The sequence below is a fragment of the Oryza sativa genome, chromosome 3 (genome assembly GCF_034140825.1).
Source record: "Oryza sativa Japonica Group chromosome 3, ASM3414082v1".
In the NCBI taxonomy this organism is placed as follows: domain Eukaryota; kingdom Viridiplantae; phylum Streptophyta; class Magnoliopsida; order Poales; family Poaceae; genus Oryza; species Oryza sativa.
The window spans coordinates 15,777,734-15,919,936 of NC_089037.1; the positions used below are offsets into that span (position 1 = coordinate 15,777,734).

The 142,203-nt window shown below is 42.5% G+C and overlaps 10 protein-coding genes, 1 long non-coding RNA gene and 1 pseudogene across 38 annotated transcripts; 6 read left to right on the forward strand and 6 right to left on the reverse strand.

Annotated features, from left to right (window-relative positions):
* Nucleotides 1-10,650: 10,650 nt before the first annotated feature.
* On the forward strand, nt 10,651-12,074 carry LOC4333001 (formin-like protein 7). The gene has a single exon (XM_015773737.3). The coding sequence runs from the start codon at nt 10,923-10,925 to the stop codon at nt 11,787-11,789; it is 867 nt and encodes a 288-aa protein (XP_015629223.1). The 5' UTR covers nt 10,651-10,922; the 3' UTR covers nt 11,790-12,074.
* Nucleotides 12,075-27,737: 15,663 nt separating this feature from the next.
* LOC9271829 (uncharacterized) lies at nt 27,738-31,920 on the forward strand. The gene is made up of 5 exons (XR_010740271.1): nt 27,738-28,211; nt 28,318-28,430; nt 28,824-28,896; nt 30,704-30,834; nt 31,616-31,920. It is a non-coding gene; the product is annotated as an uncharacterized lncRNA (long non-coding RNA).
* A 3,397-nt stretch (nt 31,921-35,317) lies between these two features.
* On the forward strand, nt 35,318-37,636 carry LOC4333003 (uncharacterized). Its single transcript, XM_015777804.3, has 5 exons — nt 35,318-35,541; nt 35,614-35,687; nt 35,833-35,962; nt 36,658-36,927; nt 37,008-37,636. Exons 1-5 carry the CDS (start codon nt 35,413-35,415, stop codon nt 37,275-37,277), a joined length of 873 nt encoding a protein of 290 aa, XP_015633290.1. The 5' UTR covers nt 35,318-35,412; the 3' UTR covers nt 37,278-37,636.
* Nucleotides 37,637-42,533: 4,897 nt separating this feature from the next.
* LOC4333004 (protein LNK1) lies at nt 42,534-48,267 on the forward strand. Of its 21 annotated transcripts, none has more exons than XM_015775870.3 (12): nt 42,534-42,619; nt 43,119-43,150; nt 43,470-43,582; nt 44,613-45,070; nt 45,180-45,459; nt 45,547-45,618; nt 46,119-46,188; nt 46,282-46,338; nt 46,443-46,714; nt 47,021-47,169; nt 47,642-47,771; nt 47,867-48,267. In XM_015775870.3, exons 3-12 carry the CDS (start codon nt 43,559-43,561, stop codon nt 47,978-47,980), a joined length of 1,626 nt encoding a protein of 541 aa, XP_015631356.1. In that variant the 5' UTR covers nt 42,534-42,619; nt 43,119-43,150; nt 43,470-43,558; the 3' UTR covers nt 47,981-48,267. The 21 variants fall into 21 exon arrangements, with proteins under 21 accessions (XP_015631356.1, XP_066164434.1, XP_015631349.1 ...); XM_066308337.1 differs by having other exon boundaries at nt 45,183-45,459; XM_015775863.3 differs by having other exon boundaries at nt 46,119-46,338.
* A 1,575-nt stretch (nt 48,268-49,842) lies between these two features.
* On the reverse strand, nt 49,843-52,809 carry LOC4333005 (serine/arginine-rich splicing factor SC35). 4 transcript variants are annotated; one of them, XM_015773659.3, is made up of 8 exons: nt 52,639-52,809; nt 52,460-52,538; nt 52,273-52,352; nt 52,095-52,161; nt 51,281-51,352; nt 50,496-50,693; nt 50,278-50,360; nt 49,843-50,197 (listed from the first exon to the last, which is right to left on the reverse strand). In XM_015773659.3, the coding sequence occupies exons 1-7, from the start codon at nt 52,712-52,714 to the stop codon at nt 50,315-50,317; spliced, it is 618 nt and encodes a 205-aa protein (XP_015629145.1). In that variant the 5' UTR covers nt 52,715-52,809; the 3' UTR covers nt 49,843-50,197; nt 50,278-50,314. The 4 variants fall into 4 exon arrangements, with proteins under 4 accessions (XP_015629145.1, XP_015629144.1, XP_025879505.1 ...); XM_015773658.3 differs by having other exon boundaries at nt 50,278-50,363; XM_026023720.2 differs by having other exon boundaries at nt 52,095-52,352.
* A 1,591-nt stretch (nt 52,810-54,400) lies between these two features.
* LOC4333006 (copper-transporting ATPase PAA1, chloroplastic) lies at nt 54,401-56,681 on the reverse strand. The gene is made up of 4 exons (XM_015773540.3): nt 56,267-56,681; nt 56,141-56,194; nt 55,020-55,173; nt 54,401-54,757 (listed from the first exon to the last, which is right to left on the reverse strand). Exons 1-4 carry the CDS (start codon nt 56,576-56,578, stop codon nt 54,723-54,725), a joined length of 555 nt encoding a protein of 184 aa, XP_015629026.1. The 5' UTR covers nt 56,579-56,681; the 3' UTR covers nt 54,401-54,722.
* A 9,067-nt stretch (nt 56,682-65,748) lies between these two features.
* Nucleotides 65,749-66,335, reverse strand: LOC107280297 (uncharacterized; annotated as a pseudogene).
* Nucleotides 66,336-73,220: 6,885 nt separating this feature from the next.
* LOC4333007 (calmodulin-binding transcription activator 3) lies at nt 73,221-82,271 on the forward strand. Of its 5 annotated transcripts, none has more exons than XM_015775603.3 (13): nt 73,221-73,470; nt 73,965-74,084; nt 75,930-76,045; nt 76,485-76,573; nt 76,709-76,751; nt 77,391-77,565; nt 77,679-77,795; nt 77,870-78,207; nt 78,615-78,953; nt 79,117-79,799; nt 80,052-80,631; nt 81,180-81,503; nt 81,973-82,271. In XM_015775603.3, the coding sequence occupies exons 1-13, from the start codon at nt 73,428-73,430 to the stop codon at nt 82,084-82,086; spliced, it is 3,081 nt and encodes a 1,026-aa protein (XP_015631089.1). In that variant the 5' UTR covers nt 73,221-73,427; the 3' UTR covers nt 82,087-82,271. The 5 variants fall into 5 exon arrangements, with proteins under 5 accessions (XP_015631089.1, XP_015631092.1, XP_015631090.1 ...); XM_015775606.3 differs by having other exon boundaries at nt 81,982-82,271; XM_015775604.3 differs by having other exon boundaries at nt 77,682-77,795.
* Nucleotides 82,272-86,949: 4,678 nt separating this feature from the next.
* Nucleotides 86,950-88,725, reverse strand: LOC9272330 (transcription factor MYB93). Its single transcript, XM_015775608.3, has 3 exons — nt 88,345-88,725; nt 88,097-88,226; nt 86,950-87,887 (listed from the first exon to the last, which is right to left on the reverse strand). Exons 1-3 carry the CDS (start codon nt 88,484-88,486, stop codon nt 87,206-87,208), a joined length of 954 nt encoding a protein of 317 aa, XP_015631094.1. The 5' UTR covers nt 88,487-88,725; the 3' UTR covers nt 86,950-87,205.
* A 14,150-nt stretch (nt 88,726-102,875) lies between these two features.
* On the forward strand, nt 102,876-104,850 carry LOC4333008 (uncharacterized). The gene is made up of 5 exons (XM_015772843.3): nt 102,876-103,710; nt 103,818-103,910; nt 103,999-104,066; nt 104,219-104,357; nt 104,629-104,850. The coding sequence occupies exons 1-5, from the start codon at nt 103,012-103,014 to the stop codon at nt 104,644-104,646; spliced, it is 1,017 nt and encodes a 338-aa protein (XP_015628329.1). The 5' UTR covers nt 102,876-103,011; the 3' UTR covers nt 104,647-104,850.
* Nucleotides 104,851-105,310: 460 nt separating this feature from the next.
* LOC4333009 (metacaspase-1) lies at nt 105,311-107,270 on the reverse strand. Its single transcript, XM_015772842.3, has 4 exons — nt 106,663-107,270; nt 106,118-106,569; nt 105,843-106,034; nt 105,311-105,703 (listed from the first exon to the last, which is right to left on the reverse strand). Exons 1-4 carry the CDS (start codon nt 107,063-107,065, stop codon nt 105,644-105,646), a joined length of 1,107 nt encoding a protein of 368 aa, XP_015628328.1. The 5' UTR covers nt 107,066-107,270; the 3' UTR covers nt 105,311-105,643.
* A 30,661-nt stretch (nt 107,271-137,931) lies between these two features.
* LOC4333010 (metacaspase-1) lies at nt 137,932-140,067 on the reverse strand. Its single transcript, XM_015773294.3, has 4 exons — nt 139,145-140,067; nt 138,607-139,064; nt 138,307-138,528; nt 137,932-138,208 (listed from the first exon to the last, which is right to left on the reverse strand). The coding sequence occupies exons 1-4, from the start codon at nt 139,605-139,607 to the stop codon at nt 138,149-138,151; spliced, it is 1,203 nt and encodes a 400-aa protein (XP_015628780.1). The 5' UTR covers nt 139,608-140,067; the 3' UTR covers nt 137,932-138,148.
* Nucleotides 140,068-142,203: the final 2,136 nt, after the last annotated feature.

Sequence of the window (142,203 nt, forward strand, 5' to 3'; positions counted from 1 at the left end):
TTAAACCAATGCTATCTGCTGTAGACTGACTAATAGTTTGTCCGGTCCCTATCGTTTGGCCAAATACGAATAATACGCCATTCGACGTATTAGCATAATAATAATAATTTATAACTAAAACTTTTATATATACGTTCTCAGATACTTAAGTACAAATGTTGAAAAATAAATTTCGATGGAAAAACTTAAAATCTGAGTTTGAAAATCTAAATTTTGACAGCGAGTGATGCCATATGGAGGAAACGATGGGGGCGTAATGACCAACTTCCTTTGCAACCTGACACACTTTAAGACTGATGGAGCCAAGCAAGCGCAACGCAAGTTCTTACATGTACCATTTTGATCAGGAAAGATGGTCTGGACAATGCAACAAACTAGTCTCCCATAGACAGATTATCAATCGCAATCAGTTCGTCTCTGCATCATTCCGTTAACCGCAAATCAATTCCTTCGGTGTTCCAGGGGTAGTACTAGCTACTAGCTAGACTACTTTGAATATTTCTCTTGGAAGTTTACTTTGTTTAGTTCCAAAGTTTTTTTTTCCAAACTTTTAACTTTTCATCGCATCAAACCTTTCATAAACATACATAACTTTTCAGTCACATCGTTTCTAATTTCAACCAAATTCTAAACTTTGGACCAATCTAAACTGAAGAAGATGCTTTTGTACTGTGACCACATATATTTCAGCAGTGTCATTATTAGTTTGCGTTGCAAAGCTACAACACTGACAAGAAAAACAGATTTTCGGTCAAACTTTTTTTGCTGTCCTACTGAGATCTTGCGCTTGCCGGTCAGAGGTTGAAGATGCTGCGTTATGATTCTACGTCGTTGAAACATGTGGAGAGCTATATCTATGATATCACACGAAGAAATGAACGAACAATTTGGTAAGCTATATGCGCAGGTGCACTGCTTAGAACCTCAGATTATACGGTTAATTAATTATATATTAGTCAAAGGAAGGTGGTGGCAGTATCACGTTGTCCTGCAGACTGCATCAGTCCAATACATGCTGTAACCATGTCTTTGTCTGAATTTGTCACACATTGCGCTGCTACTACCTCCGTGCCTCTGAAATCGACAGTTTTCAGTACATCTATATTTAATCATTAATTTTTTAAATTAAGTATTATTATAATAATGCCAAAAAGCCACAACTTATTAAGTACTCCCTGAATTATAAATGAAACTATATTTTAAGACAGAAAGTAGCTCCATTCAACTGTCTGCCACTCTCGCTCCCTTCCGCCCTTCTCCTGATATAAGGAAAAACTCACACATCTTCTTCACTTCCTTCTTTCCTGATACAAATTACTCTTACCCCTCTAGACATATCGGGGGTAAAAAAATTATCTTGATAATTTATTTACACCAATATTGGTTCTTTCGATAGGCTCTCAGCTCCCTTCTGATCTTAATTATCAATAGTGCAAAATCATTACTCCTATCTAGGTAACTGTAGCTGTGTAATGATCTTGAGAATATTTTCTCAGATAATGAAAGAATTTCATTAATAGAATAAATCTTGGAGATATGCATGGCTCACCTTTCTGTAAATAAATTTATTAGGGGATTCTTCTGTAGTTTCTCATGGATTTTTTTTTCTTTTGCATAGTTAGGTTGTACAGACTCCTAGCATGTTCCATCTATTCCAACACCAACAAAGCAACAGTACAAGCTATAGCTACAATATTATAATGGGCTTCTGGCCGCTGAAAATTTCCAAGCTGTTGTCTTAATCAATGGATTTATGGATGGATATGTGTACAATGGATTGGTCCACCAATGCACGGTGACAGGAAGATGCATATGAGCGAGTCTCTTTAATTTGGAACAGATAGATAGCAGAGACTGACTAACTGAATTTTTAAGTCGCGTGTGGTTAATTAATATCGCATCAATTTCAGCACCAGCTGGAGAAGAGAGTACTGCACATATAGCTCAGATTTTGTTGTTCATCAAAAACCATTTTTGCTGAACCTGCCTTAATTTCTTTTTCTACAGCCCGTGTGAAAGAGTTAGGGCATCCACAATATACATATAAAGTGGGTAGTAAGGAATAAAATACTACTACTACTAGGTTGTATACATTGTAGAAGTAGTAAGTAACAAATACTAGGTAATATGCTTACTACCTAGCCATAAGCAATAAACAAATGATTTCTCTCATTCCTCTCTCATGGCTAATGGTTGTGGGGTCAGCTTACTACCCACTTTTGTTATTTCATCATTGTGGCTACAACAACTAATACCCACTAACGTAGGGCCTATCCTTATTGATCTTAAAGTAGGTAGGAAACAATGGTGATGCTCTTAGGGAGTTAGAATTTCACAGATTCCATCTGCAACGCCCTCTTTTCTGAAGGAAAAAAAATCCTTCCCAAGTCTGCCTCTTTTCACGGCTTCCATGCTTGTGGAACAAATCCCTTTATAGAAGATTCTACCTGCATTGAGAAAGACTCATGTCGGCTTGAAAGGTCCACTTTTATTTTTCAGCATAATAGCCGCTTGGCTTACATGAGCATATACTAGGTTAGCGTATGATTAATTAAGTGTCACTAGCTATTATAAATTTAAAATAAATTTACTTAATTTTTAAAAGAGACTTATATATTGATATTTTTTAAAAACACACCATTCAGTGTCTTGGGAGCCTACGATAATTTAGGACTTCTTTGGAAGGGAACATAAGTTTTGCGTGCACACTCTGTACACACGAATTAACAAATATCATCGAAAAATTTAGAAAAATTTGTGCATATATTTTTAATAGTATTATACCTACGTTTAAAATCTTAACCTCAAATTCACTATATTTTAGGCATAAAAATATAACAGGTTTAAGATTATAAATCTATAAGAATTTTATCTTTTTTTCTCTTTATGTATAATGAATTCGAAAATGAAACTTTACACGTATATGTAATATTGTTGATAGTATATGTATGGATTAGGAAAGAACTCATATATAGATTTGAGATGATTCAGGTGTAGTTTTATTTCTTAATGAAATCTTCCCATTATCTTAAAAAAAAACTCGAGAGGACCGGCCATTAATGATCTTGAGAGTTCCAGATATCGATCGAGAGCCATGCTTGAATATGATCGACATGGCCTACTGGCAACAGCCAGTAAATAATAAAATCGCTCAAGAGCATCATCCCTCGTTTTTATTATATTTTAGCCCTTTTAAAAGCTTATTTTATAAACTGGCCGTTAGCAAATACTTATGCAACAAAGCAGTCTCTCGAGTCGGCGTTGGCACCCTGGGCTGCCACGTCTCCGTTGCTGACATGCTATACCTCAAACATCAACGGCTATGACGCCGATCTCAATTATTTATTTGAGGGTTTCTCTCTGTATTTTAAATAGCCAACTATTTTAGTGGTAGACCCTTACAAACCGTTAATAAAAAAAACTAAATGAGACTATAGTAGCTAATAGCGGCTAAATCGTAGTGAAAACAAATAGCTGTAGTGTTATAACCGTAGATTTAAAACCTTGATTTCTCTATAACATACTACCCCATCCTAAAATGTAATAACTTTTAGCTATGAATCTGGATACACAGTTGTCCAGATTCATAGCTAAAAATACTTATATTTTGGGATGGAGGAAGTAAGTTTTTATCAGGTGTCTATTTACGAAATAGGTTCTCAGAGCATCAGGCCCTGCAGGTTGCCGGGACAATCGATCGATTAATCGAATTGGCCGGGCGCTTGTGCGTAAAGCTAGCAATCATTCCTGGCAGGACCAATGTTAGTATCCACTGCGAGCGAGTACACTCGTCGATTATTGCAACCCCTACTTTGGCGCAATGGATTAATTATTATTGTTTGTTGCATCTTTTGCAATCCACAGTGCAGCTAGTAGTAGTACCATCTTTTGCAGATCTAGCAGTAAAGTAAAATCCCTAATCTTCCTCGAATTAATATCTAGATAAAGATTGCATTCTTTTTATGGTCTTTTGATGCGTGCCGCTCCATCTATACAAAACTTTTAGTAATTTTTCATAATTTTACAAAACTTTTATATATGATTTTCACGAGTTTTCAGCGCTTAGCTCGCTTTCACCGGATATGTACTCTATATACCTACCTATATAAGTACCCCTCCGTCCCATTTAAAAAAAACGAAAATTTTGAAAAAACAATTAAAAAACGTATGTCACGCATAAATCGTCCGTTTAAAGTTGGAATTCCATCTTTAATCTTCCGTTTTATTTTAAAAATATTTTTTTTAAAAAAAAAATATGTCATGCATAAATCACTATTTATGTTTTATCATCGAATAACAATAAAAACACTAATCATAAAAAAAAATTCTAAATAAGACGATGATCAAAGTTAGACAGAAAACTCATGGTTCTGTTTAAAATGGGAAGTAAGTAATTAGAGTTAGAGTAAGAAATTTGTCCTTCCATAAAAAGAGAGAGAGAGAGATAGAGAGAAAGAGAGCATAAATTTGTCCTGACAATTTGCAGCATGGGCAGTACCAGCTATCACCCATTAATTTCAAAAACATAATTTGATTTTTTTTTTGGGGTGGGGGGGGGGGGGGTGGGGTTGAAGGTTGAGGAAGGAAAGAGAAGAAAATTCTGATTTAGATTAGGTAAGCCTGTCAAGTACAGATAATGCAGCGCTATCAGCTCGCTTTTCCTTAATTGGAGGTGTTCAGTATGATTCACCTTTTGAGCCATCTTAAAATTATATTTACTTCTAGAGTTTTTCCGGGATTAAAAAGCAGGGTGAAATTAAATGAGAGATCGATAATTGTGACTACTTAAGATGAGAGAGCAGCAAAGAAGCTGCTATATTCAGGTACAAATTTTAATCACTAGATGTTTCCTATAATTTGTGACGAATGGAGTAATACTCTGCTCTAGATGTGTGTTATTGAAAACTCAGATGAGCTGATGAAGTTATTATTTATATATTCGATTAGGGGGTTATGTGTAACACGTACGGTAACCTATCGAAATGAAATTATTAGAATTTATGTCTGGTATAATATGATCTACTATCTTTATTTGGTATACATGGTTGCTGGGATATTATCTTAACTAATTACAACCACTCCATTTAATTCCACCTTTTTTTAATCATCATACAAAGCTAGCTACAACAATTTTTATAATGTTATATCAATAATCAAAGTTGTATCAATACAGATATCTATTAGGGAAAACTAAGAAACAATTATCCTGAAATTATAATGTTATCTCTATCTGGGAATTTTTCTCCCAACATATATAGACATTTAACTGCATATATATGGGCATTTTGCCAAGATATACATCCTTAGCCAAGAATTTTTTTAGGGCATAGTGTAGCACGGAGACGATCGACCAAAGGCTCTAGCTCTAGCAAATAAAAACGTTGTTTTGCATGCTATTCTTTAAATTCATGTATTTTCTTGTCCTTCAGTCTGGAGCCCATATATTTCATTTCCTATATCCCTGTATTTTTCTCTCTGTTGTAGATATTGCAAACAAAGGCTCTGTTCGTTCTGGCAAGATAGGGGAGATTGAGTCTCGTTTTTCGCGCGCACGCTTTTCAAACTACTAAACGATGCATTTTTTGCAAAAAAAATTCTATAGGAAAGTTGCTTTAAAAAATTATATTAATCCATTTTTGAAATTTAAAATAGTTAATATTCAATTAATCATGAGCTAATGGCTCACCTCGTTTTACGTATCTTCCCAATCTCTCCAATCTCCTACTCCTCAAACACACCCAAAAACTAAGTGTACAATCAGCATACGCGTGACTAGTGCATATACAGGCACAACTAGCACTTGTCACACCCACATGGTAAGAAGCCTTTGTTCGAAAGTTCCCAACTCTTTTACTTCGTTTTTCGTGCGCACGCTTTTCAAATTGTTAAATGTTATGTTTTTTTTTCAAAAGTTAGCTATTTTAAAAAATAGCTAATACTTAATTAATCACGCGCTAATGGATTGCTCCCTTTTCCGCGCACACTATTTCGGATGGGAACAGCCAGCAGCAAACAGACCCTAAGTACGGTGATCGGTGGATGTGGCAGAGTTGGATGTGAGTTGTGTGATCGATCCAGAAATCGTCTCCAGGTCCGTCACGATCTATAACTAGCTATATAGCTAGCCAGCTTGTTGACCGTTGGTTATTTCCTTCACTAAAATAATGAAAAGGCATATTTTCATGGTGGATGAGCTTGAAGAGAGTGTGTATGGTCTCACCACCTCATCTTCCTTTGGGACATCTCGAATATGTATGGATCGATGGTATCTTGTTCAGAGAGATTGAAAGGTGTAAGGTTGCTGGTCGTTGAACCACGCACGTAGTATATATATACAAGAGCTAGCGTTGGTTGCACCTACGACTAGCAATGCATGCTAGCTAGCTTGCACGGAAACTATATTTACACACAACCACTCCTACGTACTACCTCCGTCTCAAAATATAACAACTTTTAGTTATAAATCTGGACACATATTTTGCTAAAAATATTTTATATTGTAGGACGGATGAAGTATTTGGTAGTTAGGGCACTACTCTCACATATTTATAGCCATTTCCATGCATATATATTCACATTATATACCAAGAAACATTAGTAGAAATAATAGCTCTCAATTAAATTGCGCGAAAACAAACTCCCTCTAGCAAAAACATTTGGCATTTATGATAAGATTTGATCAAACTTAATTTAAAAAATATATAACAATCAACTTTATATTAAAATAAAATGATTAGTATTTTAGAAATTATTGATGGTATTTGAAAAGCTTGACCGAATATTGTTCTGAACATCAAACATTTTTTACCGGAGGGAGTAATGTGTTATAGAGTGGATATACTATATTATGTGGCGCTCATACATTCAAAACAAAATTTCCATAACAACTGCCATATTTTTGTACACATAAGAATGCATGGATAAAGAGGTTCTTCTAGTCCAGTAATATTAGGCAGTTTGATATCATCCATGAGTTTTGTGTTAAAATTACTTATACATTGTTTAATTTACCTTTATTCTCTATCTAATTTAAGGGAATAATGTCGCTGTTAATTAGTGACACATTGACGAAACATGTTTCGATTGACTTATTCGGATACGCCGGTTTTATTCTGACTTTACCTACCATGTTTTTACACTACCTTTTCTTTATCAAGCTAACCACAATTTTAAGGGAAAATTTTATATTATTAACAGGTTTATACACACCCACACACATCAAGTGTATTTCTATCTTACAATGATATAAGTATATAATATGCGATGTTAATTCAATGTGATCAACAAGATTTAAGAGCTTGTTCATTTCTAATTAATATTTTGCAAAATAACTAAGTTATTTGAAAATTTGGATCTATCCTTTAATTTGTTTTTGGGAATAAATTAACCTAACTATATAGCTACTAGCTAGCTAGCTAGTCCTTCGTTGAATTAAATTATTAGCACAGTACATTATAAATATAATAGATATATCATACGTGCACATCAAATGCCTTTATTCCATCAGAAAACCAAAAAAAATATTTTTTTAAAATAATAGAACAATAAATTATATCTTTGCATCATTCATACATGCATGGCTGGCTAAATAATAAAGTCTCTTAATTTATATATCGTGTAGTACACACACCACATTTTATTCAGACTTTATATATACACGCATTGTTAATTAGTAGAGTAGTGTCATGCCAGCTCACAAAACACACTACTATTCTTTACGAACCATGACACATATATCACCGGTGTATTGGATGTACGTACGGAGTCTGATTAATTATATAGACCGTATTCTTCGTACTTGGTAGCAGCTGTTGCTGGACGTACTGCGCATACATATACGCTCATACTTGTTGACTAATTTGTTTGGACCGTACGTATAAAAACTTTAATGTGATGTTATCAAATAGGAGCTGATTTAGTTCAATTAATTAATTCCTTCCACATCTAATTTAAATGAGCCAATGGCACAACGATTCCTAAACGAATAGAAATCAAAACAGTCAAAATACTCCCTTTTTATATATAGGGTTAATTTCATCCATGCCATTGCAACTTTACCAATTTAGAAAAATATTATTGTTATTCGCAATATCAGCTGGGTGTCATTGAAATTTTTTAAATTAGAACTGTGGTATATCGCCGTCACGTTTCCCATCTTCTTCCATGTTCTTCCTTCTCTTTTTCTACTCTCCTTTTTGCTTCTCTTCTTTTCTTCTCCCGGTCGACCGTGTCTGTTGCTCCTCGATGAACCGCTGCCACGCCTGCTGCTCCTCCCCTAACCTCCCCAGCATGCTCCCTGGCCGCTGCCGCCTCCATCTTCACCTCATCCTCCTCACACTAGCTTCGGAAAAGGCGGATCCAGGTGCACGTGTGCTCCCCGGCTGACGCTACCACCATCTTCACAACCCCCTCCTTGTGCAAGCTCTGGGAAAGCCGGATCCAGGCGTCGCCGCCATCTTCACCTCCTACTCCTCCTTGTGCAAGCTCCGAGGAGGCTGGATCCAAAGCGCTACCACCATCTTCACCTCCTCCTCGCGCGAGCTCTGGGGAGATTGGATCCAAGGCGCCGCCGCCATCTTCACCTCCTCCACCGCCCTCATCGCTTGTTGCTCCGCATCCACGCCACAACGCTCAAGGTGGAGGGGGAAGCGGATGGAGAGGTGATGGTGGTCGCCACCAGCGTCGCTTGCTGCTCCACCTTCGTGTCCTTCAAGGGCGTCGGTTGCCACGAATGCCAACCTCATCGGTTGCTGCTCCGCCGTCCCAAACAGCGCCCTCATCACGCTGTCCCTCTTTGTCGTCGACCTCTCCCACTCCCTAGGCTTTGGTGTTGCCAGCCTTGCCCGCTTCACCGGCCCCTCGATGGGGAGAAGAAGGAAGAATATGGAAGGAATAAAAAATGTGACGGGGTGGGCATGGTTCCAATCTTGCAAAATTTCAATTCTATCTATTTCCTCCGTTTCACAATGTAAGTCATTCTAGAATTTCCGCCACATTCATATTGATGTTAATAAATCTAGACATATATATCTATTTAGATTTATTAACATCAGTATGAATGTGGAAAATGCTAGAATGACTTACATTGTGAAACAGAGGAAGTAGTTGATATCATGAATAGTAATGATATTTTTCTAAGTCGGCCAAGTTGCAATTGCGTTGATCAAATTAACCCTTTTTTACAGGACGCAGTTGACTTTAATGTGATATAACGACCTTTGATTAAAAAAATATGTAGATATTATTTATTTTGTTGTAACCTTTTTATCATCAAAGGAAGTAAGGCATATATTTTTATATATCTATACTTTTTTTAATTGACGAAAAATTAAATATTATGTTCAAAATTCAAGCACCATATATATATATATTTAAAAATAGAGGAGTATATTATAGAGGAAAACTGAAATTTTCTTTGGAAAAGTAAAAATTGCACCGAACCATCGATCGGTTCATTTTTAATAATATCGATCGATATATAGAGAGGCGGCTAGACCTAATAAGCTAGCTGGAAGAAAACTTACGATGCTGTACATGCAGCAAAGCAGCTACTGTGGGAGAGACAGATCGACGCATGTGCAAGCTAATTTAGCTATAGGTACTATATACCCTCCGTCACAATCGTGCTTCCACTGTCAGCTTTCATTTTTTGTTACGATCGGTTGCCATGTATGACATTTTGTTTTTGCACATGCCTAATTAAACACATAATACACGTTTTATTTATCAGTTATATATGTAGGCAAAATATACTAACGTAAGTCAACAAAAACAAGCATACAGATCATATATCTCATAAATAAGACCATCATGTCCTTTTTCAGCATAGTAAGCTAACTATTGTCATGGTGTCAACATAGCGTGGATGAATGTCAATATAGATGGACCATATATTGAGCACATTATATATAAGCAGTTGCGCGAGATGTATGTCTAAATCATAAGAGTCAATTAATCTCGCAACTTTTTATTTGTAAAAACTGATATGCTGACTATATTTATAAATATATTAATTGTTGTGAAACTATACCAGTTTAATTGTAATGATTGTGTATCGACTGTATGTGTCCACGTAAACCCCATGCATTCTTGACGCTGAATTTAAAAGAATAAATTTTATAAAACCTTATGTTCTATGGTAAAAGACATAGAAAATATATTATGAATTATGATATATAACCACACAGGTTTCATAGTTCAAGTATTATTTCATATTTAAAGCTCTACCTTTTCCCAAATCTCGATTAATTTAGTATACCTGAAACGATATTAATTATTTTAAGTATCAAAGAGTTAAATTAATCAACAACCTAAATAAGGAAAAAAATAAAAATTTCATATACACTTTATATTTTAAACTTTAAGTAAATGCATGCTTAACATCTATGGTAATAGGGTTTTATGAAATTTTAGTACCATAAAATATGAGGTTTACTGAATTTTACTCTTTTTTAAAAAAGGGTAGTTTATTCCCTTGATAAAGGAAATTAATTATAGAATATATAATTATTGTTACTACCCTTATTTAATCCCATCTCCCTAGCCAGATTCACCACAACAACTCTGGAAGCCAAAGAAAAGTAGTAGATGCAAAAGGAAAAGGAGAAGTTGGCAGCTTGATAGATAGCCTAAGCTTCTCTCTCCCCCCCCCCCCCCCCCCCCCCTCACCACCACCACTCCCACATTTCTTCCATCCCTACTCATCAACCTCACCCCTCTCTCCCTTTCTAGCTTGTTCATCAAACTCCCATATCACCAACATCAAAGATCTCATCCATATAGATCAACCTCTACCCTAGCTACATCACCCTTTCTTCTTCCACACCAAATTAATTAACCCTATCTCTCGATCTCTCCCTCTCTTCTTTCTTCCATTGCACCTAGCTTTCATCTTCTTCTCTTCTTCTTCTTCCTCTCCGGCCATGGCGTCCACCAGCGACAGCCTCCCTTCGTCGCCGTCACTGCCCACCACCGCCGGCCTCGACGCCGCCGGTGGCGGCGACCAAGAATTCTCCTCCTACCAGCACCACCAGAGTCTCTTCCTGCCATCCTCCTCCTCCTCCTACCTCGACTCACCCTTCCATGGCCTCCTCCACACCTCCTCCTCATCCTCCGCCACCATGTCCCCCTCGCAGGCGCCGCCGCCGCACCCTCCCCCTCCGGCGCCGACGTCCAACAACAAGCCGCCCAAGAAGCGGCCCAGAGCGTCCCGCCGCCCGCCCACCACCGTGCTCACCACCGACACCTCCAACTTCCGCGCCATGGTGCAGGAGTTCACCGGCTTCCCCGCCCCGCCCTTCGCCGCCGCGCCGCCACCCGCCGTCCGCCCTCGCCTCCTGGGCGGCGTCGGCGGCGGCCACCAGCTCCCTCCCTTCTTGCTTCGCCCCTCCCCGCTCAAGTACACGCACAGCCACCCCACGCCGCCGCCGCCGCCGCCGCTACACCACCAGGCTTGCACCACCACCTCCTTCCTCGGCAACGCCGCCGCCGCCACCACCAGCACGAGCTCTCTCGTCGACGCGCTCGCGCTGTTCGCCAAGAGCAACGTGATGGTGGCGCCGCCGCCGCCGCCGCCAACCTCCGCCGCCGCCTCGTCCAGCGCCGATCAGTACCACCACCACCACGGCATGACGATGGGTGGTCTATTCAACCCGTTCGACGACTACGAGGCCGCGGCGGCGGCCGCCGCCGCGGAAGGCGACAAGGTTGTGCACGGCGGCGCCGGCCATGGCGGCTTCTTCTCCCCCTTGGGCGCCGGCGCCGGCGACGACAAGTACGATCGGCACTAGCGCGCGCCGCCGCGTGTACGTATCTCTCTCGATCTCTAAAACCTCTGTGTGTTTTTGCGTGTGGATCGAGAGATCAATCAATCGATCGATCGATGGAGAAATTAAGAGAAGCATTTGGATTATGGATAGCTAAGCTAAGTTAATGAAGCTGAGCTAGCTTCTACTACTTGGCCACTGCAACTGTGTTGGCATTTGTTGTGAGGAGTTGATTAATTTCTTGTTAGTAATTTGGTTTTGAGATGATACGATGCATGTAAATAAATTTCATTTTGGGTTTTTTTTTTACTCGCTCGATCCAACTTTTTCTTTTTTTTTTGGTATTATTTAATTTCTTCCCGTGTGTGAATTTTTTGTGCAAATTTATTGAATTAAACGGAATTAAGCTATAGGGAAGATATATGCGTGCATTTGCCCTGAAAGATTCATAGATTGTTCGTAGAAAAAATAAATATGCAGACTTGTAAAAGGTCATTGTGTTCGGTTTCCATCGCTAGCGAGAGAGAGCTAGCCACCAAGAGTGTACGTCCTTATCGAGATGATAGATGAAATCATCCAACTGAGATCCTTCAGTTTAATTTCCCTTCAATTTCTATCGGTTTTTGGATGGATGTATATGCATGCCGTACATTCTGTGAAAGCTATATGGTTATTTCTAGCTAGCTAGTAGATTTCTTGGTGCGTCGTCTTGTCTATTAATTTGGATCTTGGAGTTGGCTTATATGAATTTTTGCAAGTTGAAACTCAAAGTGTAAACTGTTGCGCGAGTGAGAAATTCATCTAAGTCGTTTGATTTCTAATTAAATATTCTCATCTCTGGTCAATGATACTGCTTAATTATGGACCAATATGAATCCATGCTTCTCTTGAGATTTCAGCTTGTGCGCTGTTTGGTGTTTTAATTTGATTGAAATGTGAACCGCTGTTAATTTTATACATGCATGTATGCACATGGAGGCTTGATCACAATAATATATATGTAAGTTAAACATGTCTTTGCAAATAAAAAAAAGTATGTAAAACATGCATGAATATGCATATGGTTTTTTTTATCAAATGCAAAACTCATAACCAATTAAGTGCATTAGAATTTGGGCCGTAAAATTGCCTAAAGAATTGCTTGATGAATATGATTCACTAGTTTCTGCAGATTCAGTGTCTGTGATCTGTGTTAATTACTAGCTATGTTACGACTACTGATAGGTGCAAACTTATTAATTCTTGAATGCACACGCTGTGTTTAATTTCATTAATAATAATATTGGTGCTTAATTATATATGCTGGCTACTAATTGTGTTTCGTCTATTAGGACTAATATATTGTGTGAGTCTCATTTGGAACAAGGTCTTCTTTGGTTTTGGCTTTGTTTGGACGACATAAATTAATTAGACACAAAACATATATTAATTTTAGTTCCTAAAAGAATGAAGATAAAATCCAATGAAGTATAATGCCGCAGGCTAATTTTTTTTTCATTAATTTAATTAATATACTGGGGTTGTTTTCTCACTTTAATACCTCTTAATTCAACTTTTTCACCAATCTCTCTGATCTTGCTAGCTAGTTAGCTAGGTGTTGTGCTCCTAGCTTTATCTATCCACTGTTTTGATCTGATCTTCTTTATTCGCACGTACTGTGTCTTGAACCGTGTCTTAACATTGATGAAACTAATAATTGTTCAATCTCTTGATTTGAGAGCTGTCCACACAAAATTAAGAAATTTAATTCAAAAGGAAATCAGTGGACGACAACACTTGAAAATTCTCTTTGAAATTACCACTGGTACTAGAGCACATTTAATCTATAAATTATTGTGATCATATAGTATAAATTAACACAGCCATATTTATCATCATTTAATCATATGTACTTGTAAGAATTTCAATACTAACATACTATTTGCCTATTGAAATGTTTACTAGCTACAATTAATGTACGTGTGCCATCACGTGTGCATACGCAAAACTATTTAAGAGATGATGTACGCATACACAGTACACAGTAGCTAGCCTTATCTTTCTCCTTTTTTTTAACACATATTCACATAACGTAATGTCATATATATATAGTACTATAAATTAAAAGGTTTGTGTGAAAAATGCTTCAAAAACTGTATCCTCTTGTTAGAAAAAAATATTTAGTATTGAAATGATTCTCAAAATTGCTTCTTTTTGTGTAGCTATACAAACTTAGATATTTTTTTAGGTGAAAAACTATCAAATATAGTTATAGATAATCAAAATATAATCGCATTGTAACTTATATACTCCCTCTGTCTCATAAAAAAACGAATCTACTACTGGATGCGACATATTCTAGTACGATGAATCTAGACATATGTATGTCTAGATTCGTAGTAGTAGAATGTGTCACATCCGGTACTATGTTGGTTTTGTGTGGGACGGAGGGAGTATGTAATGTAACAGGCATACAGTTAGTTAGTACAGTAACTGTTAGTATACTATGGCCCTGTTCGTTCGTTTCTGCTTGTAGCAAAGGATAAAATTTTAGATTATCGTGGCACGCTTTTCAAATTGCTAAACGGTGCGTTTCGTGCGAAAACTTTCTATATGAAAGTTGCTCTAAAATATCAGATTAATTAATTTTTAAGTTTGTAATAATTAAAACTCAATTAATCACACGTTATTATCACCTTGTTTTACATGAAACAATTAATCTTCATCTTTAGTAGATTCTACCGTGTGCTTCCAAACGCTAGGACACGGGTTCAACTCCCTTCCTCCACGCACTCTCGTCAATTTTTTTTCTCGCCCCACATGGATCTCGAGACGATCCAATGGCTGTAAATTCGAAAGGTTTGAAAAGAAAATTCTATCGAATGATTTTTACGCATTCCCTTTTCTTATATTTTCAGTGCTAAAATTAATGTACTAGCTAGTTGTGTTGCAACGCGCGAGCCAATGGATGAAATGATTGTACGCACAACGTACTCTGAAATGATATGAAACTGTTGTTTTCTTCACAAGAGTTGGAGAATACACGCAAGGATCAAGTGGATGAACGACCGCCTCATCAATTATTTTTACATATAATAATACTGAGTACATATATATATATATATATATATATATATATATATATATATATATATATATATATATATATATATATATATATATATATATATATATATATATATATATATATATATATATATATATATATATATATATATATATATATATATATATATATATATATATATATATATATGTCTTAGCCATATATTCGTCTGTGCACAATTTAAAAACTTTGTGCGCAGACATATATATGCCCACAAGATTTAAAAAAAAAACTCAAGGGATTAATATGTATCCCTCCGTCCCAAAAAAAAAAGACCAATTCTACCTACGAATAGACATATATGTGTCCAGATTCATAGTTAGGAATTCATTTTTTTTACGGAGTAGTACTTAATTACCTTTGGTATATAGATATACATATATATGTCAATCTGTAAAACAGTAAGTGATCAATACATATACTAAATTACGTACCTTTGTTAATTAATAAGGATTTTGCAAGAGTTTTTTAATTAAGTACGTGTAGCACAGCGCTCTTATCCAATATTGACTTGTAGGCCACCATGCCCATGCCAAATTAAAGTTAATTAACTTGAATAACAGAGAAGATGGTGATGTTGTGCATGCAGCTACTGATCAGCTGCTGCCAAACAAGCAGCTAGCTGTAAGTATCTATCATCAAATATTGACTCCAAATAAATGGTTTATACTTTTTCTTTGCCTAGCTAGTTCCAGGACGATCAGCTGGTCGGTTACTTTTCATGAGCTATCATGCACATATATTATATATATATAAACATACATATATGCATATTATGTTGCCATGGAACTGTGGGTCTGGAAAGGTATACCTGAAGATATGCATGATTGCACCATCCAATCCAACATTGTTTGCCATCCATTGTTGTCTGATGAGATAGATGGATACAAATATATGCAAATATATGCATATAGTCTTCCCTACCTGATCTACTCTTTCTCTGCAGAGGTGAAAAATGAAAAATATCCAAACTAAAAGTACTATAGCTGCATGCAGGACTCCTACCGTAGCTGCACTTTACCTACCGCAGAAAGGACCGATGTTCCATGGCTGAGCCCCCTTTCATACTGAACCTGATATATATAACACGTAAAGTACTGTGTTGAAACATCATGCACAGATATACAATTCGTCATCATTCCAAGTGATGCTTAAAATTTCATAAAACTTTAACTCTTTTATCAAAAATATTAGTTCACTACAATTTCTAATTAATTAACCAGCCATTTTAGAGAATTGCAAAAACAGCAAGTTGATGATTTTATCCAAAAGCTGCAGCTTTATTTGTCTAATTGGTTGGGCCCAGTATTGGTCAAAAACACACATATATAATTACTCATGCAACTTCAAGTTAGTCCTACATGCTAAGTAGATATATATACCGAGTACAGTTTGATATATATATATATATATATATATATATATATATATATATATATATATATATATATATATATATATATATATATATATATATATATATATATATATATATATATATATATATATATATATATATATATATATATATATATATATATATATATATATATATATAAAATCATATGTTGGTGTTGTAATTTTGTTAAATGTCATACTAAGTTGCTACAAAAAAGTGATAGTTTTGATAAAATATAGTTAAAATTTTACTCCAATATAGTAAAGAACCCAACCTAGCTATCATCGAAGTTAAACTTCGGTACTGTATGACCTTGTGGATAAAGTGATCATAAAAATAAAAGGAGAACAAGAAGGAGGAACTTAGTTGCCATGGCTCATCTCGTTTTGTGCATCTGACATGAAGATTATTAAGTGCATGTCAAGGATAAAACCACACATCCATTGTCATTTGTCACTACATTATTAAGTGCATGTCAAGGATAAAGCGCTCATACTATCTAACTAGTAAAAAGTCATTACATTATTAAGTGCATGTCAAGGATAAAGCGATCATACAATCTAACTAACTAAGTACTTTTTATTCATGCAGCTGCAAGTTAGGATCCTGTGATCATATCTAATTAAGTACCATTTTACTAGCTATAAACACAAACCCTAATGAATGTGAAGCTAGCTAGTATGAGAGAGAGAGAGAGAGAGAGAGAACGCAAGTACAGTAATTGAGTAGAGACGGTCCATGGGTTTGCACTCTGGTAATGAAGCTGCAGATTGATCAGGTTACCCGATCGATGGCATGCAAGATGCAGAAGGACAAGAAGATCCATATCGGAAAGCAGCGCACCTAAAAACCCTTCAGAAAGGCACAAGCCTTTTCTCTCTCTCACTCTCTCTCATCTGCAAGATCGAAGAGCAAAGCCATCCTAGTGGAGGAACAAATCGATTGCAAGGAGCAAAGTGTGGGGGCCATTGCATATGCATTCTACGCATGCAGCTTCCTAGCTACTGGTAGCTAGCTAGCTAGAGGCAGCCGGCCTCTGTGTTTGTGTTTTTGTGTGTTTGTGTGTGCGTGTCATGATGACCTAGCTAGATGATACCTTCTGCTCCATCCGTCCTAACATAAACCAAATCTCGTACCAAATATATATATATTACATATCCAGTACTATGAATCTGGACACATTCTAATGTTTATTTTGAGATGGAGAGAGTAGGAGAGAACTAGAGAAGGTGTCCTGAACTGAACCCCCACTAGCTAGACAGTAGAGAGAAGAGAGAAGACTCTGTGGATGAGAGAGCTAGTAGCTTTGCTATGTAGACGATGATGATGATGATGGTGGTGTTGGTGGTGGTGCCCCAATGCGCCCCTTGCTTGGCATATTTGGGCCATCATTCGCCCATTTGGCATCGCATGATTGTATCGTGCATTTTTTTGTGAACAACCTATATATTTGGCCGAGCATATTCCATGCTTTGTGCTCGTGGGTGAATAGGCACCACGCGTAATACATGTTTGATTTGCAAAATGTGGGTCCTATAAGTAACTGGTACTATGTAAAAATTAAACGGCTGCCTAACTCTAGGGGTTGCTCTTTCTTCACACGACGGAGAATAACTCAGAAAGTTACAGTAGTCATAACCATCACGTCTACTTCTGAAACTTATTGGCTGGGTATCCATGGACAGAGACCGGAGAAGTAACCCATTTCCAATATCTAAAAAAAAGTCTTAACCAAAGTCGGTGGCAACAAGAGTACTATGGGTCGAGCAGAGTCGCTTTAATTTACCGGTGTCTCACTAGCATGCCTCTAGCTAGTTAGGTGGTGTTTGGATCCAGGGACTAATTAGAAGTATTAAATATAGACTAATAATAAAACTAATTGCATAAATGAGAGCTAATTCGCAAGACAATTTTTTAAGCCTAATTAATCCATAATTAGCACATGCTTACTGTAGCATCACATAGACTAATCATGGATTAATTAGGCTCAATAGATTCATCTCGTGAATTAGTCCATGGCTTTGGAATGAGTTTTGTAGATATAAATGGGTAATTAAAGTGTTAAAAGAGATAAATCAAGGGAAAAATTGTACAATATTGCATGTGAGCTCGTAATATATACAAGTTGTTCTGTATTCTAACACATATTCTTGTGTTCAGATTCAAACTCGGATACTATCCAGTATCTCATTTTCTCTACTATATTCTTTAATTCCTGCATGAGCATCGAATCGGGCAGACGGTCGGGAAACACCAATCCCATTTTCACCCCTAACCATATGCATCAAGCCGGCTGGCCCTGAATGTCTGTTGCTGATGCTACCATATATATGCAACGAGGGATGTAGAAGATTTTAGATGTTGCTGAACAATAGAATTTTTAGCCATCTCTATATATGCAACAAGATAGCTATTTCGACTTGCTAATTAATATCCTAGTAGTTTTTATCCTAATGTCCGACTTAAAAATGGTAAGGTACTAAAAAGGTTGTAACATGCATGTAACCTAAGCCAATAGAACTAGCAAAAAAGCTCAAGAAAAGTGTGTGAATGTGTCCAACTTCACGTGTCCTTGCACAAGGGTTAAGCTTGGTGCGGAATAAGTGGTTGACAGGTAGGCCCGGGTTTATGTTCAATATTCGCTTGAATTGCCAGCCACTCCGGGAACACATGTTCGGTGACACACATGCACATGGCTACCCTAATCTCTAAGCCCCCAAACTCTTAGCTATTGGCATTGTGGTGTTCTTTTTTTATAAGCAAAAAGGGCAGTCCAAAAAGATATGGTCGGTCAGATATTCTTAGTTTCCAAAGACTTGGTGTGGGGCTGTCCATGAAAAATATTGAATAGGAAATATGTCACTAGCTCGTGAAAATTTTGCTTTTGACACTATTTTATAAAGACCTAATTGGTTCTATAGAACTTAAAGAGATTTATAGCACTGAAATCTCCCTCCATTTCTCTCCATAGCACTCCATCAGTCAATCACTTTCGTGTTTTTTCTGTTCACTTTGACTATCGTTGACTTCTTCCTCTCTCCCTCAGACTTCCAACCTTAAAACTATATATAGCCGATGTCAATAGATAGGATGAAAACACTTAGCACCTGAGTGGACAGGGTGAGGCCACCCAACATCCACCGTGATGGACTGGGTGTGTCACTACTACCCAATATCAGGAGCAGCCATTCACCACCACCCTACCCGCCGTTGGATCCACCTATCGTAGTTGTCACCGCAGGGGGAGAGGCCACCGGCTCAGCCCCTCCTGTTGCCACCACCATTGGATCCGTGCGTTGGAGGGGGAACCGGGGAAGAGGCCACTGGATCCACCGTGTCCACTGCTGGCCCTCCCCACAACTCCGTTGCCACCGTGTCCACCCCCTGCCATCACTCGCTGCCGCCACAGCTCCCGCGTGCCGAGAAGGGGAAGAGACAAGGGAGGGCGGAGAGGCGCGCAAGCCACTCCTGTCGGCACCACCCACGTCGGAGGAGGAGGAGCCAGTGGATCCGTCAACCTCGTCTTCTCCGTCATCGCCTGCTACCCATCATGTGGTTGTCTGACCCTGCCGCTCTCGTCTCCTGTCACGGCCACCTACGTCGGAGGAGGAGGCACCAACGGATCCCATGTCCCCATCATCTCCGCCATCACCCACTACCCGTCGCGTGGCCACCCGGTGCCGCCTCTCCCGTCTCCTATCCGTCCATCTCCTGTCTTATGACCGCTCATCGCCACCGCTCTCGTCTCTCGTTGCATGGATTTGAGGAGAGGAGACGGGAAGGAGGAGATGGGGAACGAGAGGAGAGGATGAGGATAGTGAGAGACAAAGGAGAGGATAAACTTAGTATATTATACATTATTTTTGTTTATTATTATCAAACCAAACCCCGCAACAATGCGCGGGTTTCACCTAGTATATTATATAGCACAACGTGAGACCATATCATCAATAAACTAAGCCAATTAATATATTTGACATGTATACGGTTTCTTTTGTTCATTCATGCGTGCTGACATTTATTCAAATTGTTTATTGTGTTTCATACAAATTCTAGCAACAACGTGTATTGTGTCAACTAGTCAATTTGTATGACCAGATTATTAACACCTCGTTCCTACGTCATATTGCCATGTGCAAAATATTTGGACAATCTATCTATCTATTATCTATCTATCTATCTATCTATCTATCTATCTTCTATTATATACTAAAAGTCCATTAAACTTTCTACAAACGCTCTCAAGTAGCTACGTGGGACTCCTATAAACGCTACTATGCCGCCACGTGACACTATCTAATCTCACAGTTGATTTCCATTTAATTGGTGAACCCGCTATTTTTGACCATTAGATTAGATCTATATGTATCGTTGATTTTTATTTAAATTGGTGGACCCATTACTTTAGACTAATAATTAGATGTGTATATAATACATTCCCTATATAAAAGTGAGAATACGTACGTCGGCCAAACAAAAAATATGGTATATATGATTCAGAAAAAATGAAAAGCTTACGTTACGTTCGCCGGAATAAAAAAATTGCCCGTGTCAAAAAGAGATAAAGGCAAAAAAAAATTAGTACAAAGTATCATCGGAAGAAAAAAAATATAAATATAATTTTTTACCGTATAAAATAAAGCAAAAATCCATATGTACGTAGTACTATCTATCTATTATATACTAAATAAAATATATTAAATTTCCTACAAACACTCCTAAACTGTTACATGGCACCCTATAATTAATCTCAAGTTACCACGTGGCACCCTAATAAAATAGAGAAATCTATCCATCGATATTCATTTAAATCGATGGACTTTGTTAGATCTATCTTAGAACACCAAAACCTCCCACGTCCCTACATCCGTGCACCATGCACGTACTGATCAATTTGTAGGCTCTCTGTTCCTTTGTCTTTTTTATCCCTATCACAATTAAAATTAAAATTATCTTTATGGAAAATAATCTCAAAAATAGGCTTTAAAGTCTATTAAATCTCTTATAAATATTTCCAAATCGTTGTATGAAATTCTTAAATTATAAAAACATCCATCCATTGGCTTCCACTTAAATATGGACACACTATTTTACATCGTTATTGATATATTTTCTAATAAAAGAAAACATCCCAAACCATATTCCCTTCCTCTCCATCTCTATACGCGTTTTGCTAAGCTGCTACTTGTCTCACTTAAATTAGAAAAAATCTAATAAATATGAGAAAAAAAAACATCCAACCATCGGTTTTGACTTAAAACATCAACACATTATATTTTAGGTCATCAGATCAATCAATTTTTTTCTAAAAAAAAGAAACATCCCAACCCCTCCCTCCATCCCCGTTCCCGTGTGGTGTGCGGCCTTACTTTTCTCAGTTTTTTCTATCTCTATGATAATTAAAATTATTTTTATGGGCAAAGAAAAGACCACAAGCGAATCTCCATCTATTAGGTCTAGCCAGTTATTATTTTTTAAGTGAAAACAATAACTTAATGCCCACATTGACTGTATTTAAGTGCTAACAAAAAATTACATTATGGACCCACATCCATATTGAAGCCTCTACTTAATAAAGGTAAAATTTGCTGCAAGACATAAAAAAGTGTAATTAGCTAAGATACACTGTAAGAACGTATATCTGCTATGGGATACTGCAAAAAACTGGTAATTAGCTATTGATACCCGCGGCATTACTTTTGTTGTATCCAATGGAAAGGGAGAGAGAAACAATCGCGAAAGTATGATTTTGCCCCTTCCTGCAAGTGTGGCTCGCATATAGCTCAGACGTCGTGGTAGTCATGACATGGGCGGCGGAGGGTATGGCATCGTGGCGTGGCGTGGCTGTGAGACCGACAACAATAGCTTGCGCTTTGCGGCGCCCTGCTCGACATGAATCAGGAGGTGGTCCACGTTGTGCTAACCCCAAGCGCGGTGTGTGGTGGAGCATAGACACCAGCATGGCCCTCGCACTGCAGCGGCGATGAGTGCAGGAACGACATGGAACCACAGGCCCAGGCGCATGGGCCCTTCTCGAAACCCCCTCCCCCCACTAGACAGCCACCTCACCGGAGGCGGGTGCGGTTGCAGTGTCAGAGGTGTTTGCGAGCCGGACTTGGTAGGCAAAGGGCAAAATCATACTTTTATTATTGTTTCTCTCTCTATTTAATTTGGATATTATAAAATAATGTCACGGGTGTCCCGTAACTAAATACCAGTTTTCTCGGTGTCCCACAGCTGATACGTGTTCTTACGGTGTCCCCGGCTAATTACATGTTTTTTAAGATGTCCCTAGCAAATTTTACCCTAAATAAAATAAAATACTAAAATTGCTCACCAAAAATCAAAATATCCTAGCTGATTTTTTTTATAAAACTGGTAAGACCTATTACTTATATCCCGTTAGACATCTAACGACTTTCTATCAACTTAATTAATTTTTTTCTCAGCCTGTATACAGAAGCTATTTACCCATACATTTTCATATAGATGCTTTTATCAATAAATGATCATTTTAGGAGATAAATAAATAATCTTAAGATGATCATAGCATCTAAATTATATATATGATCTGTGAAGTCATGTGGCCAGTTGAACAACATACTGATTGTACTAAGTACGTTGGTTGCACCAAGGAATCTTAAGAGTGAAACAACCATGATGTGGCCTCAGCAATATATAAGCCAATTCCATATAGGAATTTAAAGACCGTATACATTTACTTTTTGGTAAAACTTGCTACAGTACATCGTGAATTTGTGACATATAGCTTGGAACAATCTAGAAACGTAATTAATACATGACGTTCCAGTTCAGTGGTAATTTGCTAAGAAAATACTATGGCCTCTATTTTAAATTTTCTTACATAATTGGAGTGAGATAATTTAGAATGGATGCTTTTATGTCATGCCAGGTTTTAGGCGGCGTGCTTATCTTGTGTGCCAACACTACAGAGCGAGTAGCTCTTCTAGGATCAACCCACTTATATTTTCATCCCGAATTACAGAGATCAAAGCATTTCAAAGATGCTTCATATAGTGGATTTGTCCAGAAAAAATGAAGATAAAATGAAATGAAAATTGAAAAAAAAATCTAATTTAAAATTTCTTTTTGTTGGGTTTATAACCTATTCTAAATAGAAATATTCAAACATTTTAGCAGGATAAAAAAATAAAAAATTTCAAATTTCAAATAAAATCTAACAAAAGAATTGGACATTTATAGGAAACACATCAATTGTTTCGATACAAAATTTTCTCATGAATTAAAAACAACACGGTTTGAATTAATGTTAGTTCACAATTTATATATTGCAAGTAACCAACGTTCAAAGCACGTTAAATAAGTTCAATTTTAGTTTATGATAAAGTAAAATAATATTTTTAATAGAAAACCATCTACACATGACATTCGTAATAAAATTTTACGCACATGCCCGCGTATATGCGCGGACTAGTTTCCATAGAATAATTACTTAATCTATGTTCCAACCGGATATATATGCTTATTCCGATCCAACAACATCCATTAATTCATGGAAATTCATTTACAGGGAATAGATATCTCCTACACATTGGGATGCTAATTTTGTCGTTTGTTTATTGGATCTTGTATTTGATATATACGCCAACTATAATTAACAGTGACTAGCTAGTGGGAAGGCTTTTTCTTGCTTTGAGCCTCTCTTAATTTGCACTGCACAGATGATAAGCCTATGTCCTTTGTCATTCATGTAGCCTAACTGTTCGAGTTTACCATTGTTTTTGCGACCAAAATCAATCACCAATTAAAGGCGACAGAACGTAAGTAGAAGCTCGAAACAAGATGTAGCCCCTCGATGCTTCCAAAGGGTAAAGCTGCTACACTAACCTACCTATAGCAATATGGCCATGACTTGCTTCTGTTGGGACACTATGCACTTTAGCACTACTACCTCTGTCAAGAAAAAGAAAAAGCTCATAAAATCCCAATACAAGTATTGAGAGGAAAATAAGTAAATCCCTTCATTAATAGGAATATAGAATTTGAAGATAGATAGGTAAGGAGTACACAAGGGATATTTTTTTTTATTTTTTTCAGTACGTAATTTGGTAAAATCAAGTAGTTTTTTTTATGAGATGGAGAGTGAGCAACAGGAAAAGTCCAAATCCACAATCTAGCTACATTAAATCGTGCAATAATTTGGCTGATTTTTTTATTTTGATGAAATTAGTTCTAGAGCATCAGAAAAATCACGATTTTAGTTTTATATATAGCACTGGAAATATATCACAAGTTCACTTTAGCAGACACCAAAGATCACTTTGTTCATTGTATATGAGGTTTTGGGTCGAATTTCGTTTCAGGACTACGTTTTCTTGATGGGCCTGAATAAGGTAGGCTGAATTCTTATTGTCCACTTGTTCTTCATAGGAATAAGTTCACTTTCAGTCCCTCAACTATAGCTCTAATCTGATTCCTATCTTGAACCGCAATAACGGATATCTCGACCCCCAACTATTAAAACCGGTGCAATTTGACTTTCTATATGGTTTTGGAGAGCGGTTTCGGTTACATGGCGCTTTGACTTAGTTTGACCGGCTGACTCAATATGTGAGGCTCATATGGTAGTAACTCATTTTTTTCCTTCTCTTTCTTCTCTCTTCTCACTCCTCCTCTCTTCGCCGGCAACATAGGTAGGAGGCGCTAGCGCCGTTGCTCTGCCTCATGGCAGGTCACCGCCACTCTGCTCAAGGCCGGTCCGCAGCCATGCATCGGGGCTGCCCAGCCGCGGCTCCGCCTGGTCAATACATCCATGGTGCTCAGCTCGCTCCTCTTTCCTCCCTGTCTTGCTCCCTTATGGTTGCGGCCACTGCTCAACTCGCCGTCGCCACCACAGCCGCGGCCCAACGCCGCCCACAACATGGAGCGAGGACGGGGAGCGGCAGCTGGGAGCATGCTCGCCATCTTCTCCGACGCCTCCGTAGCGCCATCGCCGTCTCCACCGCCAAAATTGTCCCGCCGGACACCGCCCGACGCAAGCTGCACAGGAGGTCGACGTCACCGTGGTGCCCGGCTCACTCCCTCCCCACTATGGCCGCCGCCTACCTCGCCGCCCATGAAGTGGAGCGGGAAGGAGGAGCGGCGGTTGGGAGCGTGCACCCCATCTCCCCCAACGCCTTTCGTCGCGCCATCGCCGTCTCCGCCGCTGTCAGCCGAAACCGTCCCGCGCAAGAGTTGGGCATCACTGCGGCGCCCGGCTCGCTCACTCATTCCCCGCAGCTATCGCCACGTAGGAGGTGGGCGTCACCACGGCGCCCCGGCTCGCTCCCTCCCCACCACGGCCGCTGTCCACCTCGCCGCCAGAATCGTCATGTCCACCACACCGTGCACCCCTTGTTTTGCCGCGTGAGAAAACATGGGGTAGAGATAGACGGAGTAGAGAAGGGAAGGGGAGGTTGTGTGAATGAGAAATGAGTCCCACATTTTTTTTTCTATTCTAATGTCATATAAGCGCCACATTCAGTGATGACCAGGTCAACACCACCACGTAGGTGTCATGGCAGCAAAACCACCGTCCAAAACCGTCGAGAAAGTTAAATTACACCGATTTTAATAGTTGGGCGTAAGATATCTGGTTAAGGATAGATTCGGCCACTAGTGCTAGTTAAGAAAGTCAAAGTGGACTTTATGGGTTGAAAGTTCTTTGGACCTGCAATTTGCCTCATGGGCCTGAATTTAAGTTGAGTAGGCTGAAATTGCCTTTTCGCAGACATTTTGATCTTCTCTGTACAAGATTACCGTGTAAACGACGCGCCATTTGGCACGCATACCAAATTATTACTTCCTCCGTCTAGATAGATTCTAGCATTTGCAGGGTACAACTCAGGACGCACACTAACATAGTGCACGAGAAACATACAGTCCCACTAAACGCGCACGCGTATGTGTACCCTATTAGCTAGCCGGGACCAACTTCGTGTGTGTGCCCTATTAGGGAGCTGGGACCAACCGAATCAGTCCCGAGTAAAAGAGGGGAAAAATTCCCCTGAGCGAGGAACGAGCGTCGAGTCTAAGACTTGACCGCTGGTCGGCACGGAACGAGCCACTGGCTCCTGCCACCCGCGCTAAGCGCGGTCTTCGTAACAAGTCGCAGTTCTAGCTACACTTTAACACAAATTAGTCAAATTTGTTTTTCTTTTCTCAGCTTATGTATCAAGTTTTGATTTTCGTTTCGTATTGTGATATAGCGGCGCTTTATCCCTTATACAATCGATAGATACGGCGTTGGCAGGTAAGTTTTTAATGAATTCAATCTTCCCTTTTTTTTCCATTGAAATTGATGTTTTTAGATATCTTTTAACTATCACGTGTTTATTATTCCATTCTATTTACGTCAAAAAATATTCTATTCTATTAATATTTTTTTTCCAAAATCAATTGTTTTATAGTTTCCCTTGCGATTCATCGCATCATTTTGTTTTCGCAATCTTGTTAGTTTTTCTTTACCTTTTTTTTTTTTGCCTGGCGAAGTTGGCTGGGCCAGGCAGGACGCAGGATGGCTTAGCCTCCTTGTTCCACTGTGCTCCCGTCCTTGCATCGCCGTAAGTCCTGTGGCCTCAACAGCCCACGGCAACCTTGAGCGGAAGAAGAGAAAAATGAAAAAAGAAAAAAAAAAAAGGAAAAAAAGAAAAGAAGAAAAAAAATCGGAGTGGCACCATTTGTCAATCCGTACAGGAATGGTGATGATGCGACATTAGCATATATGTGGCATGCCACGTAGGATTTCGGAGAGGTCGCATAGCAATTTTGGACTGAAATAACATATGTTAACAAATTTTAGTATCTTGATCTGTATTTAAGGGTTTGGGGATGTATACGACACAAGCACATAAGTGTAGAGATTAGCCATACACTTTACTCAAAAATATATTTAACGGTAGATTCAACGAAACTAAATTGGCGTTGTATATGTTACTGCTTCCGCCGTTCTAAAATATAATCACTTTTAGAATAGTGGTAAGTCAAACATTTTAAACTTTTGGCTATTAATAGAAAAGATAATCATGTAAGAATGATGTTGCTGGATTTATTATTAAACAAACTATTATAATACACAAATCTTTTTTCATTCAAAGCTACTTATTTTCATAAATATCATTGTCAGAGTAGTATCTTAAAGATCATGTTAAATTAGTCTTTCGAGAAAAAGAGACCATCTCTTTTGATGAAAATTGAGGAAATCTGACTTAAAAGGCAAACCTAAAATATCTTAATATGGAAGGAGTGGGTGTACCATTTTCTTTCCAGCCATAGCATTTTCAGTTTCGTTTTCGAGAAGTAAACATGTATGGTATATTCTAGCATATAATTCACCGACTGTATGTTACATCCTCATTTTTATCGGTCAAGATCATCCCGCTCAGATCCAACGCACCACGTCGCTCCCACCTCCCTTCTCTCTGCGGCAACGCCCACCCCGGATCGCGATCTCCGCCGTATCTCTCTCCCATCGCTCCCCTCTATATCCCATCTCAGCCACCGAGCACTCCCTTCACTATCGTCGGCGCAGCGCCCTCGATCTCCACCAGCGCGCCAATGTCCGCGCCGCCGCAACACCCAAGCCAGCGACGCCACCGATCCGCGCCGCCGGAACACCCGCGCCTCTCGCTCTCGTCTGTGCCGCTCCCCCCACCCCCTGCGCCCGCCGTAAACCCCTAATCCTCCGCGCTCCCCTCGCCCTCCTCACGATCTCCTCCGCGCCACCTCCATTCTCCTGCCAGTAGCCAGCCTCAAGGCCCTGCGCTACCCAGCCGCCCGTCGTTGCCGCTCCTGCTACGTGGATCTGGCGGCGGGATTTGCAACGGGGACGGCGTCGCGCCCTGCTCGTGCTGGCACAGAGGTTGGGGAGAATAGGATGTAAAGGTTCCTTGGCTTTGGTGAGTTATTCACCGTGATGCAGGTTTGCTTCCTCTCCGCCTCTCCGTTCATCTGTCAATTCGTGCTGATTATGCATGGCTGCATGTTATTGATTTTATTTTTGTGCGTTTGCAAATTGCAAACAACAGCTCTGTCCCTGGTGCAAATGGGAATGGGATCGCTCAGGGCAGTCTAAATCATGGAGGTTGTTTTGCCTGCAGGTTTCTTTCTTGCGTTAGATTGGTGGGACCCTCTCCAACGTGTACAGGAAGCTCCTTCCTCTTCTTGGTTTATCCTCGATTGGATTAAAAATCTTAGAAGAAATGTTAATTTTCAGTATTTAATTAGGAGCTGTTTTATCTGGGGATCATATCTTCATATGGCCAGCGATCATTTGTTTTGATGGTTTGACTTTGTTTCTGCTACTCAAAATTACATGTTTGTCGTCATCGGGTTTGCCTGTATATATACGATTAGCTGTGCTTCTAATTCCAGCCCCCAACGCTACAAGAGTAGTATCAGTGGAAGTGTTTCCACCTCCATATATAGTTTCTTATCAGTAGAATTACCGAATTACATCAGATATTATATATATTTTTATGCGCCATATTGGAAATCTTGTTTCATGGCTAATATTAGCATTCTTATTTTTCAGATCCGATAAATTTCAGGTTGCAATTTACAAGGATCTCTTTTGGCAGGACTACCAAGTTGCCTGGAATCTGGGGGTAAGGATTATTTGTTTTTTTGATGCGGTTCTTGGAAATCCTGTGAAATCATTGTTCTTTTCATCTTGTTCGAAGCCCATAGGTAAATCAAATCATGTTAGGAAACCAAGTGCTAATTTAATTTCCTCCAGAGCTGACAATTTATCCCCCGAAAACATATAATTAGTTCAATGTAGGCGATTTTCGGATTAGATCTATTCTATTAATGAATTAAGTTCAGGTGGAGCAGATTTTGTTTATTGCCCTGCTGATGTTGAATCTACCCTATAGTTCAACAAATGGTTTCACTCATCACTCATTCTTTCATTCCTCACTCAACGGTTTAGATCATCTCTCTCAGATCCAACGCATCAGAATCATCTACCCTATAGTTCAACAAATGGTTTCACGCATTCACTCATCACTCATTCTTTCATTCCTCACTCAACAGTTTAGATCATCTCTCTCAGATCCAACGCATCAGAATCAACGACGTAGCACGCGGGGTCATCAGCCGGAAAATCGCGTATGCGGGATCAACAGTCGGTTTTCTTTCCTTTTACATGGCATGTCGCCCTTCGCCCTCTGCCAAATCGCCAACCGCTGCCCTCGCACCCCCCATCCCGCGCCGCCCTTCGCCCTCCGTCAAATCGCCGTCGCACAGGCCTCTCCGCTGACGATTCGCTCCGCCGCTAGGACCTAGCGCAACCCCTCTCTCTCTCCCTCTCCCAGATCTGCTCTCGCATCGCCACGCCCGCCACAAGAGCTGCCACTGCCGTTGCATCGGTCCTCCATCATCGCTTCGACCTGCCGACCCCGTCTTTTCGCGCACCGCCTCGCAGGTCCACCACCGGCATTTCACACCTCCGGTGCTGTCATCCGGCCAAAGCAGATGCTGGGGGATGGAAGCGGGGAAACTGGGTGCTACCGACTTCCATCGCTGACTCCGCTTACCGTGCTCATGTGAAATCCATGGCGAGAGTCAGTCGTCGCTGACTTCCGGCGCTGCCTCCGCGTGCATCCGACGTCTACGGCAAGATTTCGTCGCGGACACAACGTCTCTGCGCTGGTTGATGCTTTGCATTGAATCTGCTTGTCTCCATCGGTAGCTACGGCGTGCCTCTTGGGCTGCACGTGGAACGCGAGGGCATCGGCGGCGACCATGGTCTCGCAGTGCTGAACATGGCTGACCTGCACCTCCTTGTTGTGGAGAGGATGGGCTGCCCGGAAATCAGCCTTCATGGCGACAACGTACCCACGGAGATTGGCCCTCTCCCCTCGGCCTCTCCAACGAGCAGGAACCTGCATCGATGCCTTTCAATTGAAATACGCTAAGGACTCAGGTACTTTTCTACTGATGTGTGCTAGACTGGTGAATATCACCTGTACGCACCTTTTGGAGTAGCTTGATTTCTCACAAGCTATTACCACAGCATTTTGGAAATGAGCTGATCAATGCTGATTAAGGTCTAGCCTTTTTCTATGTTATCATACCACCTTTAAAATAGTCTCAGGTTGACAGGAACAGGCTTCACTTTTTCTATGTTGTCATACCATCTTGCTAATTGAAGCGCAGTCGGCATGACAAATCAGTTCAGGGCAAGGTAGCTTCAATTAGTGCAGAGCAAAAGGAAATAAGGCTAGAACAGAACTTTTTCTGACTGTAGGTCCATTCTTTTCCCCTTTCAATTGGTTGATAGATAGAGGGACAATTCAGACTTCTAAGTTACAATTATGCCTTAATGGTTGAAAATGAGGAAGATATGTATTTTGTTTTGGTTTCAAAGTGAGTTGTTATTTATAAATTAACTGTAACTTGCTTTGTTAGGGAAAAGTCAACATTTATGCACAACATCGGCAGCAGTGATCTGCCGTGCATGACCACACCGATCGGATACCTCCTATGCCTATATCCTGTTATTTCCAGTTGACGTCCGTAGTTCCTCCTCATCATTGAAGGTAAAAGAATTAGCAATATATTAAACAGTTTCTTTTTTTCCTGAATCATAAATCTATCTCATTTTATGTCGGTTGTTAAAACATATATTTTTTATTTGATTTGTATTATTATATATGGTTTCATGGGGAGATATGGCCATTCTTTGTTTATGAGTTTGCCAATTGATTAGAGCTAATTCATTTGGTGCCAATCGTCTACTGAATTTTTTTAGCAGTATATGGATTTTGGGGAAGAAATAAGGTCGACTGACCACTGCTTTTCTGTTTATTTTAATCAAGCTTTCGCTGTTCATAACTGCACTAATTTAATGAGATTTCAAGTTGGATTTTTTAAGCACTAAGCACTAATGGAATAAATTTGTACTTTCGGCTCTGTACAATGTTTATCTATCCTGTGAAATTAATGTATGTGAAATTAATGTATGAAGTATATTTGTGATATAGTCAAATTGACAAGGAAAATCATTTAATTTTGCTTGGGTAGTCTGGTATGTTGTACAATATTGTGCATAATTTTTTTTAATGAATACTTGCATAAAACAGATGTTGTTATTTCAGATTCAGCATATGGTATATATTACAGAATATGTATATAGCTAAGTTAAAATTTCAGAATGTAAATGTGCATACATGGAAGCACATGATAAGACAGTTTAAGTTATAAGTTACCATGGCTACGATTCTGAAAGTCTAAACCTTTGGATTCATCGACAAATGTAACTCTGAAAGTCTGAACTTTGGTTTTAAAGTCTAAAAGTGTGAAATTACGAACATGCACTAGCTTATATCGATCGACCGATTGAGGCATGGCCCATGCTGACCAACGGTGTTGCCGCGGCCGCCATCTTCACCGTCACCGACATCTCTTAGGTGAGGTTCCGCCATCTTCACCATCACTGACAAACTGATCAGTTAATAAATTGTTGTCTTCTCCAACAAATACATGATACATCTACTATTCTGTACTTTCGCATAGTTACTCTGATTCTCCAATTGGTTTCGATTGAGTTTCTATCAGTTTTTTCTCTCTCTGTCAAAACTACAAGGGAAGGCCATATATGCCATGAGACTGATTGCACTGCAGAACACGTTCCTTCGTGCCCGGTAGTGCAATTTTATTTCTCTATTGCTACGTGTGGTGAATGAAAATTATGGTGGAATATTCTGTTTTTAGATCAATGGAAGCTATATGTAGAGGTAAAATGTGTAATAATTGCAGCCTGTTTTGTTGTAATAATTTGGGAGATGAATTAAGAACTGAATTTCCAAATTTGATTGCATGATGTATCCAATTTAGGAAATGAATTGAGTTATAAATCCTTTGCTTTTATGTCTGAAACCATATTTGTACAGCATGTCAATGAAAATAGTCAGTGTCATGTATATATCATCACTATCCATGGATCAGTTTAGGTTTTCTAAGTAAGCATGAGGTACATCACCCACATTCATTTGGTTTTAAACGAATTTTTCTACTCCCCCGTCCCATTTCAAGTGCAACCATGAGTTTCCATACTCAACTTTAATCGTTCGTCTTATTTGAAAATATTTTATAATTAGTATTTTTGTTATTATGAGATGACAAAACATAAATAGTATTTTATGCGTGACTTATTTTTTAAATATTTTTAAAAAATATTCAAATAAGACGGACAATCAAAGTTAAGCACATAAAAGTATGGCCGCACTTAAAATAGGATTGAGGATTGGAGGGAGTAACATTTATGTTGATGTGATCATATCCTTCCACTTTGAAGTTCTGAATAGAAAAGGTTCTAAAACGAACATGTTGAACGGTTAGCTCTTTTAATGCATAGAAATACCTTTAGACATGTGAATCATATTATGAAAAGTGGTTATTCCTTTATTGATGTACACATCATTGTAATATGATGCACAATATTATATTACTGTATTTTGCATGAAATATATCTGATGTACGATATAAATTGAGTTAAAGCTCAATTGCTCATATCTATATCATAGAAGACACTTTTTTTTTCTAACATGAAAATTTAAAAGTTATTAAAGATAATACAATTAGACCGTAGCGTTTAGCACGGGCATATTAAATGTTGGAGACGGGCATATTAAATGTTGGAGGTAGATGGTAGTTCTCCGATCATTTTCTGATCCGAGACCGGCTTATTCCTGGGCCTGCACGCCGGTAGTGAGCCCCCCTGCATCGGGCCCGGTCGCTACAGGGATGGGCCCCATGTTAGTGGGCCTGACGGGACGTGGCGTGCCAGAGGAAGGCCACCATTTGGCCCAAGGGCCCGAAGGCCCGTACGCGGCTGGACCACTGGCGGCCGCGGGCCGGTTGGTCGGTCCGGATCGGACGGACGCTGATGTGTCGCGCTCGCGTTTCCGCGGCGAATCCCAACCGCTCGTCGCGTCGTACGCAGAGTGAGTGGGATCCTCCACCCTCCGAGTCAAACTACAGTACAAACAAACACACATGATGTTCCACGACAACAGCTGAATCCTTTTTATCGTTCATGCATCTGCTGATAGGGGGTGCTACCAAATTTAGCGTTATCCAACCAACTCCCCCAAACTCACGTCACCTACTACCAATTCACGAGGATTGAAACAAAATAACGGGCTGTCCTCAAAAATTTATTTTTATTTCCTAAACCGGAAATAGGTAGAAAAAAACTGATCTCTCCAAAAAAAAACCCAGATTTTCCCCTAAAATAAAAGTGAGCCATTCTATTAAACAAACAATTTTGGAAATGTAGAACATTCTCAAGTAATAAACTAAAATGGAGAAATCGAGAGCCTTCTAACATTTGAACAACTACTTTGGTTCTTCCAATAACCAACCAGCTCAGTAATATGATAAAGTATCTACTAAACATATCTTTATTTATTTGCCATCTTTTGGCCACTATCAGAAAAATAAATAGATAAGGAAAAGTAACATTAGAAAAAAATATTATGGTTTTTTCCCTCAAAATAGAACATATTTCAGATATTGGTTACATTGAAAGCTAAACTCACATTAAGAGATTCTTTGAAATAGTAATACTCTTGAAGCAAATTATAAAATCAATTTATTTTACTAAATATATGTATATGCAATTGACTAATGGGCATATAAGATAAGCCATATAGCAGGCACGCCAATAAGCGCACTGATTTTCTTGTTGATAATTAAAATATCACTCAAGGTTACTAATACCAACCAACATTAAGCTATAACAATAGACACAATAATGATTTTTGAATTGTATGCCAGTTCAAGTAGACACTCGTTGTGACTGTATGGCCAAGAAACTGTTGAGAGCGAGCAGAGCATTTCTTCAAGGAGCACCGACCTAATTATCTCATACAGTATATCAGTTAATAGTAGTGAAGGCAGGCTCACCATTACCAGTTTACCACCCCTATCTTTTAAAATAGCATAGGAAAAAAATGTGAAAATACAGTACCACTCTATAAAACTATTACTAGTCACAAAGTGCACCTATTTTATATGTAGGCTCCCATCGAATGGCCTAATAAGCCAAAGAAAAAACCAATTTTAAATTTTCAAAATTAATTTTAAGTTTAATTTTGAGATATTTTCAACGTAATTTCTTTTTTAGTATTGACTTTCAAGTTACCAGTAACACATATAAAAATTTTACATACAAATTTATTTTTATTCCCTAATAGGGAAAAAAACCAAACAATGGGGCATGTAGTACTATACTTAGGCTGTGTTTAGTTCACACTTAAATTAAAAGTTTATTTGAAATTGAAACGATGTAATGAAAAAGTTGAAAGTTTGTGTATAGGAAAATTTTGATATGATAAAAAAGTTAGAAGTTTGAAGAAATATTTGGGAACTAAAGACGGCGTTAAACAAGCGAACGAACCAACCAACTACAGTGCTTTCACTGATCTGGTTGGCCGTCTGTGTACGTGAAGCCCGTGCGCGATGTGCTACAGCACCCCATTTTTCACCCCCGGTACACTCCCCGTCCCACCGGCACTGGGAGAAGAAAAAAAAAGAAAGAACACCTGACCCCACCTGTCAGTGGGCAGTAATTACAGTAGCCACGCGTATGGACTAGACTAGACCTCACCCTCCTCCTCCAGCTCCAGCCCATCACACTACTAAGGCCCTGTATAGATGGGACTAAAACTTTTAAGTCCCTATCACATCGGATGTTTAAAAATTAATTATAAATATTAAACGTAGACTATTAATAAAACCCATCCATAATCTTAGACTAATTTGCGAGACGAATCTAATGAGCCTAATTAATCCATGGTTAGCCTATGTGATGCTACAGTAAACATTCTCTAATTATAGATTAATTAGGCTTAAAAAATTTATCTCGTGAATTAGCTTTTATTTATGTAATTAGTTTTGTAAGTAGTCTATATTTAATACTCTAAATTAGTGTCTAAAGACAGAGACTAAAGTTAAGTCCCTGGATCAAAACACCACCTAACTACTACTACTTCACCTCACGAGTCTCACGCACGCACCACCTCCCTTTCTAGAGAGAGAAATAGCACCAACAAACAACAACGCCTATAGTCTAGTAGAGCCTAGAGAGAGAAAGCGCGAGGAGAGGAGAGGAGATGGAGCGGCCGGCGCCGGTGAGGAAGTCCCACACCTCGACGGCCGACCTCCTCGCCTGGCCGCAGCAGCAGCACCAGCCCGACGGCCACGCCGCCTCCACCCCCTCCCCCGCTCGCCGCCCCCACCAGGTTTCCCCTCCACACCGATGACCTTCTTCTTTTTTTTTTTTTTGGTTGAGCTCACGCATCTCGGATTTGCAGCCATCGGAGGCGCTGAGGAAGGTGGTGTTCGGTGGCCAGGTCACGGAGGAGGAGGCCGAGAGCCTCAACAAGAGGTAAGGAAATGGGGGATCCGAGGTGGAGGTGGTGGTCGTCGTCGTCTTGATCCAGATCAAGCGTGATCCCGACCTGCGCGCTTACTTTCTCGGCTTGGATTGATCGATTGATTGGTTGGTTGTGTGTTTGTGTGTGTTTTCTCAGGAAGCCATGCTCCGCGCCCAAGTGGAAGGAGATGACCGGGAGCGGCATCTTCGCGGCCGGCGCCGACGGGGAGGCGGAGGAGCCCGGCAGCGCCGCCGCGCCCGGCCGCGCCGCCCCGCGCAATTACCAGGTGCTTGCTTGCTTGCTCGCTCGCTCTAGGGAGATGCAATGGAGCGAATTCACCAGATTGGGGGTTTTCTCTCTTGCACTAGAGTAATGCTAGAGTAGATATTATTGTTGGAAATTACACGATTTCATATGATGGGTGCATAATTTTGCAATGCTGTGTTGCTTGTTAGCGTGAAAGTTATGAGAAAAGCTCGCGGCGTTGTTAATGCGTATTTTAGCTTCTCTGTGGAACAAATTAGTTCAGATTGATGGGTTGAACAAAACCTATTAATCCAAGTTGTAGTTAGTTGTTTGAACTGAAAATTGCTTAGCTTTTCGTTTTCTATACTATATTTTTGCTCTACCCACTTCAAATGTCAAATATCATCATGCCAACGTATTGGTCTGATTACATGGTAAAAGTTCCCAAATGTCCTACTGTAGGGTTAATTTGTTCAACAATGAACATTACTACTAGCCTTGTTTTTCTTTATGGGTTGCTGTTGCTGCCATCGTTTCTCGCTTCACAATTTTATTATCTATAGAATGTACTTAGTGAATCTGCGGTATGGGCAAAATTGATAATTATTTTTTCAATAAAGGGGAGCCAAGGAGGGGCAGTAGTATTGTCTAACATGACTTAGGTTTACTGCATTACATCAGATGAATCCATAATGAACGATATGGAGATTAAAGCATTTTTTTTAATATCTGCAGCCAGTTACTGTGAGCCACATTTCATTTGCTGAGGATGGAAGTGTTCCTCCCAAAAAGCCAACTTCAGTGGCTGAGGTAGCAAAGCAGCGTGAGCTTAGCGGTACTCTGCAAAGTGAAGCAGACAGTAAGATGAAGAAGCAGATTTCAAATGCAAAATCAAAGGAACTCAGTGGCCATGGCCTTTTTGACCCTCAAGATGTAAGGCCTAATGGGGCAAGGAACACAGCAAATGGCACCGGTGCCTCACACACACCTGTGAGAAATGCAAATGTACTGCTACCTGCTTGTTCCTTCATTCGATTTATGTGTCCTGAAATGCAATCTAACAAATAACTGTTCTCCTCAAACAGGTGAGCAGCTTCTCGTTTGGGGAGGCCAACACTGACAGCGTGACGAAAACTGCAAAGAAGATAACTGGCAAGAAATTCACCGATCTCACAGGCAACAACATATTCAAAGGAGACGAGGCCCCTGCTTCTGCGGAGAAGCATCTGAGCACCGCGAAGCTGAAAGAAATGACTGGGAGCAACATATTCGCGGAAGGACAGGCGCCAACCCGAGAGTATCATAGCGGGAACCGCAAGCCTCCTGGCGGCGAGAGCAGCATTGCGCTGGTTTAGCATTCTGGTGGACACCGTCGCTGTCCGTGTTTTCCTCTTTAGGATGAACCCTAGGAGTCGTTCTATCAGCAGATTGAGCTGCCAGTTTGCTTTCCTGTTTCGACGGTTAGGCATAAAGTTTGTTTCCTGCTGATGTGGGTAAAGACAGGCTATGCTCTCCTAGCATAACATTTGTTGTGGTGTTGTAGTTTGGTATGGTCAGTCACTTTGCTGTGACATACTCAAATGGAACAGCCTACATGGTGTGCGCTCTCATTTCTGTGACTGAAGATGCCGTTGCTTTGGTGTCTCTCCTTTCATTGTGTACGCCAGATCTGTACTGTTGACAAATAATAAATTGGTTGGTATGTTGCCTAAAATGCAGCTGTGAATACAAAGTGAAACGTCTCCTGTTCAATTCCTGGCGTATATATATTATAATGCACATACGAGATGCGGCAAGCGAGTGAGTTTTTAGTAGGGATTTAGCGCGGTTATGAATTAATCTTTGTTTTTCATTATTCAACAGCGTACATCTTTTCATGTAATTGAAAGAAAAAAAGCAATTATAAATATTCTTACCTAACGATTTGGCTGACCGGGGCTGTTGTGCATAGAAAACACCATGACTGCTTTAGGCTTTCTTGTGCAACAGGGTCTATGAGAAGATGATCAACGGTAGTCCCTTCTTGGTTTTCTACAGGGCAGTTTATTTAGGAAGGGTTTTTTTTTTGGATGTTTTTCTCTAGTGGCGTGCTTGGTAGCTAGGGACAAATACACTTTTATAGTCATGTCGAAAAAGCATGAAGCAAGTGTTCATCACTAAACCGCGTTGATCCATAAATTCTTGCTCCAATCTAATAGCCGATAATCGTAATTCTAGATGAATTATTTTACCTCAAACCTAGTTATTGTTTCATAAAACAGAAAACATTGGTTGTTGATTCAAAATATCGTAGATACATGCTAAAACCAACTTTAATAATCTAGTAGTTTTTAAGGGATCAGTTTAATCAATTCTCTAAAATATAAAGCTGGCTATTACACCCTAAAATATGGAAAACTAGTGCAACAAATGTTATATTGTAGTTTTGTCTACAGTTTTGGTATGTACGATGATGCGACGGTAGAATTACTTACGTAGCAAGCACATTAGCGTATTTCATCCAAGTCAACCCAACATCTTCCTTTTGTCTCTACTCCCTAAAAGTGCAGCTGACCATCCGCCTCCCTCCCTCACGTGGCCTAAGTAGTACGTGCACCCCTGCCATGAAAAAAAAGAAAAAGAAATGAGAGCATTGCGGTTTGGATAAAAAACTTGTTAGCCAACTGTTGTCCCGTAGTGTTCTTGGTCTTCTACGGGACAATTGTTCAAGGGATAGTTTCTCTAGGGAACATGCATGGTAGAACGGTAGGAGAATGAATGTGCTTTTATAGTAGTAGAGAAAGAGCACAATAACAATGTTCTTCACTAAACCATGTCGATACATATCCTTATCTCCAATCTAATGGCCGATAATGATAATTTTATAGAATTATTTACCTCGATCCTAGCTACTTCCATAAAAGAAAAACTTTGGAGGTTGATTCATAAAATTGTAGATATGCGCTAAAACAAGCCTTAAACGTCCAGTTTTTTAAGGGGTTAGTCTAATCAACCATCTAAATTAAAATATGAAGCTAGCTATTACACCCTAAAGTATGGAAAACTAGTTCAAACTAATAGTCATATCGTGGTTTTTATATAGTTTTGGTATGTACGATGATGCGATGGTAGAATTGTATACGTGCATGCACATTAGCGCATTTCATCCAAGCCAACCCAACGTCTTCATTTTGTCTTTACTACCTAAAAGTGCAATCGAGCATCCGCCCCTCATCCCACACATCACCTAAGTAGTACTAGCACCCCTCCCATAATAAAGAAAAAGAAAAAGAAATGAGAGCACGCTGTTTGGTTAAAAAAAACACGTTGGCAAACAGTTGTCCAGTAGTGTTCTTGGTCTTCCATGGGACAGTTTTTCGAGGGATAGTTTCCTCAGGGGATATGCTTGGTAGAAATGCAGAACCGTAGGAGAACGGATGCACTTTTATAGTAGTAGAGAAAGAGCACAATACCAATGTTCTTCACTAAACCATGTATATTCATATCCTTACCTCCAATCTAATGGCTAATAAGGATAATTTTATATAATTATTTACCTCGATCCTAGCTACTTCCCTAAAATTAAAACACTCAAGGTTGATTCAAATTCTTGTAGACATGCACTGAAACCAACCTTAAACGTCAAGTTTTTAAGGGATTAGTCTAATCAACCCTCTAAATTAAAATATGAAAGTAGCTATTACACCATAAAGTATGGAAATTTGGTGCAATTAATAGTTATATCGTGGTTTTGTATGTAGTTTTGGTATGTACAATAATGCGATGGTTGAATTACTCACGTGGCATGCACGTTAGCGCATTTCATCCAAGCCAACCCAACGTCTTCATTTTGTCTCTACTACCTAAAAGTGCAACTGACCATCCGCCCTCCTCCCTCACGTCACGTGAGCGGTACATGCACCCCTCCCGTGAAAAAAGGAAAAAGAAATCAGAGCATGCGGTTTGGTTAAAAAGAACCCATTGCTCAACTGTTGTCCAATAGTGTTCTTGGTTTCCTACGGGGCGGTTTTCCGAGAGATAGTTTTCTCTGGAGACGTGCTTGGTAGGACCGTAGGAGAATGAATGTGATTTTATAGTAATAGAGAAAGACTACAATACTAATGTTCTTCACTAAACCATGTCGATCCATATCCTTACCTCCAATTTAATGCCCGGCCGTTAATGATAATTTTATAGAATTATTTACCTCGATCCTAGCTACTTCCATTAAAGAAAAACTTTGGAGGTTGATTCAAAATATTGTAGATATGCACTAAAACCAACCTTAAACGTCGTTTTTAAGGGGTTAGTCTAATCAACCCTCTAAACTGAAATATGAAACTGGCTTTTACACCCTAAAGTATGGAAAACTATATCGTGGTTTGATGTGATGGTAAAATTGCCTACGTGGCATGCACGTTAGCGCATTTCATCCAAGCCAACCCAACGTCTTCATTTTGTCTCTACTACCTAAAAATGTAGCTGACCATCCGCCCTCCTCCCTCATGTCACGTGAGCAGTGCACCCCTCCTGTAAAAAAAGAAAAATAAAGGAGAGTATGCGGTTTGGTTAAGAAAACCCCTTGGCTTTCTTGGTTTTCTACTAGGGCAATTTTTGAGGGATAGTTTTCTTTGGGGATGTGTTAGGTAGGACTGTAGGAGAATGAATGCAGTCTTACAGTAGTAGAAAGAGCACAATACCAATGTTCTTCACTAAACCGTGTCAATCCGTATCCTATCTCCAATGTAATGATAGTTAATGATAATTTTATAGAATTATTTTACCTAAATCCTTACTACTTTCATAAAAGAAAAACCTTAGAAGTGATTCAAAATATGGTAATGTGCTAAAACCAACCTTAATCAACCCTTCAAATATATGAAATTGCCTATTACACCCTAGGTTATGGAAAACTATGGAAAAACTAGTTCAAACTAATAGTCATATTATGGTTTTTTTTATGTAGTTTTGCTATGTACTCCATCCATTCCAAATTGATCTACATATAATTTTTTTAATGTTATTCCTAAATGATCTACATATTTGTGTTCATTCATTAAGTCTATTCGTTATTTGTGCCTTAGAGTAAATGGACATTGATGCATGTATCCATGCACACAAGCTTTTATAACCCACATGCAATATCTTGATTTGCTATTGGCTAGGAAATAGTGGGAATGGTGCATGCATTGAGTTTGTTGCTAGCAGGGGTGGATCCAGGAACAAAAAATTGGAGGGGCTCAATTACACAGTTTCTTCAATCTCTAGCCATCTAAAGATCTTTAGTTTATCATTTATGGTGAAAAAAATCGAAGGGTTGCTCCGTGGGGTATCCATAGGTCTTATGGGTGTAGGGGGGACTCGAGTTCCCCCCCTGCACCCACGTTGGATCCGCCCCTGGTTGCTAGAGTAAATATAGTATGAGAGAGTTATTAGCTTTTCTTGGTCTCGGTGTACCTATGAAATATGTATATCAATTTGGAATGGAGGGAGTACGATGATGTGCCGGTAGAATTGCCTACGTGGTATGCACGTTAGCGCATTTCATCCAAGCCAACTTAATGTCTCCATTTTGTCTCTACTACCTTAAAGCGCGGTCGTCCATCCGCCCTCTTCCCTCACGCGAGCAATACACCCCTCCTGAAAAAAGGGAGAACATACAGTTTGGTTAAAAAAATTATAGTATCACGTGTTTTTTACTCGATGAGAGCATACGATTTGGTCACGTTTGCCACACCAATGAGCACGCCTTTTAGTGTAGGCCTTCTTTCAAACCCAAAACTAGGAATAAAAAGAAAATCGATAATGGAATACAACTACTCTATCTATAATATAATATATTCCAACCTGCACCATTCTAAAAAAATCAAATCTCAAATAAATGTTTGTCTTGATTTATTGCTAGGATTTGAATTTTTTTTGAAAAAAAAGAGTAGTACTGGATAAGAAACATCTTAGTAATATAATATTTCTATAGATACGTAATACATACGTAATTCTAGAATATGTTTTGTTCGGTACTATTTTGCTATAACGTGTGACGGAGGTGATATTCGTAGTCTCCGGTGCACCCTGATCGTCCTGAGACGCCACGCCGGGGGCGCGTCCGAACGAAAAATGCGGGAAAAAAAAAACCAGTGCCTACCTCACCAAACCAAGCCAAAAACCGCACCGGAGAGCGGAAAAAAAGTAAGAAGAAAAGTCGTTGGGTGTGGGCAAGCGGGCCACGGCATCACGTGCCTTGGCGCTCGCCTAGTCGGCTTCGAGAACCATCCGACTGACGCGTGGGCCCCACGCTTCGGCTGTGGGGCCGCGGCCGGGGGGCCAATCCGGGGCGAGCAACTGATCGGATCGCGCCGGGCGCTCGCGTCCACTACTTCCCCACAGCCCCCGGGCCCACCTCGCCCCCTCCCAGCCGCTAGCTCTCCCCCTCCCCAATTACTACTAGTACTCCACCATTTTTATTTTTTTATTCTTTTACTTGCTGGCTACTACTACTACTTGCACTCCACGCCCTCATCCCATCGACCCACCCATCTCTCCTATTCTCTCTTCAAAAAAAAATCAGGAAATTTAATCGCGAGGAGGAGAGAGAAAAGAAAAAAAAAAGGAAATTCGCAGGAGAAATCCCTGGAAGCCTCTAGAGACCGCGCGAACAGGAGACCCCGAGGAGCAGAGCAGAGCAGAGCAGAGGCGGCGCCAGCTTTGGGAGCTCTCGGTTCGTTCGCTTTCTCTTCCGCTTCGTCTTCTTCCTTCCTTGCTAAGCGCGGAAGCGCTCGTTTCGTTTCGGGGATTTTTTTTAAATTTTTTGGGTGAGAAATTTCGATTACTCCTTGTGTGTTTGTGTCCTTGTGTTCGGTGTGGTTTGGTGGTGTTCGGCCTCGGATGTTGAAGAGATGGTTTTAGTTCGTTGTGGTGGGGGTGGGGATTTGGATTTGATGTTCTGATCTTGCTCTCGAGGTCCGTCGTTCTGTACTTCTGTGGCTTTTGCTTCGGCTTTTCGTTTTTTGCTGGTGTTAATTTCTTGTTTTTTCGTGTTTTGTCGGTGTAATTTCTTGGTTGATTTATTTTTTTCTTTTCGCGGAAGAACAGTTGGATTTGGATCTCTTCCATGTGTTGAATTTTTTTTGTTTCTTTTTTCTTTCTGGAGGTCCATCAGAAGTTGCTTCTAATTCTGGGATTTGGAATTTGATTCTCTTTTGCTTCTTACCTTGCAGGGTTTTGATCCAGAGCGTTTGGAATTGGGAAGGTGAGTTAATTCGTTCTCAGTTCCCTCTTCTTCTCGCTGTCTCGCAGGTTCAGTAGTTGTTGCTTTGCCTGTTTTTGGTTCATCTCGGAAAAGTTTCCGTAGGTTTATTTACTTGTTCATGGCATACGATGAGGAATTTGCCTTTGCTTTTCTTATCATTTGACCTAGTCAAACGTCCTCTGGGATTGACTTGTTTTTTATTTTTATTCAAAAACTATTCATACTAATCTGATTGAAAAACATGATTTTTTTTGTTTAATTTACATACTTTTTAGTTCGCAGATTACTATAATCACTTTTTTACCTCTCTGATTTGCAGGATTGATCAAGAACTGGGGATCCTGAGTTGAATATGATATCAAATCCGGTGAATTGGTACAGTTTCGGTCCCGGATAGAATTTGTAGTGATGCCAGATTGGAGGGTGGGCGAGGTAATCTCTTTTTTTTTTCAATAAGAAAATTAATCATTTTCTTGCCTTCTTGATTGTATATGGGCATATGGCATGGTGATAATTCTTATATGATTGATCTAGCTCAGGAAGAAAATTCAAAACATTAAGGTAAATTACAGTGGATATTTCTGGCATGAAGTAAAACAAAAATGAAAAGAGAATACGTCTAGGGAATTATACTCGGTTCTCTTTTGAGGAATATGGACTTCCAAGTGGTACATGTCGAGAAATTAGTCTGCTCAGTTTCTTTATTCCCCTTTTAGTCTGCCAAATTGGTTTTACTAATCCTGGTAGAAATAGAATACTGTATATATGCTGACATCTGTTGTACATCGAATATACCAGTATATTCTGAGTTAAAGCTAATTTTGGATTCAACAGTAACTAATGGTTTTACTTGAAGTCTTTTCCCTGTTATTGGTTAACTTAAATTGTTTACTGTTAGGTGTCAATTAGCTTTTCTTTTGTTGATAAGCTGGTGATCCAAAGAAAAGAGGACATGTGGATCTCGTGTAACAATTCTCTTTGTTAAGTGTTAATTTTCATTTGCATCCAAGTGTGCTAGCCACCCAAGTAGAGCTGAAATTCTTTTTGTCATGGATAGATGAGTGCTGTTAGTGGGATAGATAGCCCCTCGTCAAAGGTACCAAGTGTCAATCAGGGGATAGTTCTATTTGGTTGAAGCAGAGTTGACAAGTAATATAATACAATTGGTGTTTGATTAGCGTATACCCTTCACTCCTACAGAAATAGTGAGTTAAATTCGTAGGCAAAGATAGGGCAATCCTACTAGGCAATCCAACCAGATATTGAATTCTGTCATGGATCAAACCTAGTCTATATTGAATTCCGCCAGGAATCAAACCCAGTCAATCATTTTTGTTGCATTGAACCTTGGATGCTCTCTTGTTTCTCTTATCATTGCACTGATTTTTCATGTATTAGCCCCATGACATGTAGACTTTAGTCCTTTTTCCCCTTTCAAATACATAACATGTAGCTTCTTCAGTTTGAAGGTAAGCTCAAGGATGGATTTGCTCGGAGCAATAATAGCGAACATGAAAATGGAGCCGGGACTGTGAGTATATCCAGCAAGAAGTCGAAGCATCGGGTTGACAGTGAAAAAAAACCCCATGTTGACATCTCTGGAGTGATTGATTCAGATTCGCAGAAATGTAATTCAGAGCAAATCCATTCAGCTAATGGGATAGTATCCCGGGATGTCAACCATGATCACATAGAAAACTGCAAAGTTGAATCAAATGATTTTCCCTTGAATACTATCTCTGAAACAAGATATCCAACAGACAATTGGAACAGTTCTCAGTTTGCTCTGAGCAATGATGGTTCACCTGTTCTCAATAATCAGAGTACTCCACAAACTGGTCATGGCTATGGAGATAATGATCTAACCTACATTGATTGGCCTGCTATTGATAATTTTGAGGACGTCGACAACTTATTCAGGTATTCAGAATGTTTCCCTTGCTAGCTTCTAAAGTCTTGAGACAGATTAACTTTAATTGGTAGTAAAAACACAATGCTATCCTTCTAATATACATTGTTTTCCTGGAAGGAGGTGTGATTCCACGTACGGTCAGCAGCAACTTCCGAACACGGATGAACTGTCATGGATTCCTTCTTCAGATGCCATGTACTCTTCTGATGTTGCTATGCAACCAGGGTTTGAATCCTCGTATTCTGATTATGGTATCCTGGATGACCTCTCCGCATTCAATTGTACGGAAGATAAATCCCTGACAACAGCTGATCCTTCAAGTGCTGTATGTGACGAGCAATTCGATGACTCTTATCTGTTCAATGAGCAAAAACCTGAAGATGTTTATGGCGAACAGGCAAGTAGAATGATTGCTAGGTTGAATTAACTGGCACAAAGCATTATGCTTTTTTCATTCCTTTTTCTTCTTTTTTTTTTACCATAGGCTTACCAAAGGGATGCGATGGAATTGTTGTCCAGCGACCAGATATGCACTGGGCAGGAAAACCTAGATATGGTAATTTGACCTTTTCAATTAGTTGAATTAAAAAGATAACCACATTAAAATCCGTATTTTGTCATTGGTGCGTTTCGAATAGTACAAGTGTAACTAAGATAATGTTTTTCATATTAAGTTCTAACTTTCTCTATCTGCAACCATTCTCTTGGAAGATTGGAACCAAAAAATGATTGAGTTCAGCATTAGCCTCTTTCATATAAAGATTATTTTTAATTTGTGTCCTATTTCCCTTCTGCACAGAAGCCACTTAAATATGCTTGAGCATGATCCTACAGTGCAGTAACTACCTAACTGCATTAGTTGTCATCAATATTCATAGTGCATTTTTTATGGGATTGTTTCTGTAGTGCAGCTTTAGGTATGCGAGTAGGCCTGTAACATCACCTATTACTATTACTTAACTTTCTCTTGGTAGAATGATGTCCATTAGAATGGATTTTTCCCAGTAAATCATAAATTTTGATTTCTTCTGGTTTATTGTGATGATCTTTACGCAGATTGGAAATCGATATTCATCGGAAAATGCCATGGAACAGCCTGAAGATCAGAAGTTTTCTATAGCTTCAGGTTCTCAACTAAGCTCTTCTCAGAATTTATTGAACCAAAAGAACCACTTGGATTCAACTTCACCAAGTAACATAACTTCTGAGTCCTATCCAGAAAGAAATTGCCAGATCATTCCATCTGGGGCTTCCTTTGCAGAGAGAAACTTGAAGGGTATTATATGTGCAAAATTGTCATACGGAATGCTTTCTAGTATGTTTTCCTTCCTTGTGGTGTAATTATCTTATTCAACGTTTAAAACTCTGTATTGAGTGCAGTGCAGAAGAAAGTGGCCAGTTCGGCATCAGGACAACTTATCAGTGATAATGTGACTGGACATCCTGGTCATCAAACATTGACAAGAAGGGCTTCATATCCTTGTGAGAATCATGAAATTGGAAAGAGGTCCTTAGGAAAAAGAGGTTTGGGTCATTCTGATGTTGCAATGGGCACCTCAATGGTAGTTGATGGGTCCTTCGTATCGTCTATTTCTTCTGATAACTCAGTTGAAGAGAACAGCTTTCGGCAGCTTCAGGATGCAGTTAGTCAGGTATAGCAGTTTATTTTCTGCAATGTGGTCCATTTTATGGTTGTGCATGAACTACATATTTGATATATCTTTCCTCCAGCTCGTAATTTAATTCTAGCGACCTTTTTCTCCTTGATGTTCCCACTACTACCTCCTTATGTCTTGACATTATAGCTCCCTTAAAAAAACAATCATAGCCTGGGGATTGATTACATTCATGGTCTGTAATAGCGCAACATAGTTATAACTAAAGTTCATATTTGTACCTGCATCTTGGATATAAGCTATATTTTTGCATTACTGAGTTCTTTTTCCTTGCTGTTTCAGTTGGATGTGAAAACAAAAATGTGCATTCGAGATGGGTTATACCGCCTGGCAAGAAGTGCGCAGAATAGGCAAGTCTTCCCAAATACAATGAACAACAATGGAGATAGCCACAATGTAAAGGACATGCAAAATGCAGAAACTTCGGGAAAGTATGTTGATTTCTCAGAAAACATGCTCTTTGTACCTCTCTAATTGTTAAAAATATTTATGAGTTCTATTACTGGCATTTTCCAGTGAAATACATTTCTCATATCGTTTGACCTGCAAACTTGTCTGTGCTATCCAAATATCGCCACTTATGCATGTTTGACCACATGCTACTACCTTATATCATTATGAAGTGTTGAATCTTATTTAAACGAACTATTTTTCTTAATTGATTCATTTTGAGGATTGATTTTTTTATGATGTGTTTAAAAAAAAGCTCGTTTAGCAATTCTACTGAAACACAACCTTTTTGACCATTTAGGTGAGATCTAGGTTATTGCCTTATTAGATGTTACCCTTCTATTATTCAGATAGAAGATTATTTGTTGTTTACATTACTTAAAATTTTAACACAGGTAAGAAGGCCGCTTTGTCTATATGTTGCCTTTCCACTTTGATATTCCTGTTTTGTAGGTTTGTTGATCCTGGGAGCATCGAGACACAGACAAATCCAATTGATCGGTCCATAGCTCTGTTGCTTTTCCATCAGCCATCAGAGCATGTCACTGGAGCTGTTGATGAAGCGGCTTCACTAAAGTCACATGTTAGTTTATGTTCCATTTTAACTCACTGCTCGGATTTGTTTGCTGTCATACTTCCCATGGCTAGCAAAGTCATGAGTTCTTTGTTGCCATGCAGAATGATAACCACCAGGCTGCTGCTAAAAACCAAAGAGTGATGCATGCTTCATCTGTACATTCACCAAGAGGGCAGGGAGACCCCATGGATGCAAAATCTTGCAGAAACAACTGAAGTTATCTCATGAAGCTTCAACAACTGTGACTGTTAATATTGTACTTGTTGCTGCAAACCTTTCTCCGTTTTGATCCGATCATGCAGTTAGCAGCTGTGTAGTGTGTACTACTACTCTAGTCGATTAGTCAGGTACAGGCAAACTTGTAACACCAATTTAACAAGTTAGATTGGCTTTTGACCATTAGCTTTGTATCTTAATTATTGAGAAGGTCGTCTGTGCCGTGGCCATTCGTGTCTGTTCTCACTCACATTTTGTGTAATCTCAAACATAGATTTTTTTTTTCTGTTTTCAGCTAACTATTTTTATTTTCTGAACTAACACCATTTCATGTTGTTAAAACAAGCCAACTCTGTACTTCTGTTTTAAATGATTGCTGGGGTGTGTTACATGTCAGTCATTCAGTGGTTATGGACATGTCAGTCATTCAGTGGCTGTGGTCTGCTGAATGCGCTTAGAAGACGTAAATGGTCGGTCCAATAATGTTGTATGCAAGTTGGCCCTGATTAGTTTAGCAAGTTGGATAGACTGGAATCACTGGATAGAGCATAGATTTCTTAATTATTATTAGCTTGACCAATTGCAATTGGACATCCATCCTGGCTATATTGTAGGTTAATACGTCAGTAGCCACTCAACACGTAGTATTTTGTTTTATTTTAGGATGGAAGCGACCGTGGACTGCTAGAAGTAAAAATGGGTTTTGTTAGCTAGTTTAACAGCGGGTTAGCAAATTCGATTGGTGAACACGATCACGCGCGTCAGCAAAGCTCCTGAAGTGGGATGGTACCCAGTTGGCAGTTGGCACACAGGCCACACATCACATTTTTTTTCTTGAATTTATGTGGTGCTAGGGCGGTGAACCAAGTAATACTTCCTCCATTCTAAAACGTATTTAAAATGTTATAAAATATAACAATTTCTCCACCTACATTTCCTTCTCAACCAAACACAATCTTTCACCATTTAAATTCATCATCTACTTTCTCTTCTCAACCAATCACAATATTCTCCCATTTAATTTCATTCTCTCTTAATACCCGTATTCAAGCCTAAAACCTTTTACATCCATTTTTAGATATCTAATGTTATTGACTTTTGGACATAATAACCATTCACCTTATAAAAAATATATGTCATTTACTATTTTGTTGCAATGTTCATTAAATTTTGAATAAAACAAATGATAATATTAAAAAAATGGACGGAGTAGCAATGCTAACAAGAACAGCGCACCCTCCCTTCAAGATTGCAATGCTGTTAAGTGTAATAATTAAACAAGTGGATAACAATGTACTCCAGCATGTAATACTTGTTGCGAAAGAGAGAATCAATCTGCTTCATACTGTTATATCCAAATCACATTCCTGTTGGACATGTTACAGGTTCCATAACTTTACGTGCAAGACACATGTGCAAACCATTATCTTATCTTTTTTTTTGGAAGATTCAAACCATTATCTAGATTGGAGCACTGCTGGCCAACAGGCAACAATGTTCTGGACATATTAAGTACCATAGATACCATCCACATAACCTGGCCAGAAGATCCTTATATTACTCTGCCAGTCTAAACCTGATCCATTGCACATGAATCAAAATTAAGGCCTCATCATTAAGCATCAGATGATTTGTACGGATCCTAGATAATTCATGGGCTACAAAGAAGCCTATTAGGATACCTAGCATGTAAGGAACAAAAGGAAAATTAACAGAACAAACAGGACTGCTGATAGAAACTACAATACGAGGGTCATATTCATGGTAGCAAGACACTTCAAATACTATGTATAAATGATCTGACAGTTAAACCTCTACTTTGCAAAACCCATACAGGAAAGGATGAAATCGGGCAGCAAAATTATCAGCCTCAGAATCACCAAAATCATCATCAAGGTGTTTAGCATCAACATGGTCCGTCAACCGCAAGATCATGACAGCAACTTGCATACGGAGCAATTATCAACCAACACCTCTTCGCTCCATCATGCAAATTACAGTCTATAATAAGCACTCAATTGAGGGAAAAAATAGCACTGACATGGATATAAGAAATAAAGTAGATACAAAAAATAACAGAAATCTACATTGTTCTCAAAAGGTGCTGTCTTGTTAACAAGGAAGCAGCCTTGGATGCTCAAATGCAGCCATGTTGAACACTACACCATTATCAGTATTCGTCCTAAGCAAGCAGACAAGGCTCCGGTCTATTCATCCTACAAGATAGCGGCAGCTTTATCAGTAACGCGTTGGACAAGGCCAAGAACATTAGAGGTAATGAGAACTGTTTAGAAACCTCAAGCTATCTATGATATATTGTGTAGGGCATTCAGCTAGGTCAAAGGGCTTCGAGAGCGTGGAGAACGTTCATCCCTGGGCCTGCTAGGAGAAGCTGTAAGTGAGTAACTTCTGCTTTGACTGTCAATCGTAATTGATGAAATGATTTATAGTTTGAACATGGATGCAGTCAAGTATGACAAAAACGAAACAGGGAGAGCATCTCCACAGGCATACCCATTCTTGCGATGCCTCCTGTCATAATCAGGGCTAATGCTCCGGCTCCTGCGACGATAGCCTTTTTCTTGATACCTCTCACGTTCATACCTCTCTATGCTTCGGCTTCTCCTATACTCCCTGTCCTGATAGTCATCACGATAGTGTCTGTCCCGATAGTCATCACGGTAGCCCCTGTCTCGGTAGTCAGCACGATACCTTCACAAAAAATGAGCACCATCACAAAATAGGAATAGCAAATTTAGAAATTTGAAAAAGAACCCATCCAAATTCAATAACTTTGTCTAGTAATTTCAGCACATGAGTTACTGTTTCAACTGAAGAGACATAGATCAACTGTAATTTTAGTTACTGTATATATTCATGGAAATTAATAGAATGTATTGTCATGACTGTACGACTATATCCAAAGTCACCATGAGCCCAGGGTCGGTTGATCAGGTCAAGGACTCAAGGGACAGGGACTTGGGATGCAGGACTTAAAAGCATGGGAAATTGAGGGATGTGTGTCCTTCATGTGCCATAGTTTATACCGTGGGACACGATCCTGATAAATCTGGTCAATTACCTAGTTACAATGATATATATTGGTACAATTTAACTATATCAAACACGCACTTAGAACCCATGTGGCATGTATCTAGCCCAACAAACAAGCAAACTTCCTAATAAAACAGCCAAGCCCAATGAGGACCAGGCTGCAGGCCACCCTCTTGATCTCATCTGCTGAGCATCAAACTATATGCCATTTGTACAATCCAAATGGACTGCTCTACATAATTTACCTCCGTTTTGGACTAGGACTTCTGGATCGGCCTCTTGGCTTCGAAATCTCTTCTACAATCCTCCCCTTATGACTGCAAACACAAACAGAAAGGCAAATGTAATGTGTGAAATCGTTTTGACTTCTGAGTGTTTCATACATGCACATTCTTGTGTAGAATTGTAACCGATAATTTCCTACAACATATTTTCTTTCTGGCAGAAAAAAAGTACCCATGCTAAATTTAGTGTAAAAGATGTCAGTATTGCTTTGAAGACTGAAATGGTACTTCTTGACCAGATATGGTATGTTGCAGAGCACCCAAATTTTCATTACACTATTTTTGTTTGGTAAAGCAGGGCCCAATTATAAAAGTTCTATCCCACCAAAAAAAAGAGAGAGAAAAAGAAAAAGAAAAAAAGAGTGTAAAAGCTGTCAATGAGAAATGACCAAAAGCTGAGAAAAGACACCATAAGATAAGACTGGCAACTAAATCAAATTATTAGGCATATGGTTTAACATCTGACTATCGTCAAAGAAACATCCAAAACGCAGTGAACTTGTCACAGCATTACATGCTATACACGCTTAACCGAGATACTTCTTTGATCCACTGCAGAAAATCAGGAAATTTGTTTGGCATTGCACGTGCAGCCCAACACGGCAACACTCAGATTCTATATAACAACAATGGTTGCTACTGTATGCAATCAAGAACTAATAACCGTCGCAGAATTTTAGAAACACCAGCACAGCAAGGCATCAGAAAGGTTGGCAGATTCAACAAGCAGTAGCGCAATCGACACACGGACAAAAACGTTGGGGGGAATTCCTACATTCTTTCAGCATTTGGGCCGTACTTGGCGAACTGCACCATGATATCCCTCCCATCCACCGTCCTCCCTGTACCCGAAATAAAAAAGAGGAAAATTTCACGGTGAAACACACTAGTATGAGAATTATCTCGGTAAACCAAACATAGTACAAAATATATATATTTTTCCTTAGACTCACCGTCGAGCTTATCGACGGCCTTCTGCGCCTCGTCCTCGTACTTGTACCTCACGAACGCGAACCCTCTCGAATCCCCAGTCCTGCACACACGGGCCATGAGCGAAATTGAAATCCATCCCCAAATCCCTAATAAAAAAAACTACACCTCCTCCCAACTGGAGAGGTCGAGGTGGTGGTGGTGTTTCACCTGCGGTCGCGGGGGATGCGGATGTCGAGGACCTCGCCGCAGCGGTCGAAGAGCGCGAGGAGGTCGTCGGCCGTCGTGCCTGCGGGCGTCCGCGGCGGCGGCGGCATTGACACATACATGGCATGAGCAAGAACGGCGGCGAGGCGGAGGAGGAGGGAAGACGGGGGCAGTGCACTTACGGAAGGAGACGTTGAGGACGAGGAGGGAGTAGGAGTCGCGGACCGCCGGTGGGCCGTAGCGGCCGAGGCGCGACATCGTCTCGGGCTCCGGAGGCGGCGGCGGCGGCAGCGACGGTGGCGGAGGGGGTTTAACAGAAGAGAAGAGATGACGCGGCGGCGGGCGGCGCTTTCGTTGAGCCCTTGGGCTGGTTGAGCCGGTAAATAGGGAAACGGCAGTTTTTCCCCTTTTTTTATTTGAATTATTATTGTTATTATTTTGAATATTTTAAATTTGTACTACTCCCTCCATCCCACAATATAAGCGATTTTGAGTTTTTGCTTGCAACGTTTGATCACTTGTCTTATTCAATTTTTTTTGCAAATATAAAAAACGAAAAGTTGTGCTTATAGTACTGTAGATAATAAAGTAAGTCACAAATAAAATAAATAATAATTTCAAAAAATTTTGAATAAGACGAGTGGTTAAACGTTGCAAACAAAAACTCAAAATCCCTTATATTATGATACGGAGGGAGTAATTAGTAAGCCCTACAGCTCTTTTTGCTTAGGCCTTTATACCGACTTATAGATCGAAAAGTCTAAGTCTAAACAAACAGGTAGTCTTTTTATTTAACTTTTTATTATAGAGCTATAAGCCACTTTTGTACTATTAAGTCAAAAGCTAATTTGAAGCGGAGGTAGGACACCACCATTAAACAGTTTTAAAGTCACCGGTTTATAAATCACATAAGCTAAAAAGTTGGCTTAAAAGTACAAGCTAATAAGCCTAAAACAAAAATAACCTAATTATGTCCCTCACCTGCCTAGCATGGAAAAACAATATTGTCATGCCCCGAGCAGTGAGTGTGCCAATGCTATCTCATCAAAAGGTACTCTAATCAATTTTCAATTATAACTGAGAAGCTATTTTCCTTTAGTAAATTGCTATAGTTGTATGTACTACTTGTGTCCGACGAACACTTCGCCCTAGCCCACATGGAAAGAAGCAGGCTCATATGGAATGCAATGATTGGCAGATGAGGCAGGTCGGATAGCGGTTCGACGATGGGGTCGGACGTACAGCAGGATTCTTTCCTTAAATATGGCATTCGACGTATCGACTCCAAAAGTAGCTGTTTTCTTTTAGCAAACCAGTGCCAAACCTCTATATGTCTTGTTTCTGTTATGTTTTAGTTCGTCTTGGACTTGGTCAATCATATTATGCAGATCACATAAGCCTTCGGTCACTTAAATAGTACTACCTCCGTTTTTTAATAGATGACGCCGTTGACTTTTTCTTACATGTTTTACCATTCGTCTTATTCAAAAAATTTACGTAATTATAATTTATTTTGTTATGAGTTGTTTTATCACTCATAGTACTTTAAGCGTTATTTATATCTTATACATTTATTACGTAATTATAATTTATTTTGTTATGAGTTGTTTTATCACTCATAGTACTTTAAGCGTTATTTATATCTTATACATTTGCATAAATTTTTTGAATAAGACAGATGGTCAAACATGTGAGAAAAAGTCAACGGCGTCATCTATTAAAAAACAGAGGTAGTACTGTAGGCAAAGCATTTATAAGAAAGTGTCCATCACAATTCACAATCCGTAACATTTTTAGACAGATCAGCCTTCCTGAAAGCAGCTCAAGTAGAAAAGCAAATATGTAAGGTTACTGTATTTTTCAGACATATCTCTACCATCACACACATATAGTACATTTGAAATGACTATATGGGTATCTTGTGATACGAAAAACTCAAATGAATTCAGTTGCAAACTCATCAGCCTTCATGATTGACAATATATGTTCATTGATATCGGTAGTGACAATATACAATGATCGAATTCTACTTCTGTATTTGAACCTTAAATCCAAAAGAAATTTCTCTATTTCCTGTATAAGGATTTGAGCATAATCTCTAGGCCTTGTAGTTGTCAGTGGCTGGATTCAAGAACAAAATCGTGATTGAGACCTACAAAACTCTCAAACAGAATGTACTTTTTCAGAGACGATATATAACTTCCACAAGGGTAAGTAGGTAGGTACTGCTCTCAAGAACCCTCTGATTGTAAAACTGCAAGGGTTCTCACTGTTGAGATCCAGAATCAGGTTCTTCTTCATCTGCAAACAGGAAGGAAACCTACTTGAGTCTGCAAGACCAAGCCATTTTGTGTGTTTGCATGTGCAGATTTTTTTTCCGATAGTGTGTTTACATGTGCTGATGGAGTAATTCCATTTTTTACATAATGTAACTATTCAGATCCACCGGGGAGTGTACTACAAAAAAAAAAAAAGCTACCTGTGGGCTGTGGCACCAGGACCCTGTAAATTTAGATCACATGTAGTCGTCTAAAACTTGAGAAATGAAAATGCAGTTGCTTACCAAGCAGATGAGACTGAAATCCGCAAGTGCTCAGGTGATGTGAAAGCTTTTCGCCCAGTTGCTTCCGCCAGTCTTTTGTTGCCTTGGCTTCAGGTGTTGTCCACACGGCAGCCGTTTTTTTCTCAAAGTCGACTGTGGCAGAAGTAACCTCAGGCTACAAAAGTAAGTAAAAAAATTGTCAGTTGCACACCATGTAATTAAATACGTAAACAGAGATAACAAGTGAAAGCGGGCGTTATAAAAGGTGAAAGGTTGAGTGTAGTGCACAACAGATAAGAGGAAAATATGTACACTAAAACATGAATTCAATAGCAAACACATAGTTCTGAATTAAGCAAATTTACAATTTGTTCATCCAAAGAATGTCTCTTTTTACCAAGTAGTACTAACAAACGTTTGTGTGGTTTCTTAAATTCAGACAGAAGATGCATTCAGAACCCCAGATATGCAAAAGCTGTAAATCTGCGTTATTTGAAGCAAAGCACAAAACTACTACGCAACAGCAAGTTCAAAGAATGTCAGGTGTTTGGTGTCCCCAATGACGATGTATTTCATTGCCCTGTAGCTTTGGCAGTTTGATAACATGATACTGGCCTATTTTAGTTCCCAACTTTTTCTTCGAACTTCCAACTTTTCCATCACATCAAAACTTTCCTACACACATAAACTTCCAACTTTTCCGTCACATCGTTCCAATTTCAATCAAACTTCCAATTTTGGCGTGAACACACACCCACATTAAGAATATCACGGCAACATGTCTTCAGTATTCACCTCTCGGTGAAAAAGAGAAACTGCTTTTAAGGATTCTTGGAGTAGCAGAAAAAGTTACACTAATTAACGACAGGAGTTTACTGCACTACAAAGAAAGCGTTTGTTCCCATTCCTGGCCACAGTAGTTAATCTGATCGAACAATGACTCTTTTTTTCTTATGGTCCTTGCTCTAGCAAGCACTAACTAAGCTTGAATACATTTGATAAATTCCTTCATTTGATGTGGAGGGAAAAAAATCCCCAATCTATTCAAACACAAATCTGCAATCGTTGTCCTACTATGTAGGAACAAAAGAAGAGAAAAAAAATGCTGTAGAAATTAATTAAGGATGAGGGCCTCGAACAACCTGGCTCTCGAGAATCCGCTTCACGCTCGCGGCGCATCCACCGCACGACATCCCCTGCAATCAAACTAAGCAGTGAGCTGAGCAACCGGCGGCGATGGAGAGCGAACCGGAACGAGCATTACGCACCCCGACGCGGAGCAGGATGACGTCGGCGTCCGCCGTCTCGGTCTCGCCGAGAACCACGGCGGCGGCGGCGGAGGCCGCTGCAGCAGCACCTGCACCGTATTCTTCTCCGCCTCCGCCTCCGCCGCCGCCCCTACCGCGTCCGCCTCCGCCTCCGAAGAAGTGGCCTCCGCCTCCACCGGAGAAGGGAGAGGAGGAGGAGGAGGAGGAGATGGACGCGAAGACTCGGGGGCGCATGAAGCCGGCGAGGAGTGGCCTCGCAGCCGCCGCGAGGGGGACGAAGGACAACCTCGTAACCGCCGCCGCCGCCTCCATCGTTCGCTCGCGCGCTTCCTCCCTCCTCCGCTCTGCTCGCCGGCGACGCCCGCCGCCGCCGCCGCCGCCGCCGCTGCTATACCAACCGCTTTGCTTGTTCGATATCGTTTGCGTGCGTGTGTGGTGGGCTGATAGATGGGCCATGGCCCAGCTCGGTGGCGGCAAGACGGCCACGTCGTGCTCCCGGCCCGTCTCCGTCATGGCTCATGTCATATGTGCTCGACAAAATTCAGCTTTTCTTTTTTACAAAAATTCTCAGCTTTGTTTGGCAAAAATCGAAATCACCTGAATTTTTGACATTTTAAACCGCTTTCACAAAATTTATTCTACAAATAAACCGCCACAAAAAAAACTATAACTAAAAATGGCGCTGAATCCCACAGCAACTTTCCATCTGATGCGATGAATTACATGTGCGTGTGATTACAAAACATATTTTGATGGATGGCTTGGTAAAAGTAGAACTATCTCTCTGTGCGTTTGTACGTCAAATCGGTATAGCTTGATCAAAACTCAGTACAGCCTATGAAACACATGACGGCTTTGTTTTTTTCTCTTCTTTTTTTTTTGAACCATTAAGCTTTATTTTCGAAGACGAGGGAAGCAAAATTCATAGGGGTTGATTTCAATACTTGCTAATTGTAATTGCTACCGCGAATTTTAGATTGGGCCTCAAAATCTCTCTTTTCTGGACAAATTTCAAGGGCATTTTGGGCCTAAGCCCACTCTGAAGAATTTAACCTCTTCGTCGTTGGCATCCCCTCGGACCCCTTCCATCTATTCCTCCCCGCAGCCACCTCTTCCCTCGTCCACCGGCGGCCGTGGCGACGAATCGCGGCGGTGTCCAGCCGCGGCGCGAGGCGGTTCAGCCTCCAACTCCGTCCAGGCTCGCCGGCCGCCAGGGCAGGTATGTGTATGCTCCTCGCATCGAGTCCTCTATCTCTGCATCGAGCTCAGGCAGCGCCCCCCTCCGCCGGTTCGGTGATCCAAATTTTTTTTGTACCACATCGCCAATTCTGAGAGCGGAGTACCAGCTTATCAACTCGGGTTTCGGATACTGGATCGCCTACCCGGAGGCACCCACACCGACCGAACAGCGAAAAGATCGCACTAAGTGCGCACGGTCAAGCGACCCCCTACCGTTCTTGCTGAAAAAAAAAAGGTTTTTTCCTATCCTTGAGGTTGTGCAGTACCAAATCCTGACAGTTGATCATTCGTACCGTTGATCTAGCATCATCCAAGAAATCATCCGTACCATTGACAGTTAATCTCATGGTACTGCACCTCCTCTTTCAAACGGTACCATTGGTGGAAGGGTATTTTTGTCCTTTATTGTTTCACGAGAGGAAAAATCAGGGAGAGCAGCGAGGCTCGATGGTCAACGGCGGTGGCCTCAATGCACAGCGGCAGCGGTGGGCTCGATGGTCAACGGCGGCGACCTCAATGCACAGCGGCAGCGGCAATGCGCGACGGCAGAGGCAGTGGCGGCGGAGGGCTGGATGTGCGACGGCGGCGACTGGATGCGTGACGCGTGACGGCAGTGGCAACCTCGATGGGCGACGACGGCGGAGGGCTCGATGCGTGACGGCGGCAGCTGGATGCGCGGCGGCGGGCTCGATGCGCGATGGCGGCGATGGTCGATGGCCAGCGACGAGCTCGATGGGAGACGATGATGGCGGTCGATGCCCGACGGCGGCGGCGAGCTCGATGGGCGATGACGGCGTCGGGCATCGCTCGATGGGCGACGGCGACGTGAAAGAGAACTAATTTTTGTTAGCCTAATCATACCCCTGTTAAACCAATGGTTAGTTTAAATTGGTACCTCATGATACCTTGTATTTCATGGTACGTCCTCAAGGATGGGAAAGATGCTTAAAAAAAGGGAAAACGGAGCAGTGAAAAGTTGCCTCTACGCGGGGCACACGACAGGCGACCCCCTGCCGGTTAGCTGAATCAAAAAAAAAAAAAAAGAAAGAACAGAGCAGTGAAAAGATTGCTCTACGAGGGCACACGGCAGGCGACCCCCTGCCGATCAGCTGCATAAAAAAAATGTTAAAAGATGCCTATATGGGCACACGGTCGGATCTCCGTTGTTTGGAGGCAGCGCCTAGACATTAGCGCTTAGCTTTTTAAATTTGTAAGATGAATTTTTTTCTTTTTGCAATTTTTGCGGTGAAGATGCAAAATTTCTAACCGCCATGCATAGGTTTGATTGGATGGGAAAATATGTAGTGGAAACCACATATGTAGTGGAAACTTGAAAACTACCGTTGGATCGGGAAATGTACATCCGAGATTCATCCACGTTACCATGAGTTAAAATTTAACTCCCAGTAAAATTTTAACTCATGAGTGAATCTGCGAGTTAAATTTTAACTCATGGTGACGTGGACGGATCTCGGGCGTCCATTTCACGATCTAACGGTAGTTTCCAAGTTTCTACTACATATGTGGTTTGTGTTGAGAATATAGGCATATAATGATTTAATATATTCCATAAATAAATCATGACATTACAGATGTATACTAGCATTAACGCATCATTAGATCTACACATGTAAACTAAGCAGTAAAACATGAACAGATCAAATATGCGCAACATGTCGAACACGTACCGAGGTGGCGGAAAGACCGGTTGCTCGGCAGAAACTACTCGTGGTTGCGAGCGTCGACGAAGGCGCGCAGCACGCGAGCGGAGAGGAAGGCGAGCCGTCGCGGACGAACAGGGAGCAGTCGCGCGAAGCGCTTCCCAAAAACCTTATTGCCGCCTTCTCCCGGTGCAGGACGTCGAAGGCAGAGGTTCCGGAGACCTGCTCTCCCGATCACCGGTACACGCTGGCGAGCGGGATGGAGTAGTCCACGAGCGATGGCGCAACACAGAGGAGGAGGCAAACCCTAGATTGATTTCGCGCGTGTTGCGTGAAGGCGGCAGCACGGTTTACATAGAGATAGGTCGCTTGATCAGGGCGCCCGCACGATCTCCACTCTGCGTAACCGAGCCGGATAAGTCGCGCGTAACTTATCCGGACTCCACGCCGTTTTCACGCACCGGATTTTTCGGAATGTTTCCAACAACAAAACAAATCCGAAATCCGAATTTTCCTGCAGTAAAACAAAACTGCAAAAGGAGCCTACATCTACGTAAGGGTGAGGAGCCAATTTTTTTGACCATTCGACGCGTACGTCGTCTGCGCGCCGCCTGCTCGGCCGGGCGAGCGAGCGAGTGTGTTCCCCCTCTTCTCTCCACCACACATGCTTCAAATGGCTAGGAGGGCATCCTCCCTTTTAAGGAGGTCCCCCTCTTCTAGAATAAGCAAGGTGGTACTAAACTCCACATGTATGCCATCCCATGAGGTGAGTTTTTGTGATTTTTCAAAGAATTAATCTTCGAATGGGCCTTAGCCCATCTATTAATTCCAACAGTTTGCACTACATATTTTCCCGGATTGGATGGCAGTGAGAGATGACCCAGCAGATGAATAGTTTGATCTTGGTTTGCTCATATTATGCTCTATAGCATTGCCTTGTTATTTGTTTGCTAATTTTCGGTTTATATGGAGTTCTATTTTCACTTTTTCAGTAGTAAATTTCTCTTCAAATTTGCATCTGTATCTGAATTATCATACTTACCAGATTAAATTATCTGTGGATTAGGCTAGGGAATGGGCACGGCGAATCCGGAAAACTAAAGATGCAATAATATATAAACTGATCGCACATGGGACGATAGAGAAGAAAAGCTATCATCAGCAGATACGCAAAGCTTTCCCTAACAATCTAAGTACTATAAAAGACACTCAGCAGAGGATATTTTGTTAAATTCAGGGACATGATGGGTTTGTTCGCACTGCATCAAATATTGTCAGTCAATTGTCTTTGATGTGAATATTGGGGCTCTAAATGATCTTCAACAAGATCAGATATGTGCAGGCATAGAAACGGGAAGCACCGTTCCTCTGACCAAGCAGATGAAGAATCCAGCATTCTGAAGTGATTTTATGATGCTCAGGTCATTCATGTAAGCAAATAATCTCTGATCTCTATGTAGAATCGAACACAAGTAACCAAACCTACCAGAGGGGGGTGAATGGTAGGGAAAACAAAAACCCAAAAACTTTTAGCGAAAATAAAAGTTACCCTCAAATCGATGAAATCTCGATGTAGTCCTGTCGCCACCGGTCAGACCGCTCGCACGCTGCCGGTCGGACCGCTCGCACGCCGCCGGTTAGATCGCCTCCCTGCCGCCTGAACCCGAAGAAACACAAATCGAAGAAGTCTCAAAAGTAGATGACAACTTTATTGTTTCTCTCTGTGTTTACAAAGTGTAACAATAGCACTCTTTACAAAAATCTCGACTGAACTCGAAACCCTAACTAAACTATCAACTTAATTGCTCTCAAAGTGATACCGGAAAGCCTCACGCTTCCTCTCTATATATAAAAAAACCCTACTCAAAGTCTCCTATTCACAGTATGACTCAATGCCTCGTATTCCAAATCTTCACAATTTACTAAAACAAATCCGCAGCCGGACGCATCGGACTCCTTCACGTGCCAATCCACCATTGACACGCATCGTTCGTACGGCTCCCGCTCAGTCTCCTGCCCGCCTGGACCAACTCGGCCTGCCATCCAACCGAGCCGCTGCTGCACACATGCATGTATCGATCATCACCATGCACACTGCACGTATACCACACATATATGCATGCTGCACACAAGCACAGAAATTACAACCTGACCCACATTAGTCACACACACTCACACCAATATTCACATATCTTTTCAAACCAAATCATTGATTAAATCATTTTGCAAAGCCAATTGTTCATCACAAATATTAATCATGACAATGATTTCACACTAGGCAAGTAATGTGCCTCATTTTTTGTTTCTAAAAATGACTATCCTTTTATTTTCCTGAGTGCGATAAATCATGATGCCATAATGAATGCCATCAATGATCAGAAGATGCGCCTAGAAACAGAAGCTTTACACGAGTCGTCAACCATGGAGCAATTTTATGGTCCTTGTGGAGGTACCATGAAGTACCATTTTTTCTATTGTAAATTTGGTACTTCATGGTACCTAAGTAATATGAGGTACCATGAGGTACCAAAATTTTATACCTCATGGTATCTCTTCAAGAACCGTAGAATTGCTCTCAACCATGAATGCTCAGAAGTTGTGATGGTTTTTCTGTTCCTACATGAACTGGAAGAGTTAGTCGTATGTATGCAGGATGCAACACTCAATAGCCAGTTAGTTAGTAGTTCTTATCCCTCAGAAACTGCAAACAACAGGTTCCAAAGTCTTCAGTTGTGTACTCTAGATGGCTCAACATTTTAAGAATCTGCTGAAGGAAATATCATCGTTGCAAAGAGGTGAAGGTGAAACATGGGTGCTGAAAAATAGCTACCAGTAATTTCAGCGGTAGTGACCGGAACAAAGTTTTGGTCATTAGCATACTGCATAAGTTAATTTTGTTCAGGTAGGAGATGCAAATTTGATGGGAAATGCCCCTAGTGTTTTCTTTTTGAAACATTTTGGCGTGGCTAGCTATTTTTGCTGGTTCGTTTTGATGGGAAGAAATAAATCTGAAACATGAATATTTTGGCGACAGGTTGTAAATACTGGAATACAAACATTTGGTACTGACAGGAGGACTGCAACAATTCGTTCTCTCCCAACTTTCAGGTGCTACATTTATGAGTCGAAGCATGACCTGGTAATACTTCCTTCACAATTCGTTCTTTTCTCATTTGTTAGATTTCCAGCTCCAACAAATTTGGTGCAAAGTTTCTTATGGGAACCTGGTGTGGAGTGTGCATGTGGAAAAAGCCAAACAACATCTCAGTGATTAACTGATTATGCTTAATTTGTTGTTCGCTTTGAGACAGCTAGAAGTAACCGAACTCAGTTCTTGGATTAGGTTGGCATGTTTAGACATATTTTGCTCTGTTGACATATATACCTAGAAGGATATCATAATACTCTTGCTTCGTATATATGAAATCTATTGTTTGTCCATGGAGGTTCAGATTTCACGCTACGGGAGAACGGAGTTCTGTTGACGATGCCACATTTCAAACAAGATTTTAGTTTCAAATGCTCTGTCAAGTAATTTTTGTGGGTATTTTCCCTGTCAAGCAGATGATGTCTGAGTTGTCAACGTGAGCAAATTTGAAATACAACCCCGCTAGTCATTGAAAACGACATTTGTAAATGCAGCGCATATTTTCTGAGAAAAAAAAACAATTTATATATCCTCTATTTTTGCCTGGTTTCAGATTAGACCCTCTACTGCAATAGAGTTTCTATAACCCTTTTTTTACTTTGAAATTGAGTGGAAAAATACGTTCTGAAACCTTCTTCTTTGGTCGCTGCTGGATGGATCCCTTCGGAAACCTCTGCTTCAAGACTCTTGAACCCGACCCGTTTTCAAGAGTATGGCCTTCTTCTTGAGGGGACCCTGTCGTTTCCTGTCAAAAATATATCAGTGTGAGCTTCAACCAGAACATATAAAGCAAGGCATAATATAGCAGAATCATTGTTTATCCGTAGCACGCAACTTACTAATACTTCATGAGCATGTCAGACATCAAAGGATATAAACATTATTGCTACTCACACATAACACTGTTTCTCTCTTTCTTGAATGAGCCTTATTATCCCCAAGTGCATACTGTTGGAATCTCTAATTTTAAAAACGCACATCAGCACATGAGCCTACAGTGAGTCGAAGTTATTAAATTTGGATACGACAATGTGTTTTCTTTCTGTGGGTATGGTGGCCTAAGTGAAGTCCACTTGGACCAGGACTTAAAAGTATGATTTTGGTTTCTGAAGAAAAAATTGACCTAATGTGTGACTGAGAGTGTAGCGTGGCTCTGCCCTCTCCCGCTGTTTGGAGTTGCGTTTTTAACCGTCATAGTAGTTCCTAGCTTCAAGTCCCCCCTTTTAGGCATAAGCCAGTCTGGCTGATTGTTTTGTGTAACAAAGACTCTTTTCCTGCTAATATATTGACGTGCAATCCTTTTGCGCGTTCGAAAAAAACCTAATGTGTGACGACCCAGCAATGGCCGCATGACAGTAATGGTTATGAACATTATGGTTTGTCCTCTATTCTCATAATCGAATCTTTGAACGATGCATGTTGATCAGTCTTTGACTGAATATTTCTACTGCTGTATTATACTCATAACAAGTGTATGTGAACTACTTTTCCATAATGCCTTTTTACTTGGTACCATACCCCGAGATTGCTGCCAAAAATACAGCTATCCTTTTTAGGATAATAATGGCTTGAATTTGGCTGGGCACCTTGTTCTTTGGAACAGATTTCCAGGATAAGATGTTTTATACTACCTCCATTCCATATTTGTCGTTTTAAGTTTTTTTTAATGTTTGATTATTCGTCTTATTTAAAAAATTTTGGAATCATTATTTATTTTGTTTGTGACTTGCTTTATTATCAAAAATATTTTAAGTATGACTTATCTTTTTTATATATTTGCACTAATTTTTCAAATAAAACGAATGTTCAAACGTTGCAAGAAAAAGTCAAAGCGACATCTATTATGGGATGGAGGTAGTATTGCATAGCAATAGCAATAAGAACTTCAATTAAGGTGTGTTTAGTTCACGCTAAAATTGAAAGTTTGGTTGAAATTGGAACGATGTGATGGAAAAGTTGGAAGTTTGTGTGTGTAGAAAAGTTTTGATGTGATGGAAAAGTTGAAAATTTTTTAAAAAAAGTTTGGAACTAAACTCGGCCTTAGTTGGATGCCTGGATGTATTTTAGGCTATTCATTATACATTTGGATTAGCATTTTGTGTACATGAGTGAACAAAAATCAATGACAAAACTGCTCAAGTTTTTGCTCTGCTGATCTACTTTGCCGCTCTGTAGAGTGTTAGCAGACCAAATGAGACAAAAAAAAAGACTTGGGATTTAGAAATTAAGGATAAGAAGTTTGCACAGAAAAGGCATAGAGAAGATATTAGTAACATTTAGCTTACTCCAATAGGCAGAAGGTTGTGCGATCTATTAGACAAAATAGTGAAAGAAAAAATGGAATTTATAGCATCACTGCATTTATGTCACAAATAGACCGCAAAATGAGAAAGATGAACAAGAGTTGAGATGATGGAACAGTCATCTGTAAATGGTTTCAAGGCGAACAAATTTAACTTGCAATGCATTTAAATCTCCTGTTTCAGCGAAGCCTTGAAGCAGCAAAGAGGCGAAACCCCAAAAGAAAAAACATTTTGTAACTATAACACCTCAAACTAAAAAGTGATAAATTTCTGTTGGTAAAACTAATAGGATGTTAACTACTACCTCCATATTTTAATGTATGACGCCGTTGATTTTTTGTCCAACGTTTGACCATTCGTCTTATTCAAAAAATTTATGTAATTATCATTTATTTTACTGTGACTTGATTCATCGTCAAATGTTCTTTAAGCATGACATAAATATTTTCATATTTACACAAAATTTTAAATAAAACGAAGGGTCAAACGTTAGTCAAAAAAAGTCAACGGTGTCATACATTAAAATATCGAGGGAGTACATATTTTCGAAGACACAGTATTATAAAAGCAAACCTCGACATTTCAAAAAATGTGTGTTTCATGTCGCAACGCGCGAACACTTAAATACCATTTCCAGATCACCATCCATATCCCGCATCCCTTCATTTCATATGATTAATATGCAATCTCCTCAACAACAGAAACAAACATTTATCGCCAATACCACTATATCATCCTAGTTTCTTCTAGCACAATCTACCTCAAGGATTCAAGCAAGACAAAAGCCATGTTTGGGGGAACTTGAGATTCTAAGAAATAGCTGGTTGATAGCCAGCTAATGAGAATATGAAAAAGTTGGGTTTTCCAGCTTCTAGCTTTTCATTTTTTTGGATTCTATAACTACAGCTTCTGATAATTTGGATAAAAAGCTAACTATTTGGAGAAGTTTCTGATTCTGGGAGAAGCTACAGCTGCAAAAAAAAACTCCTCCCAAATAGGCTAAAAACAATTATTTAACAACAACATAGTAGAAACTAATTAATTCTAGATTAAATAAACTAGAATTAACTCGCTAAGAGTTGCAACATTACTTGATCAAGAAAATGTAAGGGGGTCAAGTAACCGAACGCCTCACCTTGCAGGTTTCTTAGTGGCAAGACGCGTCCCGCTCCACGGAAACTTGCCTTCCTCCTCTACCTCTCCGGCTCCGTCTCTCACTATGGCAACCCCCTCTTCTTCTTCCCTAGTCTCCCGGTGTTCCCACACACCACCTTGCTGCATCCTGCCATGGAGAACCCACCTTCTCGTCCTCCACTCAGAGCCTTCCCTTCCCCTCTGCGCCCTCTTCCTCCTCCACCACCTTCCTCCTGGCCACGGCCAGGGCAACGCTGGCTTGGCGTGCCCTCTCACTGAGGACCACCCCGACAAGGAAGAGGCCGGCTGGTCGGGGGACACATGGAGCGTAGAGGGTGACGTAGGGCCTTCTTGTAGTATGGCCTAGAAGCAAGGAAGGCGCCATGGCGGCGAAGCTTCTTGTCCTCGATGTTGAGGGTGCGGAAATCGGTGACGGAGAAGTTGTACGTGGACTCGAGGCAGCAGCGTACCTTTGAGGTGGAGGGGATGGTCTTGACGGTGAACTCCTAGATGGAGGAGAGCAACACGGGAGGGAGCATGAGATTGAGGGGCATGTTTGCAAAGTGGATCACGCGGCACCCATGGTGTCAGTGGTAGCAAGAGGCAGTGGCCGGTGGGGTTTGGAGGATGAGAAGCGAAGATGGTTTGAGCCTAGAGTGGGCTTCGGCCGGAAAAAAAATAAGTAAACTTGGCGATTCCCCGTGTTTTGCTGTGAAAATTACTGAGCAATTCTCAATATATATTTTTTTCAACAATCAAGTTAGGAGTGAAAAGAAAATAATAATAATAAAACGTCAGAGGTTATCAGTACTTATCACAAAACCGTACTCATATAGAGTATATGTAGATACTATAAAAATGATAAGATATATTTGTTAAAATATTGTCAAAATAATGTGCGGGATGATGATTGGATATGCTTGCATGTTAATTTGTAGAATTACATAAATTGTAGATGATGTTGTATGCTTGCATGAGGTTAAATATGTAATTATTCACCAAAAAAAACTACTCCCTTTGTTACTAGATGTTCCCGTTAACTTTTTATTTAAAGAATAAGGAAATCAAAAATCAAATTTGTACTTTAAGACAAAAGTTAATATAAGTAGTAACTTTGTGTTTTTTTCTCCCATTTCTCAACTTCTACTCCCCCGTCTTTTACAAAAAGAATTCTATAGAAAAGTTACTTTAAAAATCATATTAATTTATTTTTAAGTTTTTTAACTAATACTTAATTAATTATATGCTAATGAGCTATCTTATTTTTCGAGTTGGAAGAAATTACAAACCAACGGATTCGAACTCAACCAAAGGTTGTGTTCGATACACCCTCCTCTCATCTTGTACCATTCGTTTTTCGTGAGCACGCTTCCCAAACTGCTAAGCATTGTGTTTTTGAAAAAAAAATCTATAGGAAGTTATTTAAAAAATACATTAATCTATTTTTTAAGTTTATTTTATCTAATACTTAATTAATTATGTGCTAATGAGTCATTCCGTTTTACGTGTGGCGGGAGAAGTTCCCAACCTTCTCTTCCGAATGTGGCTAAGCAACGTTCGTTAGGAGAACAAAGGAAGAAAAATTCCCTCATTTTACGCTCTCATGCTTCCCGAACTACTATGGATGGAGGGAGTATTAAACAATGAGGTTTTAAAAAAAATCTATAAAAATGTTTTAGAAAGTCATATTAATCCATTTTTCGAGTTTAAAATAATTAATACTTAATTAACTTTACGCTAATGGCTCATCTTATGTTTTCAATCTTCTCATTTTCCCTCTTCTAAAACACACCCTAAGATGCCCTTAAATTTGAATTTTGTTCTTAAAATTTGTCTTATAAACAAGCCAAATTTTGCTATAGGACATTGCGACTTCACGGTTTTAGCTGTAGGACACCGCGCGAAGTGACTTTTGGAGAAAAAACACTCTATAAATGTGGTAATTTGCCAGTGGACATCACACCCATTAAAATAATAATTTTCAGTTGAAGAGGAGAGAGAAATCGCGTGAAAGTTCTAAAATGCCCTTGGGCCTACATGTTAGATCTCCCATATCTCTTCTATCTCTCAATCACTACTTCAACATCAGCGGCATTAGTACTACACATCTCGTGTCCGGTGCCGGCGACCAGCACGAATGACGACGACAACGCTCCCACTCCCTCACCGTTGTCCTCCTCCTCCACGCCTCAGTGGCCCAACAACGATAACAGGGAACGGCGGCGGTGACACCATTCCGACTCGGGAGAGCGCAACGGTGAGGGAGTGGGAGCGGGAGCGGGATCTCGCCGATGACAGAAGAGGGAACGAGCCGGCGCTGGGATCCCAGTGGTGGATGGCAACGGCGGCGACGATGGAAACAGAGGTCAGATGCAAGGCGGGTAGTGGTGAGGGGCGAGGAGGTGGCCGATGACAGAAGAAGGAGCTGGCCGACACTGGAATGCCAGTGGTGGTTGGCGACGGTGGTGATAGAGGTTAGATGCGGTGGAGGCAGTGGTGAGGGGCGAGGAGGTGGCTGATGGGGGAGCGACAATAAAGGCGGAAGTGGATGGTGAGGACGATGGAGAAGGCAATGAGGGCGAAGAAGAGGAGCGCCGTGCACGGGCACAAGAGCACCATCGTCGGACCGAGTTCCTGTGGCGGGGAGCAAGTACGACTCTCTCTCCTGCCCGCCCGTGCCGCCTCCCGTCGGCGGAGATGACCCCCACAGTGCCGACGGTGAGGATAGAGAGAGAAGAGAGATGGGAGAGCTGACACGTGGGTCTAGGGGTATTTTTGACATTTCATGCGTTTTTCTCTCCTCTACAACTAGAAATTATTATTTTAATGGGTGCGGTGTCCGCTTACAAATTACCACGTTTATAGAGTGTCTTCCCCCAAAAGTCACTTTGCGTGGTGTCCTATAGCTAAAACCACAAAGTCACAATGTCTCATAGCAAAATTTCCCTATAAATAAAGAGTTAGCCAATGTAAATTATGAAGAATTGAAGAAGCCCTCAAAGTTTAATCCTAAAATCGAAATCAAGCATAAGCTAAGCCAAAGACTATACAATGGGCGAGGAGAGTCAATGACAATAATTGTGGATGATTGTGCGCACATTTAATTTAAAAAGAAACATGCAAACATAATTCCTATGGACCAATTTGCAGTCCAAACGCATGCTTTTGTTCGTTTAGACTCGAATGGATATTTATATACTCCCTCCATCCCAAAATATTTGACGCTGTTGATTTTTTTAAAAATGTTTGACCATTCGTCTTATTCAAAAAATTTAAGTAATTATTAATTTTTTTCCTATCATTTGATTCATTGTTAAATATACTTTTATGTATACATATAGTCTTACATATTTCACAAAAGTTTTTAATAAGACGAACGGTCAAACATGTTTAAAAAGTCAACGGTGTCAAATATTTAGAGAAGGATGGAGTAGTTTATTTCATGGAATGGTGAGACTCGAATAGCAGGCGGCCGGAAAATAAAGAATTAGCAAAAAAAAAATCATGTGCTGCATATGCAATTCTAGCGCCTATTAACTCAAGAGCAAAATACTATAATCCCAACCATATAAATTTGCCCGGGGGAAATGTAATGTGGTCAATTTAATTTTTTTTTGAACCCTCATGTGTGGTCAATTTATGCTACAGGGGGTCACCTTTTCCTGGTCATCGCTTGCGGTCCAACTGCATTTGTGTGTTATTTACGGCTTTACCCCCATCGACATTATGCTTGCAGCTTGCAAGGGCCCCAGCCTGATGAGTGACGACAACAAGCTCTTGCTGTTTTGTTCTCAGCCTTTTTTAAAAAAAAAAAGTTGTAGGGAAGGCCTTAATTATCATTTTCTATCAAATCTTTCAAACACTGAAAAAATCAATTTAATTTTACCTCAATGAAATTACTCCAGAACCATGATAAAAAATATCTTTGTGCATTGCTAGTTTCACTAGTACTATATATATTTAACCATATGATATTTTTACATGACGTTTCGTAGAACTTTCAAAACTTTAAATGTTGATGTTTTTTTTTTAAAAAAAACAGACTGGTTGGGAGGAAGGAGTACAAGCTAGGCTTGTTGTGTCATTTAAAAAGAAACTAAAACCACAATTTCTTATAATATAATAAATGAGAAGAACAAGATTGCACAGGAGAACCACCCATTTCAGAATGGTTGCCCATCGTTTTTTAAGTCAATATTAATTAGGAGTACGATCGTTATAATTTTTGTATTTATTGTGCCAGTTAAATTCTCCGGTACCAAGTGGATATATATAATGTTCATCGTTTTTTTTTTCTGCGTGTGTCAGAATGTGTGGTGGTGTGTTGGGGGACAAGCAAGAGGTACACATGTAGTAACATTTTCTTTATATTCAGTGCTTTTATTAGTTATTTTATGTATATAATGATTTCAAAATGGTCAGGGTAACGTACTACTCCAACTATATTAAATTTTTCTTGGTATCTACTCAACCATGATGTGTGCTAAACATGTGCGTTTTGTGTGGCATGGAAGAATTTTGGAACAATTAATTCGTTGTTCCTTACGAATATCGCAAAATATATATTGATGGTGTAGACGTGGGGGCTGCCGGTTGAGCACTTTGGCAATGAGTGGAAGGCCGTGGCATCATTCCATGAAACAATGACAACCATGAACTGACCTCCTAACAAATATGTAAACCCTTCGTTCCATAAAAAAAACGAATCTAGAACTGAATGTGATACATCCTACTACTAAAGACATTGATTTTTTTATGGTACGAAGGGAGTAGTGTACAAATTAATTTAAAAACATGCCCCTTAAAGACAAAAGTTTGATGCTAGTATTAGGAATTTTAAAATTTGAGTTAGGGGTTGTTTAGTTCGCGAAAAGAAAATTTTTGGATATCACATCGAATATTTGACCGGATGTCGGAAGGGGTTTTCGGACACGAATGAAAAAACTAATTTCATAACTCGTCTGAAAACCGTGAGATGAATTTATTAAGCCTAATTAATTTGTCATTAGCATATGTAGGTTACTGTAGCATTTATGGCTAACCATGGACTAATTAGGCTCAAAAGATTCGTCTTGCGATTTCTATGTAAACTGTGCAATTAGTTTTTTTATCTATATTAAATGCTCCAATGCATGTGTTTAAAGATTCGATGTAATGTTTTTGAGAAAAAAAATTTAGAAACTAAACAAGGCCTTAGTTGTGTAGGAAAAGAGATCAATGCTAAGAAAGAACAACAAAAAAATCTGTCCATGCACAAGGTTAACTTGGACCCACTCTCATTTGAGTTAAGACCCTGTTTAGATGGGACTAAAACTTTTTAGTCCCTATCACATCGGATGTTTGACACTAATTATAAATATTAAACATAGACTATTAATAAAACCTATTCTATAACCCTAGACTAATTGGCGAGACGAATCTATTGAGACTAATTAATCTATGGTTAGCTTATGTGATGCTACAATAAACATGCGCTAATTATGGATTAATTATGCTTAAAAAATTTGTCACGTGAATTAGCTCTCATTTATGTAATTAGTTTTATAAGTAATCTATGTTTTATACTCCAAATTCATCCGATATGATAGGGACTAAAGTTTAGTCCCTGAATCCAAACACCACCTTGCAACAGATCACCTCACCAACCCCTCCTCATCCACACACAACAGTCGTACCACAATTCTTAGGCCGAGTTTAGTTCCAAATATTTTTTTTAAACTTTCAACTTTTCCATCACATCAAAATTTTCCTACACACATAAACTTTCAACTTTTCCATTACACCGTTCTAATTTCAACCAAACTTTTAATCTTGGCGTGAACTAAATACACCCTAATATTCATCGTCCATTTGAGTGCTTGTTTGAACGTAAACTGTAGTTTAAAATTGTTGTGCTCCGTAGTTTGGTACTAGTAGTTGTGGCAGTGATCCCAACAGATTAAGGCTCCGTTCGTCACCTCCTTTTCTACGCGTATGCTTTTCAAACTACTAAATGATACGTTTTTTGCAAAAAAATTCTATACGAAAGTTGCTTAAAAAATTATATTAATCTATTTTTTTAAAAAATAGTAAATACTTAATTAATCATATAATAATAGATGCTTTATTTTGCATGCCGGGGGACCCCTCCTCCCAAACACATACTAAGGTATCACTGCATGCTCGCTTGCCGTCCTCTGTTCATCGGAACACTAGCTCTCTTCCCGCCCTATCTTTTATCTTCACTTCGTAGCCTAATTTGTCATATATATGTTCCTTTCTAACCAAGGGAACCACGATCCTTTTAAGCAAAGTAAGGCCTGGTTTAGTTCTAAATATATAAGTCAAGTAATTATGTGACAAAAAAAGGCCCACATCCAAAGCCCCTACATATTCAAAACAAGTTATTCCCCCCGGAGTACAAGAAATTGAAACAAAATGTTAAGCCATTATTTTGTTTTTATGGTGTATCGAATCAAACCAATCTTTTCATTTACTCCCTCCGTCCCATAATATAAGAGATTTTGCCTCTTCTAGTTGTCCCACAATATAAGGTATTTTGGTGTACTACTTGTCATATCCATCAATTCCAATTCATATTTCTACCTATTTTAACCCTCAACTAATCACTCACCTATAAACAAATCTCATTTAATAGGGGTATTATAGTATTTTCTTGCTATTCTTAATCTTACCCAAAAGGAAATAATCCCTTATATTATGGGATGAAGGGATGGATGGAGTATTTATGTAGCGGTACTCCCTCCATCCTATTTTAAATGTAGTTATATGTTTTCATATTTAACGTTTAACCAACCGTATTATTTAATTTTTTATGATAAGTATTTTTATTGTTATTAGATGATAAAACTTGACTCGTACTTGATGCGTGATTTATTTTTTAATTTTTTAAAAATAAAACAGATGGTCAAACATTAAACACGAATCCTCGCAACTACGATTAAAATGGGACTCGGAGTATCATTTTTATTCTTTGGAAACTACTACTCCCTCCGTTTCACAATGTAAGTCATTCTATCATATCCCACATTCATATTGATATTAATGAATCTAGACATATATATCTATCTAGATTTATTAATATTAATATGAATGTGAAAAATACTAGAATGACTTACGCCGTGAAACGGAGGAAGTAACGAAGAGAAAAAAAAATCCATCGCGGTATATTCCATTCCTCCATGTGGGCGAAAAAAGTCCAAAGCGTCCAAAAGCAAGCGACGACAAAAAGGCGCGAACACGAGTCAGCACCCACCTCGTCCCTTCCTGCCTTGTAGGGGCATTCTCGTCCTTTCGCCACCTCACCACCCGTCACTTTTTTTTCCTCGCTTTCACACTCGCTCGCTCGCTCTCGCCGTCGTCTAGCTCAGCTCACCCTCAGCTCAGCTCGGCAAAAAAAAAAAAAAAAGAAAAAGAAAAAAACACAAAAGCTTAGAAATAAAAAGTATCTTTGTCCACCTCGACGGCGCGCGCTCTCCTTTCGCCTTCGCCGAAGCTTCGCGTCGCCATCGCTGCGCCTGCGCGCTTCCTCCTCCTCCTCCGGTTTGGTTTAAATCCCCACCCGATTCCCCTCGCGGATCCCTCCCTCCCCTTCGGTTCAATCCGCGCCACCCTCCGACGACGGCGAACCGGCGATCGACGGCGCGTTTCTGGCCGGGTCGGGTGGTGGTGGTCGCATGGCGGAGACACGCAAGTTCTTGATGCCCAACCAGCCCCCGGGTAGGTTGTTCTGGTAAATTAAATCATATGGTCTGGTCGTCTCGTGGGGGGTTAGGGTTTTGCGCGGCGGTGAGATTACGAAGATTTTTGCTGGTGTTCTTTGGGGGTTTATGGGTGCGTGTGTTTGCTTTTAGATTCCTGATGCTGTTCGAAGGAATTTTGTTTTTTTTTTAAATTTTTACGGCGTGATGAAATCCCCCTCCCGCAATTCTGCTACCCATCTGAAGAAGAATTCGGAATTTTGTTTGGTGTTTTTGTTGCTGGTTTTTTTTTTGGCTCACTCTGCAGAAGCTTGAATTCGACTGGGGCGCCTCCTCGTTAGAATTTTCTACGATTTGATCTCTTGACTTTTCTCTCCAATTATTGAAACAGACAAAAAGTTTTTGTAAGACGGCATTGCAGAGTGTGGACAGCAGCTGGGTGGGAGTGGTTGTCGACGTTGACTAACTGATGACTAATAATTCTCGATTTATTATTATTTTGTCATTTTGCAGATATTTCGCAGATGGTGCTGGAGGCTAGGAAGCGATGGTTGCGACCCACTGAAATATGCGAAATACTCTCAAACTACAGGAGTTTCTCTCTCTCGCCTGAGCCACCAAACAGGCCCGGAAGTATGGATCATTGTCCATTTTTTCTTAAATTTAAGTTTCTTCCTCTGGTCTGCTGAACATCAGTGGACTAAATCTTTTGCGTAATCAGACAATTGCTTCACTTTTTGGATGAACTCCTAAGCGAAGTGACAGGGCGTAAATAGCGCGGCAGAGCTTTTCCGAGCCTCCCCGGCATGGATGCGTTGTGTGGGGATATGTGATGGTATGGTGGGGATCGAGTCGATGAGAGGGGGCGGATTCGTGTACTCGTGTAGATGGGAAGAATGACACTCATTGGATCTTAATCCACCATCTTCAGGTTCAACTGATATGGGGGAGAAGAAACACTGAATTGTCATGGTACAGTCACTCTGAATTGTATCCTATCCATATTTTTAGCTGGTAGCTGGGGACAGTTGATGTCACTTGAAGTGCTTCGCATCGGGAATTCGACTATTTACTACTCAAGGAAATGGTAGCATGTTGTTTGCACATCATATGGCAACCTCCCCATTCCTTTCCTTTCGTTCCTTCCACCGTGCCAGCGATGACCACCATTGGCCTCTATTTGGTTAGGTCCTGAACCTTGGAACACAGATAGAAAAATAGGAAAATCTGTTTGGAACACAGGAACTGAAAGCACAGGATTAGGAATCAGGCCCACTTTTTAAGGATGTGAAAGTGGGCCTAACCAAATCACCACCACACACACAAATATGGAAAATGAACAAGGCTCTGTTCCTCTAATCCAAACAGGACTTAGGCAATGTTTGGAAAATGGGTTTGGGATATGATTTCCCACCCCCTAAAGGGTAAATTTTAATCCTAGCCATCCATTCATCTCACTCCATTTTATCCTATCCTCCATTCATTTCCATTTCCCAATCCCACCTCTCCTAACCCATTTTCCAAACACACCCTTAGTGGCAACAGCTTGGGTTCCTCTTCCCCCACCTTATCTCTAGGAGGCTAGCCAGCCCGGTGACTGCAACTATGATGGTTAGTTCATGGGTGGTGCTAGGGTGGGGGTCACAAGCCCTATCAGTTATGTTAGGTAGGGAAGAGGCAGAGAGGGCACTGCCAAGCGTGAATGGTGACAGCGCATCAGGCACCACGCAGCTATGGTAGGTGAGAGTACTACTATGTTTAAGGGGATAGGTTGGTGGTGGAGCGTGTGGTGCTTGCTGTTGCAGTTGATTGGCAGGGTAACGCTTGGTTAATCAAGGCTAGTCGGTGTATACCTGTTACATCTTGAACATAATATAAAGGGAACCTATTTTCAAATTACACTCCATCAATTAAGATGAACATACTGACTATACCTCAGCAATCGCCACCTCTAATGTACTAGTGTGCCTTCTCACCCATTTGATATCTGGACACTTCAACTAAGCATATGATCCCAGCTCTCCAAATACGTTCTTGTTTTAGCATTTCACTAATGAATTTTTTCAGTCCCTCTCATCCTTTCTGAGGAGTGAGGGCACTGGCTGAATAGTTAAATAGCAAGCAGATTCAGTACAATGGGTTCTCCTGCCCATTGTATCACAAGAGGAATGCCTTCTCACAAGAGATTGCCTGTGCCTCCTGAGTGCTGAAATATATACCCAAAACATTACATGTGATTGCCCATCCACTAATCCTGGAACTAATTTGACCCCAAAAAACCTGGAACAGACAATCCAAGGGTGGTTTGCTTTGAAGTTGTTATATGTGACTTTTCCTAACCGTTTATTCTCTCTAGATGCTTGCTGCTTAAGGTTGTTGGTTTGTGTTGTCGTTGTTGTTTGAACCTTTTTATTCAATTTCATTAACATTTAACACTGATTCATGTCTGCATACTTAATTTGCATATCGTTGCTGTAGGTGGCTCTCTTTTTCTATTTGACCGCAAAACATTAAGATACTTCAGAAAGGATGGGCATAACTGGAGGAAGAAAAAGGATGGGAAGACCGTTAAAGAAGCTCACGAGAAACTAAAAGTAAGCAAATACGAGGTTTTCAGTTATGGGAAACCAATATTTGGAAGTTTGTCTATATGTGGTTGTTTTGTGCTTAAGGGTGTATTATGTCATATGGTCAGTTCCTAATTTCCAAGGATGTGGTCGTATATCCATTTACCCTCTGCCCTGTCCATCATAGACTTATGTAAGCCACCATGTTGACCGTACTTATTCCCCTGGCCATACTAATGCATGAAAATGTACTCAAGAATGTGACCTCACAAGTTTGGTTACAACTTTGATCTGGAAATATAAAAATGAAATTGTTGGCTTCACATTTACTGATAACAGATGATTTCTTGTAAATCTACCTCAAGCTATTTGTTTTATTCATTGGTGTTCACATATGTTTATTTTAACTCCCTTTTGGTTGTTGTCTGTCTGCACTAGTTTGCTAATGTGAAGCTCCTTAATTTAGGCTGGCAGCATTGATGTTCTACACTGCTACTATGCTCATGGAGAGGAAAATGAGAACTTCCAAAGAAGGACCTATTGGCTGTTGGAAGAGTAAGTGCAGAATATGGTGCTATGTTTATATTTTGTATTTCAACTGTAGACTCATTTGGATGGTATTGATAGTTGACCTGATATCCGAAGGAAAGCATGCACTGTGTAATAAAATGAATTCTCTTTACTTTTCAGGGATTTCACGCACATTGTTCTTGTACACTATCTTGAAGTCAAGGTATGGTTTATTTCATACTGTGTACACCAAGTATCTTGCTCTCATTTGTTCCTCTTTTTTTTTTCACCTTTTGCTTATCTTCTTTTTTTTTTGAACAAAGTATGACTTCCAGCCTCAGCATCAATCAAGGATGCACACAGCCATATTTGTGGACATCAGGATTTGAACCCTGGTGGATGGAGTCATGCACTCACGAGTCCACCACACAAACGATGCTTCCCTTGCTGTATCATGGGAAACTAAAAAAGTGGCTAATGGGGTTATTATCTAATGCGGAAATGGCCATTCGCCATCTATATTAGCCTATTAGGCACACTCTTGCTGCATGTGCAGAGCACAAAACACTCTTGGCTATCTATGACTTAAACTTCAGCTTTCCTTCTGTCTCATGCTACAACTCAGTTAAACCCCTCTGCATCTATGCCCCTTCCTCTAGACACTTCATTGTTCAACACCTTCCGATAGAGCATACATAAAGATATTATGTATAAAGTCATTTGTTTTAGAGATGATGAATTATTTTGTTCCATTGGGTTCTTTTCTACCCATATTTTCAAATATTTTTGTGTGCATCAGTACCTTCATAACCATAATTTTATCTGATTTATGTTTCTTGTTTATCTATGATTAACTTTCCAGGGTGTAAAGCAAAGTTTTAGTCGTGCTAAAGAAGAAATTATGCAGTTATCTGGTGCTGATAGTCCATCGTGTTCAAATTCGATTACTAGTCAGAACCAGATGACCCCACAAATAATGGATGCAGCTGAAAGCCCAATTAGTGGGCAGATTTCAGAGTATGAAGGTGCTGAACCAGGTATTGCCATTTCTCTTACTTTGTTCAGCACCATCTACTCTAAGTATAGATTTACTGATGCATATTCAATTATGCACCTTCTTTCAGTGTATCTAAAGCGAAATTCGGTGCAGCAGATAATTGCCCAGCAAGCTCCAGATACAACCCTCTCATTGAGATGCAGCAGCCTCTGGATGGAATCGTGATGGATAACATTTTATACCCTTCTTCTTCAGCCATCTGTAACCAAGGTATGATTCTTGCCTCTACATTCTAATTTTCTTGCTAATAATGGCTTTTAATTCATCTTTTCTTTTGCAAACAGTTTCAGGTTATCATGGTGAATTGCCACCAGGAACATCTAATCTAAATGGTCATACATTTTCTCACAGTGACATAGCTAGAATGTTTGATGATTCCAGCTCTGGGCTAAGAGACATTTCCAGAACCCTGTTTGATTCAATGCCTTACGATGAGCATTTCTCAGGATATGCAAATGGATTCATGGAGCCAACTCTTCATTCTTCTTTTTCCATGATAGAGGCTAACAATCTGGAGGATAGCTCTCTTCTGGAGACATATACATCTGAAGCTCTTTACACTAACAACCTCAGCCAGAAGGAAGCTGATGCACTAAGTTTTGCTGGCATATCATCGCCAGAGGTACTTCATTACTGTCTTGTTAACTTTCTTGATATGTTGGATGGAGATGGGGATTTGCTTAGCATGTTAGTCAGCCCCATGAGTGTAACCACTTCAAAATAGTCTATATAGACAAACCTCAGAGCGCATTTGCATCTTTCGCTTGTAGCCTCTTTGGGTATCTAGTTTGTCCTAGTTGAATTCTCAATTCAAATCTTGAACAACTGTTGTGTTGACAGCAACATAACACATTCATTCAATATAACTCTTGAATTGACAACAATATTAAAACAAAAGAAAACTGGCAATGTAACAACATGCTATGGAAGCTAATGCATGTCTAATGTTATGGCCAAAAAAAAAAAATCATCCTTTTGCAGATAAAAAAAGTACCAAAATATTGTACTTATCTACATACTGAATTTCAGGTGAATGGTAATAAATATACTGAAGGAAGCACCAAGCATCCGCTCCTGAAGCAATTGTCATTAGATCTATTTAAGATTGAGTCTTCTGGTTTAAAGAAACATGACAGCTTTTCAAGGTGGATGAGTAAAGAACTTGGAGAGGTGGTTGATTTGGGTATCAAATCAAGTTCTGATGCTCTCTGGAGTAGCATTGAGATTGTGAATGCTGCCGATGGTCCTAGTGCACCAACTAATGAACAGTTAGATGCTTATGCAGTGAGCCCTTCACTTGCGCAAGACCAACTATTCAGCATTCTTGACATTTCACCAAGCTGCTCATATATTGGTTTGAAGACAAAGGTATGCAATTTGTTTTACATTTCTAATTATTGTCAATCTTAGGATATGCACAATTTTGAGTCTGTTGAGGCCTTGTAAGTTGATAATATTATGGTTACTTGATTAGCAATCTGCAGTAACCACCTATCCTTTTGCAAGTTATTAAATTATTTTACACACGCAGGTTCTGGTAACTGGTACATTCCTGGCAAGTAAAGAGAATGTGGAAAATTGCAAGTGGTCATGCATGTTTGGGGATGTTGAAGTACCAGCTGAGGTTTTAGCTGATGGTTCCCTACGCTGCTATGCACCAGAACATCAATCTGGAAGAGTTCCCTTTTATGTGACATGCTCAAACAGGATCGCTTGTAGTGAAGTGCGAGAATTCGAGTACCGGGATTCTGATGCTCAGTACATGGAGACATCACATTCTCAAGCCAATGGTATAAATGAAATGCATCTACAAATTCGTCTTGAGAAGCTACTCACTTTGGGGCCAGATGACAATCAACTGCTTGTTTGTGGAAATGAAAAACTTGAGTTAATCAATGCTATAAACTCCCTGATGCTTGATGAGAAATGGTCAGATCAGGGATCACCATCCGGCTCTAAAGATGTTGTCACCCCAAGGAACCAAAGTTTAAAGAAATTGATGAAAGAAAAGCTTCATTGTTGGCTTATCTATAAAATATATGATTGTGAGAAGGGCCCAAATATACTGGGAAAGGAAGGACAGGGTATAATTCATTTGGCGGCTGCACTGGGCTTCGATTGGGCTATAAGACCAATACTAGTTGCTGGTGTCAATGTGAACTTTCGGGATGCTCATGGATGGACTGCACTTCATTGGGCTGCGTCTTGTGGAAGGTATTTTCAGACAACTATAGAATTTTCAAATAGATAATGGGTATGGTGTACAAACACTTAATGTAAAAAGAACCACCTTGCTCTTCCATCCCTAGCCACTTGGTATAATTGACTGAGTCTTGATAAAGCTTCCATTATCTAAAATGATTAGGAGAGGGGCATGCGGAATATGTCTAAATTTCATGAAACTAAATATCTTGCAGCTATTTCTTTTTCTATTACATTGAACCCATGTTATTATATGCTTTGTAGAGAGCGAACAGTGGGCGTCCTTATAGCAAATGGAGCTGCAGCAGGTGCATTGACAGATCCTACTTCTGAATTTCCTTCTGGAAGAACTCCAGCCGATTTAGCCTCTACGAATGGACACAAGGGAATTGCCGGTTTTCTCGCGGAATCTGCTTTGACAAGCCATCTGTCAGCACTTACTTTAAAGGAATCAAAAGATAGCAATGCGGAAGAAGCATGCAGATTAACAATTCCTGAAGATCTCCCTGAAATGAATTATGGTCAGCTTGCTGTACAGGATTCTCATGCTGAATCATTAAAGGATTCATTAAGTGCTGTTCGTAAATCCGCTCAAGCTGCAGCTAGGATATTCCAAGCCTTCAGGGTGGAATCATTCCACAGAAAGAAGGTCGTGGAATATGGAGATGATGATTGTGGATTATCTGATGAACACACATTTTCACTTATTTCTCTTCAAAAGGTCAAACAAGGGCAACATGATACACGTTTGCATTCTGCTGCTGTACGTATCCAAAATAAGTTCCGAGGATGGAAGGGAAGAAAGGAGTTTATGATCATTCGCCAGAGAATTGTGAAGTTACAGGTACCCTTGTAACCTTTTTCTTCTAATCTTTCTTAAGACTACATCTACTGAATTCCCATGATAATATAGGATTTCAAATAGCTCCTTCTAGTTGATATACAATTTTCCTATAATCTGGTAGTTAATAACAACAGGAGACCTTGTGACGTAGTTCCTTACAAGTCTCTGCTTTTCAGTTTGAGAATAGATCATTCACATTGAATTTATCAACTTTATATTTATTTGAAAAGGTCCTGCACACTGCACAAATAAATTAATTTTTCTTTAATTGTATTTGGCCAATTGGCCCAGCTGCAGCCTTGAAGCTAAATGTCAGTTCTCGTATTCTATTTAGTTCATTCAGTCAAGGTGGCATATATCCTGATTTAAAGTCAGTAATTTTGATATGCCACCTTATAGTTATACAAGTAGTCAGTACTTATTGTACTGACAAGTTGTTAACATCTTTAGTTTCTTTTGTTGATTCAATGTAATGCCATATTAGATGACTTGTCAATAGTCCTGTTCAATGATGATATTAATCTTGTAAATATTTTTTTAATCATTAGGCTCATGTGCGAGGACATCAAGTGAGGAAAAACTATAAAAAAGTAGTCTGGTCAGTAGGTATTGTCGAGAAAGTTATATTGAGATGGAGGAGAAAGGGACGTGGTTTGCGTGGCTTTCGACCTGAGAAACAATTAGAAGGCCAGACACAAATCCAGCCTGCAAAAACAGAGGATGAATACGATTACTTGCAGGATGGCAGAAGACAGGCTGAAGGCAGACTACAGAGGGCACTGGACCGGGTGCGCTCTATGACACAATACCCAGAAGCAAGAGAACAGTACCGTAGGCTTACAACTTGTGTTGCTGAAATGCAACAGTCCAGGGTATGACTAATACTACTCATCTCTTACCAGATAGTCACACTATTCTGGGTCATGCATTAGTGAAGGAAAAATGTCTAATTTACCACTGCTCTATCTTGCTTTTATCATTCGTTCCTTTTTTTTTTCCAATAATGACAAACTGATATCTTCCTCAGCTAGACAACCGAAATCTGAAAATGCTTCATTTGCTAAAGACCATTAGTAAATCATTTGATTTCCGAGCCTAGTTGTTTATAATCAATCATCTTATATTCTTCTCTGTTAAGGCCCAATCTTCTAGTGTACTCTGATAACCAGGTACTACACTAACAAGCACTAATTCACAGCACGGTTTTTGAAAAATAAAATCAAACCGAAGAAAGACTTCCATTACTTTCGTTAGCCTTTCCTTTTTTTTTTCTTTTCTCTTTTTCAAAAACAGCCTATATATCTGTTTGAATCTTGCTTAGCCTTTGGTGATTTTGGGCAGATGATGCAGGACGAGATGCTAAGTGAGGCAGCTGGTGCTGACGGAAGTGATTTCATGAATGGACTGGAGGACTTGATATGCAGAGACGACCCCCAAATGTCTGCCATTTGGTGAAGTCGAAGTTGTTACATCAGTTAGGCTGATCATTGCCTTGTTCATTGCCATATTAGCCTTGTAAATTCTTCCGCTTGTATTTCACTCACTGCTTAATATCTAGCTCATGCTGTTAGTATTATGTAACTCTGTGCACTGATCATAATAGAATATTTCTCTCCTGTATGTTACAGGTAGGTTATGCACCAGCTGTTCATTTTATTTATTTATTTTTTTGCTAGAATGACCGAAGGAGGTCATTCAATGTAAGTAAAATGACCAGCTGCTCATTTTACTTGCGATGCAATGATCTGGGCAATCGAATATATAGGTAGTATTTGTTCTTCTTGGCTATGTAGATGATACTTTTATGGTATAAAAGTATTTTAGACAGATACTATTTATATAGTATTTTCACGTCATATCTAGGTACACATATAACTCACAATAATTCCATTTAGTTATCTATAATTAATTGATATTAACAATATGATTATATAGAGAACGATGTACAACGATGGTATTAAGCTGTTTAGACTGATAGATGATCAATAGACGACACTATTTTCTCTTCACCTCAACGGAAAAAAAATGGGCTCGTGCAAACGATTTGACTGTAATATCGAGCCATACAAGTTTCCATTTTTTTCTATATACTTTACATGTTAATTAAAAAATGTAAAGTACCTCTGTTTTAAACCAAGTTAATTTAGTAAAAGACATGAGAGTTACTCCATCTGTTTCATAATGTAAGTCATTTTAGTATTTTCCATATTCATATTGATGTTAATGAATCTAGATATATATAGAATGACTTACATTGTGAAACGGAGGAAGTAATTTAGTAAGAGATATGAGGCTTGTTTAGATTCGTAATAGGATGTGTAATGTGTTATGTCCTATATTAGATTAATTTATTTTAGGACTGACTGACGGTGTAGTTAGCAGCGGTTCTGCACCGGTTACTATCTCCATCGATTGGAGTTGTTACTACATTTTTTTTTAATCTTAGTTAGCGTTCAAATTCAAGTTGTTCATGCGTCATCACAAAATAGTGATTACAAAATGGGGGCAGAAGTACAGGTGGGGGAAGAATATCGGACGAGACAATCGCACATTTGCGCCCACGTTACCCTAAATCTCTTGGATTCCCGTCGATAAAAAAAATCTATCGATTTTGCATATATATTGCTCTTGCTGCATATGGCTTAATTTACAGGCGTGTCATGACGACGTTTCGCTGATGCAAAATGTTTAACTTAAACATATCTAGTTGTAGTACTACTAGCTCCCGAAGACAGGAGCTCTCCTGGGCAGGAAACATATCTAGTAGTACTACTAGCTCCTGAAGATAGGAAGTCCTCCACCACGTAGGATTTTTAATTTTGGGCAGTTATGGTGACCATGGAAAATGTTCCTACTATCGGCAAGCCATAGTTTATCCAAGTCGTCCTCGCAACATTTTATATTCATGTCAAGCCATAATTTGTCTATGTTATGGTTTGCTAAACTTAGCTATGTACGTTTTAGTCTATATTAAGTCAAACATTTTAATCTTAGACTGTAAACTTTTAAGATTTAGGTATGGTTTAGTTCCCAACTTTTTCTTTAAACTTCTAATTTTTTCATAACATCAAAACTTTCCTACACACACAAACTTCCAACTTTTCTGTCACATCGTTTCAATTTCAATCAAACTTTCAATTTTGGCGTGAACTAAACACACCCTTAATGTTTTCAAATTTGTCATGAGAAATACTTCCATAGTATTATAACTCATTCGTATATTGTTAATAAACTGCATGTTTTTAAAAATAAATATGTTCACTTAGGACAAAATAAAACGATAATAGCGGGGAAGTGCCAAACACCCCCTTAACCACTTCACAATTTTGGCCCAAATACTTGCAACCTCTTAGGACTTTTTCTTTTTTTCCCCCTAATAGCAGCTTTCTTGTTTTTGCCGCTGTCTAGTTTATTTAGAGCACTAACAAAATTTAATAGCCAAAGTAAGCGGACTTTGCTAAGTGGCAAAAGAAAAAAACGGCTGTCTTAATTTTTATAGCGCTCTCTACTGGTTGGTGCCATCGATTATTAGTATTTTTCTCACTATATCTTTTTGGGTATTTTCCGTCTTCTAGATCGATAGCCATGCATGCATGCATGCATGCATCTTTATCCTGCAAAATCTTGGTCTCAAACTCTCCCGTGCCATAGGCTCATCGTGTTTGCTCTGATCGGGAACGAGGGGATGGCTCACCTACAATGCACGACCTTAGCTATGCAAATTTATAGTTTGATCCCTTCACGTCCTTATTTATTGGACTATTATAACCCTCTTTGCTTCTACTATTACTAATTGAATACTTCAGTATCACTACTGAGAACTTATCTTTACTGGGTTGGCAAAATTAAACCACATTAGTTCGGGTTTCTATTCTAACTTGGAACTAAACATCTGTTTTTTTTATCCCGGTATAAAATTATCACGGGACTTAGATGAATACCAACCGGGACTTAAAAATTTAGTCAACCCATATTTAGTCCCGGTTGATTATAACAACCGGGACTAAGATTAAAAAAATTACGGCTACCCTGAGCCGTGTGCCTCCTCCTCTCCCAGCCTCGATCTTATCTCTCCCAGCACGCCTCCTCCTCTCCACTCCTTCTCCTCTTCCCCTCTCCATCCTTCTCCTCCTCCCCTTCCTCTCTACGTCGCAGGCGGCGGCCAGCATGGAGGGCCGCGCCCGGCGGGGTCGTCACGCGAGGAGGTCAGCGGCCGGCGCGGAGGGTGGCCGTGGTGGTCGCCGTGGGGTTTTTTTCTTTCTTTTTTCCCTCTTAATTTGTGAATGATTGTTTGTTGAGGATAATTTGTTCATTCGATCTGTGATTTGAGAATGATTATGTTGTTGCGGATGATTTGGGATGATTATGTTGTGGATGATTTGGGATTATGTTGTTGTGAATGATTTGAGATGATTATGTTGTTGTGGATGATTTGGGATGTCGGGAGATGATATTTCGTTGTTGGGGATATCGGGCGCAAGATATGCAAAATAGAAAAAAAAAGAAAAAAAACTTAGTCCCGGTTGGTAACAGTACCAACCGGTACTAAAGGGACTAAAGTACTAAAAATGTACATCTTTAGTTCCGGATTTGTAGTACCGGTTTACAACCCGGGACTAAAGGGGTTGTAAACCGGGAGTGAAGGTGGGTACTCCACTAGTGTATAAACATCTAAACCCCTTTGGATCAATTAGATGAAGGGTTCACATCGATTTTCTACTACTAGTAAAAGCACCGCAGAAAATTTACTTGAAAATAATTCTAAGCGAAGCTCTTTGAAAAATGTGAGGTGTCTGGATATTTTTATTTTATTGGGGGCAGAGGGTGCTACCCTTTGGAACATTAAGGGCCCGTTTAGTTCCCCAAAATTTTTTCCCAAAAACATCACATCGAATCTTTGGACACATGCATGAAGTATTAAATATAGATAAAAAGAAAAACTAATTGCACAGTTATGGAGGAAATCGCGAGACGAATCTTTTAAGCCTAATTAGTCCGTGATTAGCCATAAGTGCTACAGTAACCCACATATACTAATGACGGCTTAATTAGTCTCAAAAGATTCGTCTCGCGGTTTCCAGGCGAGTTCTGAAATTAGTTTTTTCATTCGTGTCCGAAAACCCCTTTCAACACGGTCAAACGTTCGATGTGACACCAAAAAATTTTCTTTTCCCCAACTAAACACACCCTAAGCATTGAGGGTTTGGTCGGTATGTATTGCACTAATTGGTGTTGTAACTTACGAAATGGGCTAATGAACCATTTGGGCTCCCCTGTCAATGAAGATGCCAGTTGCCATATTTACCTTTTACTTTTATGTTGTCTTCTACGGGAAACTATTTTATCCCTCGAGAGGATGTTTCCTCGTTATTTGCATACCATTACGAATTTTTTTTAAAATAATAAGAAGATGTATTAACATGTGATATATCACTTCACAAACATACAAGTTCAAATTCAATTTCTATATTTCACAACGTAAAAACAAATTAAACTACAGCTAATTAACGTATGTTCACAACTAAATTTGTCCTTTTCGTTGTGATATGTAGAAGTTGAATTTGAACTTGCATGCTTGTGGAGTGATATATCATATATTATACATCTTCTCAATTGTTTTCAAACTTTTTGAGATGTGGAAGTTGAATTTGAATTTGCATGTTTGCAGAGTGATATTTCATATATTATACATCTTCTCAATTATTTTTAAACTTTTTAATAACTATTTGAGTGGTATACAAATAACGAGGGGACATCCCCTCGAGGGATCAAAATCCACTCCCTTTATTCTACCTTACCAAATTATCATCCTTCTTTTTTGTGTTTCAATCCATTTGAAAATATATTTTCCAAATTTACTCCTAAATTGTAAACCAAAAATCCATATATCAAGTAACAGAAATACAACTATATAGGCCCAACTTAACGTATGGTATGTAAGCAAAGGAGGCAAGATGCATGCATGTCGTTGATGTAATGGTATGTAGAGATGAAGCTAACTACAACACCGTGATTTTCTATATGAAGATTGCATATATATATATATATATATATATATATATATATATATATATATATATATATATATATATATATATATATATATATATATATATATATATATATATATATATATATATATATATATGACGTTGATCAATAAACAAATCTAACATTATTCAAGTTATCTTCATCTGTTATCATTATATTTTTTTCAATTCCAAAACTAATTGGTTAATTGCAATTGTGTATCCAACGGTAACGGTGGAGGCCAAGTATATAAATTAAACCATTGATTTCGATCATTGAAAAAAAAAACGACGATATGGTATTACATATCCACAAAAGACGAACTTCATCAGATAGCGAGACACAGTACATGCCTGCGATCGATTTTTATGTTTTTATATGCCTTAGTTTCCACCAAATTCAAATATCAGCAATGCTTTTCATTCATGTACAGGGCCAGCCAGTCACCATCGCTGCATGCTACGGAACAATTAACACGTCGACTCGATTAATGTCTGATGATTACGACACCCTTAATCTTCTACACTCTCACGCTCTAATTACATCAGAAATCTAGATTACTGGATTGCAAATCATCGATGGCGTTCGCACTGCACAGCAACGCCGTCAGCTCCGAGGGCAGAAACTCGCCGCCGCCGCCGCCGCCGCCTCCGTGGTGGCCGGTCACCGTCGCCGCGCCGGCGAAGGGCGACACGGCGCCAACATGGTCGCCGCCGATGTGATCTTGCCACCGTTTCAGCTCGAGAGGCTGGCTACCACCGGGTACCACGAGAGAAGGGAGAGGAGTCGCGGCGGCGGCGGCGTAGGACGCGACGGCTTGGGTCAGGAAGCTGCTCGCCGCGTTCAGCTCGGTCGGGTGGCCGCCGCCGCCGCTCGTCGCCGAGGTGGCCGGCGTCGTCTGTGGCTGGAGGAGGAGGTGCTGGAGGCACTGCAGCTGCGCCGCCGCCGCGTCGGCCTGCTGGTAGTCGACGGCGCCGTTGGCGGCGCCCCACGCACCGCCGGCTGCGGCGGCGTGGCCGACGGCGAGGTCGACGGCCAGGCTGGCGAGCGCCACCAGCTGCGGGAGCGCGGTGGCGAGGTCCCCAGGCGCCGGCGGCCGCGGCCGCGCGCGGTGCGTGGCCGGGTCGATGCCGGCGCCGATGAGCCTCTTCTTGAGGCGCGTGTTCCAGTAGTTCTTGATCTCGTTGTCCGTGCGCCCAGGAAGGCGTGTCGCGATGGTCGACCACCTGTGGACGGACATACATAAGTTACTTAACTGGTCGGTGCACGAAACATATGTCTTGTACATCATTCCGATATATTGATGTATGTATGTTTCTGACATAATTTTAATGTCTAGATTCGTATCTAGATGTTATGTTGTTGTTTTTTTTTTTGGAGGAAGCTAAATTGAGTGTATCACTATTACTAGGATGATAAATTTTGATGTACATACTTATTGCCGAGGACGGAGTGGAGGGTAATGATGGCCTGTTCTTCCTCAGGAGTGAAGTTGCCTCTCTTGATGTCAGGCCTGAGATAGTTAATCCATCGCAGACGGCAGCTCTTGCAGCACCTGTTGAGCCCTGCACATATATATTGTATAAATTTCATGAGTTTTTCTGCATATATATGGTTAATTAAATACAAAGAACATATAATTAAGCAGCTAGTTAAAGCAAAGATATGTAGATGCATATGTACCGGCTCGCTTGGGGAGAGACCTCCAGCTGCCATGGCCGCCGTGCTGGTCGACGTAGGCGACGAGCTTCTCGTCCTCCTCCCGCGTCCACGGCCCCTTCTTCACGCTGCTCTCGTCGCAGCACGGCGGCCTCAGTCTCCCCATCGAGCTAATTGCAATCTCTCTGACGAATCAAATACTGCTCTCGCTTTTGCTTGCTCTCCCAGCTGCTGAAGCTGATCTCTCGATATGATCGATCGTCGGTTAATCAGTTTGCTCCCTGCACTGCTGCTCTGCTAGCTATATCCGCTGATTTGAATGTTTGATGCATCTGTTGTTTGTGAGTTTATAAAGGCAGACGATCGATCGACTGGCAGTGGTCACGCCACAGCCCTAATTTTAATGCAAGTACCGACCTACTCTCGAAAATTTTATAGCACGTCCATCTCAATTAGCGTAATTAATTAAATGGACACTAGTACGACGATGATGCTGATACACATGTGATTCATACTTGCATGCGTGCTGGATATACATGTAGACGTGTAGTATACAGGTCTATGGATATATGTCCTGTAAGCTGTAATGCATGCACCGTGCTATCTAAGCTAGCGAAATTAATTAAACAAGGTAATTAACAATTTATTATCTAATTTAAAAAAGGTGATTAACAGATAACAGATCTCAGAAAAGTAATTTGTTTGCCTGAGACTGATCGAGAGCTAGGTTTCCTAAGCTAGCTACCGCCAACTAACATCTCGATCTCTTTCATAACTTAAAAAAAAAACATCTCGGTCATGCCCTCCAATATTCTCCGGCTGCTATGAATCTATGAATCTCATATTGGATATATATATCGCCCGCCTACAAATCTAAAATAAAATCGAGTCATGTTCTGAATGTGCAATATATCTGAAAAACAAAAAAAAAACTCTTTCTGTTCTTTCTTTTTTGTTCTTTCAATGTAATGCAACTTATATGTCTCACAATCACAAATCCCTTCGTTACAACCAGTAGGTACGTAATAACTCTCCTGCATATATGTTCATCCAGTTACTTAATTAGATAGCTAGGGACGCACTTAATTACCTAGCTAGCTACAATTAATTGTCAGCTGCCTGTTTGATCGATGTACATGCTTACTACACCATGACACACACAGACATGCATTTTCTTTGGTCCAATATTATAAATAAATATATACCTGTACTATACGTAGAAAATAGGTGACCTTGCTTGCTTCGATGGAGAACGAGAATCTCTCTCCTTAATTTTCTTTTCACAAAGCTGTCACTTTGATTAGAGTTGGTCAGTTGTTTAGAGTAATTCTCTAAATGGTATGCTTGCAGTTATCACAACTAGCAAGGGTTTGGTCCTATTAATCATATTATACATGGTCCATCAATCTGTGGCGAAGTGAAACATGGTCGAGATGCATGCATGGTACAACGTGTTAGAGTTTGCTGTGTGACAATAGGATGGTATATATTATTTTTCCTACTAATCAAAATAAAAATGTTTCAATCATGAAACGGTTAGAATCCCAAAAAAAATACTACGATATATGCTGAGTAATTGTTCTAGCTAGGTTTTTAATTTACAAGGGAGTAAGGGGGGGCATCTAAATCCAATTTACACCGCTCAAATACGAAATCAGACAAATTTTACACCCCTCGTCTAATTATCCCCCCTCCTCCCCCCCCCACCCACACCGTGATGTGGCCTTTCCTTCTCCCATCTTCTTCCTTCCCCTTCGCTGTTGCGGTCTCCTCCCTGATCTTCAGTTCCACTCCGTCGACGCGTGGTCCTAGAGTGTCACCGCCTTGTTAAACTCCACTTTTGTTGGCGTCTCTGCTAGATGTCATCATTAGTGAGGAGGTTGGAGGAGAGGAGGACGGTGTTATCGTGGATTAGCAGAAAAAGTAAAAAAAATTGAGGGAAGAAAAGTAGAGGAAATGACAGCCAATAGCCTCGATGCCATGTAAACGTAATATAAAACCACTCCTTGGGGGTTCAAATAATCATGTTTGAATAGATTGGGGGTGTATTTTATATAGTTTCATAGTTGAGTAGGGTAAATTGTACTTTTACAATAGCTGAGGCATAATTCGGATTTAACACTATATATTATTGAAACTTCTTCCGATGAATTACTTGCATATATACAAGACTTGCACCAAGCTAGTCAATTTGGATACATAGTATATTGTTTCTTCAAGTTGGTAGATAGTACTAGACCATTACATGAACTTTGAAGCACGCATCCATTTATTAATTAATTAAGAGTAAATCTGATAAATGCTCTATCGCATACAAGTAAGAGCATGACTTGTTAAATACCATTGCAATGAAACCTCATAAAAATTGCATTATAGATGTAAATAAATATGGACAATAATACAATTTAGATCATTTTCCAACCCCTAACATCCATTCAGGTGAGGGAAAAGGAATCACAAATAACAAATTTGCACTTGTCGTCTCTACTTAGGCATGCCTATATATATGTATGATACATGAAAAATATCAAATGAATTAAGTCCAAAAACTCCGTCACAAATTCAGAGAGATGCATGAACTTTTTAAATATCTGTCTGGCTAGGACAGCTGGCATAGAAATGTTAATCTATAGCAAGATATTTACTATGTAATCTAGTTCTGATACTTCCTCCGTTTCATATTATAAGACTTTCTAGCATTGTCCATATTCATGTATATGTTAATGAATCTATACATATATATGTGTTTAGATTCATTATAAGTACCCACTATATGAAACGGAGGGAGTATTTATTTTACTTGCTACGTACTCCCTCCGTACTCATAAAGAAAGTCGTTTAGGACAATATTTAAGTCAAACCTTGGGAATATAAATCATGAATAACTCTCAAATTATTGAGTTTGAAAATGTAAAAATTATATGAATAGATTTGTCTTGAAAAATACTTTCATAAAAGTATACATATATCACTTTTTAATAAATATTTTTATAGAAACAAGAAGTCAAAATTGTGTTTTAGAGACCGTGTCGCTGTCCAAAACGACTTCCTTTACGAGTACGGAGTAGTACTACGGAAATTTATAAGTACCCATTAATTAACCCTTCTTATTTTTTCCCAACGGCATATATACAAAATTTCACACATAATTCGTCTGCATCGATCTGCATGTGTGCATATTTTCCTTGATAGATCTTGCTTGCATGAGCATATGCGTGCATATATATGCCCCGTGTGATGCATGCACCTGTTCCAACTTGCCTTAAAACTAATGTTGGACGGGCAGCTGCAGCTGCATGCTGAGGTGACTGACTACGGCACTATGCTTGCATCTAATTAATCAAACGTTTAATTTTTGTGTGCCCCAGGTTGTTAATTATCGTCGTGGGCATATCTTGTTTCTACTCACAATGATTGGTTCCTCCATTATTTTGGTGCCAAATTAATTAAAACTGACCTGACTAACCTTGTTGCTTGCTACGACCAGCAAGCAAAACAATCAAAATCTTGATGTTCGATAGATCGAGGCAGAAAGTTGTGATAAAAAAAATTGTCGATCAGTTTGATATTTTTTTCCTGGTATATATAGTTCAACTTGCAATAACTATCAATGAGTGTATCTCCGATGTTGATTCTTTTGACTTTGACAGCAAATATTTGCAGGTGTAGCTAGCACAAGTCTACGGCCGGTTCAAATCTGCTTGATGCTGGTCTCTCGCACCACTGAAAGTTGCACCATGCATATATATTTTGGAAGGAATTTGGAAGGGGGATGAATTGAAGTGGAAGGTTCTAAACTATTTTACTGTACTGCAAATATATATTTTGTGCACATATTGTCCACCAAATTAATTTTTTTATGTTATATATGTCGTGTCTTAACGACCTCTTAGAGTTATGACTTGTGCACTTACGTCGTCTCTTCATGATCAACGTATTCTCTAGGACAGGAGCAATTAATAGGTGCTCATACTGTTTCAAAATTTTTGAAGAATATTATAGTACTTCAAGATAGGGGTAAAAACAGCGGTGGCAATTCCTGACGGCCGGTATGGAGAACAAACTTTTTTTTTTTACTATTTTTAAACCTTTTTAATTTTTATTTTAAAAATAAACTCTCTTAAAATGTATTTCCAACTTTAAACTTGTTGGTCATGCCAGCCACCTAGCGTGTCTAGATAACATTGTCACCAATCTATCTAACCTGGCAAAACTCTTGTGACACTGACATGGTGAAAAAATTTAGATTTGGAAATAAAATTTAGGATAGTTTATTTTAAAATTTTAAATTGTCTAAAAAAGTAAAATAACATTTCTATAACCGTCTCTATAGAAATATCGTTTCCAACCGTTTTAATCCCTATTTCAAGATATGACATACATGACGTGAAAAATAGAAGAAACCAGTAGAGAACTTAATTGCACTTTTATATTTTGGATTTTCTCAAAACTAGTTACAGGTATGGTATTGAATGTACATATATAGATTCTGTCTTTATAATAAACTTTTTTTTTCTAAAACTGTAATATTATTGTAGTTTTGTATTTGTTATAAAAATATAATCATATCATGCCATGAAAAAATAATTCATTTTTATATAATATATAATTGACAAAATTTTCGAAAAATTGCATGCTTGTATTTTAGTATGAGTAAACAACATCAGTACCTAATAACTATATATATGGCTGAAAGACGAAACCAATGGATATCCAGATAATTAACTTAAACTTTGCATTTCCTGGACTTTGTCGCCAGACATTTTCCAGAGTTTAACAACTCCTTAAAGAAATCCATGTTACACACAGAATTTTCAGAAAGATAAGCAACAGCTAGCATGTTTAGTTTCTGGGCGAATACTCCTAAATATAAATTAATAAGATGCAAACGAATTCCAACGTACGAAGACTTCATCGAGAAACATGTAATGATGTAATTCAACAGAAAAAAAAAGTTGGTCATTAGAAAGAGAGATCGATCGATCTGTCCAAATTATCTGCCGACGTTTGGAGATCGACCTGCAAAGAAAAAAAATTGCACATCTTCCTTCGATTAACCCCTACAAATTAAATTGAACTGATCAACGTCGATCGACAAGTATGTATATGCATTTTTCGACTTTTTAGTGACGTATCGAGAGTGACAGTTGTTCGTTGACCGTATGAACTCTTCTTCTACAAACTAATGAAACCCGTACACTGTCATACATCATGTACGCAAATAACGTGTACAGAGGGATTTCCCCCACATACAATACACACGCTCATCTTGACCTTAATTATGTCCCTGCAACGCCGTTTAATTAACAAAATAGTTATATTTCTGATTAAGCAGACACGATGGCATGATAGGAGAATGGAAAGAAAATCTGGATTTAATTAGTGAGAGTCAGTTAGTAGTTAATTAGTCAGTCATACGTAAGAATGAGATGTACACTTAATTTTGACCGGAAATGATCGGTGTGTGTATATTTTGGGACTGAGATGCTTGCTTATTAAATTTGCAGAGACAACAGTCATATCATGCACCTTAATTATGAGTCTATGAATATTTGCAGTTTGCAGAGGAAAGAAGTTGGAAACCGTCGAAATCTGCCTCTATGGGGTGGTTTCAGAGCCCCTAGATTTCAAACTTCACACGAGAATTATGTAACGGTATCTACTGTGTAACCTATTGCAAAATGCAAGGTCATCTGAAAATAATGACCATTATTATACAACATCATTTGCCAAACAAGTTGTGAAAAATGAGAAAGGCAGGTTAACTCATGACCTTAACAGTTAACAACTATATAGCCAGCTTGGTCCTAGCATGGCCTCATGCATGCAAGATCGATTTAATTTCGAAGTAGTTAGGGAGTCTGATTGAACTAGCTTGTGTCATGCAGATAACTAATTGATCGATCTCCATTTTGACGAGCTTGTCTCTTTTAGCTAGTACTATTACAGAAATACAGCATGTATAATGAGAATATTAATGTGCTGTGCAACATCCCACATATTGTAGGCTCTGTGTGTTTTTTCACTTTCATTTTCTGAAAATGTTCACATATTCAAGTTTTGGTTTCGCTCTAAAATTATGATGACATATTTGGATTGCAGCTACATTTTAATTACGCTGTTTGATTTCTGTAATAATAAGATCTGTGCTTGCAAATGCACTAGTTACCTTGCTTCCTTTACTGGATCATTAATTAAGCTACACAAAGCAGTTAGAGCTGGTACAAATAGCAGATTAATTATAAGCCAACTATAAACACGTTTCAAGAAGATAAAATAGAAGAGAGAGGAGTAGCGGGCTACAGATCTGTAGCCAGCTGCAGCACGGACTACAAGATACATGCATGTATGACAGGTGGGACCAGATATTACTACCTCCGTTTCAGGTTATAAGACTTTCTAGCATTGCCCACATTCATATAGATGTTAATGAATCTAGATATATAATTATATATCTAGATTCATTAACATCTATATGAATGTGGGCAATGCTAGAAAGTCTTATAACCTGAAACGGAGGAAGTAATTGTATAGTATATGTTTATGGGTAACTATTGTATGAATTAGCTATAAAATTGACTATAGATAATTTGGACCCGATAGTTGGCTATACTCTTAAACTTGCTCTTAGGACTTGTAGGGCCGTTAAAAAAGCTTGAGGCTTACTAGCCACTCGAACTCAGTTCGAGTTCTAAACTAGCCGAGCCAAGCCCAAGTTAAAAGCTCACGATCTTTACCAAACGGAACTCAAGCTTCTAACAAGCTTGATTGTATCTGACTTCTCTTGTTGATAAATTATTTACCTTGTTTACTTAATTAAACTAATAAGTCAAATACAAATCAGTACTATGTCTACACAATAAATTAGCATGTATTGGTAACATATTTTCCCCTTCTGTTAGTTTGATTAGCTAGAAAATAATTATTTTATCAAAAGATATCCCTAAGTAAACCTGCTTATATTAGAAGCTCAAAGACGGAATAGGCTTGACTCAAGCTTATGTGGAGCTCGAACCTAAACACAGAGGAGCTCACATCTAGCTGACAACCCCTACATATATAGGAGCAGCCCTGCTCTCCCTAACAGTCAGAACTAACTTGATTACTGAGATGATGCACGTTATCAAGAAGTTATTTGAATTGTTTTGGATCTATTTGTTTTTTTAAAAAATGATTATTGTTTTCAGCTCAATTTTGTGGTGTGTGTAATATAGAGTTAAACCCTTCAGGTTGATTTAATGAAGAAGAAATAATATTCACATGACCGCACCAATGTCAGACTATATGACATGCATACCCTCTAGCGAAAAAAGAAACAAAAACACTAGAGTGCTACAAAGTGTTTTTTCTTTTTGACGACGGGTAACACAAAGGAGAGATAAAGTAGTATCAAGTCTATATCACCGAACCACGGAAAATTAAGGTCCCAAATTTCAAACCTTAAACTAAGAGACCATCTAAAGGATGAGCATCAAGATCAGTGTTTGAGAGTAGTAGCACTGAATGAAAAGATGGACAGTACAAGTTGGGTTTCTCAACACATGCTGTCATGGTGGCTGACCTTGAGTTTGTTGTAACGAATCGTGGCCGTTTAGGCCGAAGAGTAGTGTTGGCAACCTAGTCTGTTTTTCCTATTTACATAAGGAGAAGACCAATTTTACAATCTTAGACTTTCTTCATTAAAGTCTAACAATTACGTACTCTAAACGATCAGCTGTATTAGAACTCTATATAAAACATATAAAACAGATTACTTCTATACCTGGCATAAAAACAGATAGATTTTGCATAACCTAAGTCGCTGACGTAGCAATAAAAACCAAAGTATATAAAACATTATTTTTATACTTTGGCAATAAAAACCTAAGAGCCCCATCGATTGACCTAATAAACCAAAACAAAAGTTAAAATTTAAATTTTCAAACTTGATTTTAAGATATTTTAAATGTAATTTCTTTTTAGCGCTGACTTTTAAGTCGTTACGAACAAATATATAAAAATTTTACCTATAAATTTAATTTCTATTCTATAATAAACCGTTTTGGCTTATAAGGGAATATGGGTAACCGATGAGGCTGTAAATCTCTACCACCGCCCAAGACGGCTTATTGCCTTGCTGTCATCGTGGATGGCCTTAGAGCATGGTTAATATTTAATTTGTGAAAAATATCCTATGGATGTGCCCCACTGTGAGAATAACAACCGATAAAGAAATCTGCAAGTACTATGGGGGTGGAGCCTGCTGTTATTAAAAAAGTTGATGTGAGAATTAATCTCATCCTCTGCGAGCGGTGGAATCTGATAAACGAGCCCAAAATACTCTCTCACCTTTGAAATTCGGTGCTATGCTAGCATCCGCTACTACCTTAAACCCATGAAAAAAAAAACCTTTGATCGGTATGTAAAGTCGTCGGCTTTATCAACCTATCTCTCCAATAAAGCTCCCCTCAAAAAACAATATTGTGCATGCTCTTATAGGGTTTATTTAGCAATGCTTAATAATCCTAATGGCATATATCACCTGATCCTTTCGTTCAAGATATGCTTTCACCCAGGAGCCAACGTCAATGGTCCTCCATATGTTGGCCAAGTTGGCCAGGACACTGACGCCACAGGATCTAGAAGCTGGGATTTGGAGGCCGTTGAGGTTCTACAAGTTGCGTGAGAATGCTGCCGTCAAGATAAGAGCCCTACACTAATCTACCAAAGATTTCTTTTCTCTATATATCTTTCAACTAATTTTCGTTTAAGATTCAACTCCATGTTGACAACCTGCAACTGCAAGTGTATATGTATATAACCAATATAACACCTTTCACCGGAGTATTCCAAGGCTATTGTCAAAATGACGATCCCATTGAGTTGCATGCGACATCCAATTTACCTAAAAGTTTAGACCGACGAGGAAAGTTCGCTTATACTTCAATAGTTACATCAAAGCAGATATATTTGGTTAATAATTTTTTCATTAATCGGCCGGTCTATATTCGCAAAGAATATACATAGCCAAAACATACACGAGTTCTTAAACTCCAAACCTCACATGGAGGATATTACACAAAAACATAAAAAAGAAAGCTAGAAGATTTAACTTCAACTTTCATCGAGGACTTATTCTTTTTTTTCGCAACTCGGGATGGCAGAAGGGGAGACTAGTCTGTGCTACCCGTCGCCGCACCATCTCTGTCTGCGGATGACAACCACAATCTACTACCAATTGTTGTGTTTTCTGTCCGCCGCCATGTCACCATCGTCTTCCGTAGACCATCGAACTCCCCTATGCTCCTAGAGCATCATGGAGACGTCCAATACGACATGCACTTGCCTTTACTCTCGCCGGAAATGCTCCAATGCCTTCTACACCTATCCATCTTTGTCCAATGCTGTCTTTGCCGACCACCAGTTCCTCACCGCAATAGCATCCACGACCGCACATCACCGGATCGTCTGGCCGACCAGCGACCGCTTCCACTTCCAACTCTCTTGGCCACCACTGTTGCGCCGCGCCTCCAATGAATGCTATGACGAAAACCGGGCAAGCCGCCAACTAGGGCACCTCGCCGGATTTGAAGGTTCATTGCAGCCTTCCGCTTGCGGCAACCAAGACCTCACTGGATCCGAGGCACCGCCACCCATGTGCCTCCCCTAAACATCACGCCAAAAACCAGGCGAGCCACCAACTATGCTGCCTCGCCGGATCCCAACATCGTCGTCACCTTCCGCGTGCAGCAACTACGACATCGCCGGATCCAGTCACCGCCGCCTCAGTCTTGCCTTGTTATGTGCCGCTTCAACCGTCGCCATCATTCGTCCCCATGTTGGCCTGCCGAAAAAATAAAAATTGGATACACTTACACTTTGGTTATAGCTTAGGTGATCTATTACTAAATAGGAAAAAGTACGAATTACCCCATGAACTATCGTGGTCGACCGAATTACCCCCTTGAACCCAAAATCTAGGTATTGCTCACCCTAAACTTTTAATATCAGACAGATTACCCCCCTCGACACTGTTTTGAGCGGTTTTGACTTGAGTTTGCACACGTGGCGCCAATGTAGTGCACAGTCAGAAAAAAACTCTCTGGAGCCCACTTGTCATACCCCTCCCTTCCCGGTCGCTCTCTCTCTCTCTCGTGCACGCGCTTGGACGACAAGCGGGAGCAGACCGGGCGGCCGGCGACGTAGGCGGAGGACGACCGGGCGGCAACACCGCGCTGCCCACCACTCCTCTCTCTCTCTCTCTCTCTCTCTGTGTCCCGTACACACGCTTGCACAAGCTGAAGTAGACCGAGAGGCCGGCGACGCAGGCGGAGGACGACCGTGCGGCAACACGGCGCCGCCACCACATCCCGTGCCGCTGCCCACCGTCCACCCCCACACGCCGCCGTGCGAGCCGACCACCAGCCTCCTCTCGACCTGCGCCGGCGGCCAACGATGCCCGTGAGAGAGAGAGAGAGAGAGAGGAAGAGGGGAAGAGGAGGCGGAACCCGACGGCGCACGTCTCCTCTTCCGGCTTCGGTGAGGCGGCCCGCTTGCTGCCGACCGAAGCTTCCTCCCAATCGCTCCCGTCGCTGCCTAGAGCACACTCCCAGCCGCGCCCCCTCCCCACCGCTCCCGCCGCCGACTGGTTCCCCCTCCCACCGCCCCCGCCGCCGACTGTAGCCACTTAGTCGCGGTCGATGTTGCTCGGTGTCAACCGGTTCCCCCTCCCGCCCGCACGTGCCACTGGCCGCATCCACCAAGTCGCACCCGCCGTCGCTCGCCTAGCCGTGCCATGAGCCGCTCGCCGCCGCCGCATAGAGAGAGAACTCTGATGGTGGCCGGTACGCCTCCGCCTCCATCGCCGGCCGCCCAGTCCGCCTCTGCCTCTGCCACCGGCCGCCCGGGCGAGTTCTTCCTTACTGCCCGCTGCTGACAGCCTGGTCTACCTCCGCCTGCGCAACCGCCTGATCGAGCGCGTGCACGGGAGAGAGAGAGAGAGCGCGCGACCAGGGAGGGAGGGGTATGACAAGTGGGCCTAGGGAGTTATTTTTTTTGCTGACTGGATTGCCACGTTGGCGCCACGTGAGCAAGCTCAGGTCAAAACCGCTCCAAACAGTGTCGAGGGGGGTAATCCGTTCGGTATTAAAAGTTTAGGGTGAGCAATATCTGGTTTTCGGGTTCAGATGGGTAATTTGGTCCACCGCGATGGTTCAGGGCGTAATTCACACTTTTTCCTACTTCCTCCGTTTCACAATGTAAGTCATTCCAGCATTTCTCACATTTATATTGATATTAATGAATCTAGTAGATATATATGTCTAGATTCATTAACTTCAATATGAATGTGGAAAATGCTGGAATGACTTACACTGTGAAACGGAGGGAGTACTAAATAAACCAATGATTAAATGATGGCACCAATAAAAATGTTGCTTGCTACAATTGCATTGGGCGATCTGGTTCTGGCAAACTGGTAACTTCAAATTTTCCAGGCTTTATTTTGTGTACATAAGAGATGAAAGCTGTGCAGTTTTTTATCTAACAAATTTTTTTCAACAGTTTTGGGCTTTTTTTTTTCTTCCCTCTACTCACACCAGGAAAATTAGCATCCGTAGAGTATCCGAGTGTAGTAATATCAATTGAGGCCAAAAAGACATATGATAGTCGCTATGCTACTCAATAATATGAAATAAAAACTCCTCCTAGGAAGAAGACCATTTTTAGGGTCACTTGGATTTGTATGAAAAACATATATAGGAATTTTGAAGGATTTCAATCTATAGGACAAATTCTTATGAATACCTTTGAAACAAAGGATTAAATCATATCTTATCTTGAGATTCTTATGAAATGAATAATCTTATAAAGATTGTGGCGCAAGAGCTATAACATCTTAGAAAATTTTCTTCGAGTCTATCTTTCTTATTTGATTACTATGTTTTTTCTGCGACCCAATCAAACGGTCATTTAATTGTTTTCCATGTGTTTTACAATCCTCTATATTAGACTTACATTACTGTCAAAATCATGTGTGTTCATATTTCTTGGTTTTTCATTCCTATCATTTAAAGGGAACTTTAGGCTTTGTTTAGATGGGCCTCAATTTTGGCCTATTCAAACAAGCCCTAATAACGGTTCGTAATTATCCTACCGGGCCTTTAGAGACCAATATGGCACTACTATGTTTAGGGGGTTATATGGGCACCCTATTAATAAGTTAGGAGCATTACATGCGTGTTTATAGGGGTGAGTGTCTATGTCGTACCGTGTAATTCTCAAAAGAAGTTGACAAAGATAAATCCTTGTGTTCTTGTCCTCTGCTTTTCATACTGATGGAGAGCAAAAGGCTTGATCGTTAATTAGTAGCGCCCACCCTGATATTGTAACAAGTTGTTTTTATTTATTTTCCTACCTGTCATCCTGTGCTAACTCTTGTAGTTCTTTTCTTTTTAGAGAAACACCAGTTTACTGTTAATACAGTCTCAATCAATTGTATATCAGCAACAAACCTTTTATACATGTAGCAAGGTAGGAGCAGGCAGGTAGCAACAAGATCAACAGAATCGGATGCATTTTTCTTTAAATAAAAACAATGGAAATTAATCCAGCCTTAGCATCGGATGCGCGCGCGCCCACACACACATATATATATGAGTTGGATTTTTTTTTGCACGCGAGTTCACATGTACCCACAATCTACACCCTATATGTATCTTGCACGAATCTTAGGACAAGTATATTAGGTGCTAACAAAATGTAACATGCATGATATTTACGTTATACTATATTTTTTTACAAGTGTAAAATACCTTGTTTATATAATTTTTGTATTTCTTGTATGCAAAACTTGTTTATGTAGTTTACCTTGTTTATATAAATTATCTTGTTTATGTAGTTTTTGATGGTAGGATATATATTATTTTGGAAATATCATTTTTGTAAGATGACAATTTGGTGATATATATAGTAGATATATTGTTTTCTCATTATGTTACAAACAAAATAAGGGTTAGAGAAATACAATGCACTAGATATATAAATGTCATATATGATTATTATTGAAAAGTTTATTTGGTAAAAAATGCAACATACATGTTATACATATTGTGAACCAAGCTAATCCTAATTATCTTTTCTTCCTATAGTAAGCATTCATTTGGTTAAGGTTAGGTACATTTTGCAGCACAAATCTTGTAACATATCAACGGTGTAGATTGTAGGTACATATAAACCCGAGTGCAAATCTGTATTTTCCTATATATATATATATATATATATATATATATATATATATATATATATATATATATATATATATATATATATATATATATATATATATATATATATATATATATATATATATATATATATATATAGTAAATTTGTTTGGTGCTCCATGGTGCCCGGGCACCATTGTTGAAATTGAGTATATACCCAATTCAAATGAGCATGAAACTTTTTCAATTATTTAGGTATTAATATTAACTACTTTACTAACTAGTTGAAAGCAAGTTTGAACTGAATTTGAACTTGTTTTTGTTAGATTTTGATTCTAGGTATATAGCATCCATACATATAATTAGTTAGGTATGTAATCATGGATTGTGAAATAAAGTTAAATTTGAGTTGTTTTGTTGATAGGTATAGGTATGAATCGAATTCTTATAACTAGGTATATACTCACAATTTGAAAATTTTGAAAAATTTGAGTGATTTTGTGCATTTGAAACCATGGTGCCCGGGCACCATGGTGCCCCATATGAGTGTCCTATATATATATATATATATATATATATATATATATATATATATATATATATATCAAAGTGTTCCCTGCAAAAAAAAGAAATTAAAAGTAGACGAGTACTCCCTACCAGCGAAGCATAGAATCTGTCATTCTTGTCACCGACAGCCGACGTAATCATGTTAATTAATTATCACGACTAACTAAGCTGTTCTTTATCACCAGCAAAATTGACGTGGCATGCGATGCTTGCAACCACTTGCCACAAGCTGCAAGGGCAAGCAGCTCTTTGGAAATTAATACTAGTAATAATAATTAATTTTGTCAATCAGTGTGTGTGAACTATCTCACCTTCACAACGCTGCATCTTTCTACACCCATCCTGTTTGCCACGCCACCTTCCAGTCATCACGTAAGCACGCATACTAAATATACACAAATATCCCATTAGAAATTTTACCATGCATCTATAACCTAAATTGCAAAAATATAAACAAATTAATTTGACTCTTATTTTGCCATAGAAACTTCAATGGAACACAAACCCCACCCTGCATTTGTCTGATTTTATAGGGATTTTCACACAAACTAGTTCGACACTCGCAAAATAAAAATCCTTTGAGTGCCATGTGTTGATACTTCTACTCGAATTGGAATGATATGCTTTGCTTCGTTTGGAAGGGGAGGGGGGAAAATTTTTTCTAAAGTGCTCATGACCGTCTGAAAATCACACGATTTACGTCTAAATTTAGTTTTCCACGTGTCGCCGTTTAACAAGGCTACGGGCCCAATCAAGGCCCACTAAAAATAGCAAAAGGCCCCCCCATTTGAACCCCACCCTCCCCGCCATTAATCCTCGCCGAGCGCCGCCCATTCTCTCGCCGCCGCCGCCGCCGCCGCGATCGCCGGAGCCCGGAGTCCCCCCCAACTCCGCCGGCGATCGCGTCGCGCGCCCGAATCAAATGGCCTCCGAACCCACCGCGGCGGCGGGCGCTCCGGCCCCACAGCCCGCCGCGCCGCGGAGGCGGCCGCCGTGCGTCCTCAGCTTCTCGCTGGCGCGCGACCGGTTCCTCCGCCGCCGCTTCTTCTCGGCGGGGCTCCGCCCCTTCTCCATCCGCCTCCCGTCCCCCGCCGGCGCCGGGACCAGCGTCCACGTGTGGGCGCCGCCGCGGCCGGCGCGCCGCCCCGTCCTCCTCCTCCACGGCTTCGGCGCCTCCACCACGTGGCAGTGGGCGTCCTACCTCCGGCCGCTCCTCGCCGCCGGCTTCGACCCCATCGTCCCCGACCTCCTCTTCTTCGGCGACTCCTGCACGCTCGCCGCCGACCGCTCCGAGGTGTTCCAGGCGACGGCCGTCAAGGCCGCCATGGACGCCATCGGGGTGAGGCGGTTCGACGTGGTCGGCGTCAGCTACGGCGGGTTCGTGGCCTACCGGATGGCCGCCATGTACCCGGAGGCGGTGGACCGGGCGGTGATGGTGTGCGCCGGGGTCTGCCTGGAGGAGACCGACCTCGCCGCGGGCCTCTTCCCCGTCGCCGGCGTCGCCGAGGCGGCCGAGCTGCTCGTCCCGAGCCGGCCGGCCGACGTGCGCCGCCTCGTCCACCTCACCTTCGTCCGGCCGCCGCCTATCATGCCCTCCTGCTTCCTGAGGGATTACATTAACGTCAGCCATTTAATCTCTTCATCTCTTGTTAATTCCTTTGTTAATCCACATTTTTTCTTTTAATTATATAATTATATCCTGTTAATTGGGACGGATGAACGCATCAGGTGATGGGCTCAGATCACAACCAGGAGAAGACAGAGCTGTTGCACACTCTCATCAATGGCAGGAAACTCTCAGATCTTCCGAAAATCAGCCAGGTAATTTACTTTTCTTATTTCAAACTGGCAATCACCATTCATCAGTGATGTGTTGACTGATTGTGTGTTCCTCAACCTAACTGTGCAGCCAACTCTGATAATTTGGGGGGAGCAAGATCAGGTGTTTCCAATGGAGCTTGCTCATAGATTGGAGAGGTTTGTTTGATTGATGCATTCACTCTGATTTTTTGTACAAAACATTGTACCAATTTCCAAACAGAGTTACTGAATTTTGATAGATCCAGAAACATGCATACCAAACAGAGTTTCCTTATACTGACAAAATTAACAATGCCATCGATGAACAGGCATCTCGGGGAGAAATCTCGATTGGTGGTTATCAAGAAAGCTGGGCATGCAGTCAATCTAGAGAAGGACAAAGAGGTGTGCAAGAATATCGTCGAGTATCTGCGAGAACCGATTTTGAGTGCTCTGAATGGTGAAAAGGTATGAACCTCTGTTCTTCTGCTTCCAGATTTTCCTTTTCTGTTCAAAATGAATGACAGTTATTGAGACTTTGTATATCATGTTCAGTAGATTTGTTTCAGATCTTCAATTTCAGTAATTGGTAAAAACCAAATCAATCTGTCATCTCATTTTGTGAAGATAAAACCGCTGTTTTCATACAATTCACATTCCTGTTACATACTGTGTTATGTGGCCTTCTGACATGGGTATTGGCAATGGTTAAAAGCATTAACCTTGTTGACTGAATCAGGAGGTGCAGCTGCATTAAAGGTGGATATTACAGTACTTGGGGAATCACCATGAAGAGGCTGATTAATAGGATTACAGATGTATGACGATCTTCTTCAGTTTGTAGAGCGGCTGGTGTAACAAAAGGAAAAATGTAAACCACGTGGACTGGATTTGGGGAAGGCAGCTTGTGTTTTGTAAAGGATGGGTTCAGAGAAGGGGAAATTTAAGCTGATTTAGCTCTCTTCTTACCGAGTCATGTCTGGATGTGACTGAGCTTCTAAACATGGCCATGCCGAAAACCATCGGTTTCAGACGGCCTTCTTATTTTTTTTGCTACTTACATGTAAGACGAACACTTTGACGAACCACTACGCATACACACCGCAAGCACACGTATGGGTAGTATTGTGCGCACTAGGATTTGAACCACGACTCTACCACCACACCTCTGTTTGCTTCCCTTCAGTCTCAGACTTCAGTTTCATCTTACCATGTCTGCTTATAGCATAGTATGCACTAGTGCTATTCAGGGTTTGCAATTTCGTTTTGGATATTTCTACCAGGGGCACCGAAGTTTCTGAAACCTAGGGAATTTGGAACAAAATTATTTGAAATTTAAACACTTTTGGACTGAATTCAAATAAATTTCGACCAAATTCACAAATATTGGAAAACATCTGAAAAATTTCGGGAGAACAAGCAGCAGAAACATTTGTTCATTACTCCAAGTAGACATTAGACACAATTCACACAACAGCCTTATTACAACAGTGAGCCACAGCTAGCAGGCTCAAGGAAGGTATAATCCATGGATGAAAACCAAGTATAGTCTTCTTCTAGAGCTCCAGGACCTTGTCTGTGTGAGCCAGACTAAGCTGAGATACATGACGATTTTCTCACACGATGACACAAACTATTTAACCCAATACTAGTTAATTAATTAGCCGACCGATTCGATATTCGATCGATTCGCAGTTTATTTCGGTACAATAATAATAATAATGTTATTGTCCATGGTGTCGGGCCTAGCGGTTTTACAGGACGAACGGCTTGCGGTAGATGTCGAACATCTCAGAGCAAGACAGGTTAGGCTCCTGCATGCAAAAAATGGACAGAATCAGTTCAGAGATGCAAATATAACTACGAATGTACGATAACTATTTTTAATTTAATTTAATTTTTTTTGTTGTAACTTCTAGAAGTCGAATTTAAATTGGGCTATGGAGAACGTACCTGGATGCCGCTGAAGTTGGCGACCTTGCGGATGGGGGCGCCGATGGGGCCCTGCAGGTTGCAGGTGACGCCGCCGTCGCGCATGATGCTCCTCATGGTGGTGAGCAGGCTGCCGTAGGTGGCGCGCGGCTCGCACTCCACCGCCTTGATGAAGCTGTGCGTCATGGCCCCCACCGTCGACGCCTCCGGCAGCTGCAGTGCAGTGCACGCGATCGTCGTCGTCAGGCAAGATCAAGAGAAGGATCAATCAATCGATGTTGGCAATGGTGGCTGACCAGGCTATGCTTGTTGTTGCCGTCGCTGCAGCCGCTGAAGAGCATGGCCTGGCCGCCGCTGGAGCCCTTGTAGGCGCCGGTGGGCGGGCGGTGGTCCTCCCACTGCCAGCCGCCGGACCTGGACGAGAGGCAGCAGAGGAAGGGGAGGTCGAGGACGGTGGAGCTGTGCTCGGCGTCGACGACGGCGTGGAGCTTGGCGCCGTGGACGAGCGGGCGGACGATGGCCTCGTTGATCTCGTCGTCCAGGATGGGGCCCTGGCTGAACGAGTCCATGGGGCAGATCGCCTCGTCGTACCCGTCCACCTCGTCGCCGTCGTCGTCCGGCACCTGCACCCCGATCCCGGAGAAGTGGAACACCAGCGAGTCACCGGAGCTGCACCCCTGCACCAGCCAGTTCATCGCCATCCTGATGTTCTCCTTCGTCGCCAACCTGCACGGGTCCTTCTCCTCGTCTACAACAATTAATCAATCCCAGTGAGTGAGTCAATCCACCATGGCCGGCCGGCGAGCGAGGTGAGGTGAGAGGGTGGCTGTGGGTGGCTCACCGGTGAGGATGAGGACGCAGTCGTTGGGGAAGCCGAAGCGCTCGCAGAGGAGGTACCGCATGCACTTGACGTCGTTGACGGGGCCCCTCATCAGCTGGCTGCCGCGCCGCCGCATGCCGGCGTACGTGATGCCGATCAGGACGGCGCGCTTCTTGCCGCGGGAGCCCGGGAAGAAGCCGCCGCCGGCCACGGGCATCGGCACGGCCGGGCGCCACGGCTCGACCGGGTTGGGGTGGCGGCGCCGGCCGCGGCCGCCGACGCGCGTCACGCCGTAGCACTGCGCGCACTGGATGACGCGGGCGCCAGGCATAGCCGGGAGGGACGCGCTGCAGTGCCTGCACCGCACCGCGCCGCAGCCGCCGCCACCGCCGAAGCCGAGAGCACGTCCGCCGAAGTGATCCATTGCCGAGATAGCTAGAGCTAGCTAGCAACTACGTTAGTTTGCTTGTTAGTCTCGAGCGATCTCACCAGGCTGCACAGCTGCACCTCTCCTCTCCTCCCCCTTTATATAGCACAGATGATGATTCCTTTGCTACCAGATCTTTTCTCCAAGGATACATCACTTTATATTGTATATCTCTACTATTATAAAAATGAAGATGTTTTTGCCAGTACTTTGGTACGTCACCCGTGTATGAGTGTGTTTTTAAGTTCGTTCGCTTTTAAAAATATAGATCCGTATTTTAGTCGGGTTTTAAGTTCGTTTACTTTTGGAAAGATGGAAGGAGTCGTATAAGAAATCCCTTTAAGAAAACTCGCATGCTAACTTGAGATGATCGAACTCCTAATTGTAGCTCATGTTTTTCTAGAAAAATATATATCCAATATAATTCTCACAGTAGATTTCACCTTAACTAAATTGTACAACAATAATAAAATTAAAATAGCTTCACCCGTTCCAACGCACGGGCATTTTTTTAGTAAATTAAATAAGAAAAATATTTTTTATTCCCTTCATACTATAACCCAGTGAATTTATTTTGGGCTCATGTAATTATATACAGAAAAACTATTTGATAGTATTCTATCAAGATGAGATAAGTGGTTAACGGTTCAGTCTTATCCATTTCTTTCTCTCGAGTCTTGGTCATCCTCCTCCTCCTCCTCCTCCTCCTCTCCACATAGAGTTTCTCTGTGCAGGCATGGCAGTGGTGGTATGCTGGAGCAGGCTCCCGAAAACGGATCTAGAGGCCTAGGTCCTTCCCACTGTTGGATCCAGCTCGACTACACGCTGGCAACAACGATGGTGGGTGGCACCAGTCTCGTGGCCTCTTCCTCCATCTCATGCTTTTGAGGCATGGCAGCACTCACTGGATCTAGCATTCTTCTAGCTTCCATTATGGCCAGGGGCCAACTAGGAAAAAGTGAGGCCGTCGGGAAGAATGTTGACCGCAGTGAGCGCCTCGGCCTCCTCCTTCTAGACGCGTTGTCGATGATGATGGAAGGGTGTGATCACTGAAGCTTCTAGATCTAGAGCCTTCAGTGGCATAGGTGTGATGGTGAGCCATCATGCTCCTCGCCGGAGTATGTCCAGGTACGTCGTACGGTGTATCATGCCTGATACATGTGGTATACTTCTAAAACCCAAATATCAGACCCAGTACACGTAGGTACCAAGCCTGGTACCTAAGGTATCATGGCTGGTACCACATGTATCGGACTTGATAGCTGGTACCTGCAAGGTATCATGTATCAAGCACAGTGCCTCCTCTCTTCTTCTCCTTTCCCCTCAACCCGACCCTCATTCCTTGTTGTTGCCGTTGTCACTAGTGTCTTTGCCTATGCCGCTGCAGGTGCTGGCTCAAGACACGGAGGGAGTGGGCATGTGGAGTGTGTGTGTGTGGGGGGGGGATGACACTAGACTTGCAAGGAGGAAGCAGATGCGTGGGATGATGTCAACCTCCATAAAGTATCCTGTCCGGACAGTATCCCGTGCTCTAGTTGTCCTCAATTATATATCGAGATGGCTAAAATGGTTGGTGACAAATTTTTTTTGGCCAAAATCATGCATATTACTGACCTTGGGATTTGCTTCACGATTCGTGCTCGAGCGACCCCTACTCTTCTCCTACAGCTCTGATAACACCTTCCTCTCCAACTCCGGCAACACTGACAAAGGTAGTGGAGTTAGGGTTTAGAGTCCCGGGTTAGGGTAGGGGTGGGAGAGTTGTGGGGCAAGGGGGAAGAAGGGAAATCGTCTGGCTTGAAGGGATGGCTGTGGGAGGCGGCGGCCTTGCGGTGGGCGATGGTCACGGGTGGGCGGCGAGACGGTGGTGGTGGCACCAAAGTCGCGGAGATGGTGGGCGGTGGGCTAGTGATGACGGCTAGGAAAATCGGAGCTTGTGATTAGGAGGCGGTGGCTAGTAGTGGTGGATCTGGCGGTAGGGAGCTGTCGAAGACGGGGAAGACGGCTGGGCGAAGCACTTGCACGTCGGTTTGGGTAAGAAAGGGGGGCGGGGTGGAGGAGGCTAGCTAGGGAGGGGGTGGGCGACGTCAGCGCCGTTGACCCCTTCTAGCCAGCTGGCGAGGCCGGGTAGTGGCATGTGGGGGTGGAGGTGAGGTGCAGGCATCGCACGCGCACAAGATCACAAGCGGTGGCTGTGGTGCTGAGAATGATATGATGAGGGATGAGGGGTTAGGGTTAGAAATATAGTGCACGAATCTTAAAGCGATCCAATGGAATTGAAATTCTATGATTTGTGAGGTGTTTTTCTGTCAAATAGCATATAGACAGTCCCATATGATATTCTTATTTGGGACTGCTGCAATACAAAGTTTCATGACAACTTTTAAAAATAGTGACAAATATCCGGTGAGAAATATGCATAGACAATGCTGTCATATTGGAACAATTGAGGCAGTCCTTTCCTTTCTCTTTTCAAAATCAAGGGAATATGTATAAAGCATGTGATCTTTCTTTTTCTTGAAATGAAATGTGTATATTAGTGATTGTGCTATGGCTCTTTTTCTTTTTGGAAAATGACTTTGGTTCTGTAACATATCACATTGGCTTGTGGTTGCTTATGTAAACACCCAACCAGCAAACCTCTCCCTCTTTTTTCTTTCCTTCCCCCTTTTGTAGAGCGGACTGCAATGACATGTGATTCGTTGATAACAGGGTTCTGGGCATAGATCCCCTGGAGTTGCCTTCCAACTCCACCCGGTGGATTTGGACCGATCTGACCCCTTACTTTGTTTCTACAGGCTAGATGTGGCCATGTCACCTCTTCCTAGTTACTCATTTACGACAGAAATAGCAGTTCTATTCTCTGTTTGTTTTTTCTTGCGAAGTCTGTCCATTTGGATCTAGCGTCTCGGAAGAGCACCGTGGATAGGAAATTATCTATAAACTTTTCTTAACCGAGCTGTTATAAAATTAACGGCATCAACCGAGCTGTTATAAAATTAACGGCAATGAGGCCCTCATGGAACTAATTCATCGATGTGCAATGTTCGTGTCTTGTTTGTTCTTCTCTAATTGCTGTTAGAAAATTCGAAGATAACATGTTCTCTACGAGATAATGTTTTTTTTATAAGCTGTACAATATTTTTTTAAAAAGAAAATAGGCTCTACAAAATAACTGTGGTGGAAGAAGAGACGGCTTAATTGAAGCCATCGAAATTAAAGGGACGGCTTGGATTTAGTGAAATCTACCCAGTTGTCGGTGACATGGGACCGGGGGTATCTTGACTAGAGGTTTGGGGCAGCCGCGGTCACCCACGTGGCCTGACCCCCTCGGGGGGGGGGGGGGGGGTCGGGCCCGAGGGTGATGTGGCCGCCCCTCCCTCTGTCTCCCCGAGGGGTCGGGCCGCTCCCGTTTCGGCCCCGAGGGCTGGGGCGCCCCGACCCCCTGTGGGTTTGGCGCTACGTGTGTGGGTTAGGTGAGCACAGCGGCGCTCACCTAACCGCGTTTATTGCGGGTTGGACGAGCGCCCCACGCCGCATTTAATGCAGCGCAGCACACTCGTTCGGTCCGTGACAGGTCACAGTGTGTGACCGGTCACAGACCGGTCAGATCGCGGGTTAGGTGGCAACAGGCGGCCTTTCGCACGCCTCGCCCCGTCCCGTCGGAATGATGAGAGCCTCTAGGCACTCGTCCCTAGCCGGAGCCGGCGTGGGAACTCCTGGAGTTAGCACGTCAGTCCCGGCTAGATTCATACCAGGTTTCATCGCAACCATTACAAGGAAGTCATTTTATGAAGAAGGGCTGACGTGTGGCATGCTAAACTGACGCGTGGTAGACAAGGATGACCGGTTTGTGACTGGTCTGACGCCGGTCACGTCATCGGCAGACAACCGTGATCCCACGTTGCGCCTGCTTCCGGCGGAGTGGAGGTAGGTATGGCCCATCCCATCGGAGGGTCATTCGGACAGCAACCATGGCAAATCTCCGCCCATTAATGAGGGAGTAACAGGGAGATCCCCGGGTGTCAGGCGAGTGATGACGCTGGTCCTCACTCAAAGACAAGCTGTGATTTAGCTTCCAGGCGAAGGCGCAAGCCAGTCTTTTTTTTGGAAGATAGGGTGAGTCCCCACCCAAAAGAAGAGTAGGTAGAAGTGGTGCATGTGGTATCCCCTTGAGATATAAAAGGAGGACCTTGCCCACTTAAGAGGGGGGACGACTGGGAGAACACCGGAGCTCGTAGAGGAGAGAAAGAGGAAGAGGGTCTCTAGAGTTTGAACTCTCTTGCTCTCCAGCTCTTTGTAACTCCTTCATACACAGATCCACCAGAACACAGGAGTAGGGTATTACGCTTCTCAGCGGCCTGAACCTGTCTACATCGCCCGTGTCTTGCGTATTTGCTCTCTCGCGAAACATTCCACAGATCGAGGGCTTAGAACCTCACCTAGCGCCCCCGGTCGAACCGGCAAAGGGGGGCCCGCGCGGTCTCCCGGTGAGGAGCCCCACGCTCCGTCATCTGGCGCGCCAGGTAGGGGGCGCGTGTGTTTTTCTAAGCCCTCGTCCTCTTTCGTGTGCGCCAAGCTTCTCCCGCTCAGCCCAATGGCCGAACGGGCAGTGACACACAACCTCTCTCCGAGCGCTAGCGGTGACGACGGGGAGCAGAACCCGCGCCGTCGAGCTCGTACTCCACCGCCCCCCTCTCGCCGAAGTCTTAGGCGGGAGGAGGCGCTCGAGGGGGTCGAAAGATCCGCGACTTCGCCGCCCACGAGCGATGGAGAAGGATGGCGAGACGGGGAGCGTCGCCTCCTCGTCTACGGCGATGGCAGCACGCCCCAGGGCGTGCTCCAAGCTGCGGGCGCGCTCTTGCGTCACCCGCCCGTCGTCCCCGATCCAGAGACTCCAGCCCGACGTTGGCTGGACGACGTGGCCGACTTGGTCATGACGGCGCAGCAGCGCCTAGGCGCCGGTGGGCGGTCCTCCGCCACCAAGACCTCTGGCGCTGCTACCGCCGGCTTCGTGTCGTCGAGGCGGAAGGCGCGGCGAGCGGCGGCCGTTACCCGCCGTTCGTCTGCCATTCCCTCGTCAACGCCTCCGACCCAAGAAGATGTGCGTAGGGGGCCGGATGCCCGCCTCAGTATCGAGCGCCGGCGCAATGGTCGTCGTGCTGCCCACGCAACGGAAGGCGCTTCCTCGTCCGGAGCGCCACTTCGGTTCGGGCGCGGGGGCCAGCCCCCCGTGCCCCCGGTTGGTGGTGTCGGCTGTCGAGCCTTTGTGGCGAGCCTTCGGAACGTCCGTTGGCCCCCAAGGTTCCGGCCCACCATCACCGAAAAATATGACGGAAGCGTCAACCCCGCCGAGTTTCTCCAGGTCTACATGACCGGGATCGAGGCCGCCGGGGGTGACGACAAGGTCATGGCGAATTTCTTCCCCATGGCCCTGAAGGGACAGGCGCGGGGTTGGCTAATGAACTTGCCGCCCGCGTCGGTCCACTCTTGGGAGGATTTGTGCCAGCAGTTCACCATGAACTTCCAAGGCACATATCCGCGCCCAGGTGAAGAAGCGGACTTGCATGCGGTACAGCGAAGGGAAGATGAGTCTCTTCGCTTGTACATTCAGCGGTTCTGTCAAGTCCGCAACACCATACCATGCATCCCCGCACACGCGGTAATCTACGCGTTCAGGGGGGGCGTGCGACACAACCGCATGCTCGAAAAGATCGCCTCCAAGGAGCCCCAGACCACCGCGGAGCTTTTTCAGCTCGCGGACCGTGTGGCTCGCAAGGAGGAGGCCTGGACCTGGAACTCCACCGGTTCCGGTGTGGCAGCTTCGGCCGCTCCCGGATCCGTCGCTCGGTTAGGGCGGCGGGACAGGAGGAGGAAGAAGAAGTCGGCCCATTCCGACGACGAGGGTCACGTCCTCGCCGTCGAGGGCGCTTCGCGGGCCACCCGAAAGGGGAGGCCTGCGAGCGACAAAAAGAAGGAGGCCGGCGCTCCCAGCAGGGAGCGCCCGACCGGCAAGTGGTGCACCGTGCACAACACCTCCCTCCACGACCTCGCGGACTGCCGCGCGGTCAAAAGTTTGGCTGAGCGGACGAGGAAGTGGGAGGAGGAGAGGAGGCAGGAGCGCCGTGAGGGCAAGGCCCCGGCGGCTCCCTCCGGCAACCGGCGAAGTGAGGCCAAGCAGAAGGCCCCCGCCGAGGACATCGACGATGGCGACGATGACCAAGGGTTCCAGGAGCCTGGGGCCACCATCGCCACCGTCGATGGGGGAGCGTGCGCTCACGCTTCTCGTCGGAGCCTCAAGGCCATGAAGCGAGAGCTTCTGGCCGCGGCCCCTACCCATGAGGCGACGCGGCGGGCGCGGTGGTCAGAGGTTGCCCTCACCTTCGACCAGACCGACCACCCGCCGTGCGTTGCCCGGGGAGGACAGATCGCGATGGTGGTTTCCCCCACTGTTTGCAATGTGAAGTTGGGGCGTGTCCTCATAGACGGGGGTGCAGCCCTCAACATCCTTTCCCCCGCGGCCTTTGACGCCATTAAGGCCCCGGGGATGGTGCTCCGGCCGTCCCAGCCGATCATCGGTGTGACGCCGGGGCACACCTGGCCGCTGGGTCATATTGACCTCCCGGTCACCTTCGGTGGTTCCGCCAACTTCCGCACGGAGCGGGTGGACTTCGACGTGGCGGACCTCAGTCTGCCCTACAACGCGGTCCTAGGGAGGCCCGCGTTGGTGAAGTTCATGGCGGCGGTCCACTACGCCTATCTCCAGATGAAGATGCCGGGCCCCGGTGGCCCCATCACCGTCCATGGCGACCTCAAAGTCGCGCTTGCTTGTATGGAGCAGCGCGCGGACCACCTCGCCGCCGCATCCAAGCCCGAGGGTGGCAACGAGAGGCTCAGCACCTCCGTCCCAGCCGCCCCGAGGCAGCGGATGATCACGTGCGACGAGGTCCCGGTCAAGGAGGTTGCCCTGGGCGACGGCCCGTCCAAGACCACACGAATCGGTGGTCTTCTGGACGGCAAATAGGAAGACGCGCTCGTCTCCTTCCTGCGGGCAAACGCCGACATCTTCGCCTGGAGACCGGCGGACATGCCCGGGGTCCCCAGGGAGGTGATTGAGCACCGTCTCGCCGTGCGGCCAGGCGCAAGGCCGGTCCGGCAGAAAGTGCGGCGGCAGGCCCCGGAACGTCAAGCCTTCATCCGCGAGGAGGTGGCGCGACTTCTGGAGGCCGGATTCATCCGAGAGGTTATCCATCCGGAGTGGCTGGCGAACCCGGTCGTCGTTCCCAAGGCGAACGGCAAGCTTCGGATGTGCATCGACTACACCGACCTTAACAAGGCATGTCCTAAGGACCCTTACCCCCTGCCACGCATAGATCAGATTGTCGACTCCACCGCGGGGTGCGACCTTTTGTGTTTTCTAGATGCATACTCTGGTTATCATCAGATTCGCATGGCTAGGGAGGATGAGGAAAAAACTGCTTTCATTACCCCCATAGGAACTTATTGTTATACGATAATGCCTTTCGGGTTAAAGAATGCAGGTCCTACTTTTCAGCGTACTACTCGAATTTCTTTGGATAGCCAAATAGGACGTAATGTTGAGGCCTATGTTGATGACTTGGTTGTGAAGACGCGCAACCAAGAGACCTTACTCTCGGATCTAGCGGAAACTTTCGAAAGTCTCCGCTCCGCCCGCATAAAGCTGAACCCCGATAAGTGCGTATTCGGCGTGCCCGCGGGCAAGCTTCTCGGGTTCTTGGTCTCTGCTCGAGGCATCGAGGCCAACCCCGAGAAGATACGAGCTATAGAGCAGATGCGCCCCCCCAGCAAGCTTAGGGATGTGCAGTGCGTCGCCGGCTGCATGGCCGCCCTAAGTCGGTTTATATCGAGGCTGGGAGAGAAGGCGCTACCCCTATTTAAGCTCCTCAAACGCTCCGGGCCGTTTACCTGGACGGAGGAGGCTGAGCGGGCCCTCACTCAGTTGAAGGCGTACCTCAGTTCTCCCCCAGTCCTGGTCGCCCCGTAGCCAGATGAGCCGTTGTTACTCTACCTGGCGGCAACCCCGCAGGTGGTCAGCGCGGCGTTGGTTGTGGAGCGCGATGAGGACAACCCTCACCCCGCGCATCCCCACCCTGTGTCGACTCGACCCGGGAGAGAGCAGGGAGGAGAGGCCCCCGACGGACGGAGCTGGCCCTCCGCCTGCTTGTCCGACGGTGCCAGGCGCCCCCGACCCCCAGGATGGCCCCGGGGCCACTGCAGGAAGGCCGCGCCTGCCGCCCTCCGACCCCGAGGTCGTCGGCACAGAAGCCGAGTGCGCCCCGCGCGGCCTCTCGGACGAAGAGCGCCCTGGAGATGCGGCCCCTAGCGAAGAGGATCGGCCCCGCCGAAAGGTGCAGCGGCCTGTCTACTTCGTTAGCGAGGCCCTCCGGGACGCTAAGACCCGATACCCTCAGGCCCAGAAGATGCTTTACGCTATTCTGATGGCTTCGAGGAAGTTGCGCCATTATTTTCAGGCGCATCGGGTCACGGTGGTTACGTCTTACCCCCTCGGCCAAATCTTGCATAACCGAGAGGGTACTGGACGGGTGGTGAAATGGGCAATCGAACTCTCTGAGTTCGATTTGCACTTTGAACCACGCCACGCGATCAAGAGCTAGGCCCTCGCCAACTTTGTGGCAGAGTGGACCCCGGCCCCTGAGCCCATCTCCGTCCTCGAGGCCAGCTCGGGCCCCTCGCAGCTGCCTCACACCGCCTACTGGGTGATGCAGTTCGACGGCTCCCTATCTCTTCAGGGCGCCGGTACGGGGGTCACGTTGACCTCGCCGAGCGGAGACGTCCTCAGATACCTGGTCCGCCTCGACTTTCGGGCGACCAACAATATGGCGGAGTACGAGGGACTCCTTGCGGGACTCAGAGTGGCAGCTGGACTGGGGATCCGCCGCCTCCTGGTGTTAGGCGACTCCCAGTTGGTCGTTAACCAGGTCTGTAAGGAGTACCGGTGCTCTGACCCGCAGATGGACGCTTACGTGCGCTAGGTGCGGTGTATGGAGCGCCATTTCGACGGGATAGAGCTTCGGCACGTGCCTAGACGGGATAACGCGGTCTCCGACGAACTCTCAAGGCTCGCTTCCTCGCGAGCCCAGACCCCACCGGGCGCCTTTGAAGAAAGGCTCGCCCAGCTGTCGGCGCGACCCGACCCCCTAGGGGAGACGGACGCGCCTGAACGGCCCCCGAGGCCCGTCGGAGTCCAGGCCTCGGGACCCGAGGGGAGCGTTCCCGGCTCCCCTAGATTGATTGCTTGGATCACTGAGATCCAGGCGTACCTCGCAGATAAGATTCTACCCGAGGACCGCGAAGGGAGTGAACGCGTCCGGCGCATCTCCAAGCGCTACGTGCTGGTGGAAGGGACCCTCTACCGGCGCGCGGCTAACGGAATCCTCCTGAAGTGCATTCCTCGGGAACAAGGCGTCGAGCTTCTTGCCGATATCCATGAAGGCGAGTGCGGAGCCCACTCCGCCTCACGCACCTTGGTTGGCAAGGCCTTTCGCCAGGGTTTCTATTGGCCGACAGCTCTCAACGATGCGGTTGACCTGGTCCGGCGGTGCAGGGCGTGCCAGTTCCACGCCAAGCAAACCCATCAGCCGGCCCAGGCCCTGCAGACTATACCTCTTTCGTGGCCGTTTGTTGTCTGGGGGCTCGATATCCTGGGTCCGTTCAGGCGGGCCCCGGGCGGGTTCGAGTATCTGTATGTCGCTGTCGACAAGTTCACTAAGTGGCCCGAGGCTTATCCGGTCATCAAGATCGATAAGCACTCCGCGCTTAAATTCATCAGAGGCATCACTGCTCGGGTCGGGGTGCCTAACCGTATCATTACGGATAACGGCACCTAGTTCACTAGTGAACTCTTCGGTGACTACTGCGAAGATATGGGCATCAAGCTCTGCTTCACCTCTCCCGCCCACCCCAGAAGCAATGGCCAAGTGGAGCGCGCCAACGCAGAAATCCTCAAGGGCCTCAAAACCAAAACCTTCAACATCCTCAAGAAGCACGGTGACTCGTGGATCGAGGAGCTGCCAGCGGTGCTCTGGGCGAACCGAACCACGCCAAGCCGAGCAACCGGGGAAACGCCTTTCTTCCTCGTCTACGGCGCGGAGGCGGTTCTCCCATCCGAGCTCACCCTGAGGTCCCCTTGGGCCACCATGTACTGCGAGGCTGATCAAGATCAGCTTCGTAGAGATGACCTCGACTACTTGGAAGAGCGAAGGCGGCGCGCGGCCCTCCGAGCCGCGCGCTACCAGCAGAGCCTGCGGCGCTACCATCAGCGCCACGTCCGGGCCCGATCACTCTGCGTCGACGACCTCGTCCTACGCCGCGTCCAAACGCGTGCTGGACTGAGCAAGCTCTCACCAATGTGGGAGGGTCCGTATCGAGTGATCGGCGTCCCCCGGCAGGGCTCCGTTCGGCTGGCCACGGGCGACGGCATAGAGCTGCCTAATCCGTGGAACATCGAACACCTTCGTCGCTTCTACCCCTAGTGGGGGTCGGGTGTCAGGTCTCGGGCTCGGGCCAACCCCGCGCCCCTCCAGGCGTGCAGGGTTGGCCGGGGGCTACCACATGCATAAGCTTATATTTTTTCTCTTCCGTATTTCAATAAAAGCATTTTCGATTTCCTAAGGACTGTGTCTGTGCCATTGTTTCCTTTCGAAGAATCTTGGCTTGAATTAGCACGCTCGTGCTCGATCCTGCCCTCGGTGGCCCGGGCCGGGTAAAATCGCCGAAAGGGGCCCAGAACCGAGCCGTGCCCCGGGGCGTGGTGAACTCCGGGGGGGGAATCGGCAAAGGCCCACAATCGGGTCATCCATAACCCTCGGTCACCACGTTCTCGGCCTGGCCAGTCTCGACACGTGGATCTCCCCAGGCACTAGCCCCGACCCGCGCCATTTGAGGCTGGGACCTGGGCACGAGCCCTTGTTTAAGCTAAGATACAGAAGGACCGTGGCACAGACCATTCTCGTCTCATACACACGACAAATGAAATTGACACAAAAATTTCCTCTTTATTTGATTGCAGATTAAATTAGTCTATATAAGAAGGGGGCCCGAAGGCCTCGGGAGAAGAAGGAAAAGCTATTAAGATTGGCGGGGGCCTGGGGGCTCACTCCGGCGCCCCCGGGCCGTCGGCCTCGTCGCCACTGTCGTCCGCACCGTCGTCACCGCCCTCCTCGTCGGAGTCGAGCGCGAACGCGAGCCGAGGGGCCGTACCCTCGAAGCTGTGGACGATGTAGTCGGCGGCGTCCCGGACCCGCGCGCGCGCGCCATCCTCGGTTCCGTGAGGGAACTCTTCCAGCGCTGCCCACGGGGAGAAGTCAGGGTCCCTGGCCTGGTAGCTTGCCAGTACGAGCTCCACCGCCCCCCGGGCGAGGTCCCTCGAGGATGACTTGATCGTCTCCTCGAGCTCCTCGGGGAGCCGCTGGAGGACCCCGGCCATCTCTGAGAGGCGCTGGGCGAGGCCCCCTTGGTTGGCGGCGTACTTCGCGTGCCGCCCGCCCCAGAGACCCGCCTGCCGCCCGGCGCGGTCTAGACAGGAGACGGCGTCCCGAAGCATGCCGGGCCCTACCTCGCTCGCCAAGCGGAGGGCCTCGACCTCCCCGGCGGACGAGTCCAGCGCGCCCTGCAGCTCGGCGATGGTGTGTTCGGCGGCGGCGAGGCGGGCGGCTAGGTCGCCGTGGCCCGCGGCCACCCCGCCGCTGTGCGCCCTCGCGTCCAGCTCCTTCGCCCGCGCCTCGAGCTCAGCGGCCCGCTGATCCAGTGCGGCCCTCTCGGCGCGGGCGCCTTCCAGATTGCGGCGCGCCTGCTCCTCCCGCGCTGCCTCGCGGAGGAACAGGCTGTCCGCCAGCCGCTGCGCCGCGGCCTCGGCCTCCTCGAGAGCTCGCTCCCGTTCGGTGAGCGCGTCCTCGCGGAGGCGGAGTGCGGACTCTTCTTCGGCGTAGGCGGCCTCGTGCGCCGCCAGTGTTGCCTCCCGGGTGGCGACGGCGGCCTAGCGGTCCGCCAGGTCTCTCTCCTTCGCGTCCAGGGCGCGGGCACGCTCCTCCAGCGCCGTGGCGCGAACCTCAAGGGCCTCTTCGCGCTGGCGGGACGCCGCCTCTTTCTCCGCCGCCCGCCATTCCCGGGCAGCGGCGGCATCAAGGACTCCCCGGGCGGCGTCGAGCTTCTCCTCCAGCTCCGCCGCCCGGCTCCCGTATTGGAGGCGGAGGTCGTTCCGCGCCTCGTCGAGCACGGCGGTGACGATGAGGGCAGTCTCCCGCTCCTCCTCCACCTCCCTGGCGATCTCCGCCAGCTCCCTACGACGGGCCTCGAGCTGTGAGGTGTGCCGGCGGTGCGCCTTGCGGCCCGCCTCCACCATGGCCTCCACCGAGCGCCGCCCCTCTTCGACGCGCTCCCACGCCGTGTCGAGCTCCGCCCGCTCCGCCTGCAGGGCCTCCATCTGGGCACTTAACCCGTCCAGCACCGTGCTGTTCGCGGCGGCCAAGGCCTGCAGGAAGGGCTCCTCGCTCAGTGGGGCAGCGGAAGACAGAGGGGAGAGCCGCCTCGGTGTGGGCGCCGCGCGGCTCGGCCCGCCGATCGACGTGCCGGACTCAGGGGCGTCCCTCGAAGCTGGCTCGTCCCAAGTGTCGCCCGAGGGGTCGGGCCCGAGCGGCGCGCCCGCGGCCTCGTCGTGGGTGGCCTCGGAAGTTGTCGTCACCTCGGGCGGAGTCGGGTCGGGGGCTTGGCAGGCCGCCCAGCGTGCGCGCGCCGCCTCCGTCTCCCGGACGGACTCCTCGGTCCGGCGGAGTCTGGCCTCCTCCCAAGCTGCTTCCTCAGCCTGGCGAGCCCGGACGGCCTCCTGGGCAGCTTCTTCGGCTTCCCGGAGGCGGTCTGCGGCTTCTCGCCGGTCAGCTTCCCGCCTCCGGGCCTCCGCGATCGCCGTCTCCTCGGCCTCAGACCGGCCGGACTTGGAATGGTGGGAAGGGCGCGACGGGATCTCGCTGAGGCAGAAGAAAAACCAGAAGACGAAAAACGGGTGAGTGAAAACTTGCCTTGGGAGATGGGAGAATGAATACGGCCGCAGTGGGCGCGGGGACGAACCTGCGAGGAGGTCGGCTAAACGACCACCTTGGGGGGGAGATGAGGTTTCCCCGGCATGGTTCGGTCCCCCCCATCTTGCGGAGCCGCTTCTTTTTTCGCTCCCCCTCGGGCTGCGACGTCGGCACAGCACCCTCCGGGCGCCTGCTGCTGGCACGCACCGCCCCGCCCCCTCGGGGAGGAGATGGGGAGGGGGTATCCTCCTGTTTCCTCTTCCCCCGGGCGTCGGCAGGGCGGCTGCCCCCCGGGCCCCCGTCACGGGGCCCAGAAGCACGACCCCCTCCCGGGGTAGATTGTTCCCCCCTGCGGCTCCCGCCCGCGCCATCGTGGCCTCGAGGAGCCCGCTCCCCTGACGCTCGACCGCCTGCATGATGGTCAGGATGTTGGCGCGCTCTGGATCGCTGCAGAGGGGGAGGACACCTTGGGGGTTGAGGGATGCCTCCAGGGAGCTGAGATTCAGCACCCGTTGGACCACCATCCTGAAGTCCTCAGGGTCCCAGTCCCATTTGCGCCCCTGGTGGGTCCTCATGATGTCCTCGGGCCCGGTGTACTCCCAGGCACCCCGGACGCGCCGCTGGAGCGGCGCGATCCGGCGACGAAGGTAGTCGCCGAACACCATGGCCCCCGTGAGCCCCTGGGATCGCAGACCCGCCAGGCGGTCAAGAACGGCGTCGTAGCCGTCTCCCAGATCTACCGCCGCCCGCCAGCTGGAGGCTTGCGCCGGAGGCTGGCTCGGAAGTCGGAGGCGCGCTTCGTCCGCGAGGGGGGTGTAGAACCAATCGCTCTTCCAGTAGTCCCACTTTTTGCGAAGGACGCAGGGAATGTAGCGGTTCAGCACCTGCCCCCGCGGCTGGAAGTAGCAGCCACCGACTACCGACGGTGGCGACACCGGCTGTACGGTGAAGAACCACCGGAACAGCCGGAGAGATAGGCGCACCCCGATGAACATCTCGCACAGGTGCGGGAAGATGGCCAACGTCATTACCGCGTTGGGGGTGAGGTACGCCATCTGGAGATCATAAAGCTCCAGAACATCCATGAAGAAAGAAGAAAATGGCGGGACCAGCCCTGCCATTGCGAAGGAAAGGAAGAACACGGACCGCCCCGGGTAGTGTGGCGCCGGGCGTCCCTCACCCAGCGCGACCACCTCCCGGCCGGTGGCAGATTCCGGCATGAATCGGCGCGGCAGCCCGGCCTGCCTCTCGCTCACGATGCGAGAAGGCGGCAGCACGCTACCGTCGAGCGGTGCGGAGCCCCTTGCCATGACGCCGGCGGAGGAGGGGCTTGAGAGCGAGTGAGTGCGGCGAGGGTAGGGCACAGGAAACGAGAAGTTAGAGCGCAAGCGGCGAAGGCAAGGGGAATAATGGCGAGAGGAAGGAAACGAATCTCTTCCTCGGCGTCTTTATACCCTTGCCAACGCTATGCCCGGCTCCTCGCTTCCCGCGCCCACTATCTCGCCCCCTCGTTTCTCGCGCCCACTCCTCCACTAATCCCGCTCGCCCGTTTGCAGCGCACGAGGCGGATGTGCGGCCGTGGCAGTCGAGATGGGACATATCGTGCGCGCGTTAGCTACGCTCGCCGACCGATGCACCATCATCACATCTCCAGGCGAAATGAACCGGCTCGTCCCGATTTGCGCGCTACTCAAGTAATGTAGTGGTCTTGAAGAAAGCCGCTCATTATTGTCGGTCGGTTTTCCCTTGCCGATGCGCGCGATTTGCGACCACTGGATTCCTGCCCGCCTGTAGAGACCGGCCCCACCTGTCACCAGGCCTAAGGAGTGGCGTCATGCCCGAGCGCTTTCCTCGAGGAGGGCGATCGCCCTGGCATAACGCCGGGGGCTACTGTCGGTGACATGGGACTGGGGTATCTTGACTACAGGTTTGGGGCAGCCGCGGTCACCCACGTGGCCTGACCCCCTGGGGGGGGGGGGGGGGGGTCGGGCCCGAGGGTGATGTGGCCGCCCCTCCCTCTGTCTCCCCGAGGGGTCGGGCCGCTCCCGTTTCGGCCCCGAGGGCTGGGGCGCCCCGACCCCCTGTGGGTTTGGTGCCACATGTGTGGGTTAGGTGAGCACAGCGGCGCTCACCTAACCGCGTTTATTGCGGGTTGGACGAGCGCCCCATGCCGCATTTAATGCAGTGCAGCACACTCGTTCGGTCCGTGACAGGTCACAGTGTGTGACCGGTCACAGACCGGTCAAATCGCGGGTTAGGTGGCAACAGGCGGCCTTTCGCACGCCTCGCCCCGTCCCGTCGGAATGATGAGAGCCTCTAGGCACTCGTCCCTAGCCGGAGCCGGCGTGGGAACTCCTGGAGTTAGCACGTCAGTCCCAGCTAGATTCATACCAGGTTTCATCGCAACCATTACAAGGAAGTCATTTTATGAAGAAGGGCTGACGTGTGGCATGCTAAACTGACGCGTGGTAGACAAGGATGACCGGTTTGTGACTGGTCTGACGCCGGTCACGTCATCGGCAGACAACCGTGCTCCCACGTTGCGCCTGCTTCCGGCGGAGTGGAGGTAGGTATGGCCCATCCCATCGGAGGGTCATTCGGACAGCAACCATGGCAAATCTCCGCCCATTAATGAGGGAGTAACAGGGATATCCCCGGGTGTCAGGCGAGTGATGACGCTGGTCCTCACTCAAAGACAAGCTGTGATTTAGCTTCCAGGCGAAGGCGCAAGCCAGTCTTTTTTTTGGAAGATAGGGTGAGTCCCCACCCAAAAGAAGAGTAGGTAGAAGTGGTGCATGTGGTATCCCCTTGAGATATAAAAGGAGGACCTTGCCCACTTAAGAGGGGGGACGACTGGGAGAACACCGGAGCTCGTAGAGGAGAGAAAGAGGAAGAGGGTCTCTAGAGTTTGAACTCTCTTGCTCTCCAGCTCTTTGTAACTCCTTCATACACAGATCCACCAGAACACAGGAGTAGGGTATTACGCTTCTCAGCGGCCCGAACCTGTCTACATCGCCCGTGTCTTGCGTATTTGCTCTCTCGCGAAACATTCCACAGATCGAGGGCTTAGAACCTCACCTAGCGCCCCCGGTCGAACCGGCAAAGGGGGGCCCGCGCGGTCTCCCGGTGAGGAGCCCCACGCTCCGTCACCAGTGGATTTGGACGTAACTCCAGGGGATCCACACCCTCGGAGTTCTACCACCAGTAAGCCATCACACCACTTTAATTCATTATTGAAGGAGGGGGGCTGCTAGCTGGCATATGCGCGCCAGCAGCGAGCACTTCCCTATAACTACTAATACTATAGAGAAAATCCCTTATATACCCCTGAAATTTTTCCTAATCCCTTCTATACCCCTGAATTTTGCTTACTTCCTTATATACCCCCAAAATTTGATTTTGATCCCTTGCATACCCCTCCCGTCAGTTGACCGTTAGTTGACCGTGTATTTTCTATAAAAATGACCATTTTACCCTTGGATGAACAAAGAAATTCATGAATTACATTATTAAAAATATAAAAGCTTCTCGCATGAGACTATTATAGTTATGAGTTTGTTGTGCGATGCATTATTTATCCCAAAAAAATATTTTTAGATAATGAAATAAAAAAAATACGTATTTATTTTTTTAAAAAAAGGTCATAAAAATGAGGAGCATTCATATAAAGATAGGTATACCAATGTTCACAACATTTTTTTTTATGAATGCTCCTGATAAAAAAATCCATTGTCCTATTAAAATTTCAAATAAAATTTTTAATTTTTTACATTTATTTTATTTTCAAAATTTATGTCAAAATTTTCTGCACTAATTATCTAGTCTCATTAGTTTTATAAAATGCACACGATGTGCACTCAAACAAAATTTTCAATTATTTTTGAAGCTTATATTTAAACCTAAAGCATCAAGGGCAAAAAAGACATTTGCAACCAAACGTAACAGTAAAATGATGGAAAATGTAACGGTAGGGGCATGGAAGGGATCAAATTGAAATTTCAGGGGTACAGAAGGGATCGGGTAAATTTTAGGGGTATGAAAGGGATTGAGTGAGTTTTCAGGGGTACACAGGGAATTTACTCAATACTATAACTACTCTATAGTATTAGTTAACACTTAACACTAATGACAGGTAATTAGGGAAGATTCTTAAGATTTTCTTTTCTTTTTTCGGGAGATTTTTTTACTGATTGAAAATTTTTAAGTCAGATTTGAAAACTTTTGATTTAAGATTTAAATTTTAAAGTCAAATTTTGAAAACTTTCAACTCGGATTTGAAAACTTTCAACTCGAGATTTGAAAACTTTTAACTCAGATTCGAAAACTTTCAACTTGAGATTCGAAAACTTTCAAGTCCAGATTTGAAAATTTTGAAAACTTTCAACTTGAGATTTGAAAATTTTCAACTCGAGATTTGAAAACTTTCAACTTGAGATTCGAAAACTTTCATGTCTAGATTTGAAATATTTGAAAACTTTTAACTTGAGATTTGAAAATTTTCAACTCGAGATTTAAAAACTTTCAACTCGATATTTAATAACTTTCAAGTCTAAATTTAAAAAATTTAAAGTTATGATTTAAAAATTACTAGTAAACTAATCACTAGTAAAAAAAAGTAACTACCCTAAACTAATTACGTTTTTTTAGCTACCTGTACGGTAGGAACAGCGAAAAAGCAAAAAAAAAAAAAAAGAAAAGAAAGAAAACAGCGAAAAGAAAAGGATCGTGCGCGCGTGGGCCGCGGATTATCATTTCCGGAAGGAGGGGAAGAAAATAGATCTCTTACTCCTAGAGAAAGTGTTCGTGGTGCTATGTACCTCAAACGTTATATCCTAATTTTAATTTTTACAGCTTAATGTTTGGTGAGGTTTCCTCCTGTCCATGAGAGACGTCCCACTAGAAGATGTAAAAAGGTCTGGTCAAGCTGTACAGTTCATGATATCATGTTCTGCTAATTTGTGATATAGAGATATATGCCTCGTAATATTAGTCAGGAGGTAATTCCTCCGTTCCAACATATAAAAATTTCTAACCTTCAAAATTTGTCTTAAAATATAACAATTTTTTCACCTACATTCTCTTCTCAACCAATCAAATCCTCCACACTTTAAATTTCCTACCTACCTCTTCCTCTCAACTAAACACAATTTTTTTCCATTTAATTCCACTAACTTTTTTAATACCCATTTTTGACCCTAAAACTTTTTATATTTTGGGACAGAGGTAAGGTAGTATATTTTAAGGACGGGAGAAAACCTCACATTTTTGTTGCATGTGTGTAGTTTGGATTAGAGTATAATTATTTTTAAACTTGGATAAAACTCTCAGCTTTTATCCTATATTTTATTTACTTAAGATTCTCTGCAACATATATAGTAGAGGCATGATGCTAGATCAAGTGGAGCCAACATATATATTCGAATGTGAAGTGTGCATGGATGTATTGTTGTTGCTAGAACATTTTTATGTATTCCTTTCTACTTTTTGTTTTTAGAAATCTGAAGCGGATATAAGGACATTTCCAATGTATGAGGCCCAAGAAGACCAAGAAGGTCACCCTTTTTTTCAGTCTAGTGATGTATTTCAAAATGTTTGTGATCTCATATGAAGCTAGACTTCATGGGTGAAAAAGAAAGAGCATCACAACCTTCAAAAATATACCGTACTAAAAAAAGTATTTGTTCTTTTATTAGTTTGTGGACTTTTTTTTTAAAAAAGGAGAGAGTTTGTAATCCCCACCTAGTAATATTTATGGCCAAATCATAAGAAATGCTTTATTGCTCAAGACTAGATTAATTTTGTCTACATTATCAATGTTACGAGGTCAAATATTATTTCTTTTATATTTGAGAAATGTTTGGTTCATAGCACTACTTTAATTGCTAAACCTACTGGAGCGATGTTTTTAACAACTTAGCCTACTGTTTTATTTATTGCACTCTAGTCACGTCACAAAATCCAGTTGAGTGTCCCACTTGTAATAGACTTAAATCTTTATTAAAGTTTATCTAAGTTGTGGCTAAAGAGACATCTTAGGCACATAAACTGTGGCATGTCACATCTTAGCTCTAATAGTTTCGCAAACTAAAGCATGCAACCAAACACACTTGTTATATATGGTCAATGATGGTATTATGACTCATTTATTTTTTGAAAATTCGTTTTGGCCCTGCAATATACCCTCATATTGGAGGGGTTCTTTTTTTTTTGTCAACTAGATAATACCATGCCAATCACAAATGTACTGCTTTACTAAATAAATGTGTGGATGAAGAGGAATATATTGCACAAAACAAAAGAGAAGTCTTAGAAATTCTTATCGCCATGGCCATCGGGAGGAAAAAGAATCTTTTTTTAGATAATGAGGGAAAAGAATCTAGGTTGTCTGATTTGATTGATTCGAACAATGCATATATATATAGCCACCTTTAAATCGGTGAAAAGAAATAGGGACAGTTGTCTTACGCCAAAAAGAAGTAACTGCAAAGTTACAGTTCTTTTTTTTAGAACGTCTTTTTTTCTATAATATGGGATTTCTCCTATTACCAACATATTATGAAGTTTTTTATAATGTCTCAAGTAGAGAATTCATTACCCACTTTTAGGCACACAACTATAAATGGCGTATAGCATAGTCTTGATAAATATCATATGGAAATTTCAGAAAACTTTTTTTTTATCATGGCACTAAAGCACTCAGGCTTTTTTTCCCTTACCTTTCCAAAGTAAAACGACGTCAGCCCTCAAAATTGACTGTACATATGAACGCACAACAACTGATACTACCTCCCTTTTCAAAATATACGACGCCGTTGATTTTTTACGTATTATTTTGCTATTTGTCTTATTCAAAAATTTAATATAAATACATAAAAGTATAAGCTAAGATTATATTTTATTTAATGATAAAATAAGTCAAAACAAAATAAATAATATTTATATTTTTCTAATAAGATAAATGGTCAAACGACGTCATACTTTTGAAATAGAGGGAGCATTGTGGAGTGGCAACAATCAGCTAGCATTGCTACAACGTCGACAGAGGTGGATAATAACCAAAGTAGAACACACCCATCACAACAACAGCCGGACCATGCGAAAATGGTGAGTGATAGAGATAGATAGATTCCCCCTTGATAGTCTCACAAAAAGAAAGAAAAAAATATTCCTTCACGGATAAACAGCCTGGACGAGAACTCTTTTAATCATGCACCTTAGTTTATTAAAATGATATCCAAATAATTTATAAAAATCTTAAATATTTAATAATATATTTGTACAACATACAATTCACAAATTTTTCTTGTTGAACCCAACTCACACTCATAAAAGCATGTACGCTAGGAATAGATTCCCTCCGTTTTTTAATAGATGACACTGTTACTTTTGAACACATATTTAACCATTCGTCTTATTCAAAAATTCTATGCAAATATATAAGATATAAATCATGCTTAAAGTATTTTAAGTGATAAAACAATCCACGACAAAATAAACTATAATTACGTAAATTTTTTAATAAAACGGATGATCAAACATGTAACAACAGTGTTATCTCATTTAAAAAAAATAAAAAAACGGAGGTACTAGTATAAAATCAAGATCAACTGTGCTGCCGAGTGGTCCAAAGTGGCTGTAGTCTGGTTGACCGAGTCCAGTCACTGAGCAATAACAAAAGATAAGAATATGCGCCGCCCCGCTAAGCTCGCAGCTGCCTGCGGCCCGGCTGTATTGGCTGCACCTGCAGCATCGCGTGATTCTCATCTGCTGCTGCGGATGCGGCGTTGCCTAGCTATCGATCGCCGGGAGAGATTCCCCAAAACACTTGGTCGATCGAATGTTTGGCGAAAATAATTGGATGCCGCGTATGGTTTTTGTGGGTGCCGTGCCGTGTATCACATCACACCTGCGCTAGCTGTGCTGTGAAGGGATGCTCCTGGCTCCCTTTCTCATAGAGAGAGTATACTCTTGCTCCTCCCTCCATCATAAAAGAAAAAGAAGAAGATGCTGTTTTAGAATTTAAATTTTGTTGAAAGAAAAGTTGTTACTCCATCCTTTGAAGTATCTTTTAATTATCACATTAGTTATCTTTAATCTAAAATTTCCTTCATCCTAGCTAGATCAACTATCAACCATACATTATTTAATAGAGTGTATTATGATCATATTTTTGTAAACCTCACTATTTGCTAAATAACTTAAAACGATAACTATATTGGAACTAACGGAGGTAGCTTTCATGCCTGTTTTCCTGTTGAACTCGGGGTCGGCTCATCCGCGAGGATCAAAATCCCGGCATAAGCACCTATCGGCTGCATGATAAAAGTTTTAGCTTTTGGCTCGTTTTGACGGATGGCCTGAGATTTTTGAAGTCCCAACATGGGGCCGGTTTGGCATGCTCTCTACTTATATTTTTATATAGTTTTTCACATTAGGCTCATTTTCAACATGTGTTAGTTTATCAATAATATAAACTTTTCATTAAAAGGCCATAACAGTCTATCCCTCCCCTTATCCAAATGAATGGTGCTAAGTAACTCTCTTAACTCCCTCACATCTCTTTTTCTCTGCTCATCAAGATTTCTCCTGAAGTTGAGACGCCAAACACCTAAATCACACATATCCTTTACACTGGTATTTTGGTCATAGCTGATTTCATACAGTTCAGGGAACCTTATTCTCAAAAAGGTCTCTCCCAACCACACATCTTTCCAAAAATTAACCTTCTGTCCACAGTGTACTTCATTTATAACCAAATTAAACAGCCATTTCTTACATTTATGCAACCCTTTCCAGAATTGAGAACCCCCTGCTTCAGAGCTATTGAAGAAACTATCATCCCCTAGATATTTCTTCCTTTGAACCTCAAGACACATGTCAGAATCCCCATTGTCCAATTTCCAAATCCATTTGCTGAGAAGGCAAATGTTCATGATCCTAGTGTTTAAAAAGCCCATACCACCATATTCTTTTGGTCTGCACAGAGCATCCCGTTTTATCAAATGATATTTTTTTTCTTATCTCCCACCCCTTGCCAATAGAAATCACTTCTTAGAGTGTCCAGTTTCTGATGAAATCCTTCAGGAAGGAAATAAAAGCCCATTGCATGCATTGGGGCACTAGACATGCAAGAGTTTATTTTGATCTCCCTGCCCCCATCAGTTAAATACCCACTTTTCCATGATTGCAGCCTCTTTTCTACCTTATGAGTGATCTGACAGAACTCTCTCATCCCAATTTTTTCCACACTCATAGGCAAAGCCGAGATAGACAAAAGGCATAGAACCCACTTTGCAATTCAGCATGTTGGCAATCCTTAGTTCCTCAGTTTCACCCACCCCCAACACATACACTTCACTCTTTTGATAGTTCACCTTCATCCCAGACATCTCCTCAAAACAGTAGAGAAAACTTTAGAGCCAAAACTCTCATCAGTAGTCTTAACAAAAAGAATTGTATCATCAGCGTATTGAAGATGTGTTAGACCCCCAGAGACCAATTTTGGCCTAAACTTTTTGATGGTGTCAGCATCCTTTATTTTAGGAAGAAGAGAGACAACACCATAATTAATTCTATGTATGTTCAGATCACATCTATGTAGATTATCTAGCATCTCTTAAACCAAAACCCTTAACTAAGACCAGAGTTGTTTATAAAAACCCACTGGAAACCAATCAGGACCAGGGGCAGTGTTTAATACTAAATTAATATACAACACTATCTCTTTTGGTGTGTACAACACTATCTTTTTTGGGTTAAGGATATTGAAATGACTGAGATTTGGCAGGGGAAAATTTCTCAGAAGATCAAACATTTTCTCTATATGGTGGGAAGGGGTAGACTACCTTCTGCAGGTCAAGAGGAAATGGGGAGGGGATGAGTTCTGTAAACTTTGCTTAAAAACTGAGTCAACTAATCATATCATGTTTAGATGCCCCGTTGCTGTTTTCTGTTGGTGCATTTTGAAGGAGGCTCTAAACATTCATTCTATTCCTTCATCTTCTTGGGATTGTATTGGACTTATTAGGGGAGAGGGAAAAAGAAGGTTTGGGTTCTATTAGTGGCTGGCCTGTGTTGGGTCTGTGGCTTACAAGAAATGATTGGGTTTTCCATGACATTTTGATTAAATCTCCTCTGCAGATTGTTTACCGAGCTTTTTTCTTTTACACAGAAGTGAGGCGTGTTGCTAAGAGAGGAAGAACAAGCAGTTCTGGCGGAATGACGTGAAGCTATAATGGTGAAGCTATCCTAACTGAAGACGTCGACACTTCCAGCTTCGATTTAGTTGCGTTTAGGCGGTCTTTGTTCTGTCTTTGGGTGTTCTGTTTTGGGTCTCTATGCTCCGTTTATGTCACGCTGGCATCCCCAGCATCCTATCGGTTGTTGTTTTTTCTGTTGTTTTACCTTTTTTTTATAAGACTCTGTCTGTTTCCCTTCGGCTTTCTCCAAAAGCCGGATCAATAGTAATGTTGATATGTCTTTAAAAAATAATATAAACTTTTTTATATGTAATTAGTTAATATGACAATATGTGATTATTAGTGAGGATCATGTAACGTTTTGCTATCATGCGATGCATGCAAGAGTAAAAAAAGAAAAGGATAAATTATGTAGGGTTATGCACCTTTAGGTTATTTATCTGAACTAGAAAAAACCCGCGCAGATGCGTGGGTATCTTATTTATTGTTCATAGCAATAATATTAACAGAATTAAGTAATATCTCACCATATGCATATAAGAAATTGTAGATTTCGCCTCATAATAACAAACATCTATATCGTAAAATAGACCTTAGACTTTAATATAAACGATAAGAATTTTCTTTATATTAGAACAAAAATCTCTATTGTCCAGGTTATGTAAACTTACCTACTGTCACCATTACTTATTATTAATGTCGCTAGATGCTTTTTTAATTAATGGAACTGCACATATACCACCAAAATAAGCCTAATATATCATTAACACGTAAAACATTCATCTCCACTACATACCTAAATGTTTATTTCAACTCTTATTTCTAAATCTATAAATAAATATTGTAAAAATTAGATAACACAGTTAAATGTTTATTTCAACTCTTCTATTGGTTAATGAGATAACATAGTTAAAAATTAGACATGAATGTCCCTTCTAATGGATGGAGCTACTAAGGCTTTATTTCTATGTTGCCTTCAAACATGAGTTCCGTATCGATGCACTCTAGCTTGTCAAGGCCAGCGTGGTGTACAATTTTAAGGCCTAGTTCACTATCAACGCCCTCAAAATCAACACCCTCAAAACGATTGCATTCATAAGTAGGAAGTTGAGCACTATTATCATCGTGGCCTCCAATGGCTGACTCAACTCAACCAACCAAATGTATACCCCCTGCTATACTTGTGGTAGCTGCTCGATGCCCTTCAGCGAAAGCAAGAGAAGATGGATGTGATGAAAGTAGTTCTTCCCATAAAAAGTGGTTTTGTTTTATGATTTGTGTAGACATAATTTGTTTGTAGTATTAATCAACACTGCTCAAAATTTTATAGTATATAGATATAATATTCTCTATTGAAATGAGTGAGGTTGATCACTAAAAATGTATCGCTAAATAGACATACGACGATGACAATCTTTAGAGTACCATATTATTGTTTATATTTTGATAAAAATCTATATTTTTGCATCTGCTTTGTTTTAATCACCTACTATTCATAATTGCATGAGACATCTTTACTAATTCTAAGAATGTATTTATTTTCCAAAATTATTTATAACAACTATTTCATTGAAGTGTACTTTAGTCACGTCAGTAGGGTGTATATGGCATACATCCATCAATTATCACTAATGCACGACACATTAGAATTCCTCAACTATAAGAAAATATAAAATTATAAAATATATCATGAGTAGTTTAATGCACATGTTATGTTAATGATGTTTTTAATGTTGTAGTCATTTGTTACGAAACCTATTTGGGAAAGAAAAAGTTGTAAATGACAATGTATTAAGGAATATAATTGCCTAGGAATACCAATCAAATAGTTTTAAAAATCTAAAAAAAAACTTTGAGAATCTTAATCTCCATAAATTAAAACTAAATCATATATAAATGAAAATCATTTTCACGCATGTAGATTTCAGGTAGTGTTATATATTTGTCAAATGATATTTGTGAAATTATTTCAAAGATTATCATGACATTAATTCTTATATGTCGCCTAAATTATTTGAAAAAAATATTATATGTCAGCTCCATGTGTTGTAATATATTTAGCACCATAATATAACTATGATAAGTCATTAACATTTTAAAAATAATAGATTATAAGTTGAGTATATAATTTAAAAGGGGTGTTTAAACACTTTTAATTTGATATTTATATTGATTAAGTTTAACTTGCATATATCTGGAGTAATAAATTTTATTTTGTAGTAATGAAAATCATACTTTGAAAACCGTATACATCTTTCTTGATGGTTATATTTTTTTTGGCTTTATAGCCTTTTTTAATTGTATGCACATATGTTTCTTTTTTTTCAATCAAACATCCGTTAAACAGTTCCTCTTGTATAAGGAAGCGGGTTAATATAATGGTACAAATTAACGGGTCTATTAAGTTAAATAAAAATCGATGGCAAGATTACATAGTGTCACGTGGCAGCCTAAGAGGGCTCGTAGGAGCATCACTTGACCATATTTTGTGGAGTAATAAATTTTACTTTTATAGTATACAAAATCCTATTTTAAAAGGCTATCTATTTGTTTCCGATGGTTCTAGCACTATACATATATTTTCATTTTATAGTTTTTTATATCGTGCATACAGCATACATATGTATGTTCCTTTGTTCTTTGTTTTTTTTTTCAAGTGAACGGTATATCAATGTTTTTTTTGTCTTGATAGCTTTTTTTTATATGTACGTTTGTTGTTTATTTTTTTCAAACGAACAGTACCGGACAGGTATATCATTGTACGTGCTTAAAATTTTCCGGTAAGCCGATTCTCTTAAAAAAGAAGTATAAACTTTATAAATAGATATAATCTAATGGTTTAAAATAACGGGTCCACCAATTTAAATGAAAATCGACAGTGAGATTGTAGAATGCCACGTGATGGCCTAAGAGTGTTTGTAGGAGCGCCATATAGCAGTGTAGGAGCGTTTGTAGGAAATTTAATGGACTTTTATAATAATAGATATATACTTCTTCCGTTTCACAATATAAGTCATTCTAGCATTTCCCACATTCATATTGATATTAATGAATCTAGATAGATACATATGTCTAGATTTATTAGCATCAATATGAATATGGGAAAATGATAGAATGACTTACATTGTGAAACGGAGAGAGTATTAAAAACTATATATAACAATGGTATTAATGGGTGTTTTAAATATGGGGTTCCTTAAAACAAATTACAATATATAGGATTTTGTCTTACGCATGCCCGAAAACCTGGATTTTATTTTTGGAATTTGCTCTTTTTTATTATTTTATCACTGTAAAGTTGCTGTGACTCACATACAGTTACATATCCGACGTAAGTATAATTTAGATGCTATATGCATGTGTATCTGCTCGCATTAAGAGTTGGGCTAATGCGAATTGAAATCTTGGCGAATTTGTATCAACTTCTATACGTCAAATTTAAAGTTACATATTTGTAGAGTAATATATAGCATTTTAATCTATTTTATTTTTTAAAAAAAAAACATAACTATTTAGATGGACAAAAAGACTTCCCCTTTAGTCCCTTTGTTTGAATATGGTGAGTTTGTCAGGTTTTTCTCTAATGTTATATTGCTTTCAGATTTTGATCTAATCATCCAATTTAAGTGTAGTTTTTTTAAAAAAAAATGGTTTTGAAGTGTAGTTTCTACCTGTAAAGTTTAGTGCAATTCAATTGGTTAGTTTTAATTAATATAAGTTTTAGTCCAAGTCAATCAGTTTTCATTCATACTAGAAAAATGGCCCGTACGTTGCAATGGGTAAACATACAAATTCAAAATTATATTGCGCATACTACTAAATTCTTAATCAAACTTATAATATGTATTTTTAAGTAGGTCTATATAGATATAGATTTAATAAATTGTATCTAGAATTTATATTAAAGTTTAATTAAATAAGAAACTGAAATAAATACAGAAAATAAATTTTCCTTTAAAAAAATGTGCCTTGGAGTGTTTTTCTTAAATTCCCTATCATTAATTACACTCTATGAAATTTTATCGGATTTTTCATATTTTAGTTGCTAATTTTAATAATATAAATATTATTTCAGTAATTTTTAAATGAAAACCAAATAAAAATCCCTTCCAACTTTCCAAGCTCTAGGCTGAATCCAGCTCAACCCTTCTTTCCTCGGAAAAAATGCACCAAAGATCGCTCAACTTGTCATCGGGATATAAAAGCATCCTCGAACTGCAAAACCAGATATGCGAGGTCCCTTAACTATATAAAACCGGTCACCCAAGGTCCTTCGATAATTTTGACCCCGGTTTTGGTTTACGTGGCGACTGAGTCAGCGTAGGACCCACATGTCAACGTGCCACGTCAACTTTCCCCTTTGTTTTTTCTCTTCTTTTTTTTTAAGTTCTCTTTGCCCGGGGAGTAGCAAGGGGCGGCGCCGAGCGGGGCTGAGCAGCGGCTGGCGGAGGCGGCGTGCGATGGGCGTCTAGTATAGAGCAGATAGGCGCGGCGGGCGCGGGCGGCGGCTGGCGAGGGAGGAGCTGCCATCGGCAGCGGCGGCGTCACCGTGATCCCGCACCTCACCCCTCCACCTCCACCTCCGCCGCTGATGCAGCAAACACACGCACGCCGCACTCCCCCCACACACACCCCGCACACGATGCCCGACGCCGCCGAAGACGACGCATGCCGACGCTGCTGAAGACGACGACGACGACGCTGCTGAAGACGACGACGACGCTGATGCCGATGCCGACGCCGCTGAAGACGACGACGACGACGCTGCTGAAGACGACGACGACGCCGATGCCGATGCCAATGCCGCTGAAGACGACGACGACGATGGCGACGGGTTCAAGGAGGAGGAGGACACGCACCTCCGCTGTGGAGATCGCCGGTATCAAGCAGCAAGCATCCGTTGCCGGCGAGCCACCGTCCGTCAGTCTCGTCATCCTATCAGCTCTCCCGTCAGCAACAAGCGCATGCATCTTCATCAGTAAGCAGCGAGCATATCCAGATCCACAGGCAAGCCGCAAGATCCAACACCAAGCTGTTAAATCCACAGACAAGAAGCAAGCTAGCAGCAACAAGTAGCAAGCTCCCGCTGTCGTCGTCCATCACCGCTTCGCCCTCCGTCCAAGATGGACTGTTTATTGTCCTCCGTTTGCACGCCACTCAATCTCCAGGTACATATCGATGATATAGGCTGCTCTGTGTGGTTAAGGTGATTTTGATCTTTGATTGGATGCTTGATGTGCTCAGTTCATCGATGTGGCTGTTGGGATAGGCGTAGGCTATGATAGCATAAATCAAAATTTTCTATCGCGTAAACCAGGAACCATGCAAGTATTAGATCATAGATCGTTACCACTCGACGCCGCGCTGTGCAGCGGAAGAAGACGCTGAGAAGTCGAAGGAACTCTCGCGAAGTAGCACACGTCGATGTAGAGGAAGTAGTCGATCGCACCGGCTCGACCTTCTCCTCCTCGTGCGTTCTCCTCACTGTACTCTCACGCCGATCAGCACCGCAAACCAGCGGCGCCTCTACCTGTATCCACACGTACAGGGACGGAACGCCACGCGCAGATGTGCTAGCACCCGCGCACGGCTAGGGTTTTGCTCGGGGAGGGAAGTGACAGCTAGGATTTCTCACGTGATGCAGTGTCTCCGCCGGTCACACCCCTCACGAATATATAGGATCCATCACTCGTGCCTCCAAGGCCCGTAGGACTCCTATTCGGATCCCTATTCGAAGTAAGCTCATATTGGATCTCCATCCAATCCCCTTATTCCGGCCCATTAAGCGTGCGACCCTGTAGGTTCATATATACTCGGCTGTAACCCGAAAACTCCTTTTCGGTCCACGCGTCAACAGCGGCCCCTAGCAGAACGTATTGACCCACCGGGCATACATAAAGATCATATCGGCTAAACCTCTAGTATATACTTGTATGAACCCCTTTGCTTCACGATATCGATTAAGCTCAAGGCTAGATATGTGCCATCCTCTAATAGCTCAATCATTCACTCGAACCTGTTGATAGATTATATAACTTGTGATTGACTCCTCAATCACCTTTGGCATGGCCATGCACTTCCATAATCTACAACATCGAGGGGCCCAGAGATATCTCTCCATAGGAGAGGCAAATCCCATCTTGATTATTCATATCCCACTACATGTTTCATAGCATACCTGAAAACTACTTTTACAGCTACCCATTTACGGAGTAGCGTTTAGCAGTCCCTAAGTAAGCTACTACACATGTTGAGAACCATAATAATCTCAGGTCTGAGAATTCAACACCAACACTAAATAAGATCACTGATGACACAACACATATGGCTCTTGCAGTGTCTCATGTTGGGTCTATCCAACAACATGTTCACCAACATGTGTCCACATTATTAATTTGGTATCTCTATACCATGATCCATGAGACATGATCATCAATTAATACATGTGTTGATCATATAAACATATTTGTTCCACATATGATATTTGATCAGGGATCCTTTAGAAATAGTAACAAACAACATAAAAAGTCTCATGAAAGAATCACATATTCATTAACCAATAAGGAGTTATCTATTTCAAGGAACAATGTCGGATAAATATATAAACATAGTATGTGATACAATCATCTCTATGATTGCCTCTAAGGCATATCACTAACAGTCTCCCACTTGCACTAGAGTCAATCATGAATGTATCTGATACCACTGTTGGGATACGCGTAGGCTACGATAGCATAAATCAAAATTTTCTATCGCGTATTCATGATTGCCTCTAGGGCATATCACTAACAGTGGCGTCAAGATGGAGCGGGCGACCACGATGGCGGCGGTGGTGAAGGGGGCGCCGCCGGGAAGGATATCGCACGCCGGGGCGGGAGGTGGTGTTTTAGATTGCTAAGAACATGTATATAAAAGTTTTATTCATAAATTACTTTTTATTTGTAAATATACCTACGAATAAGCGAAACAATGGCTCCAAACGCATCCCATGTTTCCAAATTCCAAGGTCCTATTGGGGCAAGCGCAAGGGATAGCCATTGTCAATTTTATCCATTGTTTTTCATGTTTATTGGCAAAATTGAGCATAGCCACTGTGTACAACTTATGTTTCAAGTTTAAGATCAAGCATATTTCAATTGATGAAGTTGTACGATTTTGGTTCGAAGGGGTCTGTTGTTTGCACTGTTGGAGTAGTATAGCTTCACTGTTATCCACGGCACATGGATTTAGTACTGTTTTGATTCCTTCGCATATTACCTCTCGTGCTGTCATGATCTCATATTATTCAATGTTTTTAATAGCGCGCTAAGACATTTAGCGGTTAGCTTCTTAAACAGCTATAGCGGCAGCTATAGCGGGCTAAATGAAACTATAGCGGCTAAATTGTACATGAGAGCAAATAGCTAGAATCCTTCTCAAACAGCTATAGCGGGAGATAGCGGCAGTTTAGCGGGAGATTTAAAACCATGATATTATTTCTGCTACGTGTTTGCTTTAGGTTGTTGTTAAAAAAAGAAACCGACGGTGTTTCACACTCGCCCTATCGAAGCTTAGCCTGAGCTTGAGAAAACAGAGTTTACACCCTTCAGAAAAAAAAAAGAGAGTTTGGATTACAAACAGGACACCCAATAATCCAATCCAACCCGGCGCCGCGCCACATTATATTCACACGCAATGCATATTCGTAAGATAATGACATTGTCGAAATGTTCAGAGAATTTCAGAGGCAGGCAGATGAATGAAAGCAGAGAGGTTCAGCGCGCGGTAAAACCGAATCCGTGGCGGGAAAAGAGAAAACCGCTTTGTCACAGGAGAAACGGTTTCCTGTAGATGTCGAACACCTCCGACGCGCAAAGCTGCGGCTCCTGCAACGCACGCATGATCAATGGCGTCAATAATGCAAATTAAGCAATTCCATGGTTGATGATGTGGATCAAGGGATTCAGAGTTCGTAATCTCTCACCTGCACGCCGCCGGACGGGATCATCTTGCGGACGAAGGAGCCGAGGCGGCCGGGGAGGAGCCGCCGGACGCTGCTCCCCTGCTGCCCCTCCCGGATCGTCGCCCGCATCGCCGCCAGCAGCCGCCCGTACGTCGTCCCGGGCTCCGACTCCACCGCCCTGATGAAGCTGTACGTCATCGCCCCGATCGCCGCCGCCGCCGCCGCCTGCTCCGACGAGAATCCCTGAAATCAAGAATGTTTCCAACAAGATGAAACGGAGTTCCGCGGATGACAAGGGCGTCATGCATGGCGATGGCGTACGCTGCTGTCTGCGGATTTCTGATCGTCGCTGCAGCCGCTGATGGAGATGGCGAGGCCGCCGCTGGTGCCCTTGGCGAGCTCCGGGCGGCGGCAGTGGTTCTCCCACTGCCAGTAGCCCGTCCGGGAGAGGCGGCAGAGGAAGGGGAGGTCCAGGATGGTGCCGCTGTGGCACGTGTCCACGATGGCGTGGAGCTTCGCGCCGGCGACGAGGGGCCGGACGATGGTCTCGTTGATCTCGTCGTCGAGGATCTTGCCGCTCCGCTCGAAGTCCACGGGGCAGAGCGCCTCGTTGTAGCCGTCCACCTCGTCGCCGTTCACGTCCAGCTTCTGCACGCCGTGGCCGGAGAAGTGGAACACCAGCGAGTCGCCGGCGTCGCACCCTTCCACCAGCCACCGCATCGCCGCCAGCAGGTTCGCCCTCGTCGGCGACCTCGACGGGTCGCCCTCGCCCAGCTCCTCTGAGAGATCAAGAGAACGGCGTCGCTAATCAGTGGAAAGCTCGATCGCTTCTTGGAGAAAATTTCTTTTGGGTGATTACCGGTGAGCACGAGGATGGAATCGGCGGGGAAACCGAAGCTCTCGCCGAGGAGGCGCCTCATGCAGTCGACGTCGTTGACGGTCCCCTCGAGCTCGTAGCTGGAGCCCTTGTAGCTGACGCCGACGAGGAGCGCGCGCTTCCTCCCGGGGACGAACGGGTAGCCGGACGGCGCGTCTCGCCTGAGGAACGACGCCTCCGCCGGCGCCCACGACGACGACGAGGCCTCGAGCGCGCCGCCACCGCCGCCGCCGCCCAGGTCGCGGCCGCCGCGCCGGTCGACGCACGTCATGCGGTGGCAGAGCGCGCACCGGACGGTGGTGACGGCGGCAGCGCCCCCCGGCCCCGGCCGCGGCACGGCGAGGCCCGCGCCGCAGTGCGCGCACCGCGACGACGACGGCCGCGCGCTCGTCGTGGCGGCTGGCCTCGTGTTGCCGCCCTTGCCGACGAGGCAGTTGCAGCCCATTGCCGACGCGACGAGCTAGGCAGCTGCAGCAGCGGATGCTGTCGCGCCTTGCAGTGCAGGAGATGGAAATGCGTACTACAGCAGGTGGGTTGTCCACTGTCCATCATTCTGCCATGAGAAAAAGCAAAACATTGCGAATCCCCTGAGCTTGTAGGCGAAGCAACGTTTTCCTTCCTTTATTCCAAAAATCCACTGATTATTTGGGTTCGGAGAACCGCAGATTAATGGTGGACAATTAGGCATTGTAACTTGATTTCGATGCAAATTCCTCACGCGAGGGCCGAGCCTGAGCGGGAGGACGATGGTGATCTAGCTCGTTGATCTCGTGGTTGATGATCCTGCCGTTCTGCTCGACGTCGCCACCGGGCAGATCGCCTCGTCGAGGCCGTCCACCACGTCGCCGCTCAGTTCCAGCTTCTGCTTGCCGTGGCCGGAGGACTGGAACATCAGTGAGCCGCCAGCATGGTGTACCTCGTCGGCAACCTTGAACGGTCGTAGCATGTTTTACAAAACCGTGTGGTTATAACATACGGTAACTTTCTCAGTTTTTGGAACCACACGCTACACCTCGTGGTAACCGTACGGTTTTTGCGGTAACCACGCAGTTCCCGCAATAACTGCCAAACCAAACGGTGGAGTGGTGGTAATATGACCCAAAACAGTTTGGTGAACCCTACCGACTACCCGTTCATCTGCGGCTACTACAACCTAGGGTTCACCAAACCATTTTGGGTGGGGTAATCACCACCCCACAGTTTGACGGTTATCGTGGTAAGCACGAAAACCATGCGGTTACCGCATGTGATAACCACGATAATCGCACGGTTTTGTAAACCCCGGTAGTCGGCCAATACGTCGTGCTTTACCACCCACGCCGCAGCCTCCACACCAGTTATCATGCGTCATACGGTGGCACTGTGCGCACTGGACAATGGCGGCAATGCCCGACCTCGCCCCTGGCGGCCAGCAGTGGCATGGCGAGGCCCGTGCCGCAATATGTGCACACCGCGATGTCGTGCCCGACAATGGCCATGCGCTTGCCCCGCCTGGTCTCGTGTTGCCCATGTTAGGAAACGATAGGCAAATAAACAATAAAGAACAATAGGTCAATCACAGAAGACACGAGATTTAACGTGAAAAACCTTCCCAAAGCAGGAGAGAAAAAAGCATGGGCGCCAGCCAACAAAAATATCTTCACTATATCGGGGTAAGGTTACAACGCCGAACGGTGGCTTACAAGAAGTTTATACGAAGGATAACCCTAAAAGGATAATGATCCGTTCACCTGTGAGTGATCTTCACTTATCCAAATCAACAGCAAAATATGAATCAACATAGCCAACAAGTCCCTTATCAGTTCTACCAAACGCTTTGCTCTGGCCCAAGCCTCCGGGGACGGGCCTCCGCTTCGCTCTGACAGAAGCTATCATTTATTATGTGCAAATGAATTTAGATCACAACACAACAGCCCACGCTGATGAGACACCTACACGTGCCGCCTCTTCGCTATCTAGTTCTCGCCTTGCAGAAGATGAAAATGCGGGAAAGTATTTATTTTTCTTAGGGATTCCCATATGTCAACTGCTCCCTCTGTCCTGAATTATAGGGTGAGTCCTTATTTTTAGAAAAATCAAACTCGATAACTTTTGCCTAATAATTGCACCAACAATATCTACGTCAAGTATTATGTATGTTATATCATTGTATTCGTATTTTAAAATGCTTTCATATTAATGACATGATATGAAATAAATTAATGGTCAAAATATGTTATTGAAGACCGTGTAAAATATAGGTCAGATAATTTGGAGTAAATATTTATGAAAAACTTGAGATATACTAATTTATAAAATTGTTGATTTAAATTTGATTTCTATAAGTTACAACCGATATAACTGTGAACATACTTTATAGTAGTTTAAGTCTAATTTGTTTATTTATTACTCGTAGAAGTTGAATTTTGAACAGTTATTTTTTGGAGTGATATGTCTATCATATTAATCTACTTTGTGGTTGATATATTTGAGTACTACTTCTATCCTATAATATATGGGATTTTCACAATGCAATGCATTGCCAAAACCCTATATAGTCAAAATCACATATATTATGCGATGGAGTGAGTAACATGCAAGAGACAAATATGTGCATCTTCTCGAGAGAAAAAAAATCTATCTCCAAAAATGTGTACAACGTGGGTATCCATTCTGTTCGAAGAAGCTGAAGATGAAGCTGATCAGCTAGCTGGCGAAGCCAAAAACCATTTGAATTGTATTTAGGTAATGTTTGAATCTCCTGAAGATAAAGATTAAGTGTTTTATGCAAAACGAGGTGGTAATAACGTGTGATTAATTGAGTTTTAATTATTGTAAACTTGAAAAATAGATTAATCTGATACTCCCTCTATTTCTAAATATTTGACGCTGTTGACTTTTTTAAATATGTTTGAACGTTCGTCTTATTAAAAAAATTAATTATTAATTATTTTCCTATCATTTAATTCATTTTTAAATATACTTATATGTATACATATAGTTTTACATATTTCATAAAAGTTTTTTAATAAGACGAATGGTCAAACATGTGTTAAAAAGTC

Excerpts from the sequence above, each read along its gene's own strand:
- LOC4333001 (XM_015773737.3), top strand. The coding sequence starts at position 10,923 with ATGGCGTCCACCAGCGACAGCCTCCCTTCGTCGCCGTCACTGCCCACC.
- LOC4333003 (XM_015777804.3), top strand. The coding sequence starts at position 35,413 with ATGGAGCGGCCGGCGCCGGTGAGGAAGTCCCACACCTCGACGGCCGAC. Across the intron at positions 35,542-35,613 it reads CCGCTCGCCGCCCCCACCAG|CCATCGGAGGCGCTGAGGAA; the intron begins GTTTCCCCTCCA and ends TCGGATTTGCAG. Across the intron at positions 35,963-36,657 it reads CCGCCCCGCGCAATTACCAG|CCAGTTACTGTGAGCCACAT; the intron begins GTGCTTGCTTGC and ends TAATATCTGCAG.
- LOC4333004 (XM_015775863.3), top strand. The coding sequence starts at position 43,559 with ATGCCAGATTGGAGGGTGGGCGAG. Across the intron at positions 46,715-47,020 it reads TTCAGGATGCAGTTAGTCAG|TTGGATGTGAAAACAAAAAT; the intron begins GTATAGCAGTTT and ends TTGCTGTTTCAG. Across the intron at positions 47,170-47,641 it reads AATGCAGAAACTTCGGGAAA|GTTTGTTGATCCTGGGAGCA; the intron begins GTATGTTGATTT and ends CCTGTTTTGTAG.
- LOC4333005 (XM_026023719.2), bottom strand. The coding sequence starts at position 52,714 with ATGTCGCGCCTCGGCCGCTACGGCCCACCGGCGGTCCGCGACTCCTAC. Across the intron at positions 52,353-52,459 it reads CGCATCCCCCGCGACCGCAG|GACTGGGGATTCGAGAGGGT; the intron begins GTGAAACACCAC and ends CCGTGTGTGCAG. Across the intron at positions 50,694-51,280 it reads AGTCCTAGTCCAAAACGGAG|GTATCGTGCTGACTACCGAG; the intron begins GTAAATTATGTA and ends TTTTTTGTGAAG.
- LOC4333006 (XM_015773540.3), bottom strand. The coding sequence starts at position 56,578 with ATGGAGGCGGCGGCGGCGGTTACGAGGTTGTCCTTCGTCCCCCTCGCG. Across the intron at positions 55,174-56,140 it reads AGCGGATTCTCGAGAGCCAG|CCTGAGGTTACTTCTGCCAC; the intron begins GTTGTTCGAGGC and ends TTACTTTTGTAG. Across the intron at positions 54,758-55,019 it reads ATTTCAGTCTCATCTGCTTG|ATGAAGAAGAACCTGATTCT; the intron begins GTAAGCAACTGC and ends TCCTGTTTGCAG.
- LOC4333007 (XM_015775603.3), top strand. The coding sequence starts at position 73,428 with ATGGCGGAGACACGCAAGTTCTTGATGCCCAACCAGCCCCCGG. Across the intron at positions 77,796-77,869 it reads TTCAGCCATCTGTAACCAAG|TTTCAGGTTATCATGGTGAA; the intron begins GTATGATTCTTG and ends TTTTGCAAACAG. Across the intron at positions 80,632-81,179 it reads AGAGAATTGTGAAGTTACAG|GCTCATGTGCGAGGACATCA; the intron begins GTACCCTTGTAA and ends TTTAATCATTAG.
- LOC9272330 (XM_015775608.3), bottom strand. The coding sequence starts at position 88,486 with ATGGGGAGACTGAGGCCGCCGTGCTGCGACGAGAGCAGCGTGAAGAAG. Across the intron at positions 88,227-88,344 it reads GTCTCTCCCCAAGCGAGCCG|GGCTCAACAGGTGCTGCAAG; the intron begins GTACATATGCAT and ends ATATATGTGCAG. Across the intron at positions 87,888-88,096 it reads CACTCCGTCCTCGGCAATAA|GTGGTCGACCATCGCGACAC; the intron begins GTATGTACATCA and ends GTCCGTCCACAG.
- LOC4333008 (XM_015772843.3), top strand. The coding sequence starts at position 103,012 with ATGGCCTCCGAACCCACCGCGGCGGCGGGCGCTCCGGCCCCACAGCCC. Across the intron at positions 103,711-103,817 it reads TCCTGAGGGATTACATTAAC|GTGATGGGCTCAGATCACAA; the intron begins GTCAGCCATTTA and ends TGAACGCATCAG. Across the intron at positions 104,067-104,218 it reads CTTGCTCATAGATTGGAGAG|GCATCTCGGGGAGAAATCTC; the intron begins GTTTGTTTGATT and ends ATCGATGAACAG.
- LOC4333009 (XM_015772842.3), bottom strand. The coding sequence starts at position 107,065 with ATGGATCACTTCGGCGGACGTGCTCTCGGCTTCGGCGGTGGCGGCGGC. Across the intron at positions 106,035-106,117 it reads GCAACAACAAGCATAGCCTG|CTGCCGGAGGCGTCGACGGT; the intron begins GTCAGCCACCAT and ends ACTGCACTGCAG. Across the intron at positions 105,704-105,842 it reads CCAACTTCAGCGGCATCCAG|GAGCCTAACCTGTCTTGCTC; the intron begins GTACGTTCTCCA and ends TTTTGCATGCAG.
- LOC4333010 (XM_015773294.3), bottom strand. The coding sequence starts at position 139,607 with ATGGGCTGCAACTGCCTCGTCGGCAAGGGCGGCAACACGAGGCCAGCC. Across the intron at positions 139,065-139,144 it reads TTCCATCCTCGTGCTCACCG|AGGAGCTGGGCGAGGGCGAC; the intron begins GTAATCACCCAA and ends TTGATCTCTCAG. Across the intron at positions 138,529-138,606 it reads AGAAATCCGCAGACAGCAGC|GGATTCTCGTCGGAGCAGGC; the intron begins GTACGCCATCGC and ends TCTTGATTTCAG.